General features: G+C 38.3%; 1 protein-coding gene across 2 annotated transcripts; it reads left to right on the forward strand.

Moving 5' to 3' along the window:
* The first annotated feature begins 22,033 nt into the window (after positions 1–22,033).
* Positions 22,034–95,010, forward strand: C6 (complement C6). 2 transcript variants are annotated; one of them, XM_027863504.1, is made up of 19 exons: positions 22,034–22,138; positions 29,819–29,981; positions 33,554–33,710; positions 37,417–37,561; positions 43,670–43,811; positions 54,385–54,523; positions 63,504–63,704; positions 65,709–65,949; positions 67,702–67,824; positions 71,428–71,594; positions 74,954–75,179; positions 77,215–77,386; positions 77,576–77,687; positions 78,676–78,808; positions 79,935–80,123; positions 83,051–83,138; positions 86,254–86,495; positions 89,638–89,681; positions 94,790–94,869. In XM_027863504.1, exons 2-18 carry the CDS (start codon positions 29,839–29,841, stop codon positions 89,649–89,651), a joined length of 2,634 nt encoding a protein of 877 aa, XP_027719305.1. In that variant the 5' UTR covers positions 22,034–22,138; positions 29,819–29,838; the 3' UTR covers positions 89,652–89,681; positions 94,790–94,869. The 2 variants fall into 2 exon arrangements, with proteins under 2 accessions (XP_027719305.1, XP_027719304.1); XM_027863503.1 differs by lacking the exon at positions 89,638–89,681 and having other exon boundaries at positions 22,035–22,138; positions 94,790–95,010.
* The last annotated feature ends 49,169 nt before the right edge of the window (positions 95,011–144,179 follow it).

Raw genomic sequence — 144,179 nt, forward strand, 5'->3', positions numbered from 1 at the left:
TGTGGGAACTATTATATAATGGCTACTCCAAGTATCAGCTTTATTTATGAGCTGCTGGCATTCCAGCTTTACTGCTTCACCAATTTTCTTGTCCTTAGCCTAGTCTGCAAGCAGTTCTAATTCAGTCTGGGAAAAACCTCTGGATGACTGACTAAATATTTTTTCACTTTTCATCTGGATATTTCTCGTGATAATCTCTTTGCTGAATACCCTGTCATCGGGAACACAGTAGAGGCTCAGACTATGGATGTTTGCAAGAGGAGCTCCTAATTCTTTTCATCTTTACGTTCAGCTCCTAGGATAGAGGGGGGCATGCTTCATTAGACCAACCATATACTAGTAGACCTTCAAAAGTATTCTCATTCGGATTCAAGCAAGTAGATGATATAGTACATGGTGGCATAATGTCTTAGAGCCAGGTGAGACCTCACTTTGAATTCTGCCTCAGAAACTTACTAGCTCTGTGACCGTGGGCACATCATCTAAATTCTGTCAGCCTCGGTTTCTTTTCATCTGTAAAATGAGGATAATAATAGCTCCCATGTCACAGGGTTGTTGTTGTGAAGCTCAAACCAAGTTTTATAGATAAATAAATAGATATAGACATAAATATATACATATATATGCATATCTGTATCTATCTAGATATATAGATATCTATATCTTTTTGTAAACCATAAAGATGCAAAAATACTAGCTTTATTATTCACAGACTAATAAACTGGATATGATTTTAATTAGTTGTTAAGGTGTGCTGCCTGAGTTAGACTGATTCACAGCCCAGCCAGTCAGCGACTGGGGACGCAAGACTGCTGGAGAATGTAGGGCATATCTAAATTCTCCCTTTCTCTTCCAGATTTATTTACTAAAGGTGATCCACAGCAGTATGTTCAAAATGCAGAGTTTGGGCTACTGGTCCAGAAATACTAGGGCAATGATGGAAATCCAGTTCCTCAGACTGCTACTTAATAAATAACTGGGTGTGGGGGAGTGGGAAGGAGTAGGTAAAAGGGTAGGAGCAGGTTTCCCCAACAATTGTTGTTGTTCAATCATGTCCAACTCTTCATGACCCCATTTGGGATTTTCCTGGCAAAGTTATAGGAGTGATTTATCATTTTCTTCTCTAGTTCATTTTACAGATGAGGTAACTAAGGTAAACAGGGTAAAGTGACTTGCCCAGGGTCACACAGCTAGGAGGTGTCTGAGGCTGGATTTGAACTCAGGAAGATGAGTTTTCCTGACTCCAGGTCTGGCACACTATGCATTAGCTGCCATCCCCAGCAGGGCAATACGCTTAAATGTTCTAGCGTAATTATGGCCCTGATCATATTACTTTGGCTACAGTCATGATCTAGCTAGCCCCTAACATTGCTGCTGCTACCTTGTTCAGCTTTTGCACCTCAGAGAACAATTTGTTTCACATAATGCACTTATGTAATGTTGTACTTTGTAGTTCTCTATGTCAATATCTTATTAGTATTATTAGTATTATTATTATTGTTGTTGTTGTGGATTGTAATCTCCTTAAGGTCAGGAATTGGGTCTAATCTAAATTTATCACCTGCAATGTTTGTGCACCTATAATATTGCCCAGAAGTTGCTTAATAAATGTTTGGTGAGTGAATTATTTCATGTATCCAGGTTAAGACTAAAGCAACATAAACATTCAAATAGAGAATTAAAGGAACACAGCAAACAATGTCTGTCCCTGGTGCAAAATTGGCTTTCAACAACAAATAGAAAAATTCTGTTCTATTTTATATTGTAATGTTGAAGCTAAATAAATATGCTTCTCTTTGTTTATGTTTTGCTTTGCTTTTGTGACTGTGCCTCCCTATCTCTCCCAGACCAAAAGTGCATCAACCATTCCCATTCTGATCCCACTAGTGGTCCACATGGGAGCCTTGACCTGTGCTCTTTCCAACCTGATTCACTTTGCTGTTCCTTAAGTAGCCTGGTGGCCTTGTTCCGAGGGGCTCACCATCTTGCTGCAGACTTAGTGGCATCTTAGGGCTGTGGGGTATATGGCCATGAAACAGAGTTTTTCTCTGTGCAGAATGAACTGATCTATATGGGGATTCAACCTCTTATCCTGTTTTCATTGACCCTAACTGTACCACACAACAGAAAGTACTTCGTAAGCACAAAATAAATGTGAGCTATTATTATTCCTACAGTAAGTCAATAGACCTGTGCTCTTGTTGTGGGGGCAAACTGGAAGGGTAAAGATCACAGAATAGCCACGCCTCTCATACTGGGCAACTTCCATAGATCTTCCCCGGGCTCAGTCAATGAGCTATTGGCCGATCTGGGTTAGATCTTAGATCAGGGTTTCCTTAGATCAGGGAGTCTTACTTAAGATCAAGGAATTTGCTTTTTAAAAGAATATTTTGATATCTATATTTCAGTGTAAGTACATTTAAAAATCTTATTCTGAGATGGAACCAGAGACTCCACCAGACTGCTAATGGGGTTCATGCTACAACAAATGTGAAGAAATCCTGCCCTTGTCCTTTAGACATCACATGTCGACTCACAATCACTCAGGCTGCCATTTGTTATCCCCTTCTCTGCTATGTGACTGGTCTATCACATTTTCCCATAGCACATTTTTTTTCTGATTTTTTATACTATTTTTATGCATAACTCATAACTTCTGCCACCCTATGCCAGCCATACTTCTTTTCATTCCCCCGTGAGTGACCTATAGCTTTAATTCTTTGGTAACTCCAGTGTGTTATGCTTTGTAGGCAGACAGATATCGCAACCTACTCCTGCCTGCCGTGCTTCTCTGCACTCCTTTTTAGGAGAAGATGAATGGGCCTGTTACTTCAGTTTTTCAGGGATTTTAATGTTTTGTGCTGCATAGTGATAGATCATGACTGGAAGGATATTGATATAAAAAAGATGGACTTTTCTTTCAGAGAGAAACTTAAACTCATGATCTGATGTTTGAATCACATAGGTTACTGACAAAGCTACAGTTTCTTCTCAACTATGCTTATGAATGTTCATTCAACTGTTTTATTTTCTTGTCTTTATTTATTTTTCACCCTATGACTTTGTACAAAGGTATGTTTTGGCACCCAGCTTGCACCCCTCACTTTCAAAAACTCTTAGAATGTCTTGGAGCAATGCCACCCACACTTACAACAAGGGGGAGGTGGAATTCAGAGTTAACACTTTGCCTTAATAGGCACTAATTATAGATATAGATGATCAAAACAGAAATAAGCTATAATAAAGTAGCTCATTGGGATAAAGGGATTAAAGTCTCAGAGAATGTGAAAGGAGAGATAGTCAAAATCCTTTAGTCAATGAATTATAATTAAACCAGTATAAGTCAATTTTGCTAGACATAAGACGGAATTCTAACCATCCAAGTTCATTTCTGATAGGATTGTGGGTAATTAGACTTATACCCATTAGTGTCCATTTGAAGGGAGGAGTCAAAAGTGTAGCCTATCCCAATGAATCTCTTCCACTAGAGTCACTCATGTTCTACAAAAATCATACCAAAAAAGTCACTCTTTAGGGTTTAGTCATTATCTCCAGAAGTTGACTCTTAAAATATGTATACTGACTAGCAGAGTCCTATCCAAAATCCTCATCATGGAATGAAAACTATTCAGAGAATCACAGGATCTCAGAGTGGAAAGGTACTCCAGAGGACATATTACCTAACTCATTCCTGGCTTAGAATTCTTTTTACCAAATACACACCCACACCCACACACACACACCCACACACACACACACACCTGTGTGTATGTATATATGAATATACCTGTGTGTATTGTATATACACATATATATATATATATATATATATACACATGTGTAGTATTTGGTAAAAAGAATGCTCTGCCAGGTAAGAGTTTGTATATATATATATGTGTGTGTGTATGTGTGTGTGTGTGTGTGTGTGTTTGGTAAAATGAATATAGATGTATATATTGTATATTTATAAATCTACATACACTCACAGAATATATATGAGTATGTATATACACATATATACATTCTATATATGAATATATGCATATATAATCTAGCCTTTGTGATATAATAAATATGTTATAATAGCATATGGTATATTATATATGTTTATATGTATGTATCTGTGTATTATCTATATTTATCTATGTACATATATATTATATACACAATGTAATATACATACATAGAGAGAGAAGAGAGATGAGAAATGAGAGAAGAGAGAGTCTACTTGGACAGCTCTAATTGCTGGGAAGTTTTTCCTGAAACCAAGCCCAAATCTGCCTATTGGCAACTTCCGTCCATGCGTGATTCCTAGTTCTGCCATTCAATTTAATTCCTTTCCTACATTACAAATACTTAAAAGATCTCATGTCCTGCTCTAAGGCATCACTGCTTTTCCTTTAGCAGATCATAGAGAATGATATGAAGTCCACTCACCACTGCAGTTACCGTCCTCTGGATAATATACTACTTATCCACATCCTTCCTAAATATGATGACCAGAACTGAATGGGATAATCAGGATGTGGCCTGACTAGAGAAGTACAGTGTTACACTAACTGGTATAGTGCTACTATCACCTCCCTATGTCAGGAAAGTATGTCTTGAATAATGTAGCCAAAGACCATGGTCGATGTTTTTGGCTACCTTATCACACTACTGACTGATATTGACATTGTCATACACACTCATTTGGATATAGAATTCTATCTTATCTGAAAGAGAAATAGGATAGGAAGGGAATAAGAGATGTGGATGAGGGGAAGGGGGGAAACAGATAAAAGGGAGGATGGATTAAGAGAGACAGTAGTCAGAAGCAAAACAGACTTTTGAGGAGGGAGAAGATATAGCAAGTCCATAATAATTATTGTTGTTGAATTGTTTCAGTCACGTCCAACTCTTCATGACCCCATTTGTGGATTTCTTGACAAAGATACTGGAGTGTTTTGTCATTTCCTTCTCCAGCTCATTTTACAGATGAGGAAGCTAAGACAAACAGGGCTAAGTGACTTGCCCAGGGTCATGCAGCTACTGAGTATCTGAGGCCAGATTTGAACATAGGAAGATGAGTCTTCCTGACTCCAAGACTGCACTTTGTCCACTGTGCCACCTAGCTTTACCTCCTTGGCTCATTCACTTTTTGAAGAATGAAATTAACATTAAGGTGTCAAATAATTGTTAGTTTTTCTGCTTTAGGCAGACAGAGGGCATCAGTAGATGCCCAAGTGAGTGAACTCCCCTATTACTACTTTATCATGGCTCTCTGCCAGGTTTGTGATGTGTTTCCCTAACTTCTCATCTAGTTCTTTTTTATGTCCAAATGGTCCAGGTGTCTCCAATAACAATATCACTTCTCTTTCTGCTTGAGTTGATTTTCATCCCAATATGCTACCTCCTCTGGTTCCTAGATTTCATTTTATATTTATATTTTATTTATATTTATTTACATTATATTTTATTTCAATTTAGATTTCATATGGCTTCTTAACTTACAGTACTAATCCTACTATCCTCTTATCTACCCTTTATGAATAAATTCTTCCCTTCCAAGTTGCAGTGATACCAATGAGGTCAAATATTCCTTTTTTCATTAGGATTTCTAGTTTACCCTGCTTGTTCTACGTGCTTTGTGCATTCGTAATTCAACCTTTGGAGTTCTGAGGTTTATTGCTGGTTCTTTTCTTGAATTTTTTCTCCTATGAATTTATGGATGTCTCAAATACTATCCTTCTTCCTACATTATAACAGCCACCTATGATACTCCATTCAATTCAACACACATTTTCTAAGTATCTAATATGTAAAAGATACTAAGCTAGAAGCTATGAGTACAACAAGGATGAAAAATTGTCCTTGTCCTCAAAGAGCTTACATTACTAAAGCTCACCAAGAGAAAGCTCTGGTAGGTTCTATCAAGCCAGAAAAGCACTTTAAATATGTACCCATTGATAGTGATTGGAGAAATTAATCACCAAGTTCAGTCTCAAGACTTCTTAAATGCCCACTGGTGTAAAGTGACTGAAGAAAACATTAACAAAGAAAGTAAACACAGAAAAGAAATCATATTGCCTAAGAGAAGGAGCATGTATGGGAAGGAAATAGGCATCTACAATATGTCAAGCATTTTGCTAAGTACTATACAAACATTATTATATATAAATGCATTAACATTAGTTAATTATATATTATCATAGACAGTTTTCTCAGATTATCTAGCAGGAAAGCAGAGCCATAAAATAATAGGACCTAGAAAAGAACAAGAAAAATTTCAGTAGGAGGGATAGAAACTTGGAAAGATCTGAAACTGTGCACATTATGCAAGGAGGCAGGCCTGGATAGGTCACGAGGTAGGAGTTTCTGGAAGACTAGCAAGTAACATGAGGATACTCGATGTCTGATGAGGGTAAAGAGAAAAATGATAAGAAAGTCAAAAGTGGTTTGCAAAGCAAAAGTATGGGAATTCTATCCAGCCAGGGTGATATAAAATACATACTCTGTGTACCCTGGGACCACTATAGTTGCTGTGAAGCCTGAGAGGAATCCTAAATTACTGGCCATGTGGGGTCTGGTGATACCACTAATTGGATGATCACTCTAACCAATGTTATATGGGTGATGTAACTGCTCTTGGGAATCTAAGATATACACATGTCAGCAATGGGTTGTAGGTTGGTCTTATTTGAGATGATCAACTCAGAAGATGATCAGGCAAGTGGAGTTCCTTTATATTCAGGTACCACAAAGAGGCAAGATATGTGGAAACAAATCAGAAATAGCAATACCCCACCTGCCAGAAATATTTCTGTGTAGATAGTGCTGGTCACCAGAGTGGGCAAATCATAAATATGCATGAAATAAACTAAAGTTATAAATACTTTCAAAATACAATAAACTACTTATAGGCAATTACTTGATACTGCTTTTTGTTGATGACATTCTGAGTACTAATTATACAATGTATTTCAGATCCGTACAGGGCAATCACAAGGAAATACCTTATTTTAAAAATATACTTATTTTTAGCTTTCTTTTTAAATTTTGAGTTCCAAATTCCATCTCTCCCTCACACCCCTCCACCACCCAATGAGAAGGCAAACAATATGATGATAATTAGACAATGTGAAATCATGTTAAGTATATTTCCATATTAGCCATATTGCTAAAAAAAAATTAGTTAGAAAATTATACTTCAATTTGTACTCAGCGTTCATCAGTTCTCTTTTTCTGGAGATAGATAGAATTTTTTTATCATGATTTCTTTGGAATTGTCTTGTATCATTGTATTGATTAAAATAGCCAATTCTTTCATAGTTGATTATCATTCCAATATTGCTGTTACTGTGCACAAAAATCTCCTGGTTTTTCTCATTCACTTTGCATCAGTTCATATAGGTCTTAGCATGTTTTGTTTTTTCTGATACCACTCCCCATGTCATTCATTATAACACAATAGAATTCTATCACAATCGTATGCCACAAGTTTTTCAGACATTCTCTAATTGATGAGCATGCCCTCAATTTCAAATTCTTTGCCATCACAAAAAGAGTTGCTCTAAATTTTTTTTTGTACAAATAGGTCCTTTTTCTTTTCCTTTGATTTATTTGATATAAAGACCTAGTAGAGATATTATTGGGTCATAGGGTGTGCACAACTTTATAGCCCTTTATATTCATTTATATTTCAGTATAGTTCAAAATTGTTCTCCATAATGGTTGCATCAGTTCACTATTCCTGTATCTATTTTCCCTCATTTCCTCATTTCTGATAGGTGTGAGGTGGTACCTCAGAATTGTTTTAATTTGCCTTTTTCTAGTCAATAGTGATTTAGAGCCATTTTTCATATTACTATAGTTTCGATTTCTTCTCCTGAAAACTGCCCATTCATATCTTTTCACCATTTATCCTCAAATGATAAATGGTAAAAGGATATGAATGGGCAGTTTATGGTTACTAATTGCATTTCCCTCTATCCTATTTTCTTTTGTTTATCCTTTTCTCTCTCTTTTTATTTTGTTCCTCTTCAAAGGTCTGTTTTGCTTCTAAACACTACCTGTCTTAACCTGCTCTCCCTTTTATCATCCCCTGCCCCATATCTTTATCCCCTTCTCATCCTAATGCCCTTTTGGATAAGATAGATTTCTACACCTAGCTGAGTGTGTGTATATATTCTTCCTTCTTTGAACTAATTCCAATGACAGTGAGGTTCAAGCATTGCTTGCATGACTCTTACATGAGAAAATTTTCCTCATTCTGCCTCTCTCTTCCTTCTTCTGGAAGTGCATCCCTCTTTCACACACGCACACACACACACACACATACATATATGGAGCTCATCCCAACATAATAGACTCACACCTATGCCCTCTATGTAGACTCCTTTTAAATGCCCTAATAATGATAAAGTTCTTAGGAGGTACATGTATCATCTTCCCATATAGGATTGTAAACAGTTTAAGTTAATTGAATCTCTTATTACTCTTTCTATGTTTCTCTTGAGTCTTATGTTTGAAAGTCAAATTTTCTATTCATCTCTGGTCTTTTCATCAGGAAAGCTTAAAAGTCCTCTATTTCATTAAATATCCATTGTCCCTCCTGAAGTATTATATTCAGTTTTGCTGAATAAGTTAACCTTGGATGTAATCCTGTATCCTCTGCCTTCTGGAATATCATATTTTAAGCCCTCTGTTTTTCTATCTGAACTCAATCCAAGAGAAAGGGGGAGGGGGCAAATTAAGGGCCAAATCTAGACCACTCTCTATTTTTGTACTATTAGCCAAGAATAGATTTTACATTTTAAAATACAATAAAACTTTACTTAAAAATGTAAAAACCATCCTTAATTCAAGGGCAAAAATAATTTGCTCAACAGATTTGGCCCTAGGGATATAGTCTGCTGACTCCTAGTCTAGTTGGGGTCAGCACATGCCATACCACATAAAAATTGGAACACAGATGCTATAATTGCTCCGACATTCAACTGGTTCTTATTATTCTGGTGCACACATCAGTTGTTACTTTCCCCACTAACAGAAATTTTGGGAGAAATTGGTTATTTGTACTCCAGACAAAATACTGGCTTCATATTATAAATAATAATTTTGTGTGTCAAATACAGCAGATCAGGAAGCCAGTCTATGAAACGGGATCCAGATGTTTTAATCCTAAACTCAATACTACATACATACACATGTGTATATGTATATATACACGTGTGTACATACATATGCATATATAGACACATATACATGTGTGTGTATATACATATATGTGTGCTCCCTTCCCAACCCACCTATTTCCTCTCTTCCATCTATTCTGTATATATCTTGTTTGTACCTAGTTATTTACATATTGTCTCCCATCATTAGAATATGAAACCCTTGGGGGCAAAGATTGGTTTTTGATTTTCTTTGTACTCTAACACTTAGCAGAGTGTCAGGCACATTTTAAGCACTTCATAAATTCCTGTTGACTGGCTGGCTGTGTGTACAGTGGGGAGGGATGAGGGAAGAAATATAAGGGGGTAGATGGATACATCAATTTCTCTCATGGGATCCTGGCAATAATTTTGTCTGAGAAGAGCAGCACTATTATCTAACTGCCCAGTCATAATTAGTAAAAACCATGGCTTTCAGTTTAAAAGCTCTTTGGACTCCATATCTTTCAGATTCCTTAAGGGAACATAGCATGAGTTAATTAGGCATGCTATTCAGAGAATGTGGATTGAACTTTAGATAATCATATTTCCATTCATTTCTATTCAATGACTCCAACTCTCTCAGGGATGATCGCTATGGGTGACTTGATTTAATTCTGATCTCTGTATCTCAGCAAAGGTATCTTGTTCTCCCACATGTAAAAATTGAGCCTGTCAGTGAGTGAAAGCTCAAAGATGGCAGATGGTGAGACAAAGTGGATTGTTAATGCTATTTAGCTGGGACATAAAACACAGATGTGACTAATCCTGATGTGAATCACTTTTTATACTTTATCAAAGGTCGCAATTGAGAGATTTGGGGTGAAGGAAAAATCCTCTCCTTAAGCTAACAAAATACCATTTTAAAAATCACAATGATTTCCTATGTTTTGTAACAGCAAGGAGAAAACATTACCTTTCTGGATGACACCCAGTATTGTTAGTCTTTGCCTGCAGCAGCATATTGTATTGGAGTCTTCAGGAAGCAGCCTGCAACAATTCCAGACCACTGAAAGTTCAGTACCCTGTAAGGCAGAGGTTCTTTGCTTTTTTGTGTGTCACAGATCCCTTTGGCAATCTGATGAAACCTATGAACTCCCATGAACCTCTAATGTAGAGACAGATTAAAAGAGATCAGCACTTTCAAAGAGGTTAGGGGAGATATAATAAGATACGGTCACTGGAATGGGAAACAGAGAACCTTGATTCTAGTCTCATTTCTGCCCCTAACAAGCTATGGGAATTTATACAAGTCATTTTATTTCCTCAGTTTCAGTTTCCTACTCTTTAACGGGGAGGTGAGGGGAAGGGAGAAAGATGACTGGACCTTAAAGTCACTCCCAGTGCTAGCATCTTATGAATTCTATGACATTTCTCTATGGACCCCCTCTTCCACATCATTTTTTCAGAAATATTCAGTGAGGCCTGTGCCCTTAAAGACCCTTGGAAATGATAATATTAACTAACTATCTTCTGTCTAAAGAAGTGCCCATTGACCCTTGTGCTTCTTCTGCTATCTCTAATCCAAGTCCTAGGCAAAAAGAAAAACATCTGCCTCTAGTCCTTTGGTGGCATTTTTTTTTCTTAAAAAGAGCCTTTGATGTGAAAACCATGTCAAAGGCTTTTTGAGAATTTAAATTATTATATGTAGTTGTTCCCTGCCTTAGCCACATTTTGTTTGTTTGTTTAGCCCTCTCAAAGATAGTCTAATAGACTGGTCAGGCAAGATTTTCCCTTCTAATAATCATGTTACAATTATGTTAGTTTAACTGCTGTCATAGACCCTTGCACTTGCTGGTAGCAAATGAGAATCACTTCTCTGTGTCTCCCTAGAGCTCCCCTGGATCTCTCCGTAGAAATGCAGTCACTTTTGTCAGTATACCCAATACTTATCACAGTGCCTGGCAAATAGTAGACCCTTAAAAATGCTCATTGACAGATTGATTCATTGATGTAGCTATCCCACTCTTCTTTGACAGAGTAGCTGACAGGTAACTTATTCAATAAAAGCACCATTTTCAACTTATTCAATAAAACCACCATTTTTGCCTTTGAACTTCTTTCATACAAGACTGTGAATTTACCACTGATTTATCTAGTTATCTTCAACCTACTGTATTATAAGACTCTTTAGAGGGAGCTATTCTCTCACATCATAAGTCCTCAGTAAGGACTGAGATAATGAATTAATTTCATTTTTCTACATCTTTTTCTCCCTTTTATCCTTGAGTATCTCTTGCCCTGTGATCTTCCAGCCATATGCTTGATTTTTTTAGTTAGCTTCTTTTGATGTATTTAAGACTCTTGCCATTGACTTCTAAGTCCCTTAGAGTGGGATTCGAGGTTTTGTGCTGCTTCATTTCTAGTTACAATGCGAACCAAAGATTGTTAGGCAACTGTTTACATTCTTTTAAATTATGCCTTTATCTCTTTTATAGACTCTTTGACATTACAAGTAATGACCTTGGAAATGTTAGTGAATTGAACAGTATCCCTGTGCTGTCTGAGGATACCATTACTGAATTCCATACTTAGGTACCATTTAAATGCTCTGAGTTATCAAGCAGGAAACACAAGTGGCTTTGTTGCTGAAAAAAATTATATGAAATGATAGGAGAATATTTTTGAGAAGAGGAAGGTTTTTGCCATGGATCAGACTGTAACTATAAAATTGTCTCTTTGGTTTTTTTTTTCCCTTCTCCCCTGTTCTCCTCCCACCTCATATATACATGATTTCTTCATCTACTTAAATGAAAATTTGGAGGATAATGAATTAATGGCTTATATTTTTTTAGTATTCCATATACAGAATGACATTCTCACTCTATTATTTTTAAAGCAAGAGATCTTTTTATCTTTATTGCTTTTCAATATGGTTTCTTTTACCTGTTAAAATTCACAAAAAATTAACTAATAATAATAGCTCATATTTATATAGTGTTTTAAGATTTGCAAAGTGTTTTAAAGCATATCATCTTACTTGATTCCTGCCATAACCCTGTGAAGTAAGTACCATTATTATCCTCATTTTCCAGAAGGAAACTGAGGCTGAGTGAATTGAAGGGACTTACCCAGGATTGCCCAGCTAGTACTGGAGGCAAAATTCAGACTCATTTCTGAATTCCAAGCCCAACACTATCCACTGAGTCACCTGGCTACATTATACAGCTGACTGTCACGTGCAAGACCCTGTGTACAAAGATTATTAGATTTCAAAATAGAAGGTGGCTTGGATAGGATCTAGGACAACTTTCAACCAACCCTGCCTCTCCTTTTCACGGATAAGGAAACAGAGGCCCAGAAAGATGAAGTGATTTATATCAAAAAACATGAATGGTAAGTGACAGAGACAAGATTTTAACCCAGGTCTTCTGATTCCAAATCCAATGCCTTTTTTTCCACTATAATATGCCTCTATCCTCAAGAATATTACATTATCATGGGTTGGGGATAGAGATTACACACACAAATAAGTATAAAATTAAGCTGTTGGAATTGGGTTTTGTTTTGGTCCCAGACCTGTGCTTTCATCAGTAAGAATTCCCAAAAAGAACCTGTTCTGCACTTTACTGTCTTGCCAAGTTGTCTGGAACATTGAGAGATTTAGTGATTTGCTCAGGATCACACACCTACTTATGTTAGAAGCCAGATTTGAACCAAAGTCTTCTTGGCTCTGAAGCCAGCCTTCCATCCACCCTGCCATGGTGTCCTTCATTATTTAGAGGTAAAAGTAATTAATGCCAAAGGAGAGAAGAAATGAAATCAAATATGGCACCAAGTTTTTAAGTTCTGAAGCAAATAAGGACCCAAATAATGGATAAGGCAACAAGCAATAACACACACACACGTTCTATGTGTGTGTAAATAGTATATATGTCTGTGTATGTGTATCAGGGACCAAAGAAAGAGCAAAACCAAAGATGGCACCAAGGTTTTAAGTTTTGAAACAAGTAAGGTCCCAATTAATGGATAAGGCAACAAGCAACAACATATTGTCTACATATACGTACACACATGCATACATACATATGTATTACATGTGTGTATAAATAGCTTACGTCTGTGTATGTGTATCTAGATCGATCTACTGCCCAATCTAATAGCAAGAGTGAAAATTGGCCCACATACATTTTTGCTTTTGCAGACATTGATTCTTCCCACGTTTTCTAGTTGTTTGATGTAATCCTTAAGCTGTTGGGACTTGGCTCTTGAAGCAAAATGTGAGTAATGGATCATGTTCTCTCTAATCCTTCTCAGAATGTCATCTCACTGCAGCCATTCCAAAGTGGAGGTTTGCTGTTACTCAGTCTTCTTCCTTTCTCTTTCCATAAATTGTGCTAAGAAAGTGATTGTTCTGTTAGAAACTAATGATTGTTTAGAAAACTGGAAGCCAGAGGTCAATGAATACACGTGCCTCTTCTCCCTCATTGCCTCATCCACCTGGTGCAGTTGAGCTCTATACTAATTCTCCCCCCTTTTTCCACTCAATTGATAAAGGAACCAGTTTGGGTACTAATTTTTAAAAGTACAAACAGTTGGAACAAGTTTGTTGCAAGATTTTTTGCACGCATTCCCATTTCCTGAGTTATGCAATTTCATCTAAAATGGAGAAATTTAAAACAACAAAGTCCATCCAAGGAGAAACACCCAGGATTTCCCCTGAGCTCTTGTGATTGGAAGGACTTTCATGAGAATGGGAATAGAACTGTTTGTATTTTGCTCAGTAATGACCTATAGCATTTGTATAATGCTTTCCCATTTCCAAAGGACATTCATATCTACCATCTCACTTCATCCTCATTGCAATCCTAATGGGGATGTAGAGGAGGTATTAAGGTCTCCTTTTTACAGAGGAAGAAATCCAAGGCATAAAGTTTTAGTGACTTGCCCAAGGTTCCCCAAATTGTTTTCTGACTGAAATGGTACTAAAACCAGTCACCTCAGCTTTATTCTTTCAATATTCTAAAATTCTATGAGTCTAACTAATTTGCCCTCTGTACTTCTGAGACAAGTGTGTTCCTGGAGTGTGTTAATACGAATTCATTCCCACTCACTCTCATTTCTAGAGCTGGAAAAGGTTTGACTCCATTAAGATGGACCAAAATGTAAAAGGGGCATTTAGCCTGAGATTTGATATGGACTCAGAAAGGCTAAGAGCTAGCATTATACATCCAAAAGGCAACATGGTACAACAGATGGAATACTGGCTATGGAGCCAGAAAACTTGGGCTCAGATGCCACCTCTGTGACTTAGGTTAAGTCACCTAATCTCTCTGTTCTCAGTTTCCTCATCTGTGAAGTTAGAAGTTGGATTGAAGACCTCTAAGGACCCTTCTAGCTTTAAATTCTATGACCTAGAGATTAGCTCTGTTTCCTTTCCCTACCACCCTTAGAGGCTTTGCCTCATGGGCCTGGCATCTTAAACATTGTCTAAATCCTATGATCTACCTTTTCTTTTCCTTGATAATTAATTAATTAATTTTTAGTTTGCAACATTCACTTCCATAAGATTTTGAGTTTTAAATTTTTTCCCCCTCCACTCATCTCCTCACTCCCAAGACAGCATGCAACCTGAAATAGGCTCTATTTATACATTCATATTAAGCATATTTTCCCATTAGTCATAATGTAAAGAGCAATTAGAACTAATGGGGGGAACCACAATAATGAAGCAATAAAACAAAACAACAAAAGAAAAAGAGAGCAAATAGTATGCTTCCATCTGCATTCAGACTCCATAGTTCTTTCTCAGGATATGAATAGCTGACCTGTCCTGGCAAAGGATATTTCCTAAATTCACCAAAAAATCACAGATCTGTCTCCTCCCAACCAAAAAAAAATTATATCTGACCATCCAATGCTTCATTTTATGCCCCTAGATTTCCACAATCTCCTCTTGTTTTTCTTCTTCCTATGATATCATCAGTCCCCAATAGGGGAACATAAGCTGCTTGTTTTCAAAGGTTAGCTTTCAGAGTATCAAATTATAATAACCACAGGAATTCAAACTTTATTTTTTTAAGGCAGTCAGATTAAATTCAGCTTAGTTTCAGCCTGACTGTAAAGTTTTCCTTTCCCTTTTGAGACCAAATTGCACTCCTGAGACTTGGGTTGAAATTAGGGGATACCACTCCTTCAGTAGCATCACTGTGCTATTTCTCACATTAGAATTCAGCGTGTTGGAAGTTCTAGTTGGCTAAATGAAAAAGACTAAGAGATGGTGGATTAGCTCCACTGGATATGCAAAGGAGCATAGTGTTAAGAAGGGTGTCCTCACAAGTAAGAGACCTGAATTCTAGGGCCCTCCCCACTTCCAACAACACCTATACCACCAATTATTTGCTATAGGCCTGTAGGTCAGGGCATTTAACTTCTCTAGTCCTCAGTTGCCTTGTCTGCAAAATGTTTTTGTTTTTTTTTTTACCTGCCTGAAGTCAGTGGTCTGGACCAAATGACGAGTTGAGGTTCCTTCCAGGTCCAGGAACTGACATGGATAGAAGAACAGAATACTTCCAAGTAGAAAAATTTTGAAGAGAGTTTCATTTGTGTTTAGCCCAGCAAGGCTGTAAACTCAAGCAGATGTTAATTTGACAAGTTGGAGAAGAGTGACTTTGCAGCATTTCATGTGGAAAGTAAACAAAGCTATAAGACCAACCTTGTTTTTAAAATTATTCGAAAAACATGTCAGAGAATTGATATTTCACTTGGTTTGTGCCCTATGCAATGAAATTTGGAAGCTAAAATCTATCTTTGTTACTGCTGTGGGGCAATGTCTCTCTTAATTGTTTTATATTTAGAGTGTTATTGGTAATCAGAAATTAATTAGAATAAAATAATCTCTTTAACCATTTTTAAAATTTCCTCTTTTTCATTAGTTTTCACTTCTCCTTTTTCTTGTGCTTAATTATAAATCAGAAAGCACTGGGAGCTGATCTCCCCCATCTTTGCTAGAAAGGGTACAAAGAAGGATTGAGGTTATATTCAATTGAACACTTCCTTAGAACAGAATGGATGAGTTGTTGAATCTTTGACCAAGGGGACTTTTCTTTGTTGGAGATCTAAAAACAAAACAAAACAAAACAAAAACAGAAATCCACACAGTTATTTATCCCTATTGTCAATCTCCCACAGAAGAAAAGAGCTTTCCCCATCATTTGTTTCATTGTCCTTCACTCTGCCTATTCAGTCTGCTGCCAAATACTGAGGCTTTATCTTTCATCGTCTCTTCGAACTCAGCCCCTTCTCCCTATCTTCTTTACAGCTACAATCTTTGTCTAAACTCTGATCATCTCTGACCCCTTTTTGATCTCTAACCTTCACACCTTCAGTACTGCCCTATTCCAGTCAACTGTCAAAGTTGTCATTTCTGTTTTAACACAATAGCCCCCTATCCACTTCCCTCCTTGGCATTTCATGACCACTTAATCCTGGATAGTGGTTTTCCATGATAAAGGATAGAAATGAAGATAATTAGAGCTAGATGGGGTCTTCAAAAGGCATCTAATGCAGCCCATATGTGACCAAAATCTATCCTATACTATCCTCCAAAGTGGACATCCACCTTCCACCTGAAGACCTTAAGTGAGGAGAAATCTGCTTCTACTCAAGGCTGTCATCTTCCTCTTTCCACACTTCTTATTCCCTCACCTATAAATCCAGCACATGGAAGAAAAGCATACTCAGTGCCCCCTTTATCATAGTTCTTGTTGTTCAGTCATTTCAGTCATGTCTGACTCTTTATGAGCCTTTTTAGAGTTTTCTTGGCAAATATGCTGGAGTGGGTTGCAATTTCCTTTGCCAGCTCATTTTATAGATGAGGAAACTGAAGTAAATAGGGTTAAGGGATTTGCCCAAGGTCACAGAACTAGTGAGTGTCTGAAGCTGGATTTGAACTCAGGTCTTCTTCACTCAGACCTGGCATTCTATCCACTGTACCACCTAGTTACCTTACAAGAGAGGGAGGAAGGCATTTGTTTAGAGGGAGGAAAACATGCCCTAAAAAAAAGTGATGGATCTACGAAAGCATAGGGTACATGAGTATAATTGTCTGGCTAGAGAGGCAGCATTCAATCAATCAGCGGCAGAGAATGCATTAAGCACCGACTATATGTCTGACACAGTGCTAGTGTCTGAAAGTACAAATACAATGTGCCTGGAGAACAACATAAGGTAAAAATGGAAAAAAACATGTAGGTTACAGTCAGACCATGAAAGTCCTTGAATGCCAGGCTAGTTTGGACTTTGCCCTACAGGCAATACAAAGCCATAAAGGGTTTTCATCAGAGTGGTGTTTGGGTATTTTAAGATTACTTGTGCTGCAATGTGTAGGATAGCACAAAAGTATCATAGATGGGAGGCAGAGAATACGGTTAGAAGGCTGTGGGACTAATTGAGGTTTGGGTCACTTATTATAGGTCAGCTTTTTCCATTGCCATTTTCAAAAAGAAACGACCTTCGTTTCAAGTACTGTTTCCCATTTGAATGAGTAAGAGTCCTCTGGTTTATTCCATTTCAAACTTAATTCCAATTATAGCTTAAATAGAACCAATTTTAACTTCAGGGCCTGAATCACAGTTCTAACTTCCTTACAATCCCAAAGAATCCATAAAATGCCCATTCCTGCCCAATTTCAGGTGACTCATAGCAGTCATGCATTTGCCTTAAGAATCTTCACTGCAAGAAAAAAGTATTGGGCATAGAAAAGACAATATGAAATAATTGAAAAATAACTCTGAATGTGTATACACTGCCATAGCACAAAGTTGGCCAAATATCTGGCAAATTAAAAAAAAAACATAGGCAGACAAATAAATGTCACTATTTCCATAATCATGGGAGGTTTGGGCTTATGTTCTTGGGAAAATTGCCCAACATTCCACTTTACCTGCAAAGATACCACCTTAGTGCACAAAATAAGAAGTTTGAGAAAAGGATAGTCTTTTTAATACTTGACCTGAACAGGAAGAGTGATTTTTTTTTGTAATGATAAAGGTTATCTGAACATTCAACATTTGAATGCATTGTGAGAAGGGCAGCAGTTTCCACAATTCTTTTTCATGGTTTTGTGGAGATTTTTTTCAAGCAGCAAATTTTTTTTTGGCTTTGAAGTACATCATCATTAAGAGATGCCTGAGGATGTGTACCACAATATATATTCTTCTGGAAAATTCCTAATAGGCCCTTCATAACTGTCTATAGTCTTCCTACACTCTTCTGTTCCCTTATTTAGAGCTAAAAAATAATTGTAGATTGCTGGTCAGTCAATAATTAAGTGCTTTGTTAGCCTGAGAGGGAATGGGCAGAAGAAGGCACTCCATTTGAGCTGTCATCACCAAGCCATGCCATCACAGTTCCTTGAAAAGTTAACCAGCTCCGTACCCCAACAAGATCAAAGAAAGAGGAAAATGATCTACAGGTACTCCACATATATATGTATGTATGTATGCATGCATGTAGGTAGGTAAGTATATGTATATGTGTATGTGTGTATGTATATATGCATATGTATATGTATATATGTGTGTATGTATATGGATTATATGCAGTCAATATTCAACATTCCAGGGTTGAATTTTCCTGTGATTTTATTAGCAACCTCTTTCACTTTTGTGTTGGCATCCTTGCACATTGGGGGCTATGCACAGTAGAGAAAAAAAATGAGAGACCCCAAAACTGCAATTTTATTTCTATTTCTGCAGAAAAGAGGGAAGTATTTGTAAAAGTATTCATGAATCCACTCCAGAAAGTTCTAAAATCACCTCTAAGTGTGTGATGAGGGAATTGAAAAAATAAAAAACAGTTAAGTTTGTAGGTAAAGGAGATGGTGCTCACCCCCCACCCTCTCTAGCATTCGGCCTGCCCTGCTGCCCACCTTGCCAGCCTGCACAATGAGGAGCAATGTGGCCAGCCTGCATAGGGCCCTTGAAGAGCTGGGCTGGGTCAGGCCAGGCCAGGCCAGGCCATACTGCCCCCCAGGCATTAGTTCTGAGCTATGACTGGGGCCAGGGACTCACCCCAGGCCTGTGCTCTTTGATTACAGATGGCAGTTTGTCCCTTTCCCTTTTTCACATCAGGGTTCTTCTGACATCTATACCCCTGCTCAATCTGGTGTTGCCTCTACTCTCTCTTGCATTTTACAGGTTATTTCGTGGTTACTGTGTTAGGAAAAGTGCATTTTATCAGAATTAATGTTTTGTTTTGAAGAACTGTATGCAGAAAAGTGTATTCTCAGCAATCTAGCAAAAGATTAAAGTTTCTGGTGGTCTTGGAACCTAATTCCTTATTTCCCCATAGATCTATTGTATCAACAATTGCATTTTTCACTTACCTACTTTCTGGGAACATACATATGTGTGTATGTATGCATATTTGTATATGTGTGTATCTATAGCTCTATCTATTCTAAGCTCTTTTCGTAGTAACAAAGAACTGCAAACCAAAGGATTATCCATCAGTTGGGGAATGGCTGAACAAAGTGTGAAATATGTATGTAATGGAATACTATTGTGCCATTAAAAGTGATGAAAGGGACAGTTTCGTTGAAACTGGGAAGGAAGTCTTATTTAAAAAAGTGCATGTAGAGTGCAGTAAATAGAATCAGAACAATTTCCATAATACAATCCTGTAAAGACAAATATTTTTTCTCTCCCTCCTACCCTTCACCCCCAATTGAAAAAGAAAACTACGTATTATTTAAATGTGGCCAATAAAGGAATTTGTTTTGCTTGACTATTTATATTTGTTACAAGGATTTTTAAAAATTTTTTCTTTATCATTTGGAAGTAGGAGTGGGAGAAAGAGAAAATCATTTTCCCTAAAAAAAAACTAATTTAAAAACAAATAGCAGGCTCTGAGATTGCTTTAGTATTGCTAATAGTTCACTTCAGTTAGTGACCTACAGTTTACGAAGAATTTTCCTTATTACCCACTGAAATAGATAATATGACTATGAAAATGAGGTTCAGAGAAGCTATTTGGCTTCTCTATCCTCACAAAGTGAGTACACACCAGAGCTGGGACATATGAAACCGTGGGGTATATGGGGTGTTCAGGGAGGACTAGCACCTCTGGTATGAGGACCTGCAAAGCTCTTTTCAAGTCTGTTCATCTACCTTTAGCACCCACTTGTAACCTAACTCTCTCTTGTGGCTCTGAGAAGATGCAGCACGTGCACTGTCCACACCCCAGTAAAAAATGTCTTGTCAGATGGCCTAAATCAGGTTGAGGGTAATCAACAGGCCTCAAATACATCAGGACGCTTAGAGATTGGTCAGACGTAGAGGAAGCCAAGGTCATCCACTGTATCCTGGGTCATCGCCAATCATCTTGATTTTTATCCTGCCACTGGACTTCAGTGACTCTGGATGAGAGTGAGGCTGATGACTGTGCAGGTCTGCCTCACTTAAATCCAATTCATAGGCAAGTCAATATATCATCTGTAATGTCATTGATTTTCTTCAAAACAAAGGATGTTCAAAAACAACAACATAAGAAATCATATAAAACATATTTCTTCATTAGTCATGTTCCTCCCCCTCCCCCCCCAAAAAACAAGGAAAATAAAAGGAAAAGAACATGCCTCAATCTGAATTTTTGAGATCATCAGGTCTCTATCTGGAGGTAGATGGCATTCCATGAATTTTTGCTGGCTCTCCCCCATACCTGGAATTCTCCACCTTTTCATCTCTGCCTCCTGACTTCCCTGGTTTCCTTCAAATCCCAGCTAAAATTCTACCTTCTACAAGAAACCTTTCCTGATCCCCCTTAATGCTGGTGCCTTCCCTCTATTGGATATCTCCGATTCATTCTGTCTAAGTCTTGTTTGTACGTTGTTGTTTTCATATTGTTTCTCCAGTGAGTCTGTGAATTAGAGAGCAAGGACTATCTTTAATCTCTTCTTGTAGCCTCAGTTCTTAGTACATTTCCTGGCATATGATGGCTCTTAATAAATAATTATTGATTGACTGTGAGTCCCAGGGCCAACAAGACACTGCTGCTCCATTTTTTTCTTGCAAGGCTCGGAAGGGAAAGGTTACTATGGTTTTGGGCATGTAGGCTCAACAAATAGTTCTCAGTTGATTGTAACTACAAAGTCCATCAGATAAATACCTTATGGAATTCTCTGAGTCTGTTACTGAAAGCACAACTGTGCCTTGCATAACCATCAAGAGAGTGTCCACATGGACAGATAGATACACAGTCAAACAAGAATTTGCAGGAGGGTTAGGGACTAGGTTTGATTTCTTTGATGCTTCTCTTGATAATTTGTCTTCCTTTTGACTCCATAGCCTCCCATGTATTTCTCCTTGTTCTCAAAGTGCTCTCCCTTTATTATTTCAAATTTCCCTGCAAAATACACTTTTATTGGACCATTCTCATAATGGTGACAGTGACACAGAATTGTTATGAGGATCAGATGAGATGAGGTTTGCTAAGAGCTCTATTAATGTCAGCTATCATCACTTGTGACTTCTGTAATAATATTATATTTCACTCAGATCAGCATTCCAGACAGACAGAATAATTCAAGCATCAGTTGAGCCGTATCCCTGACCATGCCATAACCAGTTAGAGTCATTTCTGCATTTGGAATGGATCATTTTAAAGAGCTGCAGAGAATCAGTTGACTGTTTTGACAGCCATCCTGGTAAGGACTGTACCTCCAGTGATGACATTAGAGGATATTAGCTAGCAGTTGGTCAGGGCTATTTTGATCATCGTATAAGCCCTGAGCATTGGAGTTTTCTCAGACACAGGACTCTGCCCAGAGGTGAGTGGCATTGAGGATTCTTTCACTTTCGATCTTGTGAAATGTTATAAGTCATAAGATCATCAAGAAACCTCTAACCTTTTTGTGAATGAGGATACGTAGCTGCCTGTAGCTGCCACTTTGGACATCTCTGTGAAATAAGGAAAGACTTTTTTTAAACCAGAGAAAATATCAGGTAAGTTCCTTAGGTTTCTAAGGTGTAGGATGGTTAAAAACATTGTGTTACCATGCAAAGCGTAGCATTTAAACCCTGGTGCCAGATTTACTTGAGGTTCCTAACAAAAGACACACAAATTGCTTAAACCCAGGTTTCCCTCGAAGCCTGGACCTGAAATCTTCATCCTTCATATTTACCAGGACCTTATCACAGAGGGAAAAACCAAAGAAAACAAAGTCTCAATTCTACTCGCATAGCTCTTACTGCAACGGAGCGGAAAACCCGGTTCGGAGTGAGTCAGGTTCAAACTCAGGCTACGTTATTTACTCACTCATTGTCTGACCTGGGCGAAGTAACAAATCTCTCTGGGCCTCAGTTTCTTCAGCTGTAAAGTGAAGGATAGGACTAGTTGCCTTCTAAATTCCCTTCCAGCTCTAAATGCTGTGAGCTGGGGAGGTGGAGCACAGGGGACTGGGGCGAGTTAAAATTTGCTCTCCAGCCCAACTTAATGGGACTGCTTTTTGGCCGTGTGAGTAAATATTCAAAATAAATATTGTACAGGTTTCTGTTTTCCTACTATTTATAAGAGTTGAGGTAGCATGGAAACCTATCTTCAGGATTTCGTAAGGAGTTCAAGAGAATTTGGGATGGCAAACTGTGGACGGTTGATGTTACATGAATCCTGTAAAAACCTGAATATTCTATCCAAATTCTCTTTGTTGCTTTGCACTTATTTCGCCTTCCCTCCCTCCTGATCGTCTGGAGGTATCCTGGGATCAGCCTGTTGCATCTAAAACACTATATACCAGTGTGCAAAGTAACCTGTGAAATTTCAGATAAATCAAATATTTAGAGCTGTTAGAGAGGAATAAGTGAAAAATTAAATCTATTTGATTGTTTACTGAACTACAGCATTAAAAATTTACAGCTAAAAAAAGATGTGTTAATAAAATCTTTTATTTTTATATAAAATATTTTCCCTTTCTCGTAACAATGAAACATTATATAAGGAGATACTTCCTAATTAGTTATTTTATTAGCACCCAATCAAATCAGGAGTTTTGAAGTTAACTTTAATTTGCAGTATCTCACAAATTGTCCAAGAAAAGAAATAACCAGACTAGAGAGAAGAACATTGTATAAGAGTTCTACCTGTGAAATTTTTATGTAATAGTTGACATAAAATATGCCGGTTTTTTCATGATTGCTGCTTTGTTTTGCAAATGCTGATGGCAACTACTAGGGTCATATTACCTATTTTCCTATTTTGGTTGCTGCAAATCATGTAAAAACAAGTCCCATAAGATATTTTTGTAAAAATCAGCTTTTTTACCATGAACATCATAAACTACCTGAAAGCTACCTGTTATTTTCCCTACAGGAAGCAGAGGAAAGGCAAACCAGCAGATAACATTTTCTTCCTGCCCAATGATTTCATTTTAGAAGGCCGACCAAAAAAAAAAAAAAAGAGGGGTCTAATTTTTTAGATATTTTTTATGCTTGATCAACCCAAATTTATCACAAATGTAGCATGACCACTGGAGGGCAAAAAGATACAAAATCAGCAGCTGGGTGGTACAATGGATAGAGAGCTGGATATGGAGTCAGGAAGATGTGAGTTCAAATCCTACCTCAGACACTTATAAGCTGTGGGAACCTAGACAAGTCACTTAACATCTGTTTGTCAGTTTCTTCATTTGTGAAGTGAGGATAATAATAGCACCTGCCTCCCAGAGTTTTTGTGAGCATCGAATGAGGTCATGACTGTCAAGTGCTTAGCACAGTACCTGGCAAATAGTAGGCACTATATAAATGTTAGTTAATGTTGTTGTTGTTGTTGTTATTATTACTACTAGCTAATATCTATCTGTCTCTGTTTCCTCAATTATAAAATGATAATAACAGTCCCTACCTCCCAGGGCTGTTGTGAGGATCCAATGATTTCACATTTGTGAAGTGCTTGGCAAATCTTAAAGCTGTATATGAATGCTGTCTCTTTTGAGGCTCTGGATCTGGAGACATGAAGGCCTGAGTTCAAATCCTGCCCTAGATATTTACTGACTATGTGACTCTGGGCAAGTCACTTACCCTCCATCTGCTTCTGTTTCCTCATCTGTAAAATGGAGAAAATAATAGCATCTATCTCCCATGTGCATGTGTATGTGTATTTATATATATATATACATACATATATTATATATGCACACATATGTTATACACACACACACACACACATTTGTACTTGTTGTTCAGTTGTGTCCAACTCTCCATGACCCCATTTGGGGTTTTCTTGCCAAAGATACTGGAGTGGTTTGACATTTCCTTCTCCAGCTCATTTTGCAGATGAGGAAACTGAGACAAATAGGATTAAGTGACTTGACCAGGGTCACAGTGCTAGTAAGTATCTGAGGGCAGATTTGAACTCAGGTCTTCCTAACTCCAGGCCAGGCCACAACACAATCTAGATGCTCCATTATATAAATGCTAGCTATTTTCAATATCATCATCAATACGGATTCAGTTTAAGGCACTTGTTGATTGATTGACTGATTAATAATTTGTCTTAGTAAAATGTAGCATCACAGTCACAGAGGACTCAACAGCCAATCAGAAAATACCTGTCTGGGGGCAGCTAGGTGGCGCAGTGGGTAGAGCTCCAGCCTTGGAGTCAGAAGGACCTGAGTTCAAATCTGAGCTCAGACACATAACACTTACTAGCTGTGTGACCCTGGGCAAGTCACTTAGCCCCATTGCCTAGCCAAAAACAACAACAACAACAACAAAAAAAAAAAACCCAGAAAGTACCTGTCTGGAGAAAATTCTTCAGGTCTGATAAGCTATTCTGACATGATTCTTGAATTGGGCTTCATCTGGTCATTTTGCCTTTATGACCTGTTTCTCTGTGTTTGAGGGATTCTATAAGGCCTTGGTGGAAAAATGTAATTATTTCTGATAGCCTAATGTTTCTTGATAGTCATATTTCTTTAACAGGTTGCCGCCTAATCTGGGGGATGGGACTCAATTTCACTCAATTTCACACTGCTTGGTACTGGGAGTTGCCTTCTTTTCTATGTTGCTCTAGACATGCCACATTCATTGTAAATTCTTTAAAAGTAGGGTCCACATATTGGCCTTTTTCTAACACAGAGGATTTGGATTATTCAGGCATATAATTAAGAGGCATTTTTCAAAGTGACGTAACTATTAGGTCTTTTAGCAATAGATTTGGTTGCATTTTGGAGGTGTTTATATATTGCCTTTAGGAATGCTCTTATTTCTAGGTTAACAAGTAGCAATGTACCCTCTGGTATTACAAGGGAGAGAAACTTTCCTCCCTTTATATTAGGTTCTTTATTTAAATTAAACATTTATTAAAATTTAATTTAATTACATATGTATTCAATTAAATATTTATCAAATGTTTAATAATGAAACCACTAGGAGGTATAGTAGATTGAGTGCTGGACTTGGAGTAAAGAAGACCTGAATTCAAATCCTGCCTCAGATACTTACTAGCTGTGTGGCTCTGGCCAAGTTACTTAACTTCTGTCTACCTCAGTTTCCTCGTCTATAAAGAGAGATAATTGTAGCACCTACCTCACAGTGTTGTGCAATGATCAAATTACATAACTTAAGTAAAATGCTTTGCAAACCTTAAAGAAACACACACACACACACATAAGCATTGTAGCTAATAAATGTCTCCTTGGTATAATGTACTTCTGCTAAGTGCTAAGGATACAAAGTTCAAAAAGTGGCAGTCCCTGCTCTACTGGAGCTTAAAATTTAAAAAAGGAAATAAACTACATACACAAATAAGTATGATGCCAGGCAAAGTGTGATAAATGCAAAGAGGCCTAAACAAAGTATTATAAAAATCTGAGTTAGAAATCACTTTCATCTGGGAGGATCAAGGAAGGCTTTATGGGAACGGTAACCCTTTAATTAGATCATATTGGCAGCTACCTGATAGAGCACTGGGCTTGAAGTCAGGAACACTCATCTTCATGAGTTCAAATTCTGCCTCCAACATTTACTAGCTGTGTGACCCTGGGCAAATCACCTAACTCCGTTTACCTCCCTTTGTCATCTATCAAATGAGCTGGAGAAGGAAAGGGCAAACTGTTCTGGCATCTTTGCAAGAAAACCCCAAATAGGGGTTTTGAAGAAAGAGAAGAATTTTCTCAGATGTTATTGTGGAGGAATAGATTTCAAGTATGAGGGATAGGACAGAAGCAGGAAATGACAGATTAGCATTGAAGGGAAAGTGACTAATATACTTTGACCATCTGCCCCCTTGACAACCATCTTTTTGTCCTGGAGAAGCTTCCTCCTGGGGCCCTCATCTCCCAATTAGTGACTGTCCCTCCTGGACCACTATTTCAGGAAGGCCCTGGCCACCATGCTTCACTTTACTCACTATTCTCCTATCTCCTTGCCAACCCACACAACCTTTTGTCTTCCTCTTTCCCCATCAGTTCGAGACTCATAAACTATTATCAGACGGACTCTACCATTGTTCCTGGATGGGTTGTGTCAGTCTACTCTCTCTCTGAACCTTATCACCATCTTTGTAAATTTCCAGACAAAATGCCACTCCCTGGCCATCTCTCCCCTTTCTATATTATTACCCTGGTTAAAATGTAAGCTCTTTGAGGTCAGAAACTTTCTTTGCTTTTATATTTTTATCTAAGGCATTTAGTACAGGGTTTGGCACATATTAAGAGATGGATAAATGCTCCTCCCAACCCCAACCTGAAGTCAGGAAGATTCATTTTCCTGAATTCAAATTTGTCCTCAGACATTTACTAGCTGTGTGACCCTGGGTAAGTCACTTAACCCTGTTTGCCTCAGTTTCTCATCTATAAAATAAGCTGGAGAAGGAAATGACAAACCACTCCAATGGTCTCTGCCAAGAAAACTCCAAATGGGGTCACAAAGAGTGGGACATGCCTGAAACAACTGAACAACAACAAAAATTCTTTTGTCATTCATTTATATAGAGTTCAAGGAAGGAGATAGGATGAAAGTAGGCTAGACAGATAAATTGGAATCAGATTATGGAGGACCCGTATGTTAGGCCAAGGAGTTTCTATTTCATCCTTAAGGCAATGAGGAGTCACTGGGTTTTTGAAGCCATGGACCCTAAATGTTACCTGAAACTAACTTCAACCAGAATGAATGAAACACAAACAAATGACATTAAAGTTATATGTGGAGTCAATTAAGAGAGGTAGCATGTTATAGTAAGGAAGAAAACAGGAAGCCTTGGGGCCAAAAAGACCTGAGTTCAAGTCCCACCTATGATACATATTGGCTGTGTGATCCTGGGAAAGTAACTTACCCTTTTAGTGTTCTAGGCAACAATCTAAGACTATAATTTGCAGAGAAAGTGGTGAGTTTCATTCTTCATCTAGAAGTTACCTATATCAACGAAATCACAGGTTTAATCTCTATATCTGTGAAGTCAACCAATAAGAATCTATTAAATACTAACTACGTACTAGGCACAGGACCAAACACTGTACAAAGAGAAGAAATAAGCACTCTATCATCTAGGAGATAATATTCTAATAAACGCTACCTTTTTTTTTTTTTTTGGTCTAGGAAATGGGGTTAAGTGACTTGCTCAGGGTCACACAGCTAGTGAGTATTCTGTATCTGAGGCTGGATTTGAACTCAAGTCCTCCTAACTCCAAGGCCAGTGCTCTATCCACTGTGCCACCTAGCTGCCCCCCCCCCTTTTTGCATCCAATAAACTAGAAAAAACAAACCGATCAAGTTACAGAAAAATAGTATCTGACACTTACATAATGCTTTAAGATTTACAAAGGACTTTTTATACATTATCTCAATTAAGCTTCACAATGGCACTGGGAGATAGTTACTACAGGCGTCATTATTCTTATTTTGCAAATGAAGAAACTGATATTGAGAGAGATAATAGTAGGTGGTGGAATTTGAACCCAGGTCTTCCTCCCATGCATTCTATCCACAGGGCCATACTCCCTCTACAAACTATCACTCATTCTCTATAACCGTCTTTTGTTGGAAAATCTATTTTGTAGAAAAGATGGAAATAACTGAACCAAATGGCACAAATATTGGGAAGCTGATGAGGCAAAATCCAATTCTGTGACACATGATGACAAACTTTAAGTTTTAGACTGATTGTGCTTTAGATTTAGATTGTGTTTTAGATTAATTGTGATATCTGTAAGCACAATGAGAAATTATCTCAAGGATGTCCTTGCCTACACTGGACCAGGGTAAGAATTCTAAGTGCAAATGATGCAGAAGCTCATATTGTTTCAATCATAACTCTTATCAGATCATAAGATCATCAGATATCACCTAGTCTAACCCCGTCATTTTGCTGATGGGTAAACTGAGTCATTATTTCATATAGAAAAGGGAATTGAGTGCTCATATATTCCCAACCCCTTCTTTATAATATGGAGTAATGTGAATTGGGTTGCCTGTTAATATTGGTATAATGGAAAATGTGCTGAATTTGTTGTGAGATTTGAATTCCAACTCTACTACTTACTAATTATATCGTATAGGTAATTTCTATGGGCTTCAGTTTACTCATCTTTAAAATGAGGGTATTGGATTAGGTCTCTAAGGTCCCTCTTGGCTCTAAATTCTATGATCTTACCTCTGCCAAATAGAATGAGTCAGTTCTCATTGTGCCTAGGCCCTAGGCTGAGTGGTAAGTGAAATGCTCCAGAGGGTGCTAACCTTTGCTTCTACCTCCCTAATTTGCACAAAATGTGGATTCAGCAACCCACACAGTTGTACTTGGGGTCATCCAAGCTCGTGTTTACAAAAGAATCAAAAAAGGGGGAAAAAAAAGCATAAAAGTTTTGCAAGGCTTATAGTTTATCCCATGAAGTTCAGAGGATCAGTAATTTTTGCCACCTCTGACAATACCTATTGGACTGGATGGGTCAGAGCAAAAGTCCTAGAACTAGTGGACATGGTATATGTAGGCCTTAGGTGAGAATGTCCTGCTCTGAGAGCTTCAAAAATATAGTAGTGACTGTGTATGTGTTATCTTCCCTAAAGGAGATTCATTAGCAGCCTCCCAGGATCACATTTAGTTCTGTAACTGTGAGAATGAATGAATGAAAATGGATTTATTAAGTACTTAGTATGTGCAAAGCAGTGTGCTAAGTAGGGATACAATTAAAAAAGTAAGACAGTCCATTCTCAACCAGCTCGCATTTTAAAGGGGCAGACAACATATATTGAAAGTCTCAATTGCAAGTAAGATAGAAAGGTATCTAAATGGTGCAGTGGATAGATTACTGGGCCTAGAGACTGGAAGACCTCAGTTCAAATCTGACCATAGACACTTGCTAGCTGTGTGACCCTGGACAAGTCACTTAACCTTGTTTGCCTCAGTTTCCTCTTCTATGAAATGAAGATGATAATAATAAGACACCTACCTCCCAGAATTGTTACGAGGATCAAATGAGATAATAATTGTAAAGTGTTTAGCCCAGTGTCGGACGCATAGTGTTTTAGAAATGTAATCATTATTATTATTTAACCACTCTGTCCTTCAAATTCTTCATGTGTAAAATGGGGAAAATATTTCCAGTGCTTTCTATAGTTCTTGGCACATAGTAGTTACTTAATAAACGCTAATTGACTGACTATTGTTCACTGTATTATGTTATCCAATGTCAGGAGGTGAATGTTCCTGGAGTATGGACCAGAACATCTTATTGTACTCTACCCTGCTGAGTGTCCTGATTGGTGGGAGCCAGGCCTGTTACTGTGACCACTACGCATGGACTCCATGGTCCAGCTGTTCAAGTTCTTGCAATTATGGAACCCAAAGGAGAGAGAGGTGGGTGTGACTATTTAACTCCTTCTTCTTCCTTTGGGAGTCTGTGAATATTGAAGCCAATAATCAGAAATTTCATTGAATGACAAGGAAAGTGGGGAGGGTAAGGCACCCACAAAATGAATACTCACCATAAAAGTTCATTTGTTGATTCAATTCAATTCAATTCAATTCAATATTTATTAAAAACCTATTCTGCGAAAGGCACTGGGCTAGGCCCTAGGGATGATTAACTTTACCATTTTGCTACCCCTAAAAAAGTTTCCCAAGAAAATTAAATTCTTCTTCTTCTTCCTTCTTTCTTCTTTTTTCTTCCTCCTTCTCCTCATCATCGTCATTATTATTATTATTATTAGATGAGACTTTTGAGATTATCTAATCCAATTATTTAATTTTACAAATGAAGAAAATGAGGTCAATAGAGATTAAATGATTTTCCCTAGGTCACATAACAAACTGGTGACAGTGAAAAGCTAAGATAATGGCTCTCCTAATTATCTTGGGGTAGTGGTCTTTGGTTTACAGCCTTGAAGTGCCCAGAACTTTATTATTTAATAGCTCTTACAGTCCTGAGTATTTTAACCTATTTCCTATTTAAGTCATTTACCAGTAATAACTTAAGAATTTTGTAGCTGTAAGATCCCAAATTGTGTCCTAATGGTCTGAAATGTTGGAAGCCTCATTGTCTAAGCCCTCAGTTACTTGCATTTCCAATCACACAGTGAGGCAGATAAGCAGACAACAGTTCACCAACTTGGAAGCAGCTCTCCAGAGCAGTGTAGAAGAGTGGTCCCAAACTTGAGATGAATAGAAATGAGCTCTTAGTCACCAGCAAGAGATTTAATCTGTCTGAATCCCAGTTCCCTCCTCCCACCTATACATTAGAAATACTAGCCTTCCCGCCTTATTGGGCTGTGCTGAGAATCCAGGCATTATAATATCTTCCATGCCTGTTTCTAAACAGTATCTTTATGAGAACTCTCCTCCCTCTTATTTCTCAAGTGAATTCCTACCTACTCTTTAAACCCATCAAGTGTAGTTTTGATCATATGATCCCCTTACTCAGTCAATTGTTTGCTTGTTTCTTCAGTTGTTTCAGTCATGAAATGATCCCATTTAGAGTTTTCTTGGCAAAGATACTAGAGTGGTTTGCCATTTTCTTCTCCAGCTCATTTTACAGATGAGGAAACTGACACAAACAGGGTTAAGTGACTTGCTCAGGGTCACACAGCTAGTAAGTGTCTGAGGCTGGATTTGAACTCAGGAAAAGAGTCTTCCTGGTTTCAAGCCCAATGCTCTACCCACTGTACTACCTAGTTGCCATCAATAGATTCTAATAGTTTCCTATTACCTGTAAGATTAAATATAAACTTCTCTGCTTGACATTCATACATATTCACAATCTGACCTCTTCTTACCTTTCACTGCCCTCCATGTTCTCTGTCATTTAGCCACAATGGTCTATTTGCTGTTCTTATTGATTCTCCATCTCCCATCTCCCATCTCCATTCCTTTGCACTAGCTGTCCCCTGTGCCCAGAATACTCTCCCTTTTCAACTCCCATCCTCCTAGAATTCTTGATTTCCTTCACAACTCAGGTCAAGTGCAACTTTCTGCAGAAATATCCTACAACGGTTACCTTGGATCTTATTTGTCAGGGGACAGTGATAAGGCACTCAGCCTGGAGTCAGGAAGACTTGAATTCATATCCAGCCTCAGACACTTACTAGCTATATGACCTTGGGCAAGTGATTTAACATTTGTTTGCCTCAGTTTCCTCAACTGTAAAATGGAGATAGAAATAGCACCCATCTTCCAGGGTTGTTATGAGAATCAAATGAAACAATGTTCATAGAGCACTTAGCCATAATAAGTACTACAGAAATGCTAATTATTATTTTAGATGTATCATATATATACTTATAGAAGTACATATTGTCCACTTGATTAGAATGTAAATTCATTGAGAAAAGACACTTTTGATTTTGTTGTATCTCTAGATTTTAACATAATGCCTGACCTTTAGTAGGCATTTAACAAATCTTTGTTGCTTGCTTGCCAGATACCCCACATTGTCTGTACCTCTCTTATTTATAACATATATTAACTAATATTAGTGAATTATTGCTATATTTATGTCTTATCCTCTTAAATAGTAAGCTCCATGAGGGCAGAAACCATGAATTATCTTAGACTTTGTCTCTTTGCCAGTAACTGGAATAGAGCTCCATTATTAATCCTGTGAGATTAATGATTCAGGCATTATTATCCTTGCTTTACCAATGAGATAATGAAAATTGAAATACCAAAAAGATATTGAGATATGAGAAAAGTTAAATGACCTTTCCATGATTGCATAATTAGTAAGTGGCAGAGTCAAGATGCAAATCCAGGTCTTCTGATTCCAAATGAATATTGGTTCCCTAACACCTGTAGATGAGAGAATTTTGGGAAATGACAAGACTTGAACCAATGGAAAGTATAAGTATTAGATTCAGGCAGATTAGTGCCTTTAATCCCCCTTTCCTATGTAAGGAAACTGAGACATAGCTCAAGGAAGACCACATCCTCCTGCCTAAGGTCACACAGTAATTCCTCAGGAAACTGGAATTCATAAACTTCTGTCCATTAACACTCAAATGTCATTCTCTTGGCATGTGGTACCCACAGGTCTTTCACAACCTAAGAAGACACCATAACTTTCCACTCCATTTGTTCTATCATTTTCCTCTTAACTCCTCTATAGAACTGTCATTGTTTAAGTAGATGGCCATGGGACCCATTCTCTTATTCTACCTCCCACTCTCCTCCTCCATATACTTCCCTTTTTTCCTAACAGCAATGTGACTTGATTGTCATCTCCTCCGAGAGATTGTTGTTTGTGTTGTTCATCCTTCGTTCTTGAAGAGGACCAGTGATTTCAGGAGGGTGATGTCTTGACTTGTAAGTGAACTGGATTTGAGTGAGACAGAGCTTTGCCAAATCATTTGCCTCACTCTCTCCTCCAGTTCCATCTCAGTCCAGTGGCAAGACATAGACCAGGATGACTGGTGATGGCCCCGGATGCAGTGGGACCCTTGGCCTTTTTAAGCTAAGGTCTTTCCCAGGTTTCAGTTTGTCTGAGGCCACACCCATTCAATGATTAAAGGCTAGGTGAAAATGAAGGCAAAAAATGGGCTAGTTTGCCTTCACAAAAGAATCAGTCTGGGAGGGGAAGACCCTCAGGATTTCAGGCTACAACAGAAATAATTGCTATTTACACTCATTCTGAGCTATCAAAACCCAAACAATGAGCAAGTGAGGCTTGAGCTGGGACCTGTTATTGGCCAAGTAGTGAGAGCCAGAGTGATTTGGGTTTAAAGGCATAGTCAAGTAGCTCCATTTGAATCTTAATGGACTTTATTAAAGCCTGGTTTTTCAGAGCTGTATTTCAAGAAATTATAAATGAAAACTACATGAGACAAAAGAGTTAATTGTTATTTTTTTTTCATTTCACTTATGATTTCCAAGAGATAGTGCCCCAGTGAATGGACTCAGCCTAAATAGAGTTATTATTGTTGTTTTCCTGGTTGCAGACAAATAGTACAAGATAAATATTACAAAGAAAACTACTGTGATAGGCTGTGTTCAAAGCAGGAATCCAGGGCCTGCAACGAGCAAATGTGTCCCATCAACTGCCTGCTGAGTGACTTTGGACCATGGTCTGAATGTGACCCTTGTGTTAAAAAACAGGTATGTAAAGATGGTGTAGTAAAGGTGACTCTCCCTTGCTGAAGGAAGCTGAGTCACGAAGAATTGATTCATTGAGACAACAAATGAGTTAAAAAGGAACACAGGATAATAGACTTCAAGCTGGAAATGATCTTAGAGGTCATTGAATCTAACCCCTTAATGTTATAGATGTTCTCTGAGGCCCAGAGAAATTAGGGGAATTGCTTACATTTGAAATGTAAAGATTTAGATAGTTAAAATAGTAAATGTAGGAAAATCTGTTATGCTTTTATGAACTAAAAGAAAAAGGATAGCCATCATGGTTTCAGACAAGGCAACAGAAAATACAGATAAAAGAGATAAACAAGGAAATTACAATATGCTTAAAGGTACCATAATAAATCAAGCAGTTCTTAGGGAAAGGTAATATCTCTAGATATCAACAAAAGGAAGAATGAGCAGAATAATGAACTGGGCATTCAACAATGACAAAAACTAGAAAAGTAACAAATCAAAACCCCAAATACAAAATGAGATATTATGAAAATTAATGAAAAATCGAAAAGAAAAAGGCTCCTATATTGAATAGATTAATAAAACTATGAACTATTTTAACTAATAAAATAAACAATGAATCTGATTTAAAAAGAGAAAGTAAAACCAAATTGTTTTAAAAATTATAAAAGAGAATTCACAGCAATTGAAGATAAAAAAAGGAAATTACCAGAAACAATTTTGGCCAATTGTATACTGAAAAAACTGAAAATTTAGGGGAAATGGATAAATATTTACAAAAATATAAAATTCAGATTAGCAGAATAAGAAATATGTTATTTAAATTTTAAGCTAATGTTAAAAAAAATAATTAAACAAACCACAAATGAACTCCCAAAGGGGGCAAAACTCAGAACTAGGTCAATTTACAAGAAAATTCTATCAAACATTCAAAGAACAATTAACTCCAATAATATGTAGAGTTTATAGAAATAAAAAAGAAGGAATCATTCCACACTCCCTCTATAACACAAATATAGTCTTGATGCTTAAATCACAGGAGACAAAGCAGAGAAAAAAACCATAGACCAATGTCCCTAATGAATAGCAACACAAAAAATATTTAAATTAAATATTAGTAAAGAGGCTATAATAACATATTAAAATATTCTAGACTCTAACCATGTTGTACTTACAAAAGTAATACAGGATTAGTTCAATATAAGGAAAATTATAAGCATAATAGAACATATTAATGACAAAAATTATAACCACATGATTATATCAATAGCTGCTGAAAAAGCTTTTAACAAAGTCCAATATCCTTACATCTTAAATAACAACAGCATTAGGTAGTACAATAATAAATGGATCATATGGTCATTATTAGTATCTACTTAAAACCCAGAGACAATATTTTGTTTCATAAACAAAGGCTAGAAACCTTTCCAATAAGATCAGGGACATGGCAAAGATATCTATTATCACCACCTTTATTTGCCAAAGTTCAGGAAATTATTTGATCTCTCAGTGTCCCTATTACCCTCCACCCCAGTCTAGGACTATAAGCTGGTGAGAGAGAGAGAGAGACAGAAAGAGAGACAGAGACAAAGAGAGAGAGCATTTATTGATTGCTTATTATGTATCAGACACTGTGATAAATACTAGGGATACAAATATAAGAGACGATCTCTGCCCTCAAAGAGCTCATGTTCTAATGGGGAAAGACCACAAACACATTAAGAGGTGCTAAAAAGGGGGTTGGGAGAGAAGAAAAAATTCTGCACAGAGCCTAATGAAGAGATTGCGATGTGTTTCACAGAATCCTGGGTCCTGGAAAGATAAGGGAAAATGCTTACCTATCAGAGCAGGATTAGCCAGTGGAAAAAGTCAAGTTTCTGGAGGGATAGAGAAGGTCTGAATGTAGGTAGGTGTTAGAGGAGATGATTCGGTGGAAGAATTCCCCATACAGATGAAATCACAAATCTAGTACCAAAAGAGAAGCAGAAAAGAATGGGGGACTCTGGCTATTGATGCCCAAACCAAATAACTCTGCAAATTATTTTCCTTATGACTACCCTGTGAAGTAGGTAGAACAACCATTATTAACTTCCTTTTACAAATAAAGCCTATGAAGCATAAGGAGTACAACTGACTGTTAGTAAAGGGAAAAATAATTTGAACCCACATCTCCTGACATCAAGACTAACGTTCTTTCTATCAAACCATACTGTACTTTCTTATTAGATATTTTAAACCTCTAATCTCCTTATTATTAGAGAGGGAGCTAAGTGGCCCAGTGGATAGAGTATTGGACCTAGAGTCAGGAGGACTTAAATATCTAGCCTCAGACATTTACTATTTGTATGACCCTGAGGGAGTCACTTAACCTCTGTCTGTTTCAGTTTCATCAACTGTAGATTGAGGATGATAATAACAGCACCTACTTATAGAGTTGTTATGAGGATCAAATGAGATAATTATTACAAAGCACTTAGCACAGTGATTGGCACATAGAGGGCACTATATAATTGCTAGCTATTGTTATTACTATTACACATATTCTGGTCACACTTCTGGTTTCAGGTTTTTTTAGGAGATGAGAGAAGCAAAACAAAGGAAGGAACCAGTGTGTGACAGGGGCTGAAACTGAGCTGAGATAGGAACAAGAAAACTGATGACCAGTTTTCCTTCCATACTAGAAAGTCACTCAGCTTGTTTGCATTTCAAGATTTTAAAATTTGTTGGCCTGAAAGCTTACTTGAGCTAGGTCATTGATCTTAATGGACCTTGACTAAATTGGGTATTAGAGCAAACACATCCCAGAATTGTGTAGTTGCTCCTTCACTTTTTTTTAAAATTACTTTCCAGTTGGCAATATGACATGTGAGGAGAGCACTTACATGGTTTTTCTCCTCTGCCATTCTCCCACAGAACTATGAAGTCTTTTTTTCATATTTATAACCTCATGGTATTCACAAGATAGAGAAAAGCTAGTATTATCTTGCATAATACTTTACATAGTTAGAGGACTCAATAAACATTTATAATTTGTTCTTATGTAGAATCAAAAAACTTTAGAGCTGAAATGGATCTTAGAGATACAATTCTTTCATTTTGTACATGAGTAAACTGAGGCACTAAGATGTTTGACGACTTGCTCCAGGTAACACAGCTAGTTAGTGGTAGAGAATGGAATCACCATTTGCTAGGCAGGAAGGGATCTAAGAGTTCACTTAATCTTACTCCCTTATTTTGTAGATGAGGAAAATGAGCAACAGAGAGGGCAAGTGACTTATCTACAGTCATACAGTTAGCAGGCAGCAGATCTGAGAGAGGAACCCAGGCTTTCTGACTTCACGTTCAAGGCTTTTCTTTTCCCCTTCATTGCCTTTCTGTGGATACTGTCTCCATGGAAGCCATGAAATCATAACAGGCATGAAGTAAAGACAATCCCAGTAGTTATCCAAAGGACTCAGGTCTCCCAGCTCTTATTTCATTATGCTTTCCTCATTACCATTTTAACTGATGGAGAAACTAAGTCACATTGAGAAAATGGTTTTCTCGAAGCCCTACAAAGTCACTGACCTGATCAGGATCAAGAGCCCAAGCCTCTGGACTAATAAATACAAGAATCCTTCGGGATCATACTGTCCCAGTAAGCAAGTAACACAGTATTTTGGGGTTTGGGCAGCAATAGACAGTCTCCCATTCTCCTCTGCTTCCCTTTCAGTTTCGAGTGAGATCCCTCTTGCGTCCCTCACAGTTTGGGGGGCAGCCATGTACGGAGCAGCTGGTGGAATCCCAAAGATGTTATCCAACAAAATTGTGCAACATAGAAGACATTGATTGCAAGAACAAATTCAAGTGCGACAGTGGTAATGTACTTTTCTCCTGGGTGTCATCTGTAGCTTGGAGACGCAGATCTAGTAAAAATCATTCCAGTTTACTTCCTGTAAATGTCATCAGTCAGCAGTCTTCACCACATTTGAAAAAAATTTTTAAAAACAACAACAGAAAACATCCCCATAGCAATATTCTACTGATTATCAAGGTGTTCATGTGTTAAATGGAAGCTTTCAGGTTATAATCATTTTGCTTATGCTTCCTGATTCTTCTACTAATCACATTTCAGGGCCAAATCGCTTCTTGTGATATTGCCCAATGAGGCAGACCCGAGAGAAAGGAGGAAGAGGAAGACAAGATTGATATAAAAAAAGGGCTCCTATTTATAGGCTTACATCTGGGTAATCAGAAATTAGGAGATAGATGGGAGAAAAATCATCAGATTAATAAAGTTGTTTGAAAAGTTTGTTGTTTAAAAATTCAAGCACATGGGGATGCTAACTATGAGGTGTTCTAGAAAGCAACGTGACTGATTTTCTTGCATGGATGATAAACTGACCATGAAGGCAATTAGAAAATAAACAGTCTATAAATGGCTTGTGCATTGGACATGTCATTGGAATAAATAAATGACTTCCCAAGGTGATTACTTTGAAGAAAAACATTTATTTGATGCATAGATTCTGTTTGTTTTTTGATGGGGAAAGTGGGTCTGAAACTGATTTCACTGGTTTAGAAAATACTTAATGTAGAAACTCCCTTTACAGATGCAGATCTATAATTTCTCTGTAATTTATAATTCTACCAAGTCCCCTGGGGCCTTGACAGGTTAATTAACTTGCCCATGATCACACACCTGGTATCAGTCAGCGGCACAATAGATGGTGCTGGGCCTGGGCTTATGAAGATCTGAGTTAAAATCTGATGTCAGACACTCACTTAATAACTGTATGATCCTGGGGAAATCACTTACTATCTCCTTCCTTTCTCAAAATCCTCCACACCAAGTTCTGGTATGTTGTTTTGAAAAGAGTTTCATTATATGTTACTTAATCATACAACTCTTTCTCTAGGGGATAATTCTAAAATAGTAATCAATTTAATATATCCCTTTAGTAATTTTAAGTTTATGAAGGATCTCAGGCTGGTAAAATTTATTTCCTTTCTGGACCTTAAGGGAAACCATTAAAGAGTAAAAGTTAAACTGTGACTATCATCCACTCAACCCCAACCTACTAAAAAATTTTTTTTGTTTAGAATAGAGTTGTGGCTTTGATTATCAGAATAAATATTCTAAGTCACTTACCCACCATCTTCTCCATTCCTTGCTTGACAAGTTTTGCCAGTCTTTGCAGCTGTTTTATTCTGTAATCACAAAATTAAGGTCTTGGACCTGAGATTTGAGATTTAGGGATAGCTATAACTATATCAATATTGAAATAGTTATCAATCTATCTATAGAGAGAGATTTGGGGATAGATATGTATATGTACACATATGCATGTGTATTTATGTGTGCATGTACCCATGTCAATAGAGAGAGGGACAGTAGAATATATATTCTCTTCTGCCTTTCTTCCAAAGAACTATAAAGTCTTTTTTTTTGCAAGATAGGCAAAGGCTAGTGTTATCTCGCATAATGCTTTACTTTTTTGGTGGGCTCAATAAATATTTATGATTGGTTCTGATATAAAATCAAAGGACTTTACATATATGTATACATATATACACATACATATAGATAGACACATGTGTACATACATGCACATGCACACACACATGCACACACACACATCCAGTGTCTGTAGAGGTAAAGTTAAATCATATATGACCGAAAGGTTTGGCTGTTGTGCTGCACTTTAGACCATCATAACATCCTTAGAGTATTTATGTTCTTAATAAGAATCTTATGCCAAACCATAGTACAGAACTAAAACTAGGTTAGAGAAATTAGGGGTTTTGTCCCACGGCATTGAAATTTAGAGGTAGAAATAACTGACTACTTAAAAAGAACAATTACTTAAAGTAGGAAGCTTCTAGATGTGCACCCCCACCCCATAAAAAATTCTGGATGACAGTAGCCTGCGTGACTTCCTCATCAGGTCAACTTTGTCCTTCAATAGTTTCCCCACCAGTGGCCTTATGGTATCCCAGGGTCTCCACCCACAGAGTTTAATGTCCCATAATCCAAGACTGTAGAACATAGATTTAGAGCTAGAAGGGACCTTAAAGGTTATTGAGTCCAACATCTTCATTTTATAGATGGGGAAACTAAGGTTCATAAAAGTTAAGTGATTTTTCCAGGGTCCACTGCTAGTAAGTATCTAAGGCAAGATTTAAACTCAAATCTCCCTTAACTCCATGCCTATTTATCTGCCTGAAGATCTATTCCCGTCTGTCCTCTCCAGCTCCTACCCCCTTGCTAAACTGGTTTTGTCTTAAAAAGCTGAGTTGAGGTCACTCCTTTTCTTGCCTGCCCCAGCATTTATTTTTCCCCAGTCTGGTTACCAGAATTGCCTGAGGCTCTGACATAGCCCAGTCACAGCTGGATTACTGTGGGCATTTACGACTAAGGCACTCTGGTGAAAAGAAAGATACTAAAAAATGAGCCAATTTAAATGAAGAAAAGTTTGGGGCCATGTGTAAGCTTAGAGCTGGGGTGGGGAAACTGTGGCCTTCTAGGTCCTTGGGTGAGGCTTGTTGACTGAGTCCAAGTTTTACAGAACAAATCCTTTTATTAAGGTGATTTGTTCTGTGAAGTTTGGATTTAGTCAAAGGGCCACACTTGAGAGCCTACAGGGCCACATGTGGCCTCAAGGCCGCAGGTTCCCCACCCCTGGCATAGAGTAAATGTGTAAGATACATTCACTTCATTCTGGAAAAGTGAAGAATGAAAGAAATTTTCCTAAAGTCTATGAAATCCATGAAAGGGAAGGAATGATAACAAGGATATAGAAAAAGAAACTGATCACTTAATCTTGGAATAGTAGAAACAGAAAGCGGTTTTTGAAGCTTAAAAAGGAGATTGTTTTAGGACAAATTAACAAGGAAGTTTGAGGCAACCTGGCATAGTGGATACAGAGCTGTCCAGGAGTCAGGAAGACCCGGACTCAAGTCCCTCCCCGGTACAAACCGGCCCTCTGACCATTGGCTAGTCATTTAACCCCTTAGTCTATCTAGGCAACTCAGTGATACTCTAAGTTATAGAGCAAGTGACATTCAGCATGGCTATTGGGAGTTTCCTTACCCAGAGTTCCTTATATCAATGAAATCACAGATCCAGTTAAAAAAAAGCCAAAAAAGTTTTTCTTGACACAGCAAATAATAAACAAATCAAATATATCATCATTAGAAGCAGCTAGGTGGTACAGTGGAGAGAGCACTGGGCTTGGAATCAGGAAGCCCTGAGTTCAAATCTCACCTCAGACATTTACTAGCTGTGTCACTCTGGGCAAGTCATTTAACCTCTCTCTTCCTCAGTTCCCTCAACTGTAAAATGAGGATAATATAGGACTTACCTCCCAGGGCTGTTGTGAGTATTAAATGTGATATTTGTAAAGCACTTAGCACAGTACCTGGCACATAGTAGGTGCTTAATAAATTCTTTCTCCTCCATCATTTATTTAGACCAATAATATAAACAGGTTCATGAAAGTTTTAACATACGTTCATTGACAAACCTATAGTGAAATAGTATAAGAAAGTTAGGCATGTTACAACTGTATCACCCAGTTTCTTCATGTGAATTCTTAAAGGGGGTATCTGTAAAATGGGTATTACAATAACACCTACCTCCCAAGGTGGCTGTGAGGACCAAATAGAATGATCACTGCAAAGTACTTAGCACGGTTCCTGGCACAAAGTATGCTCTATATAAATGTTAATTATCAGCTATTATGAAATATTATCTTCATTTTGTAAATGGGTAAAGTCAAGTCTAGAGAATTGAAGAGGCTTGCTTATAGTCACAGAGTTAGTAAGTGCTAGAGCTGGGATAGTAACCTAAGTCTCAGGATGCCAAAGCCAGTGCGGTTTGTGCTAAACTTCATCTATATTGTGATAGAATCACAATCGTATTCTTTTTTTCTTTCTAAAAGAGTTAATGGCAGGGTTATATACCAAATAGTCAGGAACCATAAGTTAAAACTTAAATAAAAAAGTCTTTCAATTTTTTAGATATCTAACTTCTACATAAAAATATTTTTCTTTTTTTCTGCCGTGGTATGTGTGTGTGTGTATGTGTGTATAGAGAAAATGCACTTATGTGTATACATATACATATATACACATACATATCTTCACTCTTAATTATAACTGTCTTGGGTTGGGGAGAGGGAAAAAGAACAAAGCAAAAAGTGCACAGCAGAGAATAAAAGAAAACTTACAAGGAAGCAAAAAAAAGATGGACAGCTCAGAACATAATGCATAGTATTTCTTGAAATGGAAATTTATTGCTATATATTTTGAATCCTCTCTTACATTCTGCTGTGCACATGGCAACACTTTTTCTTATTTTGTATTTAAGTTTATATGTTTCTTTTTCTTCTCTTGTCTATTTAAATTTTACTATATAAGTTTAAAATAAATTATTTAAAAAAAGAAAAACAATATGCTCTTGACCTGAGATTTCCTAGCTATAGGGAACTCCTTATGGTGAAATTCCCTTAACTTCGGCAGACCAGCATCTCATTTAAAATTTATAGCTTTATAGATGAAGCCATTACTAGAGCAGAATGGCTGAGGCCTTGAACCAGGAGCCTGCATCTGAGGGGAAAGGGAGAGACAGCTGCCTTCTTTCCACTAGAATTATAGCTGCAGGTGGAATATCTCTCTCCTGGCAGCCTTCCTTTCCACTTACAATCCTAGCACAGTGACAGACCAAATTCTTTGGAAGAACACTTCATCTACCCTCACATGAATTTGTCTCAAGTGCTGGGGCCCATATATACTCTGCTTAGATAATTGCCTTTATACTGAGAAATTAAGTGACTTGCCCATGGCCATAATTGTATTTGTCAGAAACAAAATTTAAACCCACATCTTCCAGAACCCAAGGCCAGTCCCCTATTTACTATGCCATGCTGACTATTCATATGTATCTTTTCCCAAAACAACAGGAATTTTGTTGTTTAAAAGCAAAATGAAAATTTTTTTAGTATGTCTTGAGATCTATATAAATCACCATTATAAGCTTTATGTGTATAGTCCTATAAAATGAAAATTAATCTTTAAATAATAGTAATACCTTAAAAGAGTTTGAGTCATCCAAGAAAGCCTTACTACACTGTCTTTACTGTGGTTGGGGATGAACACTAGAAAGCTGTAGAACAAGAATTGAAATATGCTTTCTGGAAAATTCTCAGTTAACAAAGACCGTTTCATTATAATTGTCTAATTATTGCAGTTAATGAAGATATTATTACATATTCCTTGTAAAAAGATCATTTCCATTATTTGAATGATTAGTCAGTTCTACTGATGAAGTCAAATATTTTAAATGTTTTTCTATGACACATGAATTTCCCAGCGTTTCATGGCCTTGTTTTTGTGGCTAACATAAAACTGTTTACTATTAATAGTCATCAGTTCTAAGAAGTGACAACCTCTGCTCACCTTGCCTGATATTCAGTAATTTAGGCATTTTTCAATAATTTAAATGTCTACCTACAATTGTCTCTGCCAATAGTCTCTCAGTATTACTTTTCTAGTGGTCATAAATAAGCTCTTAATCTCCCATTGTCCTATGAAAAAACAGAATAATTCAATGAGTTTGGTTCTGTCATACAGGAACATAATACAGTAGACTGTATGTGTTTCATCCCTCTGACAAGGTAATTTTTGTTCTATTGTTCAGTACAGTCAGAAGATTCTAAGATTTGTTTCCCTTTCTAACAAAGCAAAATAAATATTTGGATTGGTGCTTCAGATGTCTATTGGCCTCTTAGGAAAAAGGAGAAAAATCAGTTTATCTTTTATCACCCCATTTTTAGAAATTCTTTTATCTGTTTTCAAGCTAGTAGAATATTCCCTATACTTTGCCTTGAAACCAAGGGCATTTGTGGCCCAAATTTACATAACAAACCTTTAAAAAAAATTTTAAAGTATTTTGTTACATGATATTTTTCTTTTCCTCAAAATAGGTCGATGTATTGCCAAAAACTTGTTATGCAATGGAGAAAATGACTGCAGAGATAACTCAGATGAAAAGGATTGTGACAGACAGAAAAGAGTGTGTAATAGAGTGTACCATCCTATCCCAAGTGTGCAGTTAATGGGAAATGGGTATGTAACTTAATAATTTTACCATTTTTATGGAGAGGGAATCACAGAAGTATGGAGCTAGAAGTAGAAAATAAAGGAATTCCATGAAGGCATTTGTTGAAATATCCCCCCCTTAATTCCCACCAACTCCCTTTACATTATCCTTTGCCACCCCTGACCACAACATTTCAGTGGTTATAGAATGCTAGAGACATTAATGCTGGATGATCCCTCAGTCCAACTCCCTTATGTTTTGTTTTGTTTTTTTGGCAAGGCAATTGGGGTTAAGTGACTTGCCCAGGGTCACATAGCTAGTAGGTGTCTGAGATTGGATTTAAACTCAGGTCCTCCTGACTCCAGGGCCCAGGTTCTATGTACTGCGCCACCTAGCTGCCCCATCCCCCTCATTTCATGAGGAGCATATAAGCACCATCAGTAGTGACTGGGCCCTCAGCCCAGACACAGTGAGATGGAGTGTCTGGAGGCGAGGAAATCCTGACATAGCACATAGGCCTTAATGATGTCATTACAGGATTTGCTATTGTGGAGGACAGCAGCAGCCATGCAGCTGACTCTAAGTATATTCAGCTGTGCCAATGTTGTCAAAAACGCAGTCAGAAACAGAATCTTAGGATCTTAAGGCAGGAAGAGGCCTTATAGATTTTTGAATCCGACTATCCCCATTTATAGGTGAAGAAACTAAGACCTATAGAGGTGAGGGAGGGGGGATGTTTTGACTTAGTCCAGAGGATGTGATAGCCAGCTTCGAATACTTGAAGAAGAAGGATTAGAAGTGCTCCATTTAACCCCAAAGGGCAGAACTAGGAGAAACAGATAGTAATTACAGAAGTAAACTTATGTGGGTATAATTTCAAGGTTGTGCTGGAGCCAGCTCCCGAGGGCTTGTAAGTCCATTGTTAAATATTCACTGTAATCATTTATACCTTGGAAATGTATTGGTTAGTTGATTGTCTAGATTTAAGAAAGAGATGGAAAAAAAGCTAATCATATAAATTTGAAAGTATATCAAGGGTTTGGAGAGTTGGTTGTTAAACATTTACCAGCATTTTCCTGGATGTAAAAGAAGACTTTTTAATGATCTTAGCTTTCCAAAAGTGGAATGGGCTGCCTTGAGCAATAGTGGGTTCATCATTATTTAAGGTCTGTGAGCAGATAATGTGTGTACATTTGAACATATTTTGTCTCCAACATGGCTCACACCAAAGGACTGCCAAGGTACTTTCTAACTAAGATTTTCTAAGGTGACTTGTCCAAGGTCACACAGTGGGTTGGTCTAGAAACTTGGACAAGAGCCCTGGACTCCTCACTTGTGGTACAGAACTCTTGAGAAATAATTGGGAAGAGAAGAAATAAGGGTTATCTAGAATAAGTAAAAGAATGATGATGGAATGATCAAGTCAAAGGAAGATGCCTTCATGGACTTCCTTTAATAGGACAATATCAATAAAGCCCCTTTACCTCTTTAGCTACTGGCCAAATGGCCAGCAGTTCACTGCTTCCTTAGATTGGGGCACATTAGGGTGTAGGGAGTTTTTAACTTCCAGAAATAAATAGGACAAAAATCTTAATGCCAAGAGGGAAAAGAGAAACAAATGATGGTTAGGGTTAGGGTTAGAGTTGAAATGATTATCTAGCAATGGTGCACCAGACCTAAGCAGAGTATGGATCTGTCCTAAAGACTCTTGCCATTCATAAGATGACAGGTCCAGGAGCTACCCCGTCCTTTCAACACTGACCTGGAGGGTTTTGTTTGAGGATCATCTGACAGGAATTTCTTTGCTCTAGAACTGCACTTACTGCCCATCCCATTCAGCTATAACATGTTACCATGTCTAGGTTCGTAGCTCTAGGCCAGAAGGGACCTCAGGAGTAAGTAAGTTCAACTGGGCAATTTTACGGAAGAGGAAACTCAGGGCCAAGGAGATTAAATGCCTTGCCCAAATTCACAAAGATAGAAAGCATCAGAGACAGAATTAGACCCCAGGTCTAGAGCCTGTGTTCTTTCCACTATACCCTCTTGTCTGTCTGCCTTATAGTTTTCAAAATGTGATAATTATATATGTATATTAACATAATAATATATCATATGTATAATTATTTCACATTATCTTCACAGCACCTCTACAAAATTAAAGATGTATATTATCATTCCCATTTTACAAGTAAGGAAATTGAGGTCAAATAAGCTTAGCAACTTAACCACAGAAGCACAGCTTCTAAATGGCAGAGCTTGAAATGTAACTCAGTTCTTCAGACTTTTAGCCCAGGACTTTTTTCAACTATACCATTTGCTTTGTTAGTTCATCCATCTCTGCACTCACCAAAGGAATGAACAGAATCAGTGTTTATTTAGAGTTTGCTGTGTGTTAGGCACTGTGCTAAATGCTTTATAATTATTTCCTGATTTGATCCTCATAACAACCCTGGTTAGTAGGTGCTGTTATGATACTCATTTTAAATTTGAGGAAATTGAGGCAGACAAAGATTAAGTGACTTATCTAGGGTCACACAGCTAGCAAGTATCTGAGGCTGAATTTGAACTCAGGTCCTCTTGACTCAAAGTTTAGGTCTCCATGCACTGCATCACTAGCTACATCTCAAAATCCAAGAAAAGAGTCACAATGTCTATACACAAATACCCAAAGTTTAGCAGCAAACATGAAGCACTAGAGGTACTAATCTGTAAGAAAGCAAATTTGGCCTCAAAGACACTATTAAGACTTTGTGGGCTGTAACCCATGACTGAACCATGAGCGTGGATGGGTATACCTTATTGAAAAAGGATGCATGGAGGTTATGGGGCATTGTATTATAGTGCCGTATTATTATGATAATAGTTAACATTTATATAGCACTTTAAGGTTTGAAAATTGCTTCACATTCATTATCTCACTTGATCCTTTCAGTAATCCTGTGGAGGTAGGTGCTATAATTTTCCCCATTATATGGATAACAAAACTAGGGCTGAGAGAGGTTAAAAGACATGTCCAAAATCATACAGATAATGTGTCTGAAGCAAGATTTTAACTCAGCTATTCCCCGACTGTAATTCTAGTTTTATATTCACTATTCTGCCCGGCAGACTCTAATGCATATTCATGCGAGAAAATCTAGGAACAAGAGGAGGAAAGCATAATAAAAAATATTTAGGTTAAGATCAATAAAGAGAAACAGCAGTTATTTTGTCACTGGAGCATATCACAGATCATCTCTTCAGAAGGAATAAACAGAGGAAGAGTTTGGGGGAATAGATCACAAGTGAGGTATAGAGACATAATATAAGAGTGATGGGGGACTTCGGTTTATAAAGACATCTAACTGGAGCTCTTTTTCTGACAAAAGCAGAACTTCTAATAACTTCTTGATTTGCTTTAGTAATAATTTCATCCTTAAAAAAGCAGAGGAATGAATAAAAGGACATTGTATTTGGGATCTGATTCTCCCTTATAGGGAGGAATTGGTTGCTGGGGTGAAAATCATGGGAACTATTGGTGAGGGGGCAACCAACTCCCTCCTAGAGTTTATGATAAAGAAAGAGGTGAAATGCACACGTTGTTTGACATCTACCAGAGATTTTTTGGAAATTCAATTTCAAAAAAATTAGAGGAAAAATAGGTGACAATAGTCAGTGACCACTGACTAAATCTGCAGGGGAAATTAGCCCAGACAAGATAGGAAATGACCTACAGAATAAAAATCTGAAATCAGAAAGGGAAACAATTCTAATGAGAAGGGGAAAAACTGCAATTTATCTGAAGAGTTTAATGTGGATGCACAGGGAACTCTCTGGCTAATTTAGTTGTTTTTTTTTGAGAAGTTTACAAAAGATGGAAGAAAGGCCACCATCCTATAAAAAGAGTATCAGGAACACTAACGCTCATGCTGGGCTGAGGAGGTTGAGGGATGATAAGGGGGAAAAAAGGGATTTGTTTAAGTTCTGTTGGAAGAAAAAGGAAGCTCAGAGAAAGAATAGGAGCTTTGCTTAGGGTGAATAGGATGCTGATTGACAACAGAGAGACAGCAGAGGTACTCAATTATGATTTTACTTCATTTCTCTGTCAAGGAGAATGACCTTTGTACTAGATAGGACAGAACAAAAATGACTAAAAGGGCATTCATATCCAAGATATTAAGAGAGCACTTGGATGCCCTTGATAAATTTAAATCACTTATTCCTGATGAACTACATTCTTGGGAACTGACAGATGTGATTGTTGAGTTACTATTAGTGATATACGAAGGACTATGGAAAACGGAAGACGTATCAGAAAATTGAAGAAAGGTAAATATTGTCCTGATTTTCAAAAAAAAATAAAAAAGGGAAGAGAATAAAGTCTACATCCTACAGGCCAGTAAGCTTAACTTTAATCCTAGAATAGATCATTAAGGAGAAAATTGACTAATATCTATAAAGGGAAGATGTAGTTACAGAGTCAGCATGATTTCATCAAGAAAAGGTCATGCCAGAATAACCTTACTTCCTATTTTGACAGGGCTATTAATGGGTAGATGAGGAAAACTATAGCCATGGCTACGGTTTACCTAGCTTTTAGCAAAGGGTTTGATAAAATATTTCATGCTATTTTTTTTAAAGATAAAGAGATATATATTAGATAATAATACAGTTAGATGAATTCAAAATTGGTTTGATGGCTAAACTCTGAGTAGTTATTAAAAGTTCAATGTCAATGTGGAAGGTCTCCAGTGAAGCACTCAGGGATCTGTGCTTGGCCCTGTGTGGTTTACCATTTTTTATCAATAGCTTGGATAAAGGCATAGGGTGCATGCTTGCCAAATTTTCACATGACACAAAGCTGAGAGAGATGGCTAATATACTGGATCCAAAAGGATCTTTTTAGTACGTAGCATTTAGCTGAATCTGATAAGATGAAATTCAGAGGGATAAATGCAAAGTCTATACTTGCCCGCAAAACCAACTTCATAAAGATAAGATGGAGGAGGGATGGTTAAATGGCAGTTTATCTGAAAAAAAAAAAAAGATCCGGGGTGTCTAAAGGGCTGCAAACTCAATACCACAGTGGAATGTAGCAGCCAAAAAAAAGCAAATGGAATCTTGGCCAGCATTAAGAGACACATGACTTCCAGGTATGGGCAGGTTAGTCCCATGATGCTCTCTCCCCTTGCCAGACCTCATTGGGAGTATTGTGTTCAGTTCTGGATGCTGCAGTTTAACATGGATATAGATAAACTTGAAAATTACAGAGCAAACATCCAGGATGTTGAAAGGCCTTGAGATCCATGTCGTATAAGAATTGATTAAAGCAACTGGGCATGTTTTGCCTGGAGAAGAGAAGATTACATCTGGAAGTTATGAGAGCTCACATCACGTATTTGAAGCACTGTCAGGTGGAAGATTAGATTTGCTACGTAGGTCCCCAGAGGGAAGGAACATGGGTATAGGTTGAGAGAGAAAAGTTTAGGCTCAGTGTCGAGAAAAACCATATCATGATTAGAACTGTCTAAAATACGCTAATGAACTGCAAATTTCCCCCTTCCTTGGGGGTCTTGAAGCAGAATCTGGATTACCATTTGTCAGGTATATCATAGGGGGAATTCCCTTCATGTATGGGTTTGCCTAAAGAGCTAATGAGAACCTTTCTAACTTTCACATTCTGTGACTCTGGGAAAATGATAACTGACACATATCAAGGGACGCATAGGGGAAGGAGCACTGCCTCTGGAGACATAGGATCCAGATTTAAATCCTGCCTCTGATTCTGATTATCTGTATGACCTGGGGAAAGCCATTTTAGCAACCTGGACTGCAGTTTCCTAATTTGTAAAAAGAAGAGCTGGGTGGGTTAGATGTCATCTGAGGTCCTTTCCAGCTGTATGCTTTACAGAGGTTTTCATTTTCTCTTCATAACAGTCACGTGAAGCAGTAGCAGAGCGCTGCATTTCAAACAAATAAACTAGACCAGCAATGATTTATTAAGTGCCTACTAAGTGCTACTCACTCGGTATACAAGCTCAAAAAAAAAAAATGAAACAGTCCCTACCTTCACTGAGGCCATTGTTGGGCAGTTGTCTTGACCATTGAACACACAAAAGGTAAAATCATCTCCCACACACCCTCAGTGTACGAAGGTGGGAAGAAAACATAGCTGAGAACAGCCCTTTCGGAGCCCTGGTTCTCAGCCTTCTGGGGTTCTCCTTATTATACTAAGAGGTTGTGTAGGATGTAAATAAAATAGTACTAAAAATATGTCCAAGAACACTGGGGATAAACAGTGGCCAGATCACAGTCTAAGGGCTCTGTGCTTCTCTGCACTGTCACATGGAGCCCTTGAAGCCAACGTGAATGCCAAAATAGCCAACATTAAGAACTGCGTCAGGGCTGCAATGCAAAGTACTGCTATATTCTGTGAAAGACCCAAAATAGCATCATTGAGAAACAGATGAATATTAACATCTGTCAACTCTTCAACAAAATCAATAGAATGTGTCAAGGACACACTGACTGGTGGATTCTGGTCAAAACAGTTACCCACAGTTACGATTCATTTGTGAATGGTAGATTGATAAGCATCTATCACAATGGAGAAATGAGAGGCAGTGTGAAATGTGGATATAATACTGAATTTGGAGTCAAGAAGACCTGAGTTCATTCACTTACTAAATGCAGGATCTTGGGTGAGCAGCTAGTGGATAGTATGGGACACTGTTGGATTGAGTCAAGAAATCCTGAGTTCAAATTCAGCCTCAGACACTTCTTAGCTGAGTGACCCTGGGCAATTTAACATCTGTCTGTCTCCCCAACTTTAAAATAGGGATAATAATAGCATCTACCTCGTAGGTTTGTTGTAAAAATCAAATAAGTTGTGTATCAAGTGCTTTGCAAACCTTAAAGCATTATATGAATGCTATAGCTATTACTATAATTATTTTTATTAAAATGGGGATGATAATAGTACCTACTCCCTAGGACTCTAGTGAGGAGCAAATCAGATAATATTTGTACAGCACTTTGCAAACCTTAAATCTGTATATAAATGCTATTATAATTATTGCTTAATTTTGGGGCCTCAGTTTCCCCTCTGAAAAATGAAAATAGTAGCACCCCACAGAGTTATTGTGAGGCTCAGTGTAGATAATGTGTATTAAGCTATTTTCAGTCCATAAAGCCCTATACAAATACGTACAAGTTAACCAAAATGAGCAAATAAATACAAACAGAGTTATGGATTTAGGAGGGCCTTCAGAGACCCTTTAATCCAACTCCCTCATTTTACAGTTGAGGAAAACCGGAGTCTAGGGATGTCAAATGACTTGCCCAGGGTCACTATGATGTAGTATGCATCATAGGTGAGTCCCCTGCCTCCAGAGCCAGAGCTTTTTCCTCTATACCCTACTACCTTAAATGAGGAAAGATGAAAGATGACAAACACTTTGGAAACACTAGTTATTATGATAGCTTTTCATATCTTCCCCCTCAATTCTTCTTTCTTTCAGCTAAATGCACCCAGTTCCTTTCATTTCTTCTCCTGTCACATTGTCTTCAGCCCACCTGCTACTCTGGACATGCTCAGATGTTCAGCATCCCTCCTGCACACACCTTTAAACTTTTTTTTTTAATTTATAGAATAAAACAGGCATTTCCATAACATAGTACAATAGAAACAGATGGTTGCATGTGAAACTGGCACAACTTGCTATTCCTTTCAAATATACAACGAAATTTTCATGTAAATTTCCTTTCGTTCTTCCTTCTCCACCCCTTCCCTAAAGATGGCTATCATCAGACATAAGAGGACCTGGGTTCAAATCCTACCTCTACCACTTACTATCTATGTGACTCCAGATAAGTCACTTCATCTCTCTGTGCCTCAGTTTCCGCATGTGTAAATAGGTATACATAGATGTAAAATTATTCCATACATACTTTTATTTATCAGTTCTTCCTCTAGATGCAGACAGTGTCTTTCTTCATATGTCCTTTGTGGCTAATTTGGGTATTTATAATAGTCAAAATGACTTATTCACTGAAAGTCATTCTTAAAACAATTGCTATTACTGTGTACAATGTTCTCTTGGTTCTGCTCATTTTGCTCTTCATTACTTTGTGGAAGTCTTCCCATGTTTTTCTAAGATCATTGAGCTCATCATTTCTTTTTTTTTTTTTTTTTTGGTGAGGCAATCAGGGTTAAGTGACTTGCTCAGGGTCACACAGCTAGTAAGTGTCAAGTATCTGAAGGCAGATTTGAACTTAGGTCCCCCTGACTCCAAGGCCAGAGCTCTATCCGCTTCGCCACCTAGCTGCCCCTGAGCTCATCATTTCTTAAAGCACAGTAATATTCCATCACAATCTTACACCACAACTTGTTCAGCCATTTCCCAATCAATGGGCATCCTTAGACTTTAAGGGCTGTGGAGAAGTCAGTCAATCATTCTCCACAGCACTTCCTTTGAAATCACTGAGAGGCACATAGTAGGCCCTGTTCAGACCATAGCTCTCCAAATGTGTTCAGTTCAGGGCACCAGCAGGGTAGGGGACACCGAGTCCAGAGGAGGGCTGAGAAAATGGTGAATAGACTAAAAAATCATGTTTCATTAAAACGAATGAAGGAACTAGGCTTGTTTGGCTGAGAGAAGGGAAGACTCATGGAGGACCTGAAGGGAGAGTCATGGTACTGCTGCACAAAGGTTGTTGCATTTGAAGTCAAAGGACCGGGAGGGAACCTGAGTCTGTTACTGTGTTTGTCTGATGACAGACAGATAGTGTTTGTCGTCTTTACGAGATCTTGGGCAAATCAGTTAACAAGTGCTTCATGTATCAAATAGGGTATGATAATTGTGATTTTTAAAATTTGTTGTTTGCTGTTATAGTTATAAGTGATAGGAATCACTTGGGCTAAGGGGTCCTAAGGTCCATAAACGCATAAGCAATAATAACTTGTACTCTCCTACTGTCTCAACTCATGCTGATTATGTGTCAAACTTGTAAATGATTGTGCTCCTGGGGCTCTAATTGTAGTGACCACAATTCCAAAGGGGACAGGTAGGTGGCACAGTGGATACAGCACTGTTTGGAATTAGGATGGCATCTTCCTGAGTTCAAATCTAACCTCAGACACTAGCCACGTGACCCTGGGCAAGCCACTTAACCCTGTTTGCCTCAGTTTGCTCATCTGTAAAATGAACTGGAAAAGGAAATGGCAAACCACTCCAGTATCTTTGCCAAGAAAATCCCAAATGGAGTCATGAAGAGTCAGACATAAATAAACAACAACAATAGAACAGATCATTTAAAATTAGAAAGGTTAACTGATTTCCCTGGAAGTCATATAGTTAACAGAATTAGGACTCAAACTTGAGTGTCCATATTGTAAAGCCAGGGCTCTTTGAGAGGGAGTAGATATAGGTAGTGAAGTGTAAAGCTGGGGGGCCTGGATTCAACAAGACCTGAGTTTTAACCTGGTCTTAGACACTTCTTAGCTGTGTGACCCTGGACAAGACATTTAACCCTGTTTGCCTCAGTTTCCTCATCTGAAAAATGAGAATAATTATAATACATGCTTCCCAGGGTTGCAAAGCTAAAATAAGATATTTGTAAAGCATTTGAAAGGCCATATAAGTGCTACACATTATTATATTTATCATCATTTAATGATGATGACGATGCCTCTAGAGGTCATCATGAGGAGAACTAGGAGGAAATTACAAGGAGTTTGATTTCAGCTCCATATAAGGAAGAATTTCCTAATAAGAAAAGATTTCTAAAAGTGAAATGATTACCTTGACAGAGAGTAAGTTCCCCATCACTGACTATGTCCAAATAGAGGCTAGATAACCACTGTTTGGGATGATGGAGAAGACAGTCATGCTCCAAGTGGAGGCTGTATTACAAAAGACAGCATGGTGTGAGAATAAAACAAACAAAATAAAACTTTCAATGTGAATTCTGAGGACCTACACTAGAATCTCCAGGAGCTCTGCTGTTTACTTGTGAGACTTGGAATAAATCACTTTTCTATCAGGAGCTCTGTTTCGTCATCTGTAAAATGAAAGGATTAGAGCACTGGGTTTGCCATAAGAGGACCTACGTTCAAATCCTACCTCTACCACTTACTACCTGTGTGACTCAGGATAAGTCACTTCATCTCTCTGTGCTTCAGTTTCCTCACATGTAAAACTGGCACATTGAACTGGCTGGTTTACATAGAGGTCCTTTCCACCCCTAAGCATATTATCTAAGATCCTAAGGCACGATAATCTTCATTATTTCTTCTTGTTCTCTGATACTAGGCTAGAGTATATTGTTGTTTTTCCTTATAAGCTAACTTTAAAGGCTCTATGTGTTTCACAAGTAATGAAATCTTGAGAAATTTTAAATGTATGTTTTGGAACAAGTAGGTAAGTAGACTGATAAGAAGCCAAGTATGACCCAGGAGGGGTATGCTGTGGCTTCCAGCCTCTCTACCCCCTGGGGCAGAATAAAGAATGCTTTTCTCAAGCATTCTTCATGTGTCAGAAAATATCCAGGGGAGAAGAGGAATAAGGTCTTGATATTGCTTCACAGCTGTTGAATTCCTGGAAATTGCTTTGTCCCTAGGTTTCACTTTCTGGCGGGAGAACCCAGAGGAGAAGTCCTTGATAATGCTTTCACTGGAGGAAAATGTACGACCGTCAAAAGCAGCAGAACCAGTAACCCTTACCGTGTCCCAGCCAATATAGAAAGCGTCAACTTTGAGGTACAACCACACTGAGGTCTCTCATCTCATGGGCATCCTCAATACTAAACTCTTTTTTTTTTCTTTTTGGTTAGGCAATTGGGGTTAAGTAACTAGCCCGGGGTCACACAGCTAGTAAGTGTCTGGTGACTGAGGCTGGATTTGAACTTAGGTCCTCCTGACTCCAAGGCCAAAGCTCTATCCACTGTGCCACCTAGCTACTTCCATGCTAAACTCTTAAGAGTCCAGTCCACTTTGCAGTGTAGCCTGGGAAGTGAAATCTGGTGTCAGAGTCAGGAAGCCTTAGGGTTAAGAGCGTTGAGGACATTCTCTGGACCAGGCAATGGGTACAACCTTCACACAGGGGCGTGGTTCTATCGACTCAGGCTTCCCAAGACATTTTCACCCCTGTTATAGGGCTAATTCTCTATGTATATTAACACAGCAATGAAAACATGTCCAATACTACCAGTCAGTTGTTCAAGGCTTAAGAGAAATCAAACAATGTAATGAAAACAAGGCAGCGAACTTCTTCATTCTATTTTTTTGGTTGGCTTGTTTTTTTTATAAGAATCCGGTTTTGTAGTAAAAAAAAAAAAATGTTGGTTTTCCTAACTTGGTAATCTCAGCACAATGGGCTCCAAATGTTTTTTGATCATGTACCCCATTAGTAAAAAATATTTCTTAGCAGGAATAGGTATATATTTACTTATTTATGGATGCATGTACTACTATACTAATAATGATATACATCATAAAACACAAAAATAGACATTTCAAAAGGTTGAGATAAAGACAAAATAGTATTTGATCCTGGAGTAATAGAAAGCCATCGAAGTCTATTGAGTAGGGGTTTGACTTAGGCAGATCTGGGCATCAGCAAAAATCCTTTAGGTAGACCTCATTTTCTTCATCTGGAAAATGATGAATGGAAAATGACTCAATGGCCTCTGAGATACCTTCCAACTCTAAAGCTATGACACTAAGAGAAAAGGAAAGGCCTATGTACAAACCAGAATTAACTCATTTTGCTATTAATATAGTTAGACAACTACTCCACCTCATTCAGGTTTAGTAGATGTGAAGGAGCCAAGGCTCACTGGGATGCAACCAGTCCTTCTCAACCATGAGAGAGCATGCGGCATGCAAGACAATTTGATTACTTCTTTTTGGATAGTGTTACTACTGTGGAATGTCAAGAAAATTCAAATCAGTTCAACAAATATTATTAAGCACCTACTGTGTATAGAACTTGGATTTAAGCATCAGATGAAATAACCCTATGTTTGGATAAGAAAAGGTTCATACCCTATAGAGATTTGAATATGTTAAAGTGATTAGTCAATGCCCAAATAACTGTAATGTAAAATAATAAAAGATGATTGCCTAAGAGATGTGCAAACAAAGTGTGATGGGAGATTCCAGGAGATAATACCACTGCTAAATGGGAAAAGTAGAGAAAGTTCCTTGAAAGAAATGATACTTAGTAACTAAAGGAGGAGGAATGCAGTAGACAGAGTACGCATATAGCAAAGCCTTTGACAAAGTCCTTCATGATATCCTTGTCAACAAAAGGGAGAGATGCAGATTAAGGGATCGGGCAGTTAGGCTGATGCAGAGCAGAATGGCTGGATCCAAAGAGTTGATACCAAGGAATCACAGTTTCTAGTGGTGTCTCCCTGGGGTCTGTCTTTGTCGTCTTGCTCTTGAACATTTTTTATCAATAGTTTAGATGCAGGAATCGATGATATGTTATCAGATTTGCAGATGATGTGATGCTATAAGCAATAGCAAGGTACTGAATGACAGTCAGGCTCCCAAGATTAAGCAAAATCTAAGAAGCTGAAATTTAATAGAGATAAATATAAGATCAAAAATCTATCAACTTCACAAATACAAAATGGAAGGGGGAAGAATGACTAGGTCACATGTAAAAGAAATTTGTAGTTTTCGGTAGCCTACACCTGCAGCATGAGTCAACAGTATGACATGGCACCCAATTTTAGGTTCTATTAATAGAGATATAATGGAATGAATAGATGCTTAAGGAAATGAGGGAAATTCAAATATACATCATTGGATTCCAAATCCAGCATCCTAGGGAGTGAGGTGGAACACTGTATTGAGCTCCAGGCCTGCCCTCAGGAAGACCTGAGTTCACATCCAATCTCAGACACTAGGTGTGTGACCCTGGGCAAGTCACTTAACCTCTGTTTGCCTCAGTTTCCTCAACTACAAAATGAGGATAATAGAAGTAGCTACTTCACAGAGCTGTTGTGAGGATTAAAGGAGATCATATTTATGCAGTGTTTAGCCCAGTGCCAGGCACATAGCAGACACTATTTTGCTGTTATGCAGTCATTTCAGCCATCTCCAACTCTTCATGACCCCATTTAGAGTTTTCTTGGCAAAGATACTGGATTGAATTGCCATTTTCTTCTCCAGCTCATTTTACAGATGAGGAAACTGAGGCAAACAGAGTTAAATGACTTTCCCCGGGTCTCACCGCTAGTAAGTGTCTGAGGCAGATTTGAACTCATGAAGATGAGTCTTCCTGACTCCAAGCCCAGCACTTTATTCCCTGTACCACCTAGCTGCCCCTTAGTAGATATTATATAAATTCTTATTCCCTACTTTTCTCCTTCCCCTCTTCCCTTCCATACTGCTTTCCCTTCAAAAGGAAGTCATGGTTTAGTACATAGATTATTGGATTTGCAGTTAGTATCACCTCTGATACTTCCTAGTTGTGTGACCATGAGCAAATCACTTAACTTTTAGGAGTCTTAGTTTCTCCATCTGTAAAATGGCAAGAATAATACCTATAGTACCTACCTGTCAAAACTGTTTTTGTTTTTTGTTTTTTCCCAGACCTCTTATTTCATGGAAATGTACTTGTGTGTGTGGAACCTCCTTCTACTAATATGGATGAGCAAAAGAGACATCCTGTGTCATTTGTCCAAGCTCAGACAGCTAGTATGTTTCAGAGGCAAACCCAGTCTCTCTAACTCTGCCTCCTCGTCTATCCATTGTAACCCACTCCCTCACAGGGTTCTTGTAAGAATCAAATGAGATAATACATATAAGGTGCTTTGCAAACCTTAAAGTGCCTTATAAATGTCGATTATTATCATTGTAATTATCATGGAATATAGAAGTTGTTTGATAGTATTTGAAAGGTTGTCATATAGAAAAGAGGTTGGACATCTGCTTGCCTCCAAAAGCCAGAACTAAGCAATAAATCAGAACTTACAGAGAAGCAGATTCAGTGCCTCTATCAAAAAAAAATTAAAACTTTGTAATAATTTTAACAGTCCATAAGTAGGAAGGACTAACTCAAGAGAAAAGGAGGACTGACTCCCTGTCAGACTTTAAACAGTGACTGAGTGAATGCACATCAGAAATTCTGCAAGGGGGCATTCAGTTGGAGGCTGGACAAATTGACCTCTGATACTTCTTCCAACTTTGAGATTCTGTGCTCCTATGATTCAGAGAACAGGGCAAGCTCAAGCTGTATCTAATCGAAAAGGAGGACAACTAAATATTTCAGATGATTTGATTTCCTTTTCCCCTCTTCAATATATTTAAAACAGAATTGTCTCATTTTATTTCTTTCAAAACTGTTTTGTTAGATTTAAAATCTTAAATTCTCTCTTTCCTGATGTGCAGACTACGTTCCTCCCCAGGGTTAACAGGGAAAATGGGTTCATCAGAGATGAGCTGTGAATGTAGTAGCAGATACATATGCAAGATGTTTTCAGGAGCCAAGGATGTGGTTCTTATGAACCCAGTGACTTGAATTCGTTAAGGACAGTTCATTGTTTCTTACCGTCTCCTTGGGGTATAGGGCATGCTCAAGCAGGACTAGTGCCTCTGGTGTGAGGGCTGCTGAGCCCTTTTCAGGCCTGCTTCTCCATCTTTGGTGATCACCCGATTCACCCAGCTCTCACCTGTGACTCCAAGAAGCTATAGCAAGTGCAGCAGCCACACCTCAGCAAACCATTTTTGGCAAGATGGGCTAAGTCGGGTTGAGGGTAACCAAGGGGTCTCAAACCCTTTGGTGAGGTAGGGGAGTGTCTAAACCAACCATGTGAAGGCTTTCCCTGGCAGAATGGGTGGATGAGTCCAATTTGCTCCAACAGCCATAAAGGTGGTTAAAGCAGGCTCTGTGGAGAGCTTAGAGTTTGGTTAGACATCAAAGACAACAAGATCATCCACTGTATCCTGAGCCATCACTAATCATCTTGACTTTGTCTTGCCACTGGACTTTGGTGGCTTTGGAAGAGAGAGAGAGAGGCTGATGACTTTGCACAGCTCTCCCTCAATTAAATCCAATTTATGCATAAATCAAAAGACATCACCCATACCATTTTACCATTTTTCTCTATCTTAAAGTCTTGTGGCAATGGGTAAGTGATGAAGCAGAAAGTATGGAAACACTGGGAGCTGTAGTCACAACCCTGTACATAGGCAGCCCAGGCCATAGGGTCATCTTCTCCTTGGAAGCAGCAGTGGGATTCAGCAGCCCCCTGGCTATCTGAGCAGCCTTTTTTTTAAGGACTGCATTGCTCACCTCCTGGTGTGAGGAAGGGGCTAGAAAAGGTGACCTATAAATTGTCTGCTTCACCCAACCCTAGCCTGCTTACCACAACAGGTGAGGATCTCACCCTGCAGCCAAAACACACACAAAATAGTACTAAAACTTTTGCAAATATGATTCCATTCACCATAAGTAAATGGAAGGTATGCATGCTTAAGAAAAACCAGTAGACCTGAAAGATGAACAGTTCTTGTTTCAAGAGAACTCAGCAGATACTACATTCAAATAGCAGTCTTGAGTGAAACAAGGTTGGCAAATGAAGGCTAGCTCACTGAAGTCGGAGCTGGATACACGCTTTTCTGAAGTGGCCACAGTGAAGGGGAGTGCTATGAAGCTGGTGTAGGTCTTACAATCAACACTCATCTATTCAACGAGCTTGTATGCCTACCAAAAGGAGTAAATGACAGCCTCATGACAATGCAATTGCCACTTGAAGGTAAATGCCATGCCACTATCAACCGTTCCTATGCTCCCACCATGACAAACCCTGATGAGGTCAAAAAAAAATTTCAGGAAGACCTGGAGACCTGATCATCAATGTGATAAAAGAGGCCAAAGGAAAGCATGGGAGAGAAGAGGTTAGACTACCAACCAAACTGAAGGTGAACAGAGCTGTTGTGCTGACCTCATTGTTGTATGCCTATGAAAGCTGGACAGTATACCAACACCATGCCAGGAAACTGAATTGCTTCCAATTGAATTGTCTTAGGAAGATTCTGAAGATTGTCTGACAAGATAAGGTACCTGATACTGAAGCCCTTTCTCTAGGTAAACTACCAAGCACTCAAACTTTACTGCAGAGAATGCAATTGTGATGGGCCAACCACATTGTTTGAATGCCAAACATACATTTACCTGAAAGACATTTTATGGAGAATTCACACAATGCAAACACTCTCAGGACGTCAGAAGAAGCAATAAAATACTCTCAGGGTCTCTCTGAAGAATTTTAGAATCAATTGTGTGATATGGGAGACACTGCAAAGGACTACCCAGCATGTCATGCCCACATCAAAGAAGGCATTGTGACCTATAAATGAAGGGGAATTGCAGTAGCTCAAAAGAAATGTGAGATGTGCAAATTTAGACATCTCCACTCCAAATGTTGACATGAACTATTTGTGTCCAACCTATGGTAGAGCCTTCCAAGCTCATTTTGGTCTTATCAAGCCACAGTTGGACACACAGTACCTAGACTCCAACATAGTGATGTCATCTTGGTCCCCTTTGAGAACAAAAAACAACAGCCAACCAACCATCCACAATCTCCTCACTTCTTTGGAGTGTGTTTCCTGTTAAGCCTCCTATGTCCAAACATTATTCTTCTCTAAAAAGAAGAGAAGTAAATAGGAGCTGAGTTATTCTGCCTTGTCACTGTCATATATTGACATTCTTTTATCTACCCAGGAACAGAGGTTTCATCTCCACTTTGATCTTCTTTCTTTCAACATAACTCTTAAAGAAGCCTTTTGTTGTCCTTCCTCATAACCTGTTTAAATTCATTCTGGACTTTAATATTCTTTGCATATGTCCTATAAGATCATACTACTCTTTTGCATTTGTTCTCCATTACCTGACTTGGCTTCCATATTTTATGTTTCTATTTCTTTTTACAATCTGCACTGGTTGATAAGTTCCTGATGTAGCCACATCAATTTCTTTAGATAACTCTTTCCTGCTTTCTCTATCTTCAGAATTGCTTTTCTTGATCTCTTCAGAATTTTGTTTTTGAGAGATCCCTTCTTAGGCTAACTTTTCCTGTAGAGTTTTAAGCTATTGGAATCTACCTATTCATCCTGCAACTACATTTAAATCTATTCTTTCACATCTATTATTGACATTATTTTTTTTCGTTTTCTATTACAAATTCCAAGACAGAGTGGTCACTTCTTGAGTTTTCCATCATTTCTGCATCAGCAACATATTCTTCCTCACTTATTAAAATCAGAATCATTTGTCAGAATCTGTTCTAGATCTGACTTATGGTCATTTCCCCCAACTATTGACATGCAAAATTATCATTATGGCAAAGAATTTGTTAATGGCTCTACTTTTGGTAGAGAGATAGGTAAAAAAAAAATAAAGAAAATAGACATTTCCTAGATTCCTCATCTAATTCTTCCAACTATCCAGGTGGCAAGATGTTTCCACCTAAATGCTTTCCATTATATTTTCTTGGTCTGGTCCCCGCATTTCTCCATGAATATAACCTAAAATACAATGTCACTACACCATCTCTTTCATCTATTCTGTTACTCTTGAATAAAGCACATTTTTTTCAGTCATATGCCAGTCATGTATCCCAGTTTGCCAAGTATTAGTGACACCTATAAAGTGAAATGTATTTCCTTGTGTTAGAATCTACATACAGTTCACTCTTTACATTTTCCATACATTCTGCCTCTGTAATTAGACATCTGAGGTCAAAGGTTCTATTGCAAGATCTCTTTTCGCATAAGATCTGTGGTAATTGTCTTCTCTTTTGCTATTCTTCTTTGGATATTATATTTGCTACTGTCTGCGTATCTTCCTTGAAAGATCTATGCAGTTTTCTCCCTCCTTTTCCAACTTAAAATTCTCTCAATCAAATTTGCAAGACTCCAAGAAAATATATCTCTATATGTGCCTATCTGTATCTATATCTATCTATATTTGTATCTATAACTATATCCTTATCTGTACCTATAAGTGTATAATCTATATCTATATTGATAGCTATATCATCTGTATCTCTGTCTCTATCTTCTACATTTTTATCATTTCTACCTCTAATCTCTATATCTAGAACATCTATGTCTATAGTTATATCATCTGTATCTATATCCATATCCTCTGTATGTCTATACCTATCATCTATATCTATATATAAATTTTATTGGGCCTCCTTAGGTATACTCCATCCCTGGTCAAGAGCCTGTCATTCATCTGTTTCAAGTCACATTCAGAAATTCTAACCCCATTTTTCGACAGCATCTTTTTGGCGACCAAAAATTCACTTTTCATCTTTCACATGAATCCCCTGCTTCAATCAATAACAGTAACAAAAATCCCACCAGTGATGTAATATTCTTTAGCAATATTTTCTATGTGCCTTCTGCAGATATCATCTGTCATCATATAAATGGAATGGTAAATGATTATTATCATTGACAAATCTCAGGAAATAGTCACTGTCATAAGCCCTGTGAAGGAAAGCAGACTTCTCTGTCATTGACATCATATTGACAAATAGCTGCCTTGGCAGCCCTCATCAGGGAGTACCAACCACCACCACTTCTTTCTTGTTCCTTTGCCCATGGCTGACAGACATCTCTCCTGATGGCACCAGTGGACCCACATCATCATTCCTTGGAGCAAAAGAAGGTGCTTCTCCTGAGAGGGTCCGGCTTCTCCCTCTAGGGAAAAAGCATCATCTTTATGACTTAGGCTCAAATGTTTTTATTCCTCCCTTTTTTGGTTTTCTTTCCTTCTGGATTTCATCCTCCTGATTCAAGCAGGATTCCCTACTGAGGTATACTGTAAAGAACACTGACTCTGGAGTCAGAGGTCAGGGGTTCAAATCCTTCCTATAAACCTTGGGCAAGTCATTTAACCTTCTTAGTCCTCAATTTCCCCATCTGTAAAATGGGGGGGGGGGGAAGGTCAGACTATGTAATCTCTGAGATCTTTTCCAGTTTTACATCTACAAAGTAATTCAATTAATGTTTATTAAGCATCTACTCATGCTATGTTAAGTCCTGGGGATACAGATAAGAAAAAGAAAGACAGTTCCTGTCCTGGAAAATTCTGAAAGTTCAGAGTCCTCTATCTACAAAGGAAGGTTTTGGAAGGTGTTTAGTGCTCCATCCTTCAACCCCTCAAAGGGAGGGGAGAGTCCAATGAGGATTGGAAAAGGTGTTGAGTTTCAAAAACTTGAGCATTATGATGAGATTTCAGGTGATCAGTTTCCCCTGGGTGGGGCATGATGATGGACAATAGAGAGTTACTTCCTATACATGCTATGATTTACTGCTTCTGGGATCCAGGCATGGGAGAGAATTGATGAGATTTAAAGTGAGATGCCTATCTCTAAGGAATCCCAGCAGAAGTCACCAGGAGTACAGCATTCAGACTAGCAGCATCTGCTTTTCCCATCTTGTAGTACCAGCTCCAGGAGAACGTAGCTTCCAGTGTTTGGGCCACCAGGGTGAAAGTTGCTACTTTTTTTTTCTTTTGCTGTTGTTGGGGATCCAAGCAACGCTTCTGTTGGTCTGTGACACTCAAAGCATGGTGATAGGCTACCCTCCACTATACAAGACCAGGTTTAGGATGGGAAAGAAAAGGAGGCAGAGATCAAAGTGCAGTCCACATTCAGACCAAGATGATGTATTATTTCATGGATAATGTGTGAGACTTTTTCTTCAGGTGAACAATGAAGAAGATGATTTGAAAACTGATTTCTACAATAATTTGATTCCTCTGGGAAATTCTTATGATCACAGTGGTTTAGCTTCTTTCCAAGGGCAAAGTCGTTCAGGGATTCCGTTGTTATGGTCAACAAAAAGAAATGAAAGAATTACTCAACAATCCTCCTTCAGACAAGCTATTCAAGCTTCCCACAAAAAGGTAGGAGAAAATGGTCCATGGCCTTTTTCATTTTTCCTTTGACAAACAGTTTCAATTTTAGAATGACATTCAAGGCTCTCTAATTCAGTCAAACTAAATTACTTACATTATCTATTTTTGTTGTACCTTCTGCCCTCTGCCCCTTCCCCCTGCCTTTGCTCCCAATTTCCTCACATACCTAGAAGAGTTTCACCCAAACCTCACTATTTTTGTCTCTTGAAATCTCTCTCTTTTTTCAAGATCCAACTTAGATGTTATCTCTTAAAAGTCTTCCCTGACCCTCCCCCTCCTTAAACTTCTCATAGCTTGTTATTTGGATCTTTCCTCTGTATTTATCATAGTCCCACTTCTGTCAAAAATTTGCTTAGGTCTGTGGCACCCCCTTGGAGATGTGAGATGAAAGGGCCCTGCCTAAACCCCATACATACTGTAGAGAAGATGTGATACTCTGCTTCCTGTCATCCATGATGACTCAAGAACTCAGAGATTCATCCTTATGCCTAAGGCCAGGAGGAGAAAGACTTGAGAGGACTGGGATTGCCCCTTTAATGTATCTGGGTAATTCTGGCTGAGCAACCAATTAAAAGAGTCATCATGAGCCTCAGCAAGCAGTCAGAGGTTATCTGTGCCTTCTCTGAAATGAGTGCAATCCCACCATAGGCCTTATCCCCCTATAAGATTGTTTATTCTTTGAGGGCAAAGCCTAGGTCATGTATATCTTTGTATTTGAATTTCACACATTGCAGGAACTAAATCAATGTTTACTAAATTGAACAGAATGGAGTACAATGAAATCTTGAGAAAGTCATTTAACATCCCTGAGCCTCAATTTCCTCAACTCTAAAAGGAGAGTTGAACTAAATAACCTTTGAGAACCCTTCCAACCCTAGAACTATGGTCTACTTACTTTCTGATGAGAAGAAAAATATTTTGTAGCCAAATAAATGGAAAAGAAAAGGAGCAATTTGGAAGGTTAACCTAGACTAATTAGTTATTGAAGCAAAAATACAACTTCTGAGTGCCAAGTTAACATGGCACAGAGATGAGACGAAAAGATGAAAAGAGACAGTTACACTTATTAAACTAGGTAGCTTATTTTGTCTGCAAAGGGAAGAAGAGAGGATGTTTTTTAAAATCATTCCCAAATCATTTAGAATCAGAGAATTTAAGAACTTCTAATGCAACCTGCTCCTTTTACAGATGAAGAAACAGAGGGCCATGGAAGCTAAGTGATTTTCCAAGGGTTGTAGCTTGATCCCAGATTTTTTGATTTCCAAGGCTCTGTCTGTTCTACCTGTGATGTAATCTTCTGGGGGCAGTGATACATTAGGAAGCCATTACAAATAGAAAATACCCTGGGGAAACATGAATTCTGCTTTTGGAATCAAAGGATCCCAGTCTAAATCTGAGCTCTGCAGTGATAGGCAAGTCATGGGCAAGACCTTCCAAGGCTCAAAGCTCTGGCAAGTATCAGAAGCAAATGTGACTAAGACACATATGAGATTAACTTTGCTGGGCTTAAGTGTTCTCATCTGGAAAATGAAGAGGTCAGATCGTCTCTTAAATCACTTTCAGCTCTAAATCTAGGGCTTTGTTTGTGAAGGGGAAAAAGAGAAATAAGGATTTCATTCCCAGCCTCACCATGATTTGCTAGAGCATCTTGGCCACTCAAAACTTTTGAGCTCTGGTCTCTTCTTTCATAAACCTGAAAGAAGAAGAATATTTGCCATGTATCACTATCAAGTCCCATAACTGACATCATCAACATAATCTCGTCTGTGAAATATCCTGTGTACCATAGAAGAAAGGTGTTACTTCAATGTGAAATTGTTTTCAATTTTGTATGCACAACAAATGCTACATAAAACAAACTTCGCTCCGAGACCTATAATTTAAAGAGTCAACATGACTGGGGGAATGAAGAAGAACATGGTCCATGGAAGCCTTGTAAAGAGATTTCTTTCAGCCTCCACTAATTCCAATGCTTTTCTGCTTTTTCTTTAGGATTCCAGTTTTATTAGGATTCATAAAGTAATTTCTGTCCTCAACTTTACAATGAAACCCACAGATTTGCAACTCTCGGATGTCTTTTTGAAGGCACTTAACCATCTGCCTCTCCAGTATAATTATGCCTTATACAGTCGTTTATTTGATGACTTTGGGACTCATTATTTCACTTCTGGTTCCATGGGAGGTACCTATGACCTCCTCTATCAATACAGCCGGGAAGAACTGAAGAACTCAGGTAAGGTCCCTTTTACCCTGCCATCATTATACCCAGAGGTGAAGGGATCTAAAATCATAGGATTTAGGTCTGGAAAGGATCTCAGGGATTATCTAGCCCAATCTCCTAATTTTATGAGTGAGAAAACTGAGGCCTGCAAAGGGAATTAATTTATGTTTGTGTGTGTGTGTGTGTGTGTGTGTGTATGTGTAATCTTATGTCATATTCATAATCAGACTTAAGTGATAGGAAATACCAACTTAAAATGGTTGGATTTCAATAAATACCACTCTCTACTTAAAATAGAAAGAGTAATTCATTCTCTTGGGCTCTCCTATGCAAATATGGAAAAGATCTGCAATGTAGGGGACTCTTTCTTTGGGCCTTCCTTCCACCAATGTAGCTCACAGCCCTCTATACCTTGGCAAGTAAGTAACCTAGAGAAGTGTCTGAGACACTTTTGAGATTAAGTGACTTACTCAGGGTCAAAACACTAGTAAGTGTCAGAGACAAGATTTAAGCCTAGGTCTTCTTGATGCCAAGACCAGCACTGTATTTCACTATGCTAGCTTCACCTATATATCATAATGACTTTCAATTAGCCAAATTAAATTCCATAATAATTTATATATATGGAGGTGGATATGGCCTCAGGTTCATGGGTTTGTGTGTCAACAGAAAATCTCTTTGCTGGATTTTTGTAGCAGCTCTGAGTGAATCTTCTAATCACAGAATCATAAATGTTAGATATTAGAACTGGAATGGACCCTAGGAACCATCTAGTGCAACCCTTCTTTTTCATAGAGAGAAAACTTTTGGCCAGAGAAGTCATGTGACTTGCCAAGGTCACATGGTGAGTTGGTAACAGAGTCAAGATTGTAAACGGTGTTTCCTGACTCTCAAATCAGTGCTACTCCACTCCCCCCCCCCCCTTTTGATAAGGACTATAGGGTTGTTCATCCTTTTTTGTATCAAGGACACCTTTGGTAGTCTGGTGAAATCTATGAGAACTCTTTCTAATAATAATGCCCTTAAATACATAAAATACATGGTATTACAAAGGAAATCAATTACATTGAAATAGTTATTAAAACTTTGAAAAAAGTCTTGGAGCCTAGATTAAGAACCTCTGTTTAGATGCAAGTCATTATCCTGGGGTATATACTTGATTTTGCAGTCATAGGACCTGAGTTCAAATCTAACTTTGTTATTTACTAGATATTTGACCTTGGGAAAATCACTTAACATTTTTGGGTCTCAGTTACTTCATCTACTAAATGAAGGGGTTGGACCAGATGACAGCTAAGGTTCCTTCCAGCTCTAAATCTATAATCCCATAATGCTATAATTTCAGCTAAATGATATTCAATTAGCCAAAAACCTCTATTTTATAAGGATCTTAACATACTCATGTTTAAGAGAAATAAGTAAATAATAAATCAAATCGGTAACTATATCTTCTTTTATATAGTCCCCTATTGTTGCAACTACAGACACCAAAGTCACTATAGAGCAAAGGGTAATATTGTGTCAGTAAGGATGGGATAAATAGGGTACAAAGGTCTGGGCCTTTGACATGCCGCTCTACAAGAATAATGTATTTCCAAGCCTGGCAGAAGTTTCCATTGCCTCTAAAAGTATCAGCTGGGCATGACAGCAATCCTCCTAGTTCTTGTCAGTGGTGACTGGTGGGGACTAGAAAAGGAAGTGAGCTTCTCCATTCCCTGGAGGGATTATTCTCAGTGTTTGCTCTGCTTGTGTCCTACATCCCAGGCTTAACAGAGGAAGAATCCCAACACTGTGTCCGCATTGAGACTGTTAAGCGAAGGCTGTTCTTCAAGAAAAAGAAAGTAGAGAACAGGTGCACCACAAACAAGATGTTAGAACGCTATGAAGGTAATGGCAGACTCTCTCGGTAAGAAAGACCCAGTGGTGTACAGAGTCATTTCTTCTGTTAGCTTTCTCTCTTCCAGGCTAAACATACCCAGTTCCTTCAGTTTATCTTCAGATCACATAATCTCAAGGACCTCAGCATCCTGTTTGTCTTTCTCTGAACACTTTCCAACTTATTAATGTGGCTTCTTGAAATGTTGCATTCAGAACTCAGCACAGTCCTTACTCTATGTAGGGTCTGACCCATTCAGACTGGTACAACAGGAATATCAATGCCCTTTTTCTGGATACTAGGGTTCTCTCAAGGTAGCCTAAGGTAGCCCTGGCTCTTTTGCCACCATATCCTGCTGTTGACTCATTCTTAGCTTGCAGTCCACTAAAAATTCCAGATTTTTTTTTTCCAGATGACCTACTATCTGGCCACACTTTATGCCTCACTTATCAGGCACTTGTAAAATTGTTGTTTTTTTTAATTCCAAGGGTAAGATTTTATATTTCTCTGTATTAAATCCCATCTTGTTAATTTAAGCCTGCAGGTCTAGCCTGTTGGAATCTTACATATAGCTGGCCTTATTTACACCATTCCATTTCTTCATCCCAGGGTTTGGTTTAATTGCCATATGCTATTTTAAATCTGGAGAGCAAGAGCCATGGCTGAGACTTGCTCAGGACCATGAAGGGCCAGATTAAATCTCCAAGTCATGAACCACATTAGCTACCCTTTCTTTACCAAGTAACTATTAGTTATTTTTTGGTGTTAAAAAATTTAATTCTCAAAGGTTAAATGTTATTGAGGGAACATTACACATGTCAGAACTGATCTTTCAAGGCCAGTGTCAAGGTCTTACGTTTTCTTATGTTTAGGGCAGGACAGATCATAGTTAGCCAAGACCTAGAGACTAAATGGGGTAGATCAGGAGACTGGGGTCTGTTTCCAGTACAGCAATACCCTGAAACATAGACAGGCAGGTGGGTAGTTGACATTAAAAAAGTATAGGACTAGGTAACAGGTGGATGTATAGGTGGAAAGGCAGGGTACAGCAGAAGATGTTTATGCCATTAGGTCCAAGTCTAATACTAGAGGTTTTCAAGTAGAGACTTGAAGACCCCTTGTCAAAGATGCAGAAGAGAGCATTCCTATTCATGTATGGGTTGGACTAGATGACCCCTGGGGTCCCTTTTCCATTTCAGATTCTGTGATGATGTGCACAAGTAGTTTTCTCATCGGACATAACATGGAATTAAGCTATCCTTTGATAAATAGGTATCTAGGCAGATAGATAATCAATTTCAGAGAGTTCTAGCAATAGATAAGTAGGCATGGGGACAGAGTTTCCACCACAGGGCAGAGGTCACTGGAAGGATTTGGGCAGGGGGTAGCAAGGCACAACCCAATCATCCAAGGAACTTGGAAACTAATCAACTAATCAATGACCCAAATTTATTAAGTCTTTACCATGTGCCAGGCATTGTGCCAAGTATTGGGGATACAATTAATAAAAATGAAGACAGTCCCTGCTCTTAGGGTTCTTACAGTCCAATGGGGGAGACAACTCACAAATGGAGGCAGAAAAGTGTGTGTGGTGGGATATGGTGGGGGGAAATGGAACACCAGGGTCTACCTGGCATAGAGGTCCCTTATTCCATCGAGTTGAAACAAGGCAGGGCAGCAGATACCAAGTAGAGTGATCTGAGAGTCCAGTTTCTGCCCTCTATAAAGGAAGGCATTGGGAGGAGTTTAATACTCCAGCCTCTCCCCTTCCAAACCGATGGGGAGAGAAAGCTGAGAGAGATGGAGTCAATCAAGGCTTTGGTGGTGAGTTTAGAAAGGATGAGCTTATCTTGGAAGGGGCATATCGTTCCATGAAGTTGAAACCAGGCAGGACAGTAGATGCAACATGGGGTGGGAAAATGAACCACTACCTCATCTTAAGGAGGTTATGATCAAACTGGGGAGGCAAAAAGTATATATATACACACAGACTAGACATATATATATATATATATATATATCCTAGACATATATATAGTATATATATATACACTAGACATATGTATATATCCTAGACATATATATGCTCTCTCTCTATATATATACACACTAGACATATATATACATACTATACATATATATATATGTCCATACAGAATAAATATAAGAAAACTAAATGCAAAGTAGTTAAAGACAAGGTAGCTTGGGAGGGAAGGAACAAGCAGATCAACTAAGATAGGATCTGAATTACTGGGAAAATGGAGCTTTGGATGAGTTATAGTCACAGAAAATAAAGTAAGAGATGAAGTACTGAAATCTTGACACAGGCTTTGCTAGGCTGACTTGATAGTAAGCCATCAAATCTATGACTCTGTTAAGCTTTATTTCCTCTGCCTAAGGGACAGGTTGGATCCCATGATCAAGATTAAGCTAAGTCAGTCAGTGGGAGTAAGTAGTTCCTAGCCATTGGTTCTGAAGAAATCCAAGGGCAGGAGTCAAGGCTATCATTACAGGGAATGTCACACAAACATAGGATCATAGATTTAGAACTGGAAGCAACCTTTGAGATCTTTATAGCCTAACCCTCTCCCCCTGCTCCTCATCTTACTCATGATTTGACCAAGGTCACACAGGTGACAGTGGCAGAGTCAGGATTTGAACCCAACTCTTGACTTTAAAACCAATTTTCCTTTCTTCTAAGTAAATTATATTTAATTTAGCCTCTTCAATTCAATTAGCTATCCTTTTAGTTAAATGATTTCTTGAGAAATGATGAGCAGGCAGACTTCAGAAAAACCTAGAAAGACTTATATGGACTGATGCTGAGTGAAGTGAGCAGAACCAGGAGAACCTTGTACATAGTAACAGCCACATTGTGTGATGACTAACTTTGATAAACGTAGCTCTTCTCATCAAGGATCTAGGACATCTCCAAAAGTCTCATGTTGGAAAATGCTATCCACATCCAGAGAAAGAACTATAGAGTTTGAATGCAGATCAAAGCATACTACTTGCTATTTTTTCTTCTGTTTTGTTTTGTTTTCTCTTTCTTGTGGTTCCTCCTATTGGTTCTAATTCTTCCTTACAACATCACTAATGTGAAAATATGTTTAATAGGAATGTATATGTAGAGCCTATATTAGATTGCACACTGTCTTGGGGAGGGAGGCAGGAAGAGAGGGGGAAAAATTTAAAACTCAAAAGCTTATGGAAGTGAATGTTGAAAATTAAAAATGAATCAATTAATAAAAAAAGAAAAAATGGTTTCTTGACCCTTTCTTTTAAGCTTAAGAATATTTTCCATCTTACCCCAAACTTTGATGCTCCAACATTGTTTTTGCTTACATTATACGAATAGTATTACTCCCTGGGATAGAGGCACGAGAGGCTACAAATTAGGTTAGGCATCACAGAGTAAGCTCTTTTTGAAAACAAAATACTCTTCACCTTTCATCCATGGTAGAGTGAGGATAAATTAAACTTATTTTGGTGATGAACCATAGTCATGAATGATCTCTATCAGTCTCCCCAGGATGCAAATAAGCAGATTTTATTTTTAAAGTGCAAATCTGCAATAAATTTGAAAGGATAATCTCATTGAAAACCCTCTACAGGCTCATTTTTGCAAGGAGCTGAAAAATCCCTATCTCTGGTCCGAGGAGGAAGGAGTGAATACGCTGCAGCTTTGGCATGGGAGAAAAAAGGAGCCTCTCCAGAAGAGACTGTATTTACTGAATGGCTGCAGTCTGTGAAGGAAAACCCTGCTGTCATTGACTTTGAGGTAAAACTTAAAGAATGATTAATGGTCAGCAGTGGCAGTCATTCTCAAGCAAAGAAAAGCCAACTTCCTACAGTCCATTTCCCATTTTCCTTGCCTTCTTCCAGTCAGTAAAGAAAATATATTCTTCCCTTTAGTGTACTTGTAGAATATGCCTTTTCCCCTCACATAAAATTGAAATTATATCATTTTTGCTACCCAAACAAGTATTTTGGTTAACACTATTCAGAGTTCAGGGCATGCCTTAAATATATTTGAATATCCAGCAGCGGAAACTTGCTGCATAAGAAAGCTCAAACTTGTACAAATATTAATTGTTATCTCCTTGGGCATATTGTAATATCTAATTTCTACATTTTTCTTACAAGTCTTTTTATTAGATTACTATTATTATATTTTATCATATCATATTACGTTATAAAATGTATGTTAATATAATTAATATTATGATATGTTGATATAATATTACTGTTACTATTATATTATTCTTTTGTGTTCATGGATTACTGAATGGTGGAAAAAATGTCTCCAGGATCATTGGTTTCCAGCTTTTACTGTTTATAGTTTTATTGATTAGAATTGATCTTTAGATTATAGAGGGGAGCTGGAAAGACCTCACAGGCCAATTGATCCAACCTACTCACTTGACTGATGTGGTCCAGGGAAGATGCATGGTTTGCCCTTTTCCTTCTCCAGTGGAATAAGGCAAACAGATATTAAATTATTTGCCCAGGATCACACAGCTAGTGAGTCTCTCAGGAAGCATTCGAACTCAGGTCTTCCTGACTTCAGGCCCAGTGCTCTATCCACTGAGTCATCTAACTGCCTCTTACAGTAGATACAGTAAGTGTAATGGGTGAGTTTTGAACCTGGGTCCTCAAACTCTAGAACCTGTACCATTCTGTGTCTACTGCCCCAGTCTACTTGAGTATTTCTGCATTTAATGCAGTGCCTGACACATAATAAGTGTTTGATAAATGCTTATTGACTATTGGCAGGTTGACTTCTATAATTTTATGAAAGGAGGTCATCTCCTCTAGGGCTGATAGAGGGCCTCATGTCCACTGCAATGCCCATAAATCATATGACTATTTGGAGATGAAAGCAGGGACCTGGTGGTACCAGTTTAAACTGATTAACTAACAAGAGTCATTGTTAAATTTTCAGCAAACACTACAAATCAGGGCTTGATGTATTATCTTATTAATTCTCTAGACTTACGAAAGTGATGGAGAAAATGATAATAATGCAGATTAAACTTAAAAGTGTATCCTGCATGTATTTTTTGTTAAGCATTACCAATTGTCAATCAATTACCAACATATCCCTAGCTGAAAGGGACCTTGGAAGCCACCTGGTTCAACCCCTTCATTTTATAGATAAGGAACTGAGACAGAGAGAGGTTGAGTGACTTGACTAAGGTCACACAATTAGTAAATGTCTGAGTCAGTATTTGAACCTAGGTTTTCCTGATTTCAACTCTAGTACTCTATCCATTATGCCAAGCCACTTCTCTAAAGATCATTTAAATCCCTTTCCAATCTGGTTACTTTGTAAATAAAGCTACTTCCACAAATGGGATCCACAAAAGGATGTAATGTTTTCTTTGAGTAGGGAACAGGTAATTCGGTTCCCATGGAAGTTAGGTCTTATTTATATGCAGCATTAAAGGTCATTTATGCTATATGGGAATAGAGACCAGAGAGTATAGCCGGGTTGTGTTTTCCACACTACAGAAAGTAACTGCTTCAGGGTTCAGGCCTGTCACACCAAAAGTGAATCTGCTTCCTAGTAGTTCTTTTTCTTTATCATCATTAACTCTGCTGTTCATCCTACTACTTTGTTTCTTCATCTTTTGTTATTCCATCTCTTCTTATGGCTTCACCAGAAGCCAAAACATCAAGGTCATAAAACCTTCTTTCAGACTCATTCCCATGCCCTGTCAGAGTCTCTGCTCAGATGAGGCCTTGTAAGATTTTAGCAGATTTGCCCAGCCCCATTAGCTGCCTGACTCAAAGTTAGTCAAACTTGCATTTATTAGGTGCCTACTATGTGCCAGGCACTATCATCCACACTGTCCTTTGTATAGGTACCTCTGAGAATTGCATAAAACCATGGCATGGAGTTAGTTAAGAGACTATCCCTTCCCAATGGAACAACTCTTAAGAGAGTAGAAGGGGCAAAGATGGCACATCTTAGAGAAGGCAAAAACAGAGAGACAGAGAGAGAGAGAGAGAGAGACAGAGAGACAGAGAGACAGAGAGACAGAGAGAGAGAGAGAGACAGAGAGACAGAGAGACAGAGAGACAGAGAGACAGAGAGAGAGAGAGAGACTCCATTTTCTCAAAAAGACAGGCAGATAAAGCCTCCACTTTCACACAACAAGCCATTGGAGGACTTCCCTCCAGAACGACAAGACCTGAATGACATTCTAAGTCATTCCTTTTAGGTGAGAGGGAGGGAGCTTTCCTCTTTCATTCCAACAGACGTCCATGGTGATAGAACATCAAGCCAAAGGTGATTTGGCTGTTACTGCCAAAGTGATTCTCCTAAAGTGTCCTCAGTCAGTCAGCCAATAAATATTAATTAAGTGGCTACTATATGACAGGGACTGTGCTAATCCTGGGGACACAAAGAAATGCAAGATAGTCCTTGTGCTCAAGGAGTCTGCAGTCCACTGAGGGAACATAACACACAAAAAGAAGCTGAAAAAAGGAAGGGGGAAGGTACCCCATAGAGAAGGCTAAAGGAAAGCAGTGGGTGGGCAATGAAGAGCAGGTCTTTCACCCCGTTACTCAGTAAACTACACTGTCTCCCTACCCCATTCAGAATCAAATATAAAGTTGATTGTTTGGCATTTAAATCCCTTTACAACTTGGCTTCTTCCTTCCTATTCAATCTTCTTTGATTCCCCTCCATGCACTCTATGATCCAGCCGTACTGGCCTAGCTGCTGTTATTCCAATAGGACATTCCCATTTCCAGTCTCCGTGCTTTCTCTCTGGCAGTCCCCCATGCCTGAAATGTTTTCCTGCCTTCCTTCCATCTCTTAGAGTTCCTAGCTTCCTTCAAGAGTCAACTCAAATAATCCTCAAACAGGCCTTTCCCAGTCCTCCTAGCTATCAGAGCAGTTCCCACTAAGATCACCTTCCATTTACTCTGTCTGTATTTTGTATGTATCTATTGATGTGATTCTGTTGTTTTCCCATGAGAATGTCACCTCCCTGTGAGAAGGGACTTTCTTTTAACCTTTCTTTGTGTCCCAAGTGCTTAGCTTACAGCGTCTGGGACACAGCAAGTGCTTAATAGATGCTTATAGTTTGATTGAATGACTGATTACTCTTCTTTGTGATATCCTCTTAGTTGGCATCTATCTTGGACTTGGTGAAAAACATTCCCTGTGCGGTCACAAAACGGAAAAATCTCAAGAAAGCTCTCCGAGAATATGCTGAAAAATTTGATCCTTGCAAATGTGCCCCATGTCCTAACAATGGCCGACCCACACTCTTAGGAACCGAGTGCCTCTGTGTGTGTCAGAGTGGAACCTATGGCGAGAACTGTGAGAAACGAGCCCCAGACTTCACATCCGGTGGGTATCAGTGGATTGTTGTGAAATAGCCATGTTCTTTCTAAAATACTTTTTAAGACAGTCGATGAAAACAACACCACCCTATATAAAATCCTCCAGGGGACGTCTTTGAAAGGATCATAAATACTAGAAAGGCTTTGAGCTTCCAGGCAGGGGGCAGGGCACAAGATTTTTATTAAGTGCCTACTATGTGCCAGGCACTGTGCTAAGCACTTAACAAAGATTATCTCATTTGATTCTCATAACAACTCTGGGAAGTAGGTGCTATTATCTCCATTTTACAGTAGAGAAAACTAAGGCAGACACGCAGACAAAGCCTATGTGACTTGTTCAGGGTCACATGGATCATAGGTTGTGCTAGGCTGCCTAAGTAATAGAAAAAGGAAGTTGACCTTGTAAAGGACAGTGAATTCAAAATGAGCTGAGGTTTTTAGGCCAATGACAGATAAAAATTTTTCTGATCTTCTCTTGCAATACCATGGATTTACAACTCTTGAGGTCTTCTTTTATTCAACCACTCACTCCATTCACTTTATTCATTTTTTTTATATTTAACAAACATTTGTTAAGCTCCTACTGTGTGCAGATCACTGTGCTTTAGCATTGGGGGACCAATAACGTTTAGATAAAACATTTTAACCTACCTTTGTTTTGCTTCTACTCTTTTTTTTTTATTGTCACAAGATTGAATCCATTTATTGCTTTTTGTATACTAAAGTAGCCAATGCAAACCTCATTTTTAGAGACTGCTTTGCTTGGTAGAAGCATTTTTATTAAGAATAGTTCATTATAACCCTTTTTGCTTTTACATTTAGAGTTGAATTTTCTTTAAAGTATAACTGTGTGTAACTTCATATTTTGCTGCTAATAGTTCAACAGTTTCCCCCCCCTACTTTGTAACTTTTGCAAGAAGTCTTACTGGATTTATCAACTCCTCTCCCTCCCTCTTGAATAATTCTCAAAATAATTATTAGCACCTGGACAGGCAAGACTTTCCACCCTGAGATAATAGCTGCCTTCCAAGGTCGCTAAATTTGTGCCATTTTTAGGCTAATTTTGAGAAACTCTGCAGTTGCCCATCTCAGTAATAGCCACCCACATCTAGGGCTGCTAAAGGTGTTAAATGTGTCCCAGGTGAGAGCTATCCTAAAGACCAATTATGAATTCAGAAAGTTGTGCCTCAAGTTCAGTTACATGCATGTTGATGAATTAGCTCTACAAAAAAATCTTTATGATCAGTTACAAAGCAAGATTTTTACAATCAGGATTTTTTCTCTGTATAAGCAAGAACTCAGTGACATTTCACACACTGCTGAACGTCTGCTTCCAGTCTTCTAATTGTGCTTACTATGGTACAAGGGTTCTGTAATATTGACTGACATTCTCAAGCAATGAGAGTAGAGACCACACCCATTGTCATCAGAGGTAATGATTCTCCTGTGACCACTTGCTGGAAAGTTAAAAGTCAATCACTCTCTGCTCTCGTATCAGACAAGCTGGTACCCACTTACTACAGGTTCTAGAAAAGCATTCTTTATCCCCATTTATGGACAGCTTATCTGTGATTTCTAATTATATATGAATCCACAATATATATTCTTCATTTACCATTTTTCAGTGGCATGGCTAAGCTCGTGTCTCTCCCTTAGGGAAAGTGAAATGATCCCTTCTCCATCAGTAGTTTCAGTTATGTTATATTGTATTCAGTTATACTAGACAGTGAACTCTTTAAGGGCAGGCATTGCTTTATACCTTTCTTTGTATACCCAATGCCTAACACACAGTGGGTGCTTAATAAATGCAATTGACTGATATTGACTGACTGACTGAAGTGGGTGCCACCTGAGTGATGTGAAAAGAAGTAGCCATCCGTGTTGTCTCCCCATTCTACCCCCTAGTGGAATTTCTTGTGCAATACCTAATTATGCTGTTATTCCTGCCCCTTATTTGCAAATGAGCCACAATTATGGACTCTTCATCCAGAGATCTTGGGAGGAGTTAGTCAAGTCCCTGGTGATTTCTCTTCCTATCCCAGATGAAGTTGATGGTGCCTGGAGTTGCTGGTCCCCATGGAGTCCATGTGATGCTTCTTATAAAAGAAGAAGGACCCGTGAATGTAACAACCCTGCGCCCCAGAATGGAGGGAAGCCTTGTAGAGGAGAGCAAGAGCAAGAAGAGGAATGTTCTTTTTCAATATTTGAAAACAGGTAAAGAATGGGAAGGAACTAGGGATTTTTCCTTCCCTGACATTAGTGATGAAAGTACTCTTAAGCATTTTGATAAGGTATGATTTGTATCTGATATATTTTGAAAAACATTCCTGGTGAGGCATTGGGTTTTTCTCTAATTTTCTTTAAAATACACACATGTACATACATGCCTTTTTGTTTCCCCAGGGGAGATATCTGCATAAATGATGATGAGGCCCTAAAAGAGGTGGACATTGATGAAGTTAATCCTAAATCTGGATGTGTTAAACCTATTCCTCCTGAAAATGGATTTCTCAGGGTAAGCTGCCCCAGTCATGTACTAAGTTAATGTTAGGGTCTTAGGCACAGAAGAAAAAGAACAAACTTGAAACTTGGGACCACTTCTGAGAATAGGTATGTGTCTACTTTCAGTAAGTCCCTGTAGATTTAAAAAGAACGCAAAATCTGTAAAGCTCTATGTTCGCATCCCATGCCCAAATTTTCAGGTGATATCCATCCTTATCTTTCTATTTCCACTTAGGTAAGTGAAGAACAAAGAAACAGACTGCATCCATCCTCATTCCAGTACTCTTATTTATACCCCTCTCCCACTCCTGCCCACCCCCTTCCCCACTCCTGTCTACCCCCATCCCAACTTTGCTGGAAGGTTATGAAATGGGGTTAATGGTATGTGAATGTGATGGAGGGCTGAACTCAAATCCATGTGGACTTGGATAATTTGTCACGCCCTTTATTATTTTTCCCTGAGCAAGAGGTAAAAAATTGAAGGGAGGGATAGCATGGTACAAGTAGGGTTATGGAGGCAGATGGCAAGATGACTTTTTTTGGCTAGGTCCCAGTATACTTGCGGATGGTTGGATGGAATGAAGAATGGTTTAGGGCTATGGAACCATCTAGGTATAGGGGGCAGAAGTGAGGATTGAATCACTCATTATCCAATCTGTGAAGCTCTAGCCCTCACCTGACTGAAAGATAAGTGCAATAATTCCTCCCAAGAAGGGGCAGTAAGGTCTCTGGAGATCTGGATCAGAAGGGTCAATGTTTCTTGTGGGGAGAAACAGATAATTGTGGGGCAGGTGGCAAGGCATCCTCTCTGGTGAGGCCTGGTTTTCCTGGCAGTGGATGGTTGAAAGAATACCATCTCTAGTTCCATTATTAAGCCAACTCCCAATCAATCTAAAAGCTCTCAAGGAGATGGGAATGCTTGAAGCTCGTGATTGACAGTAGTGTTATGACAGTATCCTAAAACCTCTGAGTTGGATTCCTGGGGTTTCTTTGATTTGTAGAATGAGAAGAGGCTGTATTCTGTTGGAGAAGAAGTCGAAGTTGCCTGCATGACGGGCTTCGATCTTGTTGGCTATCCATACGTCAGGTGTTTACCTGACCAGACATGGAGGCAAGAAGATGTGGAATGTCAAAGTAAGGATATGGGGATAAATTTCAGAATGACCTATAATCTCCAGGCTTGAAAAGGACCAAGAAAGCCTCTAGTCAAGCCATGTCATTTTAGAGATGCCCAGAGAGATGAATTGACCCCACATTAGAGTAACAAAATGAATTTAAAAAAAATATTAAAGTCAACAAAAAGAGATTGTGATTCAGTACCAGGTAGACTAGTGAATCCTATTGTTTTGGCCAACTAAAACAAGTTAATGAACTTTTGTTTTCATTAATCATTTTTAAAAATAAAATTTTGTAACTTTGGTTTTTTGTCACCCACCTTTCCCAATGTATCCCAGCCCTCACCCCTCCCAAAGAACCATTCCTTATAACAAAGAATAAAAGAAGCAAAAAACAAAATTAGCGAGACTCACAGCATTTAAAATAGCCATTTTAAAAATGATCCTAATTAATCTTAATAAATTTTGATACATAAAATTTTTGGTGTCCCTAGAGGTAAACTTTTTTTTAAAGTATTGATTATAAAATTAATCTCTTTTCTAAGAGACTTAATGGTAATTATCTCTCTGATTTACCTATCAGTGTAAAAAAAAAAACAGAAACAAAAACAAACTTTTTTTGTCTTCTCCCATTGAAAGATACATTATCTAAAAATTCCTACCAACCCCCTGTAACTCCAAGGCTGCTCCTGAAGTGTCTCCTCATGAGCTATTTGTTTTCCCTCTTGGTCTTAATGCTTTTTGGTCATTTGGCTGCTTGGTAGCCATTCTAGCAATTAGTCCACAAAGGCAAGGAGAGAAAATGAAACTACTGAACAAGTCAATCTGTAACTCATTAGCAGCTCTGAAATGTCTATTAAGGAAGAAGATGGAAATTAGTGGTTTTCATTACACTTGAAAATTATTGACCAACAAGCAAGTCCTCTGACTCCAAATCCTGTGCCCTCAGTTACCTCTTTTGCTTCGTATATTATGTAGTACTATCCAAATGAAAGCCATTAAATCTTAAGTAATCCACTAGGATGCAGTGTAACTAAGCTGGTAGAAAATGCATCTTAGCTCCCTTAAGTCACACAAAATCTATTTATAATTATTAATATATGATTTTTCATATAACATGTTAATATCATTGTTTCTCTTTACAGGGGTAGGGTGCCTAAAGCCATTCGTACAGGAAGGCTTTTCAATCACCCCATATCGAAGTGTATATGACATTGGAGATACCATCAAACTCACCTGCCCCCATGGCTTTGTCATTACTGGGCCACCAAATTACACATGTGGGAAAAAATCTTGGGAGCCAGCTGTTTCAAGTTCACTCACTTGCACACGAGGTTAGTACCCTAGCCATGAGCCAAATCAGTGACATAGCACTGACAGCTTGTTTTCCTTAAATGTGCTTCTGTGGAACATGCATGATTGGTGCATAATGCAGAATGGCAGTGTGTACCGGCCGCGCCGACCTTGTGCCGGCCATGCCGTACACTCTCCTCCTATAAAGAGCAGGCTGCCAGAGTCATACTTACTTACCAGTCTTCGGTGCCTACCCGGATACACACACAGAGACGATCCATCAGGAGGCTGCCAACACCCGAGCTTTATTCAGAGGCCATCACAGCAAACCATCACAGCAAGGCCAAGCAGGAAGGCCAGAGCAACAGAGCAGGAGCAAAGAGAGCGCGCTCCCGACCACGACCGTTCCTCAGAACCTACTTAGCCCCTCCTCCTCAGCCCGCCTACTAGTCAATGATTGTAGGGTCAGATACTGGAAGGGGCTGTCTGAGTTTAGCGCACCAAGGGAGAGGGAGTGACACAGGAGGCTAGGACCGGATACAGGAAGGAGGCGTCTGGGATTAGTGCATAGACAAAGTACGTGACCTAGGAAATCAGGCTCAGATAGCGGGAGGAGGCATCTGGGGTCAGTGCTATACAAAGGGAAGGTACGTGACCCAGGAAGTCAGGAAGGACACAGGAAGGAGGCGTCTGGGGTTGACGTTGCATATAGGGAGGGGACTAAGCAAAGGGAACTCGTCCTCTGCCGTCCCACTCCCACGTGGCACCGCCCCTTGCCTCAGGAGCGCATGCTCTGGCTACTTCCTTGCACCCAGCTTATCTCACATAGCACTGCCCACTGCCTCAGGGCTTCTCCGTATCCAGCCCATCCCAGTTCACCACAACTCCACCTACCGCAGCCCCTGCCTCGACTTCTAAATACCCAGATTCTACCCCAATCTTGCCACAACGTCCACCTGGCAGTAGTCAACATCAGACAGTCCCTCACAGCAGTGTATATTTCATATGCATATATACATAGAGTATATATGTGTGTGTGTGTGTGTGTGTGTGTACATAAAGTGTGTATATATACACATGTATATATAAAGTGTGTATATTTTATGTATGTATATATATGCATATATAGACATATATATGTGTGCATTAATTATGTATACAACAGCTAGATAGCTTAGAGGATAGAGCTCTGAGCCTGGAGTCAAGAAGACCTGAGTTCAAATTTGAACTCAGATATTTAATAGCTGTGTGATACTGGGCAAGTCACTTAATCTCTATTTGCCTAATCTACGAGACAAGAAAATAGCCAACCACTCCAGTATCTTTGCCAAAAAACCCAATGGACAGAGTGGCTCATGAGGTCACTAAGAGTCAGACATGACTGAATGACTAAACAATAACAACAACAAAAGCTGGGAAAGAAAAAAATGATTGGTTGGAATCTTGGCCATAGAGGGTATCTCTTTGGTTTTCCCTTGGATCATAGGATTTAGCTAGAAGGTATCCTAGAGAGCATAGGATCATAGTGATACAGCTGAAAAGGGTTGTCTATTCAAACTCACATTTTCTATATAGCAAAATGGAAGCCCAGAAACATTAATCAACTTGCCCAAGGTACTACAAGAAATAAGTAGCAGAGCTAAGATTCAAAGCCAGGCCCTTCAACTTCAAAGCCTGTGCTCTGCCTACTGCACCAGTTGGCTTTAATGGCATTTCATATTTGATGGCAGCCAGGAGCACCCAGTGCCCTCCATTTAACTTCTAAATCAACTTAGAATTTGTCCCATACCTATTGAATTATTACATGGATAAATTCCTTGAGTAAAAGGATGGTTCTGAAGTCATAAACACTCAACCCTCTACCTAACATTAATTATTTTTTCTTCTTTGGCTTGGTCTGAAGTTTCTAACATACTTTAACAGAGTTCCCTATGTCATTATTCTCTTTTAACATGACTTTGTTTTGTTTGTCCTTCCTTCCCTTCCATGATCTATAGCAATGTGTTTTGGCTTCTAGAGAGGAAATACGTTTTCATCTAGTTTGTACCTAGAATAGCAAAATAAGCAAAACTCTTGAGTCCTACCATTCCTTGCTCACAGACCAATTCCACTTGTGAACACTGAAATAAATTGCCATTGTATACTGGAATTTCAATCACTAGAACCAGGCTTGGACATGAAGGAACTTTCAGATATAACATATTATTTTAGCCTATTGTCAGTGCCAGAAATGGGTATAGAATTTACCTTATAATCTTATCATCATTGCGTTCATATCCAGAACTCAAAGGGTAACCTCCAAGTAAAAGTTGTATACAGCCCATCTACCCAACTTCCCAGTGACTTCATCTACCCCCACTGATAGACGTCTCTCATAGAAGAGCAGTGCATCTAAGTAAAACAAACTAGCACGTTATTGGGGAGGGGGTGGTTTCAGAAAGAAATATGGTGAGACCTGTATGAACTGATGCAAAGTGAAGTGAGAACCAGGAAATCATTGTATAGAGTAACAATGTAATTGTTGTAATGGTAATTACTGTAGATTTAAAAAGAATGATAATCAAGTACTAAAGACTTGAATACTCTGATCAATACAATGACCCAAGACAGTTCCAAAGGACTCATGATGAAAAAATGCTATTCACCTCCAGAAAGAGAATTGATGAACTCTGAGTGCAAACTAAAGTATAATTTTCTCATTTTCATTATTTTTTTTCCTTTTTTGCAATGTGGCTGATAAGGAGATGTTTTGAATGAGTTCACATATATAATGGCATCATTTTGCTTGTCTTCTCAGTGGATGAGGGGGAGTAGGAGGGTGGGAAAGAATTTGGAACTCAAAAATAAAAAGAAATGAATGTTAAAAATAAACAAATAATAAACTTATAAAAAATTAAAGGAAAAGCAGCACTTTGAAGTCAATTGATTACTGCATAGAGTCTTCATGTCTTTCATTTGTTTGTTCCAGATGTTCTGACCCACATGAGCAATTGTGGACCTGGACGTAAGTTAGTGGAATCCCAATGTGTTTGCATGTCTCCAGAAGATGACTGTAGGTAAGATGCTACATGGACCATGTTTTGAAATTTGACAAGACCATTCAATGCTATATGAATGGCCATTTGTAAATTTAAAGTCATAAGTTAAAGGATAAAATTACCTAAGACCTCTTTCCAAAGCTGAAGGACTAAAACAATATATTTCTTTTTAGAGCTTATGAGATCCCGTTAGTCTGAATTCCTTCCTTCCATGGGTTTTTTTTTATACTTCCTTATTTTGCATAAGGCCTTTTATTGTTAGCCACAGTCTTAATCAGCATATTCAACAACCTACAACTTGAATACTATGACATCAGAGTTAGCAGGGTATAGTAGAAAGAAAATAGACTTAGAGTCAGAAGAGAACTGGGTTCAAATCCCATCTCTAATACTTCCTAGTTGTGTGATTATGGGCAAGTCATTGGGATCATAAGCCAAAAGATGATAATGTTAGAGAGTTGGAATAGACTTTAGAGGCCATCAAGACCAATGCCCTCATTTTACAGATGAAGAAATCGAGGCCCAGAGAGATTAATTGACTTAACCAATTAAGTGCTTAAGGTAGCATTTGAAGCCAGGTCTTCCTGACTACAAGTCTATGGCTATATCCACTATATATACCATGCTAGTTATACGTCTTTAATCCTTTCCAATTCTCTGTTTCCTGATCTGTATGTGGCACTTATGTGACCCACAAAATACTATCAAGTTCAAGGTACATTGTATAGACATGAGTCAGTATATGCTCAAGATCACTAATTATGAGCCCCCACCAATGTATTTCTCCTTACCAGAGAATCAGAAGACATATTACCCTCAAACAAAAAATATTTAAGACCATAGAAATACAGGTGATAAGAAACATTATAGATACACACAAGAATACACTCTCCCATGCATTGCCATGCTACCAGTTGGGGAGACAACATTTGTGAACACAAAGGAAATATGTATGACTGGGGTAATCAAGTGACAAGGGCCACTTATACTTATGGAGCTGTTGATTTCTCCTGCAATGTTTCTAATGCCTTCTGGTAATGTCTTCTAGAGAGCTACTTTTTTCTGCTGAGCTGGGATCTTCTGCTACCTTATTTTCTCATGCTGTTCACTATCCACTGAGTTTTCTCTTTACTGTCCTCCACTGGAATCTCTAATGAACTGCTCTTTGCTACTCTTTACTGATCTTCAGTTGCTGTGCCACATCTTCTCTGGAAGAATGGTTCTATAAGTTCTTGTATATCATAGATTAACACTTTTGAAGTTTTGGACTCTAGATAACTGGATTAATTTAGTTAGCTAGGGATTCATTTAGCTAGCTAGGGAAATCCTTAGACATTTAAGTATATCTTTTGGTATCCTTTTCTTCTGCTACCTTTGGAGGTTCTCTCATTCTAAACTCTTATCAAAGGAATGATATGAAATTCCTTTTAACCCCTTTCATAATCCAGTCACAAGCCTGAGTCTTCTTCAAATCATTTCATGGACTCCACTTAGCAAAACTGCAAAGAAGATTAATGGACATAGCATGAGGGAATTCCTTTCAATATCATCAAGCCTCTAATTGCTATGAAAATCAAACCAGGACCAAGAATTAAAAGAGCTGTATGGGCCTAGTGGAGCTAGTGACTTTTGACCTATTTCCCATCAGTAACCTAATTCACTGTATGACACTGATGGACACTGATGATAATAGTATTTACCTTACAGGGTTGTTGTAAGGATTAAATGAAATAAATTATATATCATGCTCGTTCATATACATTAATCACTCATACATTGAAGAATGGCTCTTGTTCTTATCTACTTGTTTCTGGTCTTTGGATATCAAAACTTTATCAGAGATTTTTGCTGTTAAAATTGTTTTCCCAATCAACAGCTTCTCTTCTTATTCTAGCTACACTGGTTTTGCTCACGTAAGCTTAAGAAAAATTTTTGTAACTTAAAGTTTATCACTCCCCCCCTTTCTTAATTTCTTCTAGACATAATTGTGTGAGGTACTTCCTTCCATTTCTCTCTAATTTTTTGATGATGTGATCTTCTCTATTTAGATTGTATATCCATTTGGAACTTAATGTGGCATGTGTGATCTAAGCTTATTTTCTGCAAAACTCTCTTCCAGTTTTCTCAGAAAATCTTATCCAAGAAGAAAATCTTACCTCAGTAGTTTGTGATTTTGGGTTATTATCAAACACTAGGCTACTGTTTTATTGCTTTGGGGTCTTGCTTGTCTAGTCTCTTCCATTGGTCAACTTTTCTATTTTTTAACCAATACCAAAGAGGTTTGATGATTACTCTTTTACAATATAGTTTGAGACTTGGTCATGTTAAGTTTCATTTTTTCCTATTTTTTTCATATTATTTCCCTTGAAATTCTTGATCTTTTGTCCTTTCAAATGAATTTTGGTATTATTTTGCCTAATTCTATATATTAAACCTTTGTTGGTTTCATTGGTATTATGTCAAATCTAAATTTAGGTACAATCATTATTTTTATTATGTTGATGTGACCTCATCACAAGCAATGAATGTCTAATGACTTAAGAGAAGAAGTCTCTAATATCCCATTAGAAAGTCCATATAGTGACACAGGAAAAGTAAAATAACTGAATACTTTATTATCTATAATGAAACATCAAACGAATGGTATAGCCAAAAAGTGCTTAAGAAGTTCATGCGAAGAAGTAACCATCTTAGACTAGAGTAGTCAGTGGAGGTTTCATAAAGGAGGTGGGACTTCATTCAGTATCATCTTTGTAAGATACATGTATTGTAGTCCAGAAAGGACAGAATATGTATAGGCAGAGAGAGATCACAGTCAATAAAGCTGGAAAGCAAATTGAAGTCAAATTATAAATGGCATGTTCTGAATGCTAGGCTAAGAAATTCAGACTTTATTGTCTAGGCTTCAGGGAGCCACTGATCGCTTGTAAGCATGGGAATGTCATGGTGAAAATACTGTTTTAGAAAGATTAATATGGCAGCCATTTGTGAGAAAGATTGGAGTGGGGCAGATGCTGGCAGCAGAGGGACCAATTAGAAGTTGATATCATCATTCAGCAGTGGGATCTCCTTGTCTATCTTTGTCCTCCTCTTTTCTTTAGATAAACATGTTATTTTTTTTCTCCCTTTACAGTCATTACTCAGAAGATCTCTGTGTATTCAATTCAGACTCCAACCATTACTTTACCAAACCCAGCTGCAATTTTTTGGCAGAGAAATGTTCAAATACCCAGAAATTACATTTCTTATCTGTTGGATCCTGCCAGGATGGACCTCAGTTGGAACAGGCCATTGAAAGAATAAAGCTTTCATTTGATAGCACAAAGAAGGAACCCTGTGGCTATGACACATGCTATGATTGGGAAAACTGTTCAGGTGAGATTCCATTGATTAAGTGCTTTTATTACCTGTATATTGGTACTCTCAGTAAGAATATTTACCCATGCATTGTGTGCTATTGTTATTTGTATTCACCCATCTGTTCTACTTAAAGAAAAGTCTCATAGTGAGGTAGCTTTGTCCTTGAATGGATTCATACTGTGAAAATATTCACTTTATTTCATAGAATACACAGAGGTGGGTTACAGGGGTGTCAGCAAGATCCAAATATAGAGATAGGCTTTCCCCATATGGAATGTTTTATTTTTTAAAAATTTAATATATATTATTATTTATTTTGATAAATATTTCCCAATTATGCATAAAAAATTTAACTTTTTTTTTTAATTTTGAGTTCCAAATTCTGTCTCCCTCTCACCGCTCCCCGAACCCTTGAGAAGGCAAGCAATATATCAATTATATATGTGAAGTCATGCAAAATAAATTCATATGCAATAGTTTCAAATGAATCACTGAAACTTAGGCTCAAGAAATGTTTTTAAAACTTTACAATGCTGATCAAAGTTAGGCTCCATGTCTTAAGTTACCTCTCATTTCTTCTTTTTGCTTCCTATTTTTCTCCTCCAAGCAGATATCTTTCAGCTCAGTGTGAGGCTACAGAAGAGAATAGGCAGGTGCCAAAGTCCAGTTCACATCTGACATAGCTAGAGCAGACCATCTAGCTCCAACTCCTGTAATCAGTCCTGTGATTAAGCTGAAGGTCAAAGGGCCTTCACAGATGGACATTGTCAATGGGCCAATTTTTATGGCAGCAAATGAGGAAGTCAACACCTGGTGTTGGTTACCCATGAGCCACATTTAATCCATGGCTAAACAGTGGTTAGGACAGTGGGACAAATATGAGCTTTACCCACCCACTCAGAATAAAGCCATCTGTTAGTTGAAAATGGAATCTCAATGCATGCGTCAAGTCCTATATTATTTTTAATAAAATCCATCCTAGGGACAAATACTGGGGGAAAGAAATTACTAGGACATATGGAAAATCTTTCTAACAATTAGAGTCATCCAGAAATGAAATCAGTTCCCCCAGTAGGTAGAGTTCCCTGTTGCAAATGTGGGCCTACATATGAAGGATAACTTGGAGGGGATTCCTGCATTCAACAAGGGTTGGAATGGATGACCTCTAAGTTCTCTTCCAACTCAACAATTCTTTTATTTTGAATATTATTCAACATTATTTTGCATTTTATATGCAGCTATTTTTCTTCACAGATGCTGAATGATCTTGGAACGTTATCTTGAAAAGTATACAGGGAGAGAAAAGGTTGTTGGATAGCATAAGATGTTCCAAATGCTCTCTGAGTAGGCTATGAGGTTCTAGGCAGGTCAAGCATTTGATGCTATGTTCAGTGAGTTATCTTCCATTCCTACTCATCCCATTTATCATTGAGCAAAAGTCTTTGTGAAGTTCTCTGATTGAAAAGAATTTTCTTTTGCTTTCTTTATCATGAATTATTTTTTTCAGTTCTGTCTAAGTGAAAAATCTTCTCCACTATAAAATTCTATCAAAATGTTTGTATTTGTTATTACTTCTTCTGTAATACCTGTATTGAAATCTCCACAGATTTCAAGAGTTGACATATTTTCAAAAAAGAACTCCAAAGTTCATATACCTTTCTATTGTTTATCCAAATTAACAGAATGTCCTGGGGCTATCAAAGTGGGCCAGAGGGCTTTCCCAAGAACTTTAGTCTGAGTGTTTTGCAATGTTCTGATCCTTGATACAAACATAAAGTAGAAAGTATTTTCACCCTGAAATCTTGTCTGCTGGTGCCAATCTTGCTTAACTGGTTTATGTCACAGACTACACTTCTTGGTAGTGCCTGGCAAAGAACAACATCAATATGTTTGCTTTCCCATCAATGTAGTCCCTGGCTTAAAAAAAGAAAAACACCTAGACCCCTTCCTTTTCTCAGTGGCTTTTCTTTTGGCCACAACAAGCTAAATGATCTTAATTATGATTTGAATTAAATCTTTTCTTGATTAACTTGGGGGTCTTAATTATATCACATACTTTGCTGCAGTCTTGCCTCAATCACAAAATGATATCAGGAAAATCACAAAATTTACTTTTAAGAAGTAATCATAATGGTTCCCTCCCACCCCTCATTCACCACAGAATCATTTTTATAAAGATAAAATGTTATATCTACGCTGCATGAATGTCCATTACCAAGTAAATGAGAACATTTATTAGTTCAACATTTATTCAATAAAAATGTATCCAGTACCTATTATTTGCAACTCCAAATCACTCTGTTGGGTAATATGAGGGAGACAGAAATGAGAAAAGATAAAATCCTCATCGTCATGGAGATTACACTTTAGTTAGAAAGACACATCCAGAAATAGTATAAGAAAAGACAGATGTACCAAAGGGGGAGTACAAAGCACAGAGTTGGTCCAGTCATTTCTGGCTGGGGGGATGTGAGAAGGCTACCTGAGAAAGGAGTCTTTGAGCTAGGCCATGGAGGACAGCTAGGACAGAGAGGCACCAGAAGATGAGGAGGTTCTAGTTGTCTAGTATGAATGAAGCACAGCCATGCCATCTATGGATGTTACTATCATAGCACTTGTGGCAGGGATATAACCCCATGGTGAAAGGGACTCCTTTGAGGAAACAACATTCTTCCCTTCTCCATTCCCCATCTGCTGTCCTCATGGATAAGCCTCATACTGTTCCTATCCTACCGAGGGTCCTTCTGGCCAGGTGGAAAAATGACAAAAGAGGAACAATGTGGACTGATGGAGACAGGAAATTGGGTTCAATTGCCATGGGGAGAATTGAGGAGATTATTAAGAACTACTGTATCCTCTGCTGATACATCCTGGGAAAAGTATGGGCCTCGAGCTGCTGGTACCTGTGACAATAACACATAGAATTGGAGGCCCAGACCTTTGGGTCCAGCAGGTCTTGGGCTGATGCCATCATAACAAGGGTGACAGGGCTGAGAATGAACTTGGAAGACTTCTAGTGGCACATGTGCTCTTGCCCCTTGCTGAAGGGCAGAATCACAGAATCAGACCATTTGAAAATTAGAAGGGACCACAATGGTTGTCTGTTGAACCCTGGCTCAGTCACCAGTCTACTTCTACACTTTCCCCTTTCCCCTAGGGTCTCACTACTGATTACATCCTTTAACAAGCGGCAGAGCCCAGGTATGTGTTCAGTCCTCTCACCCTCGTTACACCATCGCCACCTAAGTAGCCTCTTGGCTCCAGTCTCTCCCCACCCCAATTTATGTTTCATTTCACCTCCACACAAATCTTCCAAATTGAGGCTACTGTTATGCCACTCTTTAGCTCCCAAGCCTTCAATGGCTCCTTATTGTTTATAGGAGAAAGACGGAGATTTGTGGACTATTAGGGCTGGAAATGACCTTACAGATGCGCTCTACCACCTCATTTTACAAATGAGGAGCCAGATGTCTCTGAGAAGAGAAGTGACTTGTCCGAGGTCATGTATGTGTATCTCCTCACATACCTCTCAAATCTACCCAATCTAAGGAAGGACATAGTGTTCTGAATGTGTTCGTTTCCAGTCCCACTAGCTTTTTTTGTCAGCGTGGAGTTATTTAACTCTAGGTTATCCAACATATACTTTTTCTGTGTAGTAAACTAGATTTCTTAAATTCTGGATATAAAATCTATTAATCAACAAATAATTATGAACACTGATTTTGTACAAGGGACTTTGTTTAATGCTTGGGCACAGGGAAGGTGAAAGTATAACAAGGAGTTAAGATCAATTCTCTTCCTTCAAGTTGCTAAATGTAGTTGTGGGAAATTACAATGCACACATTTGAAAGTTAACTAACATTATAAAATAATCAAGTGTCAAATGGTTGACACAGACAGTAAATTAGAGAAGCTCAGGAAAAGGAGGGATCTCCCTGTGCTTTGGGAAAAATAGTTGAAGAAAACTATCTGGAGGGGAGGAATTGAACTGGGTCTTGAAGGATGGGTGGGATTTGAAGAGTCAGGGAAGGGGGAGGAAGTGCTTTGAAGATAGGGGACAGAGTGAGAATCACATAAACACATATGAGAAGTCAGGACTATTCATGGCATGCTGACTGGAAGACAAAGGATAGTCTCATTAGCAAGGACTGTTTATATAAAGGAACAGAGGGAAATGAAGTTGAAAGGGTAGTTTGGGGCCAACTATTAGATGGTCCTGAATATTAAGCCAAAGGGAGAGAGAGAGACAGAGAGAGACACAGAGACAGAGACAGAGAGATGATGATGATGATGATGGAGATATGATAGATAAGACATAGAGATAGCTAAAGGGAGAGACAGAGAGAGAGAGACAAAGACAGAGAGATGGAGACAGAGAGACAGAGAAAGAAAGAAAGAGAAACAGAAAGAGAGAGAGACAGAGACAGATATTATGATAATGATGATGATTATGATGGCGATGATGGAGAGATGATAGATAAAGAGATAGTGATAGCTAAAAGGAAGAGAGACAAAGAGATAGAGACAGAGAGACAAATGAGAGAAAGAAAGAAAGAGAGAATTTATCAAGCATTTATTATGTGCCAAGCACTGTGCTGTTAGCACCTAAGATACAAATATGAGGAGGAAAAAAAAAAGACAGTCCCAAAACTCAAAAATCTTACTTTTTTGTAGAAGAAAACAACATATAAAACGGAGCTAAAAGGGGAGGAAGCAGGTAGGAAGTAGAGGAAGGCCACTGGAAGTAGAGCAAGACAGAAAAATCCAGAATAAGGAACAGAGAGCCAAGAGTGAAGACACAGCCTGGGAACCTCATGAAGTGATGATCCAGGCCAGGGACTCACTAGTCAGAAGAGAAGGCCACATATTAAAGTAAATGAAACTGAGCTTCCAAGAATTACTTTTCACAGGGGCAAGGTGTGAGTGTATTTTAAGACCAAATCTGTGATTTTATTGGTATTGGGAACTTTTAAATAAGAAGATTTCTTCTACCAATGTCCATTGGCTTCTGTTATGCCATTTATAATCTTAGGATGCTTTATCCATGAAGTGTTTTTCCATAGAATAAAATTACGTTAAACTATTTCATAAGCAAGTACTTAACACGAATCATGAACCTTACATTACAATAAGCTTCCTGAGGGCAGTACCCATGCCTTTTACCTTACTGGTTTTCTCTAACTGTGCTGGGGATATCTCTGGAACTTAAAAAAACGAACAAACCTATTTCCTTGACTTGACTAATTATATCAAATGACCATCTGGCTAATTATACTCTGTAAAAATGACTTGATTGTTCTAGTGCCCCTTTTTTGGAAGCCCTCTCTCTAATCTTTTCTTTGTTATCTACCTCCCAACAAAGTGGGATTCTGTATTGAATAAGTGGAAATAAAAAGTCTCTGTCTTCCCTCCCTCTGGAAGGAGCACATTAATTATGTCAGTTTCAACCTGACATCTCTTCACTACACCTGACGTTTACATTTCATAATTTCCAAGGAAATGAGTGTTCTGTCCACATTTAAGTGCATTGCCCCACAGCCTTTTGTGTTCATGCAAAGTCCCTGAGAGAACAGGGTGTCAACATCGTTGTGTGACTTTATCATTTATTCCACAATCCGGGGCAAAAGCGATGAGTTTTCTTGTAAATTTGTAAACCGTTTCTTGGCTGCCACACACAGTATGTTAAGCCAGTCTGCCATGAAAGATACAGCCAGACGTCACCCTCCCCACTGAGAGGGAAGAAGACAGAAATCCAGATGTGTTAGACTAGAGACACTCCAGGTGGCAGCCTTCGTCTCTGTTTTTATTCTGTAAATTAATGGAAGAATTTTCTTTTCAATTAAACATCTGAGGTGAAAATTGCTCTAATTGAGACAGCTAAATGGAGCAGTAGATTTAGTGCTGGAACTGGATTCAGGAAGACCAAAGGTCAAATCTGGCCTTACACACTTGCTAGCTTTGTGACCCTGGATGAGTCACTTAACCTCTGTCTGCCTCAGTTTTCTCATCTGTAAAATGGGGATAATAATAGTACTTACCTTGCAGGGTTGTTGCTAGGACCAAGTGAGATAATAATTGTAAAACACTTAGCATAGTTCCTGGTACAGAGTCAGTGTTATGTAAATATTATTATTATTAGTAGCTATTAATTCCTAGACTTTAACCAAGTCCTCCTCTTCTCCAAAATTGTCCACATACCTTTTCTGATCATCCTTTTGGCTGTTCTCAGCTAGCTCTAGAAGAAAAACAAAGCTTATGTTTGAGGCCTGAGCTTATAGTATAATAATAACTAACAACAGTCACAATGACTAAACATGTTATAGTCCTACAAGGTGCTTTACATATGCATATTTTAAGCTATTAAAGCTGAAATCTTTTCGTTATTAAAACTTAAAGCTGCACTAAGATTTTTGGGACACCTTGTATTGTCCCATTTGTTTCTCACAACAACTCTGTAAAGTAGGCACTATTAATATCTCCATTTTGCAGATGAGAAAACTGAGGCTGAGAGAGGAGCAAATTAACAAAGTGCGATGAGGGAGGAGGAAGAAGAGATACTTTATCTTCCCTTTCTTGACAAGAGTAATGCCATTTTAGAGGCAGCTAGGTGGTGCAAAAGTGTTGGACTGGTTGCAAAATCAGGAAGAGCTGAGTGCAGATCATGCCTCTCATACCTCCTAGCTGTGTCACCCTTGGCAAGTCACTGAAGCTCTCTCAGCCTCGGGTTTCATAGGACCTACCCACACACAGGGTTGTGGAGTTGATGAGATGATATGTAAAAAGTGTTTTGTGAACCTCAAAATATAATATACACGCTAGCTATTATTATTTTTTAATAAGCCTCTTTTTCAATGCAAATAATAAGGCATGTCTAATTCCTATGTTTTTTTTTCCTTACTTTACCCTAGTTCTTGTGCAAAGTTAGCTAAAAGACAAAGTCCAGTCTTTGATGGTCATTTCTACACCAACAACTAACCAGCATTTTAAGAAAGCTCTGCCCCTTCCCCGAAATGCAACAAAGTGCTCCTGAGGCCAGTACCAGGCAGCATGACTACGGGTTTTCTGCCTCCAAAATGACATCATTCATGTCAAGGGAGAAAAGATACAGCAACACCTCCCACCCCACCCCCACACTGCCACATTTTATTAATTTGTGACAAGAGCTGTTACTTTCTCAGCCTGGTTCTGAGAAATGGGAATAATTTGTTAAATTAATTTTACATCTGTAAGATGGGAGTAATAATAGTATCTACCTCAGAAAGTGTCTCAAAGATCAAATAAGGTAATATATGAAAAGCACTTTGTAAAACTTAAAATATTATGTAAATGTTAACTATTGCTATTATTATTGTTATTATCATTATCATTATTTTGATATAACTTAAGGTCTCAAAAATAGTGAGGGGGAAATCTTCCTTTATCTCTCTTCTAGAGTGAATTGACAACAATCACACAGAATGCTAAGGGAAAAAAAAATGTGTTGACAATTTCATTGAGATGTATTTGCTCTAAGAACCTATGGGAAATGACCCATATTCCAATGCCTACTTGCCCCATAGAGACTCCTTTCTCTGTGTAATAAATAGTATTCCTCCATAACTTGGCTTGAAACTCTAGACAGAATAAAACCCTTTTACTTATACTAGGGTGTATGGAGTGGTGTTCAGGGAGGACTAGCATCTGTGGTGTGAGGGCTTGTTGAGCCCTTTTCAGGACTGCTCACCCATCTGATGCCCACCTGATTCACCCAATTCTCACCTAGATATAGATAGATAATTATATTTCAATATAAATGGTTTCCTTCATATCCTATGTATTTTGTTTTATACATTTGACACCCATAGGGTTCACCAGACTGCCAGAGGGGTCCATGATACAAAAAAGGTTAAGAATCCCTGACTGAGAGGGTCATTATTATATACTGTCATACCTTTCTAAGGTAGTTATTATGTATTTATGGTTATCTGTATGTAGAGGGTTAAGGAGTTTAGTAGGATTTGAGATTAACTAGTAGCTGGAGGTCAACTAATTGGGGACCCCTTATCTAAATTAATCACCAGTAGTTCAACGAACTAAATTACTCCTAGTTGACTGCAACAAACATGAAGACAGAAATTGTATCTTATCTAAACTTTGCATCTCTCTGGTTACTCTAGCTTAGAATAATAATTGATCACAGTAGTTATTTTATAGTATTTGTTTAGTTGAACTGAATAATAGTCATATTGAGGAGCTAGGTAATCTGGAAAAGAATTAGATGAAAACAGTTTCTTAAGGTCTGTGGCAAATAACATCCTCTCCTTTTTCAGCCTCCACATATACATGTGCCTGTCTGATGCCCTACCAGTGCCCCAAGAGTGGAAAACAAGACTATTGCATCAGAATAGGCTCTTCAAAGACTGAGAAAACAATGAATAGCTGTGTGCTGGGAGCACTAAATTGTGCCCAAAAGAAGGTGGAAATAGTGCATCGTGGACGATGTATTGCCTGATGGCCTGAGGCAAAAAAAAAAAAACAGCACTCAAGAAAATAGACAAGAACACTTAGAAGACCTATTTGTTTGGAGCTCATTGGGTGGATGGATCTAAAATTTACTCCCTAAAAATGTTTTTTTGTACTTTTTACACAAATAAAAGCAGATCTAAATAATTGGAAAAATACTAATTGCTGGTGGATAGACTGAAACAATATAATAAAAATGACAATGCTACCTAAATAATTTACTTATTCAGTGCCATATCAATCAAACTACTAAAAAATCATACAGCTTGAAAAAATAGTTTAAAATTTCATTTGGAGGAACAAAAGGTCAAGAATATCAAGGGAATAGATAAAAAAAATGAGAAGGAAATGGCCCTAGCAGTATCAGACCTTAAACTATGCTACAAACTGTAATTGTCAAAACATTTTGGTTATTAGTAAGAAATAAAGAGGATGATCAGTGGAATAGATTAGGAGCACAATCTTAGAAGCAAATGAACACAGGAATCTAGTGCTTGACAAACCCAAAGATACCAGCTATTATGGCAAAAACTCACTATTTGACAAAATTGTTGGAAAAACTGGAAAATAGTTCAGCAGAAACTAGGCATAGACCAACATCTCAAACCATGTACTAAGATAACCTCCAAATGGATACAAGATTCAGACATAAAGAGTAACATTGTAAGTAAATTAGAGGAGCATAGAAGAAATTACCTAAAATCTATGGATAGGGATAGAGTTCATGATTAAGAAAGAGTTAGAGAAGTTCACAAGGGTAAAAATGGATAATCCTGATTACAAATCTTTTTTTTAAATTTTGTACCAACAAAACCAGTGCTGACAAAATTAGAAGAGCAGCAAGAAATGAGGGTGAAAATCTTTCCAGCAAATTTCTCTGATAAAAGTTTCATTTTTAAGATATATATTTAACTGATTCAAATTTATAAAAGTAAGAGTCATTCCATAAATGATAAATGGTCAAAGGATATAAACAGGAAGTTTTTAGAGGAAGAAATCAAAGCTATCAATAGTCACATGGGAAAAATGCTCTATATCACTAATAATTAGAGAAATATAAATTGAAACAACTCTGAGGTACAATCTCATATCAGTTAGACTGGTCAAATTGACAACAAAAAGTGATAAATGCTGGAAGGGCTGTGAGCAGACAAGTACTTTCATGCACTTCTGTTGCAATTGTAAACTGGTCCAACCATTCTAAGCAATTTTGAACTATACTCTAAAAACTATTAAACTGTGTATACCCTTTGACCTAGTGATATTGCCACTAGACCTATCCCCCAAAGAAATCAAAGTAAGATGGAAAGGATCCATATGCACAAAAATATAGCAATTCTTTTTGTGGTGACAAAGAATTAGAAATTGAAGGGGTGCCAACAAATTGGAGAATGGATGAAGAAGTTATGGAATATGAACATGAGGGAATACTATTGTGTGTAAGAAATGATGAAGGGGATGGTTTCAGAAAAATCTGGGAAAACTTGCATGAAATGATGCAAAGTGAAGTAAGCAGAACCAGGAAAAATATTTGTACATAACAACAATATTATAAAGACAATCAACTTTGTTTATTTTTAATTTATGGAATACAATAAGCATTTCCATAATACAACACAACAAAAAGATGACTGCGCATGAAACAGCAAATCTGCCATGTACAACTTTGAAAGACTTAGGAGCTTTGGTCAATACAGTGACCAACCACAATTCCAAAGGACTCATCATAAATTATTATCCACTGATATATTCAGGTTACAGATTGAGATGTTTTCTTTTCTTTCTTCTTTCTTCTTTTATTTTTTGGACATGGCTAATGCAGAATTTTTTTTGCATAATTATACATATTTATAATTGGTTTTATCTTTCTTGCCTTCTCAATAAGTGGGGAGAAGAGGAAGGGAGAGAATTTGAAACTGAAAAAATAAATTAAAATATTTTTAAATTGAAGACTATAATAATAAAATAAAACATTGAGTTGTATCTTTGAAGTAAAAAATAAATTAATACTGTACTTTGTGTTTTAGGCCAGTGGTGTCAAATTCATATAGAAATGAGGTTCACTAAATGTCATATAAGAATTCCTTCAGAGGCACATTGACTTAAAAAACATATTGACATTATCTATATTCTATTGCATTTTTATTTATTTTGTTAAATGTGACACAATTACATTTTGAGGTTGTTCAGTCAGCACTTGAGAGTGTTGAAAACCTCCTGTGACCCTTGGGGCTGCATGTTTGACACCTCTATTTTAGGCACATTTTGCCAGAGATAGTTCATATTAATTTATTGTGATTCTAAATATAAGCATTTCTAGTTTAGAGAGAGAAATTCCCAAACTGACATAGACCACACACCCCCACACTCTCAGATACTTCATCCCAAAACAATTTACAGGATTTAAATTAGAAAAAGGTCACAATGTGTTTAAAAATTGAGGGGGGGGTTGAATGATACAGAACAATAGTCATTTGATCTTCTATTCAAATCAATCCCTTCTTTTCTTGATCACTCTCCTCAAGGACAAAGATCAGTCAATTAGAATAGGATCAATAGCTCAAACCTTGAATGGAAAAGAGACCTTAGGTAGGGCTGGGAAGCCCTGATCTTAACTAGACCAAAGTTTGGTTTCCATCCTAAATCCATTTTGGGGTACCTTATCCTTTGTTCTTGACCTTTTACACATTTGCCTAAAGGGAAAAGTCTGGAAAGGACTTGTTCTGGAGAAAATAATTCTTCACATTTCCAGTTAAACTAAAACATGAGTTTTAACATGCTTCCACAGTATGTAACAAAGTTTTGTAGTGCTGTCTCCCCTCATCCTCTCATTCTCTCTCAATCTCTCTTTGTCCCTGTCTCTGTGTCTCTCTGTCTCTTTCCCTCCTTCCCTCTTGCTAGACTGATTCTCCTTGTTCATTTAATAAAACAATTACCCTGAGTTAAAACTATGACATTCTAGATCTGATGATCCAATAACAATCATAATGTTTGGGCTTTTCATAGTTAGACATAGAATGGGGACAACTATAATTCTCTTCGATAAACCATAGTAACCCTGGCTTATCCAGTGTCCATTCTCAGATTCAACCCCTAGCCCACTGTCTTAAGAAAAGGAATAATGGGGCAAGTAGGTGGTTCAATGAATACAGTGCTGGGTTTGGAGTCAGAAAGACCTGAGTTCATATCTAGCCTCAGATACTTGTTAGCTGTGCGACCCTTGGCAAACCACTAAACTTCTGTCTGCCTTCATTTCCTCATCTGTAAAATGGGGATCATAATAGCACCTACCTCCCAGAGTTGTTGTAAGGATCAAATGAGATAAAAATTGTAAAGTACTTAATACAGTGCCTGGCATACAGTTAAGTGCTATATAAATGATAATTATTGGTATTATTAGAAATTCTCTGATTGCAATAACCTCAGGGGAAAGCTTATGTCAGGCTCTAAAGTTTCACTGTCCCTAGGTTAGAACACTGCTTCTGTTAGAGTCTTTATGTTGAAAGACAACAGAATTCTGATCAATGCAATGAATTGACACATACTTTCGTTAAGTACCAATTATGTGCCAGGTACTGAGGATTCAAAGTAGAAACGAAATACTTTCTGTTCTCAAGGAGCTTATATCCTATTGGAGGAAACAACGTGTGCATATAAAATAAATATAAGGTTAATTTAGGGGAAGGGCACTAGCTGGTGGAGAATTAGCAAAGGCTTCATATAAAAGGTGGGTGGGAGCTGGCTCTTGACGAGGAATAGGGATTCTAAGGGAGAAAGGGTTGAGAAGTAAATGCATTCCAGGCATGAGGTAGACAGGAAACGGAGCAGTGCTATATACAAAAATAGTTAGAAGGCAATTTGACTAGCCCCTAGTGAAATATCACACTGAGTAATGCAAAATTAGGTAAGAAAGGTAGCTTAGGGACAATCTTCATGGACTGATGGTGAGATGTTTTCTTTCTTTCATTGGTGCGATAGTAAACTATAGGAACAGAATGTGGCATGTAGTCCAACGTGGTCAATGTAGTGATCTATTTAGCTTAACTATGTTTCTTTGTTCTACTGTGGATGAACTGCTTGGGAAATGATCATTGGAAAGCAATGATCATTGAAAGCATGTAAAAAAGATTTTATTTTAAAAATAGAGGGGTTTCCTTCTCATGTGAAGTTCATTGTGGAGTTATTAAGCAAAACATTAATTTTCATAGTAAGAAAACATGAGAGCTCAAAGTGATTCACATTAAACCTTCCTAGGAATATAACTATTTCCCTTCCCCACCTCACCCCACTCCAGGAATGAGAGCTTTTTAGAGTAAATAGTCTTCCCTTGTTATTTTTGTTGTTCAGTCATTTCAGTTATGTCCAACTCATTGTGACCCTGTTTGAGGTTTTCTTGGCAAAGAGACGGGAGTGGTTTGCTACTCCTTTCTCCAGCTCATTTTACAGGTGAGGAAACTGAGGCAAACAGAGTTTAAATGAATTGCCCAGGGTCACACAGCTAGTAAGTTCTGAGGCTGGTATTCTATCCACTACACCACCTAGCTGCCCCCCTTATTGTTTGGATCATGTAAATAAATCACTTATTCAGAGAGATGGAGTGTCATATTTCGAAGGTGATTACTTTAGCTCAAGGCCCCCTACTAAGATAACCTGATCTACTGGTTGATTTCAAAGACCACTTACTTTCTTAACCCTTGATCTTTTTTTTTTTTGCCACAATCAACAGATTCTCAGGGATCCTGGCTTGGGAGCCAACTTCATCAGTCCCTCCTACCATCACTAACTATGTTCCTTCTCTCTGTCAGCAGTCATACAATTTTGAGAAAACCTAAGGTATTTCTTCATCCAGAAGAGAATAGGAACTCCAGTTGGATGAATGAAGGAAGAATAAAAGACTAGAATCACCATGTGATATACTAGCAAAATATGTCATTTTCTTAAATGAATTCAGGCATTGATTTGAAAGCTGGGTTTGCTTTTGTACCAATTTATTTCCGAAGTTCTACTATTTTTTTTTACTAATAGTAATTTGTTAGGCCTTCTTGCCAGTTTCTACTTGCTTTAAAGATTTTTCAAATATACAAATCAGTTAATTTTTAAATCAGGCAAATCACCATACCCTTCTCTTAACTGAAATGTTCACTCAGGATTTTAAATTCACGTGGAAACTTGGGACAGTTAGTTTTGAACACTGGTGATAAAGGAACCGTTACAAAGAAGCTCGAGATGGGAAGTGGCAAACCGATCTCCAACGACTAGTCTAGAGATTAAGTTAATCTTGGACCAGGTGAGGAAAGCTGCTTGGTTGAAATATCTTCTGAGATACACTGGAAATTGAGCAGCTTCATTTGTACCTAACCAAGCTCTAACTCAGATAAACTTTCTCTAACAATAATGTATCCAGGGGAAACTCCTTCCTTATATAATTCTAAGAATACTTTTTGGTTATGCTTTCAGGGATAGCCTGGAGAGGAGAAAGAGGTACCAGATTCCTATAACTCAGCTCTCAAAGTCCGCATCACTGGCAGATTGAGTTTTCGGCTTAATCAGAGCTTGTCTGGGCTAGACCTCAGTGAAATCTGCTTTTCCCTTTCCTCTTTTATAAAAGTCTTCAAACTCTAACACAAACCCATTTCATTAAATCATAAGGTCATTGATATTGAATTGGAAGGAACCCTAGAGGCCAACTCAAGAAACATTTATCGAGAGTTATGTGCTAAGTCCTACGTGCCAGGCACTGTGCTAAGTGCTAGGGATACAAAAAGAGGCAAAAGATAGTCTCTGCCCTCAAGGAGTTTATAGCATAACTCTCTTATTTTTTCAGATGAAGAAATTGAGGCACAGCATAGTTAAAGGACTTGCCCAAGGTCATACAGGAGTTAAGTGGCAGGGAAGAGAATTGAACTCAGATCTTCCGGGCTCTGAACTCAGCTATACCAATCACATTGCCTCTATTTCCTTAATACTCTACCCCCAACACATTCCCTAGTTCTATTTTGAATTTTATGAAAAGTTAATGTGGTATAGTGAATAGTATATTAGACACAGAAGCAGAAAAATTTCAATTCAAATCCCACTTCTGAAACATATTAGCTGTGTTGCCTTGGGCAGGTCATTCTATGAGTCTTAGTTTCTTCATCTGCAAAATTCATCTGTTTCAATTTAGTAATATTTATTCATTTATTTGTATATTATATATTTTCTACACCTATTACGTTTCAGGCCTAGTGTTAGGCCTTGAAGATATGAAAATTGACTTCAAAACAATCCCTGCCCTCAAGGAAATTGCATTCTATGCATAATAATTTTACCTGTAATGCATTCCTCACAGCAATGTCAGTCAGTCAATAAACACTTATTAAGTTTCTACTATGTGCAAGGCATTAAGTGCTGAGGATAAAAAGGATGGCAAAAAAAGTCTCTTCCCTTAAGGAATTCACAATCTAATGGGGAAAGAAAACATAGAAGCAGAAAAGGAGGGAAGGTAGGGTACGTCGTTCCAAGGGCACGATGAAATCCATAGGAGTGCAGCCAGGTGGGAAATAAAGGGATGGCTGCCTTGGGTCCCCTCAGTAAATGGAGGATCTGGGAGGAGCTCTCCAGTGTTCACCCTCCACCCTCTCTAATCAGAAGGAGGGAGGAGCCCCCAGGCAGAGGCTACTGAGGAGGTGCGAGTCTCAGGTTTGGTGTGATCTCAGGAGAAGATGTTGTTCCAGACGGCAAGATGAAGTTTAGAAGAGTGTGGTCAGATGGGAAATGATGTATGATGGGCCTCAAGTGATATACTGTATATAAAGTGTGCTCTCTCTCTCTCTCTCTCTCTCTCTCTCTGTCTCTCTCTCTCAAAATCACACACATACACACACACACACACACACACACACACACACGGGCTCATGTGGGTGCATGAATGTGTGTGTGTGTATTTAGCTATTGCTATTATTATTCTACAGTTGGGGGTCCCTCATTGATTAACAAATAGCCCTACTAACCACTGCCTTCACTAATTATCTTAAAACTTATAGTATTGCGAGTTATAGTGAGGCACAAAAATATCCCAAATATTGACTCATTGGATGCCAAAATATCAGTTCAGCCTGAGGTGACCTTAGTTGGCTTGAGGTTTATCCCACCTGTCATGTGAACATGATCCCAGTACTTACTATTAACATCCTATTTTTCTTCTTGACAAGTTCCAACTGTACAACCTGAGTGCTATAACTCATATGACAATTATTGAAGAAGGGAGTGACCAACACACAGAACCTGGAGGACAGTCTTCTGTCCCTCAACGAGCAATGCTCGTATTCTATTCTGTTCTACTGGCTGATAAAAAGTGGCCCCAAAACTCAGGTTCTCTTGATGTACTGACAACAAAATGATCCAGGACTGGGACAGCCAAGCATCCTGGTTTGCCTCAGTTCATCCAAGTAGAGGAAATATCCAGCTTTTAGCTCAAAACATAGATTTCAACCAACATGAATTGTCCAGTGACTATGGCAAATGGATCTATGTTCCTCTATGGCTTCGTATGCACAGCTCCTGGGAACAATATTACAAAAGAGTAATGGTTAAGCTCTGTCCTGACTGTCCCATAACAGCTCATGTTGTTGTTGTTGTTCACTTGTTTCAGTCAAATCTAAGTCTTTATGACTCCATTTGGGGTTTTCTTGGCAAAGACACTGTAGAGGTTTGCCATTTCTTTTTCCAGCTCATTTTACAGGTAAGGAACTAAGACAAACAGGGCTAAGTGACTACCCCAGGATCACACAGCTAATAGGTGTCTAAGGCCAGATTTGAACTCATGAAGAAGAGACTTCCTGATTCCAAACCCAGTGCTCTAGCGATTGCACCACCTAGCTACCCTAATCTTAGGATCCGAGGTGGCAGATGGTCCTAGAGGAGAAAGTGGCAGATCCAGGATTTTAACCCAGAACCCATGCCTCCAAATCTAGTGCTCTTCCCACTGCATCAGGTTGCAGACATAAAAAGTTATGGCTCCAACTAGAGAAGTATATAATCTATGCTGATGGAGGCTACAGATACAGGACCAGAGAACAGAAAATAAGATTGGACCAACTAGATGGCAGCTAGAGGGTAAGGCTGTATCACAAACTTAGACAAAGCTAAGTAGGAGCTCCTTAGGTGGCAGGGATATGACTATGGCAAATATTACCTAGCAGCCCATGACTTCAGAAGAGATAGCTCTAGCTACACAGAAAGCTTGAACTGAGAGTGAGGATGAGGTAACATCACATCTAAAAGCCCTGGACACAAGGTGCAGAGACCCAAAATAATGCCATTAATCACGCTGGTGTGCATCTCCCAGTCCTAGCCACTCTATTTCAATAATATAATCTAATGATAAGAATAATAATCTAATGAGATCATCTCTGTCATAGGTACTTCCTTAGACCATCCAAGACAATGGTGATGTTTGTATGTTTCTAGGCAAAATTAAGAAACACTGTCATGTGGAATATATTGATCTCTCTTAGATAAAATTTCATCACACCTCTGAGCTAGACTAACTTTGAGTTCTGAATTGGGAGATACATTCTCACATGTGTTTCTAACCTGAGTAGGGTTACAAGTAGTATGTCAAAGTGCAATGGACATACATACTTTTTGAAAATCTGTGCCCCTCTGGGGCATCACCAAGGATCAGGATCAACTTCCTTCTAGTGTATATTTTATGCCAGATGTTATATAACCTTTCAATTAGACAAATCTTGGTGAGTTTAACTGATGAAAAGATGTGTTTTTCCCCTCCTTAGATTCTCCTGTAAATTTGCTTCAGTTCCATCATTTGTCAATGACTATTTCTAAGTAAGTGGAAGTGATACTCCATTGGCAACACCAGGAACTAGAAACTAGAAATTTCCACATCTTTAGAAATGTTTGTATATGTCTCACAAGGGAACAGAATAAAATAAATCAACTTGCACATATACAAACATAGACAGACTGTGGAAATGAGTACATTATTTAAGATTGGAAAAAGAGAATGATTACATTTACCATTTAAACTCATTCCAAATTGCATGTCTTTAAATTCAGTGAAAGTAGGGGAAAATTTTAAATATTTTTTTTAAAAAGCTTTACATAATAGTGCTTACTTGCTAAAGCTAACAATGAGTTATGTAAATAAATGCATATGCAAAAAACATTTCTCTGAGGAGCTTCTAGGGTACCTAGGTAATTTAGTATAATAAAGGGAAAAAATTCATTATTAATAAAAGAACATTCAGAGTTAAGTGATTGTTCTTACTATTTCTTGATTACCAAATCAGTCGCAAGGAATTTTAAAGCAACTGCCTGTCAAAATTGCATTCTGAAAAGTTCCAGATACTTGGTAGTGATGGGAAAGCACACTAATGTGTGTTGGGGCACCCAGGGAACTTGAAATGTGACCAAAACATAATTGTGTTATTAGAAATTGAACCTTTATGAAGCTGTTGGACTGACAATCTGAGGGCCTGAAGTGCCAGGTCTTAGGACCACTGAAGCAATATGTATATTCCAAGATACAACTGCAAATCAAAAAAAAAAGAAAGAAAGAAAGGAAAGAAAGACTGTCCCCAAAGGAATTGTTTATCTAGCAAAGTTTGAGGAATCCTCTTTTGACATTGTACTTTGGGAGCCTGGAATTGAAGCTGGTGACATACCACTTGATGTTTTTGCAAGAGTGGTAATGTGGCTACACCCACTTCATAGAGTCATAGGTGTAGAACTAAAAGGTACTTTAGAGCTCATTTAATCCAACCTCCTAATTTTACAAATGAGGGAACTTGCTCAGAGTGGTTAAATTGATTTGCCCAAGATCAGACAGATGGCAAGTGACAGATAAGGGAGTTAAACTGAGGTTTTTTAACTCAAAAGCCAGCACTCTTTTCATGTTGCCATGAGAACCTTCCCTGTACCCCATTGCCCCTCCTTCATTTCCCTCATCAATCAAGAAGTACTTATTGAGGACTTGTGGTAGATCCAGCATCCTTCAAGGTACCATGAGGGACAGAATGAATGAATGAATGAATGAATGAATGAATGAATGAATGAATGAATGAATGAAAAGATACTTAAGCAATGTTCATGTGCAGAGGACTGTGCTAAGGCATATGAGAAAAATGATTATTAATAACCAATATCTTGGGTGAGATTCAGAGCTTTCCACTTCTTCCAAAGTCCTGATTTTAAGAGTTCAGTCTCTTAAATGACGTTGCTGATAATGATATTGGACTAAATTTCTTGTTCAAGACCTCACCCTGGTAGAAGCTATTGTGTTCTGCTCAGGTTTGGGTGAAGTATACATTCTTTGAATAGACAGCTTAAAGCTGTGGGTGGTCTGGTATAGAGATAGTTTCTCTATCCAAGAGTGATATGATGTCATTCTCAGTCCTTCATTTTGATATAGCCCACCTTCCATTATGTTGTCCAATCAGAGCTGATTGTTCCTTCTGAGGGATACCTACTTTTAGAAGGGTATATGAAGTGTGAGCCCGACCCGTGATTGTCTTTGGTCTAAGAGAGAAGGCCAAACAACCATCCTTTTATCAATAACATGTTGGCCTAATTAATAAAATAATTAAATTACCCAGAAACCATGCCTCTTGAACATTTCTAATTGTCACAATATAAGGCAAAATTGCTCCACCAAACAATAGCTAGGAAAATAAGAGTAATAACAACACTTTACATTTAAATAGCTCTTTACACCTACAAATTCTATACACATTTTCTTATTTGATCCTCACAGCAAGTAGAAGACAGAGAAAGTAATAAATAAAGAAATTAAGGATCAAAAAGTTTGATTGACTTGAACAAAGTCAGGAGATAGTAAACTGCAGAAGTGGGACTCAGATCTAGGTGTTTGGAGTTCAACTTCAGCAGGGCTTTCCTCTCTCCTCACTGGGGCTGATTTGGGCAATACATACATAGCTTAATATTAACCTGTAAAAGAAGCTTCAGTAAGGGAGAAGCCATACCCTTTCTTTGCTTCTTAAACTGACTGTTTACTGGTAAAATGAATAATGATGGTAAGAACCAACCCAAAGGGATGTACCACTTAGCCTGAAATACTGCGATTATGTTTTTAAACACAGACATCTCTTCTTTGGGCTGGCTGGAAACCAAGTGACATGGTAGTTCCCAGGGCAGGCCAAGAGCAGATGTAGTTATCTGAAAGGTGCTAGACACAAAGGAAGCTGGATAGAGACTCTAGTCACAGTTAAGCTCTCAAAGTGAGAGGCAGAAATTGGAGAAGATGTGACCATCTGGAGTAATCAACTGTTAGGTACAAGTAGATTGGAATGAATAAACCACTTTAGTTCCCCTTGGAAGGCTGGAAGCCAGTAAACCATGGAGTACTTTTAGATACTTTATCTTGGTGCACGTGATGGCTGAGAGCAGGCTTGTTTCTGGGTGCTAATTGTCCAGTTGTTCAGAAATTTAGGATTATATATCATCATCATCATCCTCATTGTCATCACCTCTACAAATACAAACTCTCCTATTTGGCTTTTAAATTCCTCCACAATCTGACTTCTACCTAGCTTTCCAGACTTGTATTGCCTTGTTCTCCTTCGTGTGCCCTGTGGCCAGCCAAACAGGCCTACTTACTGTTCCTCCCTCACACAAAACACTCTGTTTCTCATCTCTGCAGCCTTTGAAAGGCTGTCAAATTTGTCTGGAATACATTGCCTTCTTCCCTTTATCTCTTAGAATCTCTTGTTTATTTCAAAGCCCCACCTTCCATGTAAAGCCTTTTCTGATTCATTCTCCCAGCTCTTGGTATCTCCCCCTCCCAATCACCTATTTCATCCATCAATATATATGTACCTTGTTTCTTTCAATAGACTATAAGCTCCTTATGTTTGTGTTAAATTATTACCAGAAGGTTGTTCACCAGACAATGACATTCTTTGGTCATGGTTTGGTAAGTCATGAAAACTTCTACTAAGAAGGCATGAGGGAGTGTGATCTGTCTCAGGGAAGGGAGTGTCCATATTGATGATATCCTAGATCACAGATAACGAGAGAGAGAGAGAGAGAGAGAGAGAGAGAGAGAGAGAGAGAGAGAGAACTGAAAGAGATCTTGCAGTATCCAAACCCAACAAGCACTTTTGATAAGTTCCTCATTAATATCCACTATTTACCTAAATCCCTTAGGATTTGCTTTTTAAGTTTTTTTTTTTCAGTTTTTTTCTCTTTTCCTTAGCCCTGATCCTCCCACACCAATAATGCTAAGGCTCCTGAAAAGGAAGTGTCAATCAACTCCCCCATGACTCCCCTCGCAGTCATTGTGACTTCTCAGATCAAACCACTTCTCCTCACTTCTCCTTGTCTTCCTCTACCAGATAGAAACTTCCTGGAGACACAGCATGCCTCAGCTTTGTCTTCGGGTCACCCGCATGAACACAGTGCTTGGCATCTAGTAAGTGTTTAATAAGTGTTTTGTTTGTTATTCATTTATTCCCATCTGTAATCTTGCCAATTCTTTTCATCAGTTCTTAGATCAGCCTCTTCCTTGCCATTTCCACAGCAGTTTGCATGGCTGCTGCAGTTTCCTAGCTAGTCTCCTTGGCTCCAATCTATCTTTCTTTCCCCAAACTCCAGTCCAAACACTTCCCTGAAAAATATTGTTCAAACCCCATTTTCATTTCACGTCTCCTCTACCCAGGGACCTATGGTAGCTCCCTTAGATTTATCAAAGCTAAACGCAGACTGGAGCTCAAGACTTCGTCTAGCCCATCTCATTTTTATTAATTCCCTAAACCATGTCCCAGATCTTCTTCCAATCCTAACATAAAATTCACATTTCCTCTGAGATTTCCATAATTGTTTCTACCTGATTCTGTTCACACCTCTTTTCACTACTCCCTCAGCTTTTAGACTTATATATTAGTTTATACTAATTGATAGGTTACTTGTAAAATGTATTTTAATTGTATCATTGGGTTGTAGTTCTAATCTATAAACATACTTTTCCAGTGAAGAGGGGAATTAAAGAAACTATCATTGTATAACGAAATCATGGCTCCAAAGCATTTCTTTCTCCTGATAATTACCAATCTAGCCCTGAAATCCAAACAGCTCTCTATGGTCTTCCAGCTGCCACGAAGGAGCTACTGGCCAATCCGTCTTTCTCTAATTCAACTGAGACAATGCCAGGGTTTAATTAAAAAAACTTTACTAGTGGATTAAGGAAAAAGTAATGTATGAGATATGAAGTTTAACATAGTAAAGCTAGAGAGGAATGTCCCTGCATGGTCCTCTTTAAGAAAAGTGAACCGCGTCCTTCCTCTGTATCATTTTCCTGTCCCTTTGTCCTTCAAACCTGGCAAAGTGGTGTGGCAGTGCCTAGAAAGGCAAGAACATTCCATTCGTGAAAACAAGAACAGAGCTCAAGAAAGGGCTGCCTCTGGTACTGGGTATATTTAGCCAGCAATCGCTGATGTTATAGGTGCTCTGGCTACCATTTAAGGATAATACACAGAAGGAGAAATGAAACAAGAAAATGAGAAACAGCAGGTGGGAAAGTTCATTTTCTTACATCCCCTATACGCAGAGACAGCATTTTGTATTTCTTTAGTATCCTTCATGGCAAAATGGCTAAAGTGCTAGGCCTGGAGTCAGGAAGATCTGAGTTCAAATCTAGCCTCAGACACTTACTAGCTGTGTGACTCTGGGCAAGTCACTTAACCCTGTTTGCCTTAGTTTCCTCATCTGTAAAATGAGCTGGAGAAGGAAATGGCAAACCACTCTGGTATCTTTGCCAAGAAAACCCAAACTGGTCACAAAGAGTCAGACTGGACTGAAAGGACTGAACAACAACAAAAGTATCCATCACTGAATCCACATGCTGGTACCCTGAATACCTAGTATCACAGAATCTAAGAGTTGGAAGGCAGTCCCTGGTCCGACCCCCTTATTTCACAGTGGAGGAACCAGAAAATGCTCAATACACCTTATTACCGACTATTTAACCCAGCTGCCAGAAGAATCCCAAGTCCTAAAAAGGACCAGAAGGAAACAGAAGAAATTGCCCCTCTCCTTTCAGACACCTTCTAGTACAATTACAGTCATGATGAAGTACCTTTTAAATCCTTGAACTCAGGGGAACATAGACAAAGGTGCCGTCCCAACAAAGTTAAGTGACAGTTAAAGGTGAATGCACACTTACAAATTGCCCACGAATGAATTCCAGTTAAAATATTTTTTAAAAGAATAAGAAAGCAAAGAGCTTCCTTAAGTTTCTTAGGCCCCACTTCCTGAACCCCTCTATGCTCAACTAGATGCTCATTTCAATGGTGGTAGTTGCTTTTCTCCAGCCTCCATGTACAGGTAAACAAAAACTAAAGTAAAGCTAAAGTAAGTGCTAGCTTTTTGGCTTTGTTGTTTTTGTTCAGTCATTTTTCAGGTGTGTCTGACTCTTGGTGACCCCATTTGGGATTTTCTTGGCAAAGATTTTTTTACATTTTACAGATGAGGAAACTGAGGCAGACAGGGTTGAGTGACTTGCCCAGGGTCACACAGCTAAGTATCTGCGGCCAGATTTGAATTTAGGGAGATGAGTCTTCCTGACTCCAGGCTCAGCACTATGGCGCCACCTAGCTGCTGCCTCTGGGTCCTGGGTGGCCATGAAATGGGGAAGAGGAAGTCAGTCATTCTTTAGCTGGGGAAAGCATGTAGTTATCTGAAAGCAAAGCTGAAGTCAGAGTTCAGAACATAAGACCAAACTAGAAGACACAATGTTTAGGATCTAAGCAGGTGAGCCAAAGTGGGTATTCTAATAATAAAACAAAAAACAAAGGTATCCAAATGGATATAATCAGAGTATATGGCCGATGGCCAATGGTCCAGATATCCAATATGAGAGGGAAGCAATACACAGAAGTGTGATCTGAAGGTACAGATAAAAGTTAGAGTCCAGAGATGGACCAGGTATAAAGAAATAGTATGAACTAAAAATCCCATCTCAGGATCTGGGGCAGGTAGATTGCTTTACACTACAGTATGGTATCATGGAAGGAGCACTACACTTAGAACCAAGACACTTGAATCCAAATTCCAACTCTAATGCTTACTGTTGACCATGAGCAAGTCACCTCTGAGTCTCAGTTTCCTCGTCTATAAAATGGGTATGATAATACTTGTGACATCTACCTAGCAGGGTTGTCCAAAGGAAAGTATATTATAAATCTTAAAGCATTATAGACATGTGGTTTTCATTACAACAGCACAATCTGGGTATGACTGGTGATCCCAGGACAAGAGCTATCTGCCTTCTACTCTGGTTTAGAGTATCCTTATTGACTTGGTCAAGTGCTTTCTTCCAATCTGAGCTCTCATGGCATGGGCTATGTGCCTCTTATACATTTATTATATTCTAATTCATATTATCACCATTTGTGCATATTTTAATTCATCTACAAAATTATGAAACCTTAAGGTTATTTTTTAATTCTGCATCTCCTTTAGTGATTGACATATTGCCTAGAACATATAAGAGGCTTACAGAATGTTCACCGAATGCATGAATGAATGGCTATGCTCATCCCCAGGGCAAGGCAAGTGTCTAAAGCTGTTGGCAACTGCAGCATAGGAGTCCTTTGTTGTTGTTCATCCTTTCTTCTTGAAGAGGACCGATGACATCAGGAGAATGATATCTTGACTTGCAAGTGAATTGGATTTAAGTGAGGCAAGGCTGTGCAGAGTCATCAACCTCCCTCTCCTTCAGAGTCATCAGAGTTCAGTGGCAATACACAGGTCAGGATGACTGGAGATGACCTCAGATGCAGTGGGAGAACTTGGCCTTTTTAAGGAAGGTCTTTCCCAGGTCTCTAGGTAAGAATTGAGGCAAAAGATGGGCTAGTTTGCCTACTCAAAAGAATCAGTCTGGGAGGGGAAGACCCTCAGAGTTTCTGAGAAACAATTATTTACTACCTGTGTGATTATAGGTAAATCACTTCACTTCCTTGGGCCTCAGTTTCCTTGTCAATAAGATAATGGCCTTTGATGTACCTTCCAATTCTAAGTCTTGACCTATATCTAACTTAGGTTACTCCTAACTCCTGCCGCAGCAAACTTCCTCAACACTGGCCATGATATTAATCTCACAGTTCAGATCAGACCTGGTCACAGGACCTAGTGGATCTATTATGGTGCCACAGAGAGACAATAGGAAGAAATGTCACAGGATCTCTACCCATCTATCTACCTATCACAGCTTACCATGCACAAATGAATAAACAGATAGATGTACATAAGATGTACATAAGAAACAATTGCTATTTACATTCACTCTGAGCCATCCAAACTCAAACAAGCAAGTGAGGCTTGGGCTGGGGCCCATTATTGGCCAATCAGTGAAAGGCAGAGTGATTTGGTTGTAAAGGCATAGGCAAGTAACTTCATTTGAATCCCAATGGGCTTATGAGCACCTCTCTTACAGAGGGTAACTTCACCCTTCTTTCAGGCTCTGGTTCATTAAGATGGGCCTGGTTAAAGGCTCACATCTTGTGTAGGATTTGGACATGTCGCCTAAGTTCCCAGTCCAGTCCTCCCATTCTACCAGATAATAGATGCCCTCTCAATAATCTTGGAGTCAAGGGTACATCTGACACAATATTCTTTTTGCCTGAGGTCTTGCTTAAGCATCTTATGTACATCTATCTGTTCATTCATTTGTGCATGGTAAGCTGTGATAGATAGATAGATGGGTAGAGATCCTGTGACATTTCTTCCTATTGTCTCTCTGTGGCACCATAATAGATCCACTAGGTCCTGTGACCAGGTCTGATCTGAACTGTGAGATCAATATCATGGCTAGTGTTGAGGAAGTTTGCTGCGGCAGGAGTTAGGAGTAACCTAAGTTAGATATAGGTCAAGACTTAGAATTGGAAGGTACATCAAAGGCCATTATCTTATTGACAAGGAAACTGAGGCCCAAGGAAGTGAAGTGATTTGCCCGTAATCACACAGGTAGTAAATAAGCATCAATGGCAGGATTCAAACCCAGGATCTCTGGTCCCAGAGCCAATGTTCTTTGCCCTGTGTCATGCCAGTCCTCAAGCCTTCTCTCCTCTGCTGTAGATGGCATCTGCCTTGCTGGTTTTGCTAGCTGTTGTAATACATGATAATGACGTTGAACAAGCATAAAAAATCCAGACCCACTGGACCAAATGTAGTAAGAGACACTTTGTGGCATGAAGATTGTGAGGTCTGCTGCCAATCAATTAATCAATAACTGTGGCTGTAGATTGCTGGTAATTGCAAAAGTAAACTAAAATTGATCCTATGTTAATGAATCAATCAGTGCTTGTAGCAGCAATTTTATATTAATAGATTGATCAGTAATTATAATAGCTAGAGAAAATTTGATTTTATGTTATTGAATCAAGCAAGGATAAGACTGGGATGCAGAATGATGGATGAATACTTGAGGGATCTCCAGGGTTGGAAAGTCTGAATGAAAAGAGATGAGAGACTGAAGCAAACATAACTGGAGAAAAGAAGACTGTTATCAAAGCTACCTACCGAGGCCAGATATAGCCACATACTTACAGTTGAACACTGGGCTGATAGCATACAGGGGACCAAAAATAAAACAACCTATAGAGACCCGGGAAATCTCTCAGTGAGTAAGAGGAAACATTGGTACAGCCGAGAAATAAACTGCACATGCAGATGCCTGTGCAAACCCTGCTGGGCTTGCTATTAAAAACAAAAACAAGGTCAATGAAGGCATTACAAGTGCTGGATCGGAGGGGAAAACATCAGCTCAGATCCTGGCTCTGTTGCTAACTATGTGACCTTGGTCAAGTTTCTAGATCTTGCTTTACTTTTCTGTAAGACGACAGTGTTGGACTAAGTGATTTAGAAGTGCCTCTCTGGTTCTATGAATCTATAATTAGGAGGCCTTTGAAATTGTAATCCCTTTGCTTCTGTATCATGGCACCTGGCTTGACCCTCAGGAAGCATGCTCATCATGGCACATAGGAGGCATTTAATAAAGGTTTCTTGAATGAATAAATCAATCAACATTTCATAAACAGAAATTCTGCATGCACACACAGATATATGGGCATTTGTTTGAATCCAGGAGTGAATGTGCTCAAATATAGGTGAATATGAAGCTTTGGGGCTAATAAATGTTTTAAAACATAAATTCCATGTCTTTCGGTAATTTGTACTAACCTCTCTCTTATCGGATTTCAAATAACTTTTTTTTAAAGGCAATTGGGGTTAAGTGACTTGCATAGGGTCACACAGCTAGTAAGTGTCAAGTATTTGGTCTAAGGCCAGATTTGAACTCAGGTCCTCCTGACTTCAGGGCCAGTTCTGTATCCACTGTGCCATCTACTGTTCCTCAAATAACTTTTACAACAGCCCATATGGATATATACCAGTTACCAACCTTAATGGAAAAGATACCACTGTTTCTGAAAGTCAGTCTTGATGGCTGGGCACTCATGATCCTAAATACTGCAGAGCATTTTGCTCATGCATGTATGTATGAGGTTCTGAGGCCCTGATACCAGAAAACAACCCCCTTTCTGGATTGCTTTGAAGTGTTCACCTCAGCTACAATTTGTCATGTGGAATTGAGATGCCTGAGTATGGTTGAAAGAGTAAAAGTCTCCTTGAACCAGTCTAAGGCAATCTGAGTTGTGACAGATAGCATTGCTTGAGATTCTGTCTATAAGCCTTGAAAGATTATGGAGAGGAAGATAGGTGCCATAGAATTAGAGAAGAGCAGATGTCTCAATTTTAAAAAATGAGAGGAGAGAGGAATTTAAATCTATAAGATGGTGAACTTTGATTCCTGGCAAATGTCTAGCACATATAATTCAAAAATTTTGTGAACATTTTGAAAGAGAAGGAGCGATCACTAAAAGGAGGCATGCGTCTTGAAGAACAGATTCCAAACTAATTTCAATTGCTTTTTTTATAGTTTTATTAGACACACATCAGTGGGACTCTACGTTGCATACCTAGATTTCAGCAAAACATTTCATAGCATCTCACATTACCCATGTGGACAAGATACAGATATGTGGGCTAGATCATAATAGACTCATGTATTCAATGTCAACTTGGAAGGACTTGTCTAATGGAGTGATTCAGGGATCTGCCCTTAGCCCTCTGGTGTTTAACATTTTTACCATTGACTTGGATGAAGACCTAGCTAGCACCTTATCAAATGTACAGATGAAATTGTCCTAACGAGCATGTTCTGGCTCTCACTCTTTCTCGGCTATGCAGGCCACATCCCTTTCAGAGTCCAGGGTACTCTGAGAGCAGTTTTTTTTCTCCATTGTCATAGGCTCAAACTGGTACAAGCGATAGTCCCTCAGTTTATTAGGGGTCAGTAAGTAGCACTACCACTAATATCAGAATAACTTTTACAAAGGAATATTTGATTCACAGATATGTTGAGAACAAACATGCAAACATTTTCCTTCACTACCACCCCCAGCACCTCAGCATGTAGTCTCTTCTCTACTACCTCAGTCTCTGGGAGAGTAGGATCAAAATTTAATTCAGTTCCTACATAGCAATGGTCCCATGAAGTCGACGTCCAAATACAACATGACTACCAGATGAGCCTGGCTTAACTGCCACTGGGCCGCAGGCCAGAAGGCCTGAATCCCAAAGATTGCTCTTTGCTCTTAGGGCATCTGTGTCGTGCTGGCTGCAAACCCTGACTCTGAAGACTGGTATGCAGAGGAACTCCCCCAAAACTTCCCAACTTATAAGGTCATGCATTCTACTTGTTTCACTGATTATCAATCTACCCCAAGAGCAGCTAGGCCAAGAGACAGTAACTAAAGCCAACAGGCCTTTTTGAAATATCTCCATAGCCAATGGAAGAGTTTTCTCTTCAGCATCGGTTAGCCAATCAGTTTCAGAATATCTGCACATGCTCCACAATCTATCCAAGGCCCTCCTCTTAGAGATCATCATGATTCTATAGGAAGCAGCTCCCTCTTATCCTTCACATGGACATGCTAACAAAGGCCCTCTGTGCAGGAGCCCACCCTCCATCACAATACAGCCAACAAAGTGGTTGACAACATATGGATCCAAAACAACCTGGGTGAGAATAAGGGGATGAATCTAATAAAATGGAAATTAATATAGAACTATGGAAAGTCTCGCACTTGGCCTCAGAAAATTAACTTTACAAGTACAAGATAGAAGAAGCAGAGCTAGACAGCAGTGCGCTGAAAAGGGTCATGAGGCTTCAGCAGACTTTGAAGTTCAACATGAACAAGAAATGCAAAATGGTAGCATTTTAAGCTTCCTTAAGGAGTCATAGTATTCAGAATATGGGAGATAAAAATCATGTTATATTCCCCCCTAATAAGACTACATTTGGGAAGGTTACAGGTCAGAAGATCTGGACTGGGAATTAATTAAGATGCATATGGTGATCAATTCTGGATAACACTATGTTTTAGGAGGGACATTGACAAATTGGAGTGTATTTAGAAGAAGGCACCTAGGATAATGAAGGGACTCACAATTATACTATTCAAGGATTGATCAAAGGAACTGAGTATATTTAGCTGGAAGAAAAGATTTATGGGGGTGAGGAGGAGCATGAGGAAGGGCATGATAGATGTCTTCAAGAATCTGAAGGGCTGTCATTTGGAAGAAGGATTAGATTTTTTTTCTGCTTGACTATAGTGGACAGAATTTGGAGCAGTGGATGGAAGATGAAGAGAGACACAATGTAAATAATAATATAATCAATAATGTAAATTCATATAAACATAAAAATAATAAATAATTGGCTCAATGTAAATAAAAAGTTTCTAACAATTAGAGTTTTTTTTTTTCCAATGTGGAAAGGGATTCCTTAGGAGTCCAATTTATAACATCTTTGCTAAGTGGTAATCACCCCTACTAGAGAATTTCAAAGGCTAGGTAACCATTTATTAGTATGTGGTAGAATAGATTGCTGTTTCTGGCATAGGTTAGACCAAATTACCTCAGAAGTCCCTGCTAGTGCTGACATTTGGTGATTGTGGGCCTTTTGTCACTGTGCCAGGTGTTGGAGATGTGAAGATTAAAAGAGCCAAAGACCATGCCCTCAAGTGGGTTCCATTATAGTGGGGTTAAGTCAGATATACAAATACCTCACAAATACAGAACATATAAGTGAAAAGGAGGGGTCCAAACAAAGCATTATGAGAAATTTAAAGAGAAGGTCCTCTTAATCTGGAGAAATTCTGGGTCCTGAAGGTGAATTTTGAATCTCATCTATAATATCCCCAAAAATTGGTTATCAAGACTCCACTCGAAGATCTCCACTGATGAGGAACTCACTATTCCTCTGAGGCAGTCCATCCAATTTTCAGACAGTTCTAATTGTTAGGAAGTTTGCTTGTTTTTTTATTTTTTACATCAGGAATGAGGAATAGCACGTAAAGTATTCTAGTTGGATCAAAGACTGAGTGGAAGGGAGTAAAGTGTAAGAAGACTGGAAAGATGAGAAGAGGCCAGGTTGTAAGGAGTTAACAATGTCAAATAGAAATGAATCCCTCTTTGAAGGCATTTTTAGAAAATTTTGATTTCTTGGACTGGGGTACCTTTTGTTGTTGTTCAGTCATTTCAGTTGTCGTCACCCCATTTGGGGTTTTCTTGGCACAGATACTGGAGTGGTTTGCCATTTCTTCTCCAGCTCATTTTACAGATGAGGAAACAAAGGCAAACAGGGTGAAATGACTTGCCCAGGATCACGCAACTAGTAAGTGTCTGAGGCTGGATTTGAACTCAGGGAGATAAGTCTTCCTGACTCCAGGCCAGACACTCCATCCACTGTGCCACCTAGCTGCCCCAATATAGGTACCTATTCCCTAGATATAAAGTCCTTAGAGTAGCCTTAAGAGTCAGTGTGCTAGAGGGAATTTCCATGCCTCATGGAAAACTGAGCTTATACCTATTGGTCATCTAATTTGAGATGTTTCTCCCAGGGCAGGTGTAACTTGCAGCTCAAAGCCCTTTTACATAAAACTCTCAATGTTCTGAGCCTATGTGAGGGGCAGAGCTGGTAAAAGTTTGGGAGAAGAGAGATGATGACTTTCTGACTTTCAGTTTTGAGGAAAAAGACACACAATTGCAGACTTTCTCTAGGTCCTTGAAAGGACAGAAAGATGCTGGAAAGAAACTGATATGTAGAGGACCCAGGATCTCAATCTTATCTCTATCCTTACTTGCTACACTAGAGATTTGGGGGAATTTCTCCTTAGGAGAGATCTGGAACTATCTCATGATTGAACTGAGATATCTTGCTCCCCATGGGAGAGTTTTTCACTCTATGTATTATCTGGTATATTCTCATCTGTATGCCTCCTATAATTTCTGTTTGATATCAATTTGGATAAATGAATTTATTTGCTATTCTCCATGTGTAGTCTCTGTGTAAATGGCATTTGGTGGGAAGGGAGTCAAGACTTGGATATATAGCTTGAGGCATTCCTCTATTAAGGGATCGTGATCAGGAACTCAGATTAAATTTAGAAATCATTTCCCTTAGATTAGTAATATTTAGGGGGTTAGATGGATATAATTCTAGCCCTGTACCTCCTTATTTCTCTGAGGAAAGCAGAGTGGCCATCCCTTGGCCCCAATCCTCTGCCTCTCCTGGCAGAAATCAAAGTCTCCCTTGGAGAAGGGTCAGTAGAAGAGGCCCTAGAGATATTATTCACTGTTCCCTCTGAGTCACATCTAGAGATACCCATATGATTACACATAACATATGCATTACACATACATATACACACAGCACACATCGTCTCCTTACCCATGAGTACTCCAAATACAGTCTGTGGCCTACTGCTGGCTTGGTATTGTTCCTCTGTAAGTAGACCTTAGATCAGTGAGGAAGATGAGTTCTTTGACAGTGGAATGGATGGATAGTGAAAATAGAACTGCATCCTTTGTCAAAGGGAGACTCCTAAATCTTTCTCAGCAAAGATGATTTTTCTCCTGGCACAGCAAGCAGATACAGGATAACAGTGGATAGCCCTGTATAGTACAATACTAACAAATATTAGTGCTGACCAGCTGACCCAAATCAGAGAAATCTTGTGGCATTTACCTGACCCTGAGGGATCAGGGGCCTCACAGGATAGGAATGTACATATTGGTCCACTTGCCTACAGTGGAAGCAGAGATTCTGGGCCTAAAGGTATTGTCTTTTCACTTCACCACAGGACAAACCTTCAACAGATGTATCCTCTGGAGGCCTTCAATTTATATTAGCAAGCAGTTGGGTGGGGTGGAGAATGGAGTGGGATGTAAGTATCTTTGATTGTTCTCACACTGTTGACAAGAACAAAGAATGTCCCCTGTCATGCCCCAGTCTCTAACAATCATTTAGTCAGTAGCTGACATCTGTATAACACTTTAATGTTCACAAAGTACTTTACAGATATTATCTCAACAATTAATCATGATGCATACAGAAGGTAGTAAAGTCTTTCAAATACTATCAGGGAGGGGAGAATTGTCTGTGAGAATCAACCTGTCCCCAGAGGCCAGGTTGGGCCTCAGTTTCCTCAATTTTAGAATGAGGTGGTTAGACTAAATGATCACCAAAGTTTCTTCCAGCTATAAAGTTCTATAAGTCTATGAAATGGAACTCTTAAGAAGGTTCATTCAACCTGAATCTGTGTTATGACCCCAGAACTAAATAGATTTCTGGGCCACTAAGTTTGTGACTTTCCAGAGAGATAAGAGAGCCATCTCAGAGGCTCAACTTCCTCTCTTACACAAAATGGTAGAACACAGAGATTGTCATTCAATCTATTTAGTCAAAAGCCTGGTAGTTGATCTTTAGTAGGAAGGAGTACAATCAGGTCTACTCTACTTTCCTTAGATTAGTAGGTTTAAGAACAGAAAGTAATGATGATGATGATGATGATGATGATAGTAGTTAGCATTTATAGAGCATTTTAAGATTTCCAAAGCTCTTTATAAATTTTATCTCATTTTATCTTCACTGGGAGGCAGATATCATTATTCCCAATTTATAGAAGAGGAAACTGAAGCAGACAGAAGTTAAATGACTTGCCCAGGGTCATACAGTTAGTGTCTGAGCCTGGATTTGAATTTGGGTCTTGACTTCAGGTCAAACAGTCTGTGCACTGTACCACTTACCTGTCTAGAACTTAAAAAAAAGGCAATACTTAACGGTAAAGTCCCAAAACTTTATCCTACAATGACTTTTGAAAAAAAAAGTTACAGTTTTAGTCATATCTTTTGTTTTTATTTTTATGCTCATCATTTCCTGATTTGCACCCAGAATGAAGCAGAATGAACCCTCCCTCATAACATCTTAAAACAAATAAGCCCTCCTCCCCAAAAAACAAAAAACAATCAGGTCAGCAAACTAATCCTGTGTGACAGCATACTCCACATTCTACCCCCATATTCCTCCATCTGTCTACTTAGAAGTGTGTGTCATCATCTGTTCTGAGGAACCAAGATTGTTTACCCTGCAGTTACGAGAAGACAGAGGTTATCCTTATGTGCTATGAGTTTGGTTTTCACATTGCTAGACATCTGGCAAGACTCAAATCAAATTCTATGCTCATTTCACCCTGATAGGCTAGATATTTTGAAATAGGCCTCCAAAATCCATAAAATACCAGGTTTCCTAAAACATCATGCAGAAATAGTTCAGACTTGCATTTTATATATTAGAGCAAATTCTGGTTGTACTTTAGTGTTAATTTATTTTTATGTTCATAGGCCTTTGAAACTCTTACTGTACACTCACATTCTATATTATGATTATTTATGAATTCAGCTTTTCACTCCCTAGTTAGGTGTGTAAAGGTGGAGATCTTGTCTCATCCACATTTGTACACAGAATAGTACCTAGCACATGGTTGGTACTTAATAAATATTTGAATGAGAGAGTGTTTTGAGACACTCCTCTGGCATACAGGAGTCCCTCGTGGGAGGATGTGGATTTCCCCTATTGACCCTTCTTTCTAAGACTAAGCTCACAGTGGCATACTTGCCCAGTGTAGGTGCAGTAATCAATAGTTTAAGTCCTTGTTCAAGTACCCAGTTTATGTCTAAGGAAAGACCTGGGGGCTAGCCAGAGATATTGAGGAAAATAGCCCCTTAAGGAGTTCAGATGCTTTGAGTAACATATAAAAAATGGTAATTAGTTCAATGCAAAGATTTATTGCAAGCACTGGAGAAGAGGAAAAAGATAAGAAAAGGGAACCCAACATAACTTAGGTATACACACTAACATAGAGTATAACTCATATAATAATGGTATTCTGCTAAGGAGCACTGAGACATAAGTCCATTCAGCAGGAAAAGCATGCTCCAGTGGGAAGGTGTGCTCCTACTGGAGGGGAAGGTATGCTCCAAAGTGCCCTTCTGAGAATGGAGTTTTCATACTCTGATTTTAAGTGTTCCTGCCCCAGTTGGCCAATTTGCATATCAGGGGTCATGGCACAATATTATTTTGGGGTTTTGTTATTAGGGAGAAAACAAGTTGGTGGTATATAAAACATTACTTGGGGCTCACAGATATAGCAACCTTTAAAAATATTATTGCTAATATTTTTCCATGACTATATTCTATTAACTTACAGCCCCCCTAAAGGGGAGATCAATCAGACCTAATCTTATAGCAATGGTTTCCATGCATAGATTCTATAAGCTATAGCTTCCCTTAAGAAGAGATTGTCACAGTGGTCTTGAGACCACCAAGCCCAATCTTATACCAATCTACTCCTTGCTCTTTGAGATTACCCATGACCTGAAGATTGATAAGATCCATCATGGGGCCAGTCCCCTTCCGTAAGTACTTCTTATACAGGCAGTGGTGCAAGGGTGAGAAAGGCAGAGGATCTTACTCTAACTCATACTAACCTAATGACCCATCCAGTGGCCTAGGAGATCCTAAGGTTCAAATAACAGCACACTATCTTAATTCCTACCATACACAAGATAAAGAAAATCAAAGTCTCAAAAGCACTCTAGGCCCAAGTTCCCAAATTGCCAGTAAGGGCCCAGGAGAACAGGTTGCTCAATGGGCCTGGGGAGATGGAATTAATCTGAATTATAAAGTTACCTGGATCTTACCCATTTAAAATCCATTGTTCAATAACATTCAAATTCTAATGTTGATACATTTGCTTACAATCTGGTTTCATCGTGTCTATACTGTGTTCTTGTCACCATCCGAAGAATATAAGCAACTTCTATCATTTTCAACTTTAATTTGAAAAAAGCAACAATTTTCTGATAGCTTAAGGATCTTTGTTTAAAATAGAGGTTTATAATTAACTTGATCACCCTGTCTGGGTGCTGGGAGCACTGGATCATGGAGACATGACTAAGGAAATTAGGCAGGAGGAGGATGAGAAAGCTGATTACCAAGAAGAAGCTGCTATTTATATAGTGACATCTGGATAATCAACAACAGGAAACAAAATAAAAAAAAATTATGACAGATTGATAAGAAACTATTTTGCACACATCTCATAAGCTTGTTGAGATGCTTGGATGGACCCTTTGGTTTTATATGTGCTCTGGGTGGGAAAGTTCTGAGTTTAAATAGTTCTTGAGAGTTGCATCATTTCTGAATTTGGCAATAAATACAGAATTTATCAGAGTAACAGGAAGAAGTGTTGGGATCATTTGGACAAACTATCTGAAAGTATGCTACATGCTGTATTGTGAAGACTATGTTCAATAAAAGGAAAAAAAGTACCATCAATTTTGCAGCTCAAGAAAATTAAAATTCAATTACACTCAAACTCTTAGAGTCATATAAATGCCTTGAAAAGACCTGATTTGGGGATAGAACCAAGATGGTAGAGTAGATGGAGCATTTTAGCCAAGCATACCAACATCCCTTCATTTTCAAAATAATGTCTCAAATCATTTTCTGGAGGAGCAAAGCCAACAAAAGGTCAGGGTGAGACATTTTTCTGGCCCAAGAGAAATTTTAAGATTGGAAAGAAAGGTCTGTTGCCCTGGTGTAGGCACTGAATAGGATGTGGCAACACCAGCAGAGGGCCTTGAGCTGGTAGCAGCAATGGCAACAGCAGCAGCAGCAGGAGGACAAAGAGTAATTTTAGTAGCTCTCATTGCCTAAAGAGGTAAGGAGATTGAACAACTGGTCAGAAAGAGGTCACAGGAGACCCTTGCACTGGCAGTAGGTGCAGGACAGGGCACTGTTTGGCAATTCTATTGCCTATTATGCAATTCCAGGTTGCAGTTCCAGGGCAGAGAGGAAAGCTTTTAGTTGCAAAGGGGCAGGGGCCCTGGTCACAGTTCCAGAGTGAAGAGGAATTCTAGTGCTAGCACTAGACTTATGGTCACAAGGGAGCAGGGACCCTTCCTGAGTAAGGACTGAAACACAGACCAGGAGAGCAATTTATACACCTCTCCACAGATCATAACACCTTGGAAGCAGCAAAACTTACAGACCCCTTAGAAATAGCTGTAAAAACAGCAGGATAAAACTGAAGATTGGATAGTAAGCCTTTCCCCCAAACTCCTGAAGTGAAGAGAATCCACCTCTAAAATAAGGTTCAAAATAAAAAAAATACACTGGAAAGATGAGCAAACAACAAAAAAGAACTTGGTCATAAAAAGGTACTTTGAAGCTCAAAACACAAACACAGAAGACAACAAAAGGTAATCATGTAGAAGCAAAATCTCAAAAAACAAATATAAATTGGACCCAAGTCCAACAAGAATTCCTAGAAAAGCTAAAGAAAGAGATTTTTAAAAGAGCAAAAAATGATTGTAAAAATCAAATAAGAATGGTAGAGGGAAATTGGAGAAATAAATGAGAGCAATATAAACAAAATTATGAAAAGAGAATTAATAGCTTTATACAGAGATTTTTAAAAAATTGAAAAAATGACTCCTTAAGAAACAGAATTGGCCAAATGCTAAAAGAGATACAAAAGCTCACTGAAGAAAATAGTTCCTTAAAAATTAGAATTGATTAAATGGAAGCTAATGATTCCATGAGACATAAACAGTAAAATAAAATCAAAAGAATGAACAGAAAATACAATATGAAATATTTCACTGAAAAACAATTGACTTAAAATATGTCAAAGAGAAGGAAGCAGCTAGGTGGCACAGTGGATAGAGCACCAGCCCTGAAGTCAGGAGGACCTGAGTTCAAATCCAACCTCAGATCAAACACTTGACACTTGCTAGCTGTGTGACCCTGGGCAGGTCACTTAACCTCAATTGCCAAAAAAAATATGTCAAAGAGAGATAATTTAAGAATTATTAGACTACATAAAAGCCATGGTTTCTTTAAAAAAAAGAGCCTTATCATCATATTTTGAGAAATTATAAAGGAAAACTTCCCTGGTATATTAGAGCCAGAAGGTAAAAAATAAAGTGAAAGAATCCACCCCTCACCTCCTAAAAGAGATTCCAAAATGACAAGACCCTGGAATATTATAATCAAATTCTAGAGCTCCCAGGCCAAGGAGAAAATATTGCAAGCAACTAGAAAGAAAACATTCAAATATCATGGAGCCACAGGCAGGACCACACAAGATTTAGCAGCTACCATCATAAAGAAATGGAGGGCTTAGATTATGATATTCTTAAAGGCAAAGGAGCTAGGATTACAAGCAAGAATAACTTACACAACAAAACTGAGCATTATCTTTCAGAGGAAAAGTATGAATATTTAACAAAATAGAGAACTTTCAAGCAATCCTGATGAAAAGACCAGAACTGAATAGAAAATCTGACATTCAAACACCAGATTCCAGAGTACAAAAAGATAAATATGAAAGAGAAATCATAAAAGACTTAATAAGGTTAAACTGTTTACATTCCTGTATAGGAATATACTTATATAGTATATGACTCCTGAGAACTTTATCATTATTATGGCTTTTAGAAAGAATCTACATAGACAGAGGACATGCGTGTGAGTCAATTATTTGGGGATTATTTCCAAAACTATGGAACAGTGAAAAAGAGAGATGCACTGGGAGAAGGGGGAAGGGAAAGAAAGAATAAAGAAAAGTATTGCACATATTAGAGGCACACAGAAAGAGTTTTAACAGTGGAGGAGAAAATGGGGGTGGGGAGCAGGCAATGTTTGAACCTCACTCAACTGGTTAAAAGACAGGGGAGGAAAGAGAGAGAGAGAGAGAGAGAGAGAGAGAGATCTATACACACTCCCATTCATTTGGGTACAAAAATCCATTTTACCCATCAGGAAAATATGAAGGGAAGAAGCTAAGAGAAAGAGGGGGTGATAAGAGGGAAGTGGATTAAGGGAAACAGTAGTCAAAAGCAAAACAGACAGTTGAGGAGTGGCGGGGTAAAAAAAGAGAGGAGAAAGATAAACAAACAAAAATAGGATGGAGGGGAAAACAAAATAAGTAATCATAATGGTGAATGTGAATTGGATGAACTCAACCATAAAACAGAAGTAGATAGCAAAATGGCTTAGAAACTAGAATCCAATAACACGATATTTATAAGAAACACACTTGAAACATAGCCAGTTAAAATATGGGACTGGAACAGAATCTATTATTCTTCAACTGAAATAAAAAAGCCAGAGGTGGCAATCATGATCACAAAAAAGCAAAAGCAAAAGCAAAATTAGACCTAATTAAAAGAGATAATCAGAGAAAGTACATTTTGCTAAAATGTATCATAGACAATGAAGTAATATCAATACTAAACATGAGTGTACCGAATGGCATAGCATCCAAATGCTTAAAGGAAATGATAAGTGAGTTATAAGAAGAAAAAGATAGTAAAACTGTACTAGAGGGGGACCTCAATTCATCCCTTTAAGAAGTAGATAAATCTAATCAGATAATATATAAGAAGTAAGTTAAGGAGATGGAGACAATTTTAGAAAAGTTAGTTATGGTACACCTCAAGAGAAAATTAAATGGGAATAGAAAGGAGTATACTTTTTCTTAGCTGTATATGGCACCTCCTAAGAAAACTATAGACTAATTCCCCTAATAAATATTGATGCAAAAATTTTAAATAAAAGAATAACAAAGAAACTATAGCAATATATTACAAAGATTATGGCCAGGCAGGATTTATACCAGGAATGGAGGACTGGTTTAAATATTAGGAAAATTATAAGCAAAATTGATCGTGCTAATAACAAAAACAACAAAAATCATATGATTATTTTAATAGATGCAGAAAAAACTTTTGACAAACACTACATAAAATTAACAGTACAACACAGAACACTACTAAAAAATTAGAAAGCACAAGAACAAGTGAAGCTTTTCTTAAAATAATAGATAGCACTCATCTAACACTAAGAGCAAACATTATCTGTAACGAATCCTTTCCAATACAATCAGAGATGAAGCAAGGATGTTCAGTATTACCATTATTATTCAATATTGTACTGTAAGTGTTAGTTATAGCAATAAAACAAGAAAAAGAACCTAAAGGAATAAGATTAGGCAATGAGAAAACACAACTATTGCTTTTTACAGTTGGTATGATGGTATGCTTAGAAAATCCTACAGAATCAACTGAAAAACTAGTTGAAACAATTAACAACTTTGGCAAAGTTGCAGGATATAAAATAAATTAACATAAATAACCAGCATTTCTACGTGTTACAAACAAAGTTCAGCAGGAAGAGATAAAAAGAGAAATTTCATTTAAAATAATTGCTGATGATATAAAATATTTCAGGGTACCTGACATCATATGAACCATATGACCACAATTAAAAAAAAACCTTTCACACAAATAAAGACAGATCTAAACAATTAGAAAAATATTAATTGTTCGTACATCGACCAGGACAATATAATAAAAATTAAAATTCCACCTAAAGTAACTTACTTATTCAGTGCCATACCAATCAAACTACGAAGAATTATTTTATAGAGCTAGAAAAAATAATAACAAAATTCATCTGGAAGAACAAAAGATCAAGAATATCAAGGGAATCAATGGGAAAAAAAGTAAAGGAAGATGGCTTGGCAGTACCAGATTTCAGACTATATTACAAAGTGGTAATTATCAAAACAATATAGTACTGGCCAAGAAATAGAGTGGTTGATTAGGGAAATAGATTAGATACACAATGTACAGAAATAAATGACCATAGTCATCTAGTGTTTGATAAACATAATGATCTAATATTTGAATCAAGAATTCACTATTCAACAAAAACTGCTGGGAAAATTATAAAGTAGTCTAATAGTCTAGTAGGAATTTGGAAACTAGGCATCAACCAACACCTCACATTGTATATCAAGATACGGTAAAAATGTATATATGATTTAGATGTAAAGCTTGATATCATAAGCAAATTAGGGGCACATGGAAGAAATTATCTGTCAGACTTATGGATAAGGGCAGAGCTTATGACCAAAAAAAGATAATCATGGGAAGTAAAATGGATAATTTCAATTACCTTAAATTAGAAAGGTTTTCCACAAACAAAGCCAATGTAGCCAATATTAGAAGATAAATAGGAAAGTGGGGAAAAATTTTACAGCAAGTTTCTATATGCCAATAAAGGTATATGTGTGTGTGTATGTATATGTATATGTATATATACACACATATGCATATGTATATGTGTACATATATGTGTGTATGTATGCATATATGCACACACATATATGTACTGATACATATGAACTGATGAACTGATATGAACTGATGAACTATAAGTGCATATTGGAATATACTTTGCTTTCTTTATCTTTCTTTCTCTTTTTTAACAACATAATGTAGAAATACATTTTGCATGACTTCACATGTATAATGGGCATCATATTGCTTGCCTTCTCAATATGTGGAGGAGGAGCTAGAGGGAGGGGAGGAATTTGGAACTCACAATTTTTTAAATGAATGTTTTAAAAGTAAAAAAAAAAGATAATGAAAAAGAAAACATCTGACCCATTAGACTGCCACAATCAAGTTAGCTTTCTAAAGGAATATGTGTGTGTATACACACATACATACATATACACACACTTATATGGATATTGCCTTTTGGTATCCATAAAACTTAACTGAAGTTGTAGATTATTTTCTTATGTATTACTCTCTACTTATTACTGCAGTGGTAAACACTGATTTTTTTCACTTTCTTACTCATTTTCAATCTCTACAAATTAAAGTGGGAGATCTATTTTATTTCCTGTGCCTATTTTTTATTCCTAAATAGATTCATCTGTAATGTATTTAAGCATAAGGGAAGGGCTTCAAGGGTCACTTATGAACACAGAGTTTGCAATAGAGGTTTTTATGTAGCCTTAAGTCAAGAGACCCAAGAGCTAGAAGGATTAAGGGATTGGGCTAATCTTTAAAGTCTATACATAGATCCTCCCCTTTGGCTGATGTGAAATAAGAGGAATCACTAATTTGATGTCCCTGTTCCTTTGAAATGACACCATTATTCTCTCCTTCCCATAAAAAAAAAATGAGTCAAGGTTTTTTTCCTTCCAGCAGTGACCATGGGCCAGATGATACCTTTCTTCTGGTACCTGATTACTATAATTTCTATTAAAAAAAAACCATCTCAGTTATTCATTGGCTCTGAGATTTCATTGATGTGAATATTTCCCCTGATATGAATTACAATAACACCCATATATACCCTCTCATCCTGGACTGTTCTTCCCAATGACCTCCCATAATCCTCCAAAGAAATTCAGTTCAATATATTGTAGGTCTTTCCTTAGGTCTTTTGATGTACTATGGGGGCTAATACAATGCTCTATCTCACTACATAGGATGATAGACTTAGAGCCAGAAGGAATCTTAGAGTTCATTTAAATCCCAACTCCTCATTTCATAGGTGAGGAAACTGGGTCAAAAGAGGATAAATGATATTCCCAGGGTCAAAGGGAATATATACCTCCTATCTGTACTGTTCTCCTCACATTACAATACAAGCACCTTGAGAGTAGGAACGCTTTCTCAATTTTCTGGTGTTTAGTGCAGTGTTTTGTGCATTATAAGAGCTTAATAAAGGCTTTTTCATTCATTCATTTGTTCATTCATGGTAGACCTAGAATCAGAACTCAAGTCCTCTTCCTTCAAATGTAGATTTTTTTTAACCCATCTACCTTATTTCCCAGTTATACAAGTCCTTGATAACACCACTCCTCACACATAAATAATCTTTGGTAATATGCTACATAAAGATAAAAACATAGGATTATAGTGTCTGAGGTAACTTCAGTTGTAGTGGGGGCCTGATGGAGGCATATCACAATCCAAGAGACTACTTCCCAGCCCACCACTTAGAATCAAAACTATCTAGGAGATGCTTTGCATCATGTCCCTGAAAACAACATTGTTTTGAAGTGCCCATTCTCTATTTGAATGTTACTGTCTAGGGAAATATACCTCTTGCCCTGGAGCAGCCTAGTACCTATTCCCAGAAGGAATGGGGCCCTGAAATTCCTCCTCTTCTCAGGAGAAATGGAGAGTTTAGGGACCACTCCCTGTCCCAACCCTGACTGGAAGCTATGATGCTCCTCTGCCTGAGGCCATACTGGATAGGGAGGCAAGCATCTCTCAAAGAAGGCTCCATGTTTGTTTGTTTGTTTGTTTGTATTATTCTGAGACCAAGTTGCCAGAAATTTGAATTGTCTCCTTCCTTCCCTTAGATGAAGGATATCTCAGGGGAGAATTATAGAGGTGTAGGATCATAAATATAATGCTGAAAGAAAGCTTACAGGCCATCAAGTCCAACGCCATCATTTTATTGATGAGAAAATGTTGGTATAGAGGGGTTAAGTAATTTGTCCAGGATTATACAGCTATTGTGTCCAAAGCAGGATTCAAACTCAGATCTGGCTGATTCCAAGTCCTGCACTCTACCCACTATGCTACGAAACTTCCTCTATATCACCTAGCTGCCCCACATACACATTTCTTCCTCGGGACAAAGTTGCTCTGGTCTTGCTATATAGCTAACTAAGCAGTAGACCTGTTCCAGCCTTTCATACGTCTTTCTCTTATCCTTCTGATTCTTTGAGCATTGTGGTGTTTCAAAATTTGCAGAAGTATGGCATCCCTGGGTGAATATTGATGTTAAAAAGTTGGGCTTGTTAGAGTCTTTTGAAGATAAAAGGGAAGCAGCTGCTTGTGGGAGGCAGTGAGGACACACAGCTGTTCACAGCTGCCAGTTACATGGGGTGGGGAGAGGGGCTTATTTAGGAAGCACTGGGACATTCCCTAGTCAAGATAGGAATGGTGATATAAAACAGCCCTGGGTATGTGGAAGGAAGTTTGATAAGGAGCCAAGTTCAAGAAGAACAAGTAAGAGTTAGTCCAGGAATGGGAGAGGAGGAGGGGAAAGAGGAGTGGACAATAGCTGCAGCATGTTTGAGAGGAAATGTCAAACCAATCCAGTATCTTTACTAAGAAAACCCCAAATGGTATCACAGGGAGTTGGACATGACTTGAAAACAACTAAACAACAAGATCATATCTGCATCCATCCTGGGGGCAGTTGCCCTTCCCCCAGTCACCGTTGAGCACTGACAAAGGAGGTAAAGTCAGTGCTAATGAAAGGGGTGGGTAAGAGTTTATGGAAAGAACTGAGAGAGCTCCACACACTTTCCACCAAACTTACCTTGTGTTTGGCCATGGCTGACTCCATTCCATTCAACAAGTATTAATTATCTTTATGGTCCAGGTACTATGCTAAGCACTGGGGATACAAAGCAGAAAGTCTAACAGTTCCTGTTCTCCTATCCACCTCAAATCCTATGGAACTGCTAATACAGTTATCCCTTCTACATCACAGGGGTTCTCCATGATCTGGAAAATCCAAGTAAAAATTTTTGGCCCTCCCTTAATACTAAAGAAGTCTGATTTTTTTTCTTCTTCTTTTGTGGGGTGTTTACAGTACCTTATTGTAAAACTGGGTTAAGCATTTGGTCATAGGCTTTGTGTTATCTGCTGGCCTTTGCATGCTGTTTTTGTCTTCTGCAAAACTCCCAAAACATTTCCATTTAATTTATTATGCCCACCAGCAATATATATGGAAACTACGATGGGGAGAGTAGCGATGTGGAAGGGATACTGTATTCTCTTGGCCTGTCATCTGGCAGAAGCAGGGCATTTGGAGCCTTTGTGGAAAGTGCTACAGCCCCACATCTTTGTAATCAAGTACAGTTACAGAGCCAGACTTTTACTAGGAAACTGGGGGAGAGAGGGTCTGCCTTGGATCTGTGAGAGAAATAACTGTTTTCTGGTCATTGTGGATGTTTTGAATTACTGGTCCCGTTGAGGTTTGTGTTGGGTTGTCTCTAACCATCACAGAAAAGTACATTAGCAACTGTGCATCAGTCAGAATTCAAAACCCCTGCGGGACCACCTGAATGAAGTTTTACACCTGAGTGCCACTTTAAGCTTGAAAGGGGTTGTCTGGATGGACTTTCAACAAATTAAATTAATGAAACTTAATATTGGGCATCAATGTAACTAATTAAGTTTACTTAGTAACTATTTACAGCTAAATTAATTTTAGCACAGCAAATATCCTAACACCTTTTCACAGAAGTGTGGTAAAGAAGAGTGCCAGGTTTGAGTCACAGGATCGTGCTCTCAATCTCAGCTGTGTCACTTGTGTGAACTTAGTTAACTCATTTAACCACTCTGCCTCAGTTTCCTCATTTGTAAAATGAGACAGTTGAACCTGATGACCTCTTAGTACCCCTTATAGCTCTAAGTCTAGAATCCTTTAAGGCTAAGATTCCATTAGGATTCATTTTCCACTTGGTCTCATTCACTTTTCTTCTTACGAGGTTACAGTATTTATCCCCTTCTGTTCTGATTTATATGTCTTTGGTTTGTTATATAGTATTTACTATTATTAAATATATTATTTATAATTATTTGTTGTATATTATATTATAAATATATTTATGTTGTATGTTATATTCTCATAGTATAAATATATTTATATTATGTTACTTTAATATTACAAATATATTTCTATAGTTTTTTTGTTAATTTCTCATATTTATCAGTCTTAATTGTATTATATATTATGTTACACAAATACAGTACAATATATTTTACCTTTCATTTCACTGTACTTGGACATTTAAGTTGTTTGCAAATATGCCCATTACAAAAATATCTGGACAGATAGCTTATTTGTTTTTGACAATGTTTTCAATATATATTTGCTACAATAGACTTACTGGTAAAATATATGATTATTCTTGCAACTTTTACTGTGTACTGCCAGATTATTTCCCAAAAAGATTTTAAAAGTTTGCCATTCTACTAGCTGTGAATGATGCAATGTTTTCTTCCCAAATTTGCTAGCATTGTTTGGTTGTTTTTAACTATGTTTGCTAATTTCATAGATGTGAGATTAGACTCATTTTTATTTATATTTCTTGAATTATCAGTGAGATTGATTTTTTCTTTTTTAACAAATTTTATTTATTTTTAAATGTTACATAGTTACATGCAAAAATTTTTAACATTCATTTTTATGTTGAGTTCCAAATTTTCTCCCTCCCTCCTGTCCCTCTCCTCTCATAGAGAAGGCAATTTAATATGATTATATATGAGAAGGCATGCAAAACATACTTTCATATTAGCCATGTTGCAAAAGAAAACAAAGACCAAAAAAAGAAAAATAAATAAGTTGTTGTTTTTTTTAAAGTATGCTTCAATCTGTACTCAATTCATCAATTCTCTCTCTAGAGTTTGATAGCATTTTTTTGAAATTGTTTTGAATCATTGTATTGATTAGAGTAGCTAAGTCTTGTGAAATTTAGCAGATTATCCTCTGATTTGGCGTGGAATTCTAGGCCAATGTCTTGGGGATGAACTCCAGATAAGAAAAAGGACCCTCTGGAGAAGCAGTAGTCAAAGAACACATAAGGGTCAAATAGTCGCACCAAATTTCCAGGGTGAAGTTATGTTAGGCCAGCCTAGGCTGAAATATTTGATGGGGAGTTGGTAAGAAGATGGGGGCAGAGCACTTTGCTAGCTGGTCTGGGCAGTTCAACACCTAAGCAAGAAGAGCTGGGCCTGGGGATGACAAACCCAAGAATTTTAAGGTAAACCATCTGTGATAAAGACTGAAAATAAAAAAGTAAAAGATTGAAATAGAGGATAGTATGTCAGGAAATGCTCTGGAAAGAGGACAAAGAGAATTGTAAAAGAACAAAGGAAAAAGGAGTTTCAGAAGGAAGTCAAGGACAAGACGAAAAGAAAAAGGAAACGACATTTGACTGGATAGCAATAACAGGGCCACAACCTCAGTAGTTTCTGCTATTTTCTTGGCCTTTTTTTTAATCCTAAAAATATCACCCATAATTTTCCCATTCTTTTTAGTATCTTTTCCTCTTGAAAATGTTTTAAGTGGATAGTTAAAGGTTTTCAAAATTCCATCACTTCTAGTATGGATTCCTTTGGTAAATATTTGTTCTGATCCAGTCATTCTTCCACCTTAAATTCTATTTCTCCTTCCTAATAAAACATATTAATTATTGAGGAGTAAGCGTTCAGATGTGAAGGTTCACTTTCACTAATGATGAGCGTGGATCACTGCAGAAATGCTGGAAAAACCGTGACATTTTGCATCCATTTGTTGTCCTTCCAGCTTCACCTATAATATTCTTGGGTTGATCCAGCTCACTTGAGTCTAATGCCAGGCTTTCTGAAGACTTATTTTCCCCTATACTAATTTTTTCTGTTTTGCGTGTAATTTTCTATCAACTGCCTCCATAATGTTCTGCAAATAGGGTGATATTTTAAACCAGTGTTGACATTGGCTGCTATTTCTCTTTACTTGACAAAGAGAACAGATGTTTTCTGGCTGAGGTGATTTGTGAGCTCTTTTGACCTCCTATTATACTGATTGCTTTTCATCAGTTAAATGTCATTTTAATGTTGACTATCAAAGTCAATGCCCTTGTGTTTATGCTTACCCCTACAATTGACAGCTAATTAAAATTGGTCAGGTTACAAGTACTGTAATTTATGCATTATAGTCTTCTCATCTGTTTTCTCTCTTCTAGTTTACCATTGGTTTTGACCTTTGCTCTCACTAATCAATTGTCTTAATGCACAGCAAAAGCTCAATAAAGTAATGACTACCTAATCAGTAATCAGTTATTTCCAATATATTAAAATGAAATCTCACATTTTTGGCTGTTTGGTGCTCATCATGTTCATGATCAGCCTTCTAAGCCTCTTACTAGAAAAAAATTATTAATATATGCACATAAGATTTTTGAGTCATCTATAAGGCTTTTGTCTCTTAATTGCCAAGCACTTTTTCCAACTTTTTTGGCTATGCTACCCTGAGAACTCCTTTCTATTAGATTTACCACAAATTGAGGCATATTTGGAGTAGATCTGAAAGGTCTTATCAAATTCACCATAGACTTTCTCAACTTTTTCATCCTCTCTGACAGATGTTGGCAAAAAGCTATGATCACCATTATGATATTTTTCCCCTTATGATCCTCATGATTATGGCAAGGTGAGATAATGATAATAGTCAACATTTATGTAGCACTGTAAAATGTGCAAATACTATATATGTATATATATCCATATACTACACACACACACACACACACACACACACACACACCTATCCATACCCTCAACCATTCAGTTCCTCTATCTACTTACTTCCCATGACCTCCTCCACCCCATTTCAACCATATATGAAGATGATGATATCCTCAATCTTTCCATCATAGACAAATGTACAACTTCTATGTTCAAGAATTCAAAAATTCCCTTATCTTATTATTATTTATTGACTTTCCACCTCTCCCTCTGCTTTCCCTTACCAAATCCTACTCTTTGTCCACAACGTGACCTTCAATCCCTCAATCCCTTTGTTCTCTCACATGCCATCTCTCTTGCAATAGCCACTCTCTCCTCATTTCCCCATCTTGACCTCTTGGTAAACCAATACAACTCTACACAGTCCTCTTCTCTTGAGTCCTTTATCATATTGCTGACTGCCTTATCAAATTGCACCCTGCCAAGCCTCAGACCATGGATGACCTCCACCATCTTTGCTCCAATATACATACTGTTCAATCAAGGAGAAAACCATGCAACTTTTCTGACTGGAGCCACTACCAATTTATATTATATTCAGCCTTCACTATAGTGAGGTAATCCTCGTCTTCATGTCTACTGGATTCTTCCCCATTGCTTATAAGCATGTCCATATCTACCCTATCCTTAAAGCTCTCACTTGATCTTTCCAACCCCATTGACTATTGGCCTCTATCTCTTCTGACCTTTGTAGTCAAACTCATTGAAAAGGTCAACTATAATAGGTGCCTTTAATCCAATATAGTAAATATTTATTAAATATCTACTATATATCAGGCACTGTGGTAAGCACTGGGGATAAAATTAATTTTAAAAAGAAAGAAAGAAAGACATCCCTGCTCTCAAGGAGTCAAAAAAGGGTGAAGGGGCTAGAGATATCTTGTTCCATGGAGTTGAAACCAAGCAGGACAATGGATGCAGAGTGGAGTGAGCCAAAAAAGTCCAGTTTCTGCCCTCTATAAAGGAAGACATTGGGAGGAATTTGATACTGCACTTTCCAGCCCTCCACTCAGAAGGGAGAAGAGGCTGAGGTAGGTGGTGTCAGACAAGGCCTAATTCAGGGGTGGGGAACCTGCAGTCTGAAGGCCACATGTGACCATTTGTTCTGTGAAGTTTATATTCAGTCAAAGGGCTGCACTTGAGGACTTAGAGGGCCACATGTGGCCTCAAGATCACAGGTTCCCCATCCCTGGCCTAAGTCAAGGCTGCATGGTGATGAGATTGGAAGTGATAAGCCTGGGAGGAGTATCTTGTGAAGAGGAATTGAAACTAGGCAGGGCAGTAGATGCAGAGTGGAGAAAAAAAATAATAACTAACATTTATAGATCTCTCACTATATGCCAGGCATTGTGCTAAGTACTTTACAATCGTTATCTCATTTGATCCTGGCAACAAATCTAATAGGTAGGTGCTACTATTATCCCCATTTTACAGGTGAGGAAACTGAGGCAGACAGAGGTTAATGATTTGCCCATCATCACACAGCTAATAAGTTTCTGAGACCAGACTTAGGTCTTACTGACTCCAGGCCCTGAACTTTATCCATTGTACCACCTAGCTGCTCCTTTAATTTCTCTTCTCTCACTTTTTTGTTGTTTTTGTTGAGATGTTTCAGTTATCTCTGACTCTTTGTGACCCCATTTAGGGGTTTTCTTGGTAGAGATACCGGAGTGTTTTGCCATTTCCTTCTCCAGCTCATTTTACAGATGAGGAACTGGGAGAAACAAGGTTAACTAACTTGACAGGGTCACACAGTTAGTAAATGTCTGAGGCTGGATTTGAACTCATGAAGATAAGTCTTCCTGCTCTATCCACTGGGCCACCTAGCTGCCCCTCCTTACAATCTGGCTTCCACCTTTATTATTCCACCAAAACTGCTCTCTCCAAAGTTGCCAATGACCTCTTAATTGCCAAATCCAATGGCCTTTTCTCAATACTCATTCTTCTTGACCTCTCTGCAGCCTTTGACCCTGTTGATCACACTCTTTTCCTTGATATTCTCTTCTATCTAGGTTTTTAGGACTCCACTCTCTCCTGTTCTCATTCTACCTATCTGACTGCTAGATCTCAGTCTCCTTTGCTAGATCTTCATTCAGGTCATGCCCTCTAAACATAGGTGTCTATCCTAGACCCTTTTCTCTTCTCCTTATATCTTATTTCATTTGGTGATTCTTTTATCTCTCATGGATTTAATTACCATCTCTATCCTGATGATTCTCAAATCTACCTATACTTCCCTAATCTCTCTGTTGATCTCTAATCTTGCATCTACAACTGCATTTCATACATCCCAAACTGGATATCCAGTAGATATCTTAGATTCAACATGTCCAAAAATGAACTTATCTTTCCCCCTAAATCCTCCCCCCACTCCAAAAACTTCCCTATTGCTATAGAGGGAAACACCATCCTCCCAGGTCCTCAGACTCATAACATAAATGTCATCCTCAGCTCCTCACAATCCCCCATCCTCCATATTCAACTAGTTGCCAGGGCCCAACAATTGCACCTTTGCACATCTCTCAAATACATTCCCTTGTCTCCTCTGACACTGCCACCACTCTTGTGCAGACCCTCATCACTTCACACTTGGACTAGTACAGTAGCCTGCTGGTGGGTCTGCCTTCCTCAAGTCTCTTCCCACTCTAATCCATCCTCCTTTGAGTCACCAAGCACAGATCCAAATATACTACTCCCTCACTCAATAAACTCCAGCAGTTCCCTATCTAGGATCAAATACAAAATCCTCTGACATTCAAAGTTGTTTATAACCTAGACTTCCCCTTCTACCTTTATACTTCCACTTTACTCCCCAGCATACTCTTCATTCCATTAACAGTAGCTTCCTTGCTGTTCCTTTAATAATATACTCCATGTCTTAGTTTCAGGCATTTTCTCTGACCATCCCCCATACCTAAAAAGTTCTCCCTCTTCATCTCCTCCTACTGTCTTTCTTGGCTTCCTTCAAGTTCCAACTAAAATTCCATCCTCTACAGGAATCCTTTCCCACCTTCTCTTAAGTCTTGTGCCTTCCCTCCTTTAATTATTCCTATTTTTCCTGTGGTTGTGGTTTGTCCTCAAACATACACATTTTTCCTGTATGTATCTTGTTTGTAAATAATTGTTTGTTGTCTCCCTTACTATACTGTAAGGTTCCTTGAGGGTGAGGACTGTCTTTTGCCTATTTTTATATTCTCATGTACATAGTAGGCACCTAAATGTTTACTGACTGACTGAGATGTATGTGTGTGTTATCTTAACTAAACCTCATAACAACCTTGTCAGGTACTCACTACAAGCATTGCAATTCTCATTTTCCAAATGAGGAAAATGTGGCTCAGAAAAGATAAAGTGATTTGTCCTTTTTTCATGCAACTAGGAACTGTCATGAGTGAAATTCACATCCAGATCTCTTTATACTTCAGCTCGTCTTCTAAACAACATTCTTCCTAGGTTTTCAGATATCCCATGAAATTATTTTTCTAAATTGCCTTAGTTTATGTGATATAATGTACTACACCAGTAATAATTTCAACAATCCTCTACTCATATTTGACTAAGAAGATTCATAAGGGCATGGCTATATTGACAAAGTCTATGCCATATTTCCTGACTTGGTCTAGCATCATTTTTATGGCTCTTAGGCAGTGGTCTCACGCTCAAATAGAAACAGGGCTTCTAAAGCATACCTAAAGATCCCTATGGACAGGATATTGACAGTTTTAAAATGTAATCTTATCTACATTTTTTAATATTTCTACTTATTTTGCTAAATATTTCCCAATTATATTTTAATCTGATTCAGCAGCATTCAGGGGTGTTGCAGGCAGTATGGGACATGACCATTGAGATGCAGACATGAAGTCTTGGCTTGATATTTCCACGGGGACTGCCAGTATCTGTGGTGAATCTAAACCTCTGTCATCCCATGCTCACAGCACTACAAAGTAGGGCAGTGCTAGGAAAGGGTTAGAGAGATTAATTTGGGACTGCAAGGGGAGAAGGGACATTACTTAGGAGATGAAATTTGGTGGTTAATGTAGAGAGATGATTTATGTCAGTTCTTGTTGATTTTTTTCATCAACAAGCCTAGGGATGGCGATACAAAGAAAAGATTAATGTGGTCCCTGGACACATCATGCAAGCAAATCTGTAGATGTAAGATGTAAATGCAGTGTAAATAGGAAATAATTTCAAAAAGAAGGGAGTGGGGGAAGCCCAGAAAAGGCTTTTTGCAGAAGACAAGATTAGAGCTGAGTCTTAAAGGATGCCAGAGAAGCCAAAGGATGAAAGTAAAGAAGAGTATTTGAGGCATGAGGAGACAAGCAGTGTAAAGTTACAGAGTCCAGAGATAGAATATTGTATGCCAGGACCAATAGTAAGGCCAGTGTTTTAGATCATACCATAAGCTAAAGGAAGTGAAGTATAAGAAGACCAGAAAGTTAGAAAGGACCAGGTTGTAAGCAACTTTAAAAAACAAACAGATGATTTTATATTTGATCTTAGAGGTAATAGGGAGCCACTAGAATGTATTGAGAAGGGGCAGGGAAAGTGGTGTCACATCTATGTTTTAGAATTATCACTTTGAGTTAAGAATGGCCCAGAGTGGGGAGAAACTTGAAGCAAGGCTCATGGACAGCAATCTATGACAATAGTCCAGACATGAGGTTATCAGGGTTATATAAGTGTAGAGGAGATATATACAAGAGATGTTGTGAAGATGGAAAGGATAAGACTTAGCAACAGATTGGACATGTGGGGTGATCATAAGTGAATAGTTGAGGTTAACACCTAAGTTGCAAGTCTGGGTGACTTGGAGGATGGTGTTGTCCATAACAGTTATAGGGATATTTTGAAGAGGGAACTATTTTGAAGAGGAAAAGATAATGAGTTCTATTTTTATATCAATATACATTGTCCCTAATCTAATTAGACTGTTTTTCTTGACTATGATATTAAAATTTAATCAATTGATATTAGATGCAACAGAATGAGTAACTGGTGGGTTAAGCCAGGCCAATATTTGACAAGTAACTTAGGCAGATCCCTGGAGTAATGGGGGAAAAGAGAGTGCTGGATGACTGAAAGTCTACCTGTAGGACTTACCCTTTCTACATGTCTTATTGTATACAGGATACTTGTCACATGTGGGAACAGACTATGTTAAACTACACTATGACCATTGGAAATCGTCATTTTCTGAGATTACCAATATTGCCTAGATGAAGAGAGACTAGGGGAAATGAAGTAGAACAGCTCATTTCTTGAGGTCCCTTTCAAACCCTATAATTCTTATTATATACCTGTACTTTTGAAATGACACCATTACTATCTCCTCCCCAGACAATGCGCAGGAAGAGAATGGTGCTTGTGATATGTTCTGATTCTTCAGTTTCCAGCTCCTATTAAGACCTGGTGCTGTGTGAGATCTCCCCCACCACCTCCTTTTGTTCTGATCCTTGATGCCTATAGTTCCCATATGAAAATTTCTGGCACGTCAAGCAGCTCCTACAAGAGGACTAAATGAACAGTGGTATCACCTCCATTTTCCTGATGAGCCTCAGGTCTTCCAAAAATAAATGAGATAAATCATGTCAGAATTCTTAAAGTATTCTGTATTAATTAATTTTATAGAAATGTTTACAGAATTAATTTTATAGAAAAGGAAAGAGACATATGCTAGCAGTTGGAAGCAAAGTTTAAAACTCAGATTTCCTAAGTCCTGGCCCAATACTCTTTTCAGTACATCACCAATATGGGAAATTTTAATTTGTTTCAATAAATTTCAGCAAAGAGAAATGAGTGCTGGTGACCATCCCCCACAGAGCAATGAATGGACCACATAATCCTGATTGTTTTACAGTATCTGTAGCAAAGATATGGTAGCTTTTTCTGTCACTATTGCATAGGATGGAGAGGTTCTTGGTACAGGTATAGGTTGGTATGGGTTCTTGGGTGGGGAGGATTCAATCATGCTCAAGTGATTTGCAAACACTGCAAAAAAAAACAAAACAAAACAAAACAGTAAACTCTTACTAACATATCACCCACCACAACTGAGATTTCTGAATACAGTAGTTCCATCTAGAACCCCATCAAGGAGAGGTAATTAGCAGAAGTTCCAGAGGACTCTCCTCATTACCTATAATTCCTTCCATCCCATGGCATGAACCCAAGGGCACCAGTATGGAATGACACCTTTGCTCTTTTCATCTCTCCATGTTTCTGATGCTCAGTGACTTGGGTGGTGCTGAATGGACAGCCCAGGCTCACACTGTTAAAATTGCTTTTCGCCTCATTTACTTCCAGTGCCAGCTGGCTCACAGAGCTGCTAGCTCAAAAAGGAAAGATGGCTACTGACTCTCACCAGCTCCCTGCTAGCCTTTCTCTTTTCAGATGTAGTGAATCAGTTTTCCCTCCTGTGCCAAGATCTTCCTGAAATACTTTACCATTAAAATGGCTTTGATAAACCCACATGCCTCTCCTCCCCACTCCAAGGTTCTATAGTATTGTAACGGTCCCTCTTTTATTCTTGGAAGACAGAAAATATAGGCCCTGAAAGCAAGGCCAATTTTTCTGTTAACATTGACAGTAAGTGGAATACAGCATCATATTGTAGGATATAAGTAAATTGTAAAAATGAGAAATAATTTGATTTGTTCTTATAGCCAGACACTTATCAGGAGAAGAAAAGTACATGGAATTTTACAGGTATGTTCTACTCTACCAAAAATAAAAAATCTAATACATGAAAAATCCCATTTTTGAAAACATGTATCAAAGGATTCATCACAGAGTTGTTTTAATACAAGAGCTCCAAATGTATTTAACATATTATTTGATTTGCCTTAAAACTTTCCAGAAATGCATCTATTGAAAAGAAGTTGATCAATATAATGTTCCAAAAAAATTTCAAATGACTCACGATGAAAAATGCTGCCCACCTCCAGAGACAGAATTGATGGACTCTGAGTGCAGATTGAACCATACCTTTTTTTAAACTTCCTTTCTTTTTCTTCCTTATGGAGGGGAGTGGGGCCACATGGCTAATATGGAAATGTTTTGCATGGCTTCATATGTATAATTAGTATTATATTGGTTGCCTTCTCAGTGAGTGGGGAAGGACTAGAGGGAAGGAGAGAATTTGACAGCATTTTAAATGACTATTTAAAATAAATAAAACTTAGTTTTTTTTAAAAAAGGTAGTTGAAATAAGGAAAACACATTACATTTGGAATCATAAGACCTTGCTTCAAATCCCAGTTTGGTGCTCTTGGGCAGGTCACACCCTTTCTCTGTGCCTCCATTACTTTGCCTCTAAAAATCAGAGATTTGGACTAAATAGACTCAAAAGTCTCTTCCAGCTCCAAAGACTATGACCCTCTACCTTGTAAAGGATGAAATACCTACATTCATATATAGTTTATTCCTGTTACATATTTAAATGCTATTATTTGGACTATAAAAGACAGCATTTTACAGTATACAGAGGGCTAACTTTAGCGTCAAGAAGGCCTGCGTTCAAGTCTTGTCTCGAACTCATAATTGTTGTGTGACCATAGGTAAGTCACTTAATTTCACAGTGCCCTAGCAATTCTCTAAGACTACATGTTGATAATTATCCTGATTCTTCCACTTACTACTTGGTTTGTGATTTAGACAAATCACTTAACCTCTAGAACCCTCAGTTTCTTCAGGAAAAACTGAGTTCCTTAGCAATAAATGGGAGTGTTGAACACTACGGTCTCTTCTTTCTCTAGATTCATAATCCTTCAAATTCTAAGTCTTTCTTATATGGCTTAAAAATTATTTTGGCTATGCATTGTCAGGACTGAGAGAATAGGCTTACCATTACTAGTGGGGAGATAAGAAAAAGAGGGAGGGGTTCTCCATCCACTTCGGCTTTCAAGAACTAAAGTACTTCAGCTGGTTGTATCTCACTTTCACGGAAATCATGTATGCCTGTGAAACCTGGACAGTATACCAGTGCCATGCCAAGAAACTGAATCACTTCAATTTGAATTGTCTTAGGAAGATTGTGAAGATTACCTGGCTGGATAAAATACCAGACACTGAGGTCCTTTCTCAAACAAAGTGCCAAGCATTCAAACTCTGCTTCAGAAGAGTGCAATTCTGGAGATTTCTTACTACCCTAGAGGCTTCTCAGTGGAACCTTACATTCTTGGTGCCCCTAGACACAGGACCATGTAGGTTACATGTCTTCTCTGTGGTCCCACTGGTACTCACTTTGCTTTAGCATTCTCCTTTTCTATTACCAGTATGCTTCTGACTGGCTTTGTGCAGTTCTGGATGGAAAATATCACTTAATTTCTTATTGGATTTCTTGATCATTAGTCTGGTATGAACTTAGGATTTTGCTGGAAGAGTTGTGGGCAAGCTAACCATTCTGCCTCATGTTCAAGCAGCCAACTTGGCAGGATGTCACTGTGTCCTTCTTGCACTTTTGCACTCTTGACAACTTGAACACAGTACCAGTTGAGGTCTGAACAGGGAGAATACAGCAGGACTATTTCCCATCTGATTCTTAGAAACTATGCCTCCCTTGATATGACATACTTTTCATTCTTGGCTGCTACATCACTCTACAAGTCAGGTGCTTTTGATACAGTGCCACATGAAATAGAGCCAACTCTAGGAAGATTGTTAGGAAGAGTTTTTTGTTCCCTACTACCATGCCATACCCACCAATGTCAATCCCTTCTTTGAGCACCCTGTGCTCCAAGTGGCCTGATCCCACAAGCTTACTGCTTTGGCATTCCATCATTTGGGGTCAGTGCTGTATACTCTGAGACTTTCCCTACCTCCTCCCCCATCATAAGTGACTCATTGCATGTCCTATTCATTCAGGAGCCTGTGCCAAAGGAGGTGGCAATAAGTAGTAACAGATACAAGCAAAATATGCTTAAATGTGGAAGCTACTGTTGCTAATGTACTACTCCTCCCACTTAAACTTGAACTCCCAGTTACAACACATACACAACCTAGAAGTCCCTTAAGGAGTACTACTCACGGTAGAATTTCAGGTCCTTGGGATGGTTGGTGAGGGAGATCACTGAGGGCAGGAGGTGGCCTTTCAGTGCCTTGAAGGCAGCTGTGACCTTTACCTCATGTGTTGAGATACATAGTCAGATAAGTGGCTCAGTGGACAGAGTGTTGACCTTGGAGTCAGGAAAACCTGAGTTCAAATCCTGTGCCAGATACTGTGTGAGCCTTGTCAAGTCACTTAATTTCTCAGCCTCAGTTTCCTCAACTATCAAATGAGGATAATGATAGCACCTAACTTATTATGAGAATTAAATGAGACAGTATTTGTAAAGTACTAGTTATACAAATACTAGCTTTTAGTCCAGTGTCTCATCCAATATCTGATCCCTACTCCTGAAACTTTATGCAAGATGGGTACACACATACCATTCAAACTTTCCTCATCTTCTATTTGAAGAATAAAGAATTTGTCTGAAAGCTGAACTTCTCCATCTTGAGACCACACACACACACACACACACACGCACACACACACACACACACATACACACACACACACATTTTTCATCTCTGGTTGTGGTCAATTACTTAGGAAAGTATTTTTAGTATGGAATAGGGCACCTAGATGGCAAATAAAGAAAACATTTTTCTCAATTTAAAGTTGCTCAAAGAGAAGGTGAAGGGCCTTCTCTTGCTCCATAAGAATAGTACTGAAAGCCCCAGGGACCCAGAATGAATGTTTTTTTTTCTTTATGTGTTATTTGACCTGCTGAAACTGCTACACAAGAGCCGTTTTTCTCCCTCTGCAAGGCAGCTCCAAAACTTAGGCATCTGGGTGGTGCAAATGAATGACTCCGTATAATCAAAGGGGTGATGAGAAAACAGGTTGACTTAGCTTATCAAAATGCAGGGATTGAATACAGAGCACAAGTAAATGTCAATAGATAGTTCAGGTTCTGATACTCATTCCGATTCTGGTTCAGTTGAATGCCACAGTCTCCTCACGTCTACGTTTCCTCCCCTGAAATGATGCTTGAGAGATTGGCTGATGGCTGGTGTCAGCCTGAACAGAGTAGCAAAATCATAAGGTCTAATGAGGTGCTGGGCCCACAGTTTTATATGTCCTGAGGACTAACAGATATGTCTTCAGTTATATGTGAAATGAAGCAGCATCCTTGCTCTGGCTGACAATGTAGGAGTAAGGCTACTGTCCGTCAGTGTTCCCTAACTCTTAATGGCTTGTAATTCTCTCCATTCAATAGGCTAGGGACTTGCCCTGTGACATTTTATCTGCATATCAGCCTAAGGACACACCCTTGAAATCCTAGGTACCCCATCTGATCTACTTCCTCCTTTATAATGGAGATAGGTCTAGCTGTGGCCTATTATGGCCTACCACAAAAATATGCAAGCAGACCAAATGGGAACTCAAGGGCTCTCCATTCTCATAAATTTCCTCAGTTGTTGTTACTCCAGGCAAAACATTGTCAGATTTTTCATCTGTAATTGATGCAAGTGGTTATTTAAGCCCCCTCATCTCTATCCCTTAGGTAAGTTGTGAAGAAAATCTAAAAAATGCAG

The sequence above is a fragment of the Vombatus ursinus genome, unplaced genomic scaffold, assembly GCF_900497805.2.
Source record: "Vombatus ursinus unplaced genomic scaffold, bare-nosed wombat genome assembly UNPS02014772.1, whole genome shotgun sequence".
Lineage (NCBI taxonomy): Eukaryota > Metazoa > Chordata > Mammalia > Diprotodontia > Vombatidae > Vombatus > Vombatus ursinus.

Bases quoted from the DNA above. Each gene is read 5' to 3' on its own strand.
- C6 (XM_027863503.1), top strand. From the start codon at position 29,839: ATGGACCAGAACATCTTATTGTACTCTACCCTGCTGAGTGTCCTGATT. The intron at 80,124-83,050 runs GTTAGTACCCTA...TGTTTGTTCCAG, and splicing joins TTCACTCACTTGCACACGAG to ATGTTCTGACCCACATGAGC. The intron at 86,496-94,789 runs GTGAGATTCCAT...CTCCTTTTTCAG, and splicing joins TGATTGGGAAAACTGTTCAG to CCTCCACATATACATGTGCC.